This window comes from Python bivittatus, unplaced genomic scaffold, assembly GCF_059951505.1.
Source record: "Python bivittatus isolate LINGU-HERP-01145 unplaced genomic scaffold, Pbiv_v1 ctg000480_np1212, whole genome shotgun sequence".
Lineage (NCBI taxonomy): Eukaryota > Metazoa > Chordata > Lepidosauria > Squamata > Pythonidae > Python > Python bivittatus.
The window spans coordinates 47,289,686-47,433,864 of NW_028277075.1; the positions used below are offsets into that span (position 1 = coordinate 47,289,686).

The window sequence follows — 144,179 nt, forward strand, 5'->3', positions numbered from 1 at the left end:
GCGCCTGGCTGGGCTTCGACCACAGCATCCCTCTTTTCCGTCAGTGGCCACGCGGTGGAGCTCTGCTGGGCACCCTTCCCACGGACTAACTTTCCTCCACCAGATTCCGACCCTTGCCGTTCCAGTATACTTCAGGGCCATTCTTTGCAATTTTCATCATAGCGCCTTGAAGGAGCAAAGTAATGTGCCTACCTTGAGGTGGCGTGAGTCCACGAAGGACAGATCAGTGGACAGCAACTCGACAGTTAGTTGTTTTCCTCCTTTAAAAAAAGAAAAGAAAATTGAGGAGGGTGCTATTTCTGCTAAATACGAAAAAATCCAGCAGCGTGTCGTCCGCCTTTTTTTAAGTTCGGTTCTTATCTTTCTGGCAGGTGGAAATTCAAGTTATTGGGGCGGGGGGGGGCGGTCTATGTCAATAAAAACAGCGTTTGTTGGATTCCTCCTGATAAAACGTTAAAAACGCACACAGGCTTGCTTTATTGCATTCATCCTCACTTTTTAGCATAATGTGTGTGAAATGGGAAAAAAATAAAGTGACCTTAGACACAGTTTATGTACTTACCTTAGTAAATCATTGGGCTTACTCCATCACCTATGGTTAGGTTGCAAGTTTTTACTCAATTACAGTGGAAGTTAAGTTCTATTGAGTAAGAGGACTGAATCTGGAGTCAACATTTACTGTATAGGATTGAGTTGCTGTGATTAAAGGCTTTGAAGATAATTCCTTTTTATACCCACTTTTCAGTGAGTTCAAAGAGGTAATCAGTGGCATAGTCAAATGTATCCCAATTCCGGAGAATTGGCAGTATCTGCTATGTTGCAAGAGTTTTATAATCTTTATTGGTCACAATTCAGCAATGTTATGCACAGTTAAGCCTACTGATTTATCGTTTTGTGGAATGTGTTGTGTAATCCTGGGGGGAAAGTATTGTGAACAGAAGTTAGCTTACAGCTTTTGGACCTTGTCCTCCAGTTCTTTCAAATGGAATCTTTTGAACTTCCATGGTGATCCAATATATATATATATATATATATATATATATATATATATATATAAAAAAAAATTGGATCACCAATATTATATATATTTTAAAAAACCCAATAATTGATAGGATTCCTGATGCCAAGGTTGTCCATGGATTTTATTTTGCTTGCTTTCAAAATAAACCTGTAAGGTTGCCACTGTTTGCCTCATTCCACATTGGCAGTTGAGGAACTAAGCTAAAGTGATTTATTAGTCCTTTTACTGACTGCTGATAACTAACCTGGAAATTTGTGATGTTACCAATGATTTGGGGAAAATTATGGAATGTTATTTCATTTTAATTAATCAGGAGAAGAAAAAAGATAATGTTTTGTATTAGACTTGAAAGTAATTTTCCCCATCATTTCCATAAGCGTTTTGTGGAAATGGGAATTCAAATGCCCATCAGATATTCTTTGGAACAAGGATATGATAGCTATAAACATGCATCCCACACCAGATAACATACTTTTCTCTCTCAGTTTTATTTTAATTTGCCCTGAATCATGATCACCCAAAGGAACGTCTTTATCATTATTTAAAATGCATGCCATTCACAGAGTATAAAACATCTGCAGTAAAAGTTTTGTAACCATAACTGTATAACTGGTTGCTGCATTTCTAGATGTGTTGTTCCAAACTTTACAAAGAACAGGCATCAGAAGATAATATTCTGGAATCAGGAGATCGGTTGCCTCAACTATAGTGTGGTGTTATGCGTATTCTAAAATAAGCAAGCTTTTGAAGGGGAAGTAAACCCCTATGGCTTTCCAGGAAAGCTCTGCCAAATTGGAAGTAATAACTCACTGTGCCTCTCCCTGTTCTGCACAAATGGATTTAAATTCTTTAAAGATATTTTGCAGAGCTAAAGCTACTGTTGAATGTTGCTTGACTCCTACAATAAAAATTTCCTGCCCAAAGGGAAAGAATTCTGTTGGATTCCCAACAATTAGGCAGATACTGGAACAATTTACCAATCCAAGAATGCTTAATCTACATTGTAATGTTTCATAACTACAATGTCCACAGAGTTCTATAGAAATTATTATATTGATAATATAGCCATAGTCCTAGAAACAACAACAAAAAATATATATATTTTTTTTGCCATTGGCACTCCACTGTTGTGTGCTTCTGGAAGGCTGCAACACCCAAGTAACTTTCAAAAGAAATGAAATGATAGCAATCCAAGACAAGGTGATAAAAATGAATTTGTTTTTTTGTGTTGTTTTTGGTTTTTTTGTCTTCTTCCTTTGCGCAGAAAACTCATGCTTAAGTCACAGTGAGATTAAATTTGTCCCACTTTTCAGAAGAAAGTGGTTAGAGTTGTAGAGGCCTCTGAAATCATGAAAGGTGGAAGGGAACAGTAGGCAAAGGAAAAGCTCCAGACAAACTGAACAGCAGCTTTGCACTGTAACTTAGGACCAAATGGCAATAGCTGGTTTCCATTACTGTAAAATGCCCTTTCCTCTTCTGGCCTACATACATCATCACCATTACTAAACTGCTTCAACAGAGCACTAGCTCCACTGGTTGTGTTAGGGTGTTGCCACATACTAAAATAAATGATCCTCTGCAACTGCAAGGTATGTGACACATATCTTACTCATATGGGGTGTTTGGAAATAGATTCCAGAAGCAATACATATATGGCTGTGTACAGAAAATATTTGGCTAAACTAAAAATTATTAACTTTCCTTCCATTATCATCAAAGCATACTACAATTTATTTGCATGGTGCTGAATCCTATACTTCTGAATTTTTCATAATTATACTGTGATATTTAGCATAAGGCCACTAAGGGCCTGATTTTCCCTTTGGAGAAGTTGAGGACTATAGATGTGCCGTATCTGCAAGAGCAATATTTGCAGGAGCAACCAACAATAGGCTTCTACACCATGTTATTTCTTTAAACACCTTTAACAATATTGTCACTGCATCAACAAAAGCCTAATCACTTTTGCAAATCCATGAAATTGGGCACATCATCACTGAATATCCCAGCTATATTGCTGTATGTGAGAATGCTGTCATTTCTGAGACAGTTCATGTCCTCACTTTTCCTTGAAATGTATGTGTCGTTTTACAACAAAGCATAATCCACAATCAAAAAACAATTCTCCCATGGCAGTATCAGCTTCATTTCCATCAACTAACACAAGAGGACATTTTTAAGATATCACAATTCAACAAAAATTCAGCATCATGAAGCTCCATTGAACTTAAAATATGATCGTTGCTTGAATATCTCTGGCATTAGTGAGGCTTCAGTTTTGGTGGGATTAAGTTCAGAATTATTTACTTCACCTCTTTTCCCCCCTTTTTTAAATATCACAGCAACATCAAGCAGGATGTTTTCTTTACTATTAAAATAACTTACTAAAGTGAAAGATTGCCATCTAGCGCTTTAGAGAATCTGTGATATGCTTACCTTGGAAGAGTCTGCTTCTCAAAATGCTATTTATTAACTGTATGTTTGTTATGTTGTAACTTGTATACAAGAAATATGTATGAAGCTAAAAACTAAAGTAGTAAGTTCAGCATTCTAATTTTTAATAGCATTTTTATATTCTACTGTTTATCTCCAATGACAGATGATGTACACTTTCCTTTTTTTTTTACTTTCTCTAAAACAAACCCTTAAATATTAAGGATAAACCAAGAAATCTTGGATTCATATCTAGGGGTCTATGTATGTCTGTCTGTCTGTCTCTCCCACCGCCCCTTAGCTAAACTGTTTTCATCCTCATTTTCCTTCATTTGTTTGATCTTATCATTCTCTCACTTACAATCTTAGAACGGAATCAGAGCACCTGTTGCTTCAGCCAGTATGCTGAAAAGGGCATGGGCTGTAGTCTATACACCCAGTATAGCAGAATGTATATATAGTGATGAAAGTGTACTTATCAAATCCCATGCTTTGCAATTCATACCATTCTTTAGTTGAATTTAAGCAGCTTAACTTACTCTGAGAAGTTTTGTAATTTAATTTGGGAGAATGCCTAGACAGAATGCATTTTTCTTGAGATTATTTTAGAATAAGAAATATAGGGTTTGTAAGTATTCTGGGCTGCTCTGTCAAGTATTTAAAGCCATAATTTTTCTTTTTTTAAAAAAATAAAAATAGGAAATTGTACTTTAGTATCATGTTAAATCTTCATTTTTAGGGTTCTCAACAGGGCAAGACTCCTATACAGTTATTAATATAGATCACATGATGGCTTGCATGTTAGTTTGCTTGCCTATTTCCCTTCTGTATTAAAGGGAAATTATTCCTATCCATCATCATCATCATTGCATCATCATTCTCTGTCTTCTTTTGCATTATTATTTTTCTCTTTATTATTCACAGTATGAATCCACATTTATGAGAAGCAGCTGCTTTTTCCCCTCAAGATTCTAAACATACTATTTCTAAGCATATTTCCTTGAAAGACTAGTAGCTACCATGTAAGTATGTTTGGCTCCTAAAGCTAGTTGTAGTTCTTCTAACATAAGTCATCAATAATTTTGTCCTTTTCATACTTTTTGCTAGCTTCTGTGTCTTGAAATCATCTGTCTTGGACAATAGCAAAACTATGGAAGGATTTTTTAAAATATTGTTTGTATTGCAACTTATCCTGTTCTGAATTGAAGCTAATATTAACTTCAACATTGCAAAAAAGGAAATTTTGCATTTATATGGTTTTAATACATATTTAACAAATACTTAAAACATGCTTAAGTCCTACAATTGGGGGAGATGTTAATATTTATCACAGATTTCGGACAGATTTTTCTTTCGGAATGCCAAGGATTTTTTGTAGAATCCATTATGCAGTTCGTTAAAACTTGGTTTACTAGGTCCAGTTTACAGTGAACAAAGACAGAAGTGATACGAAAGAAATTAAGGCAGCTACAGATTTAACTGCTGTGCAAGAGAGGAACTTCCAGCTGAATTTCCTTTTCAACTTACTAAAGAAATAGGAACTCAGTGACTTTTTGCATGAGGATTCTAGAACTAAATGTGTCTCTGAATCCACTACAAGGACTCAAATCTTCCCTAAGTTCTTGTTCTCTTTGTTAGTTTTCCCAGTGAACATTGTGCCTAAGATTTGGACCATATGAGAAAGGTGCTCTTATATTGTATATAAATCCCTAATCCCCAGGAATACCAGAAAAGTAAGCATACTATATCTGGGCTGCAGGAATTCAGAGAACAATTAGATGTCAGTAAAGAGTTGGATTTTCTGTATCTTTGCTGCTATCTAGTGGTTGTCCAGATGTTTGCAGTCTAAATAAAGTGTGTAATTTAAGTGACCTACGACTCCATCTGCTTGGAAAAATCAAAGGCAATCAAAAAAGAGGTCAACAGAAGATATGGTGGGGCGATATTATCACCACTAACATAAACACAGCCCTACAGGAACTCAAAGATGAAAACAAGTCCCTCAGGCCATAAAGAGTTGGAAATTACTCAACAACAACCACCTCTCCACGTTTCATAGATATTGTTCAGTCTGGTTTGGCAATTCCTCCTGGCTTGGAATGGCAAAGGTAGAAAATGTTTGTGCGGCCACTTCACAGATGGAGCTCAGTCATGATTATACTGCTCTTAAATTATTCATTTCCATGGATTATATAAATGTCTGTACATTGACTGAATTCTTAATAAATATAGCCAAAGGACATGGATTTTGATTGGAACACCTAAATCTTGGAGGTTTCTATGGAAACATATTGTAATGACTTTGTTGATTAACTTGACTAAATTTATTGTTTGCACTTAAGTATGTATATGGAGAGGTTAAAAGAAAAAATCTAAATGTTTTCTAAAGGGGTGGAGCTCAATCAGAATTTAATGCAAAAAGAGACTGAACCCTGAACCCTGCCCAGATGTTGACCCAATGAATATACACGAAATTGAATGGAAAGCAAAACATTAATGTTATAATCATGCTAGTTTATTGGACATTATGATGTTATATTAAATAATGTTTCCTTACAAGTTTTAAATCTTTAAAAAGTCATCATTGTTTCTCTGCTCATTTAACATATAATTGGATATGATTATACACCTAATACTGATCTATGAGGATCAAAAAGCATCCCATTTTTTCTAGTTACACACTTTTAGATATTTGAGAAATCCTTAAAATATAAAAGAATGGTAATCTCTTCTAATTTGTTTCCATGATTGGCTCTGAATAATCGTGCTTATTGTAAGCGATCAGATGATAATATTCCTGTAACATTCTCTAAACAGGATGCTATGATTACGTATTCTTTACTGTTCTAAATCTTGTTATTAAGTCAATAAAGTATTTTTATTCTGGGTTTTCTGGGAATCTTTATTTTAAACACTCCATTAATAAATACTTAAAAAAAAAACTAGCCTTTTCAAGGATACCTAATTGTATGTATGTATGTATGTATGTATGTATGTATGTGTATGTATGTATATATGTATCTCTATATCTATCTCTATGTCTATAGATATATATATAATCCTCTCTCACCCCTATGGGTGGTATGTGTCTTCCTCAATCTGACGTCCTCTACCAGAGACCTGGAAGTTTGAGGGTTCTGCACCGTATCTTAATTGTTCCTAGCACTGCCCTCTTCTGGGCAGAGAGCTCTGATGTTGTTCCTGGGATCTCTTGGAGCTCCTCTCCAAGCTCAGGAGTCACAGCCCGAGTGCTCCTCCCACTACTGGGACCACTTTGGGCTTTACTTTCCACATCCTCTCTAGTTCCTCCTTCAGGCCCTGATATTTCTCCAGCTTCTCATACTCCTTCTTCCTGATTCTGCTGTCACTTGGCACCACTACATCTATCACCACTGCTGTCTTCTGGTCCTTATCTGCTTCCACAATGTCTGGTTGATTGGCCAGTACCTGCCTGTCCGTCTGGATCTGGAAGTTCCACAGGATCTTAGCCCTATTATTCTCCAGCACCTTCTGTGGAATCTCCCATCTGGACTTGGGAGGATCTAGCCCATACACAGTACAGATGTTCCTGTACACAATGCCAGCTACTTGGTTGTGCCATTTAGTGTATACTGTTCCTGCCTGCATCTTACACCCTGCCACTATGTGTTGAACTGTCTCTGAGGCCTCTCTGCACAGTCTGCACCTTGGTCTTGTCTAGTGTGGTAGACCCTTGCTTCTATAGATCTGGTGCTTAGTGCCTGTTCTTCTGCTGCTATGATCAGTGTCTCAATGCTGTCTTTTAGTCCAGCCTTTTCCAGCCACTGGTAGGATTTCCCAATGTCAGCCATCTCAGCTATCTGTCAGTGTTATATCCCACACAGGGTCTTGTCTTGCCATGGCACTTCCTCTGCTTGAACTTCCTCCCATGTCTGCTGCTGTCTCAGGCATTCTGTCAGCAGCTCATCTTTGGGTGCCATCTTACTGACGTACTCTTGGATACTTTGGGTTTCATCTAGGACACTGGCTTTAACTCTCACCAGACCCCGGCTCGTGTTCAGCCTCTGGGTGTTGGACTTGGGATGGAAACCTCCAAACATATACTGGCAGGGCATCTGATGACTGACAGGGCATACATGTTGATGGTGTGGATCTTGTTCTTCCCATTGAGCTGGCTCTTCAGGACCTGTCTTATCCTTTGGTGGTTCTTGGATGTTGCTGTCTTCCTTGCCTGGTTCCCATGTGACTGTGGGATACCAAGGTACTTGTAGCTGGTCTGTATGTCGGCTATGTGGCCCGCTGGTAGTTCCACCCCATCAGTTTTTACTCCCTTCCCTCTCTTTACTACTATCCGTCCATACTTCTCCAGTCTGAATGACATCCCAATGTCCTCAGTGTAGATCTGTGTCAGGTAGATCAGTGAGTTGATGTCTCATTCACTCTTAGCATACAGCTTGATGTCATCCACATAGAGGAGGTGGATGGTGGTAAGTTCCACTCTTGAACTTGTATCTGTATCTAGTCCTTGTGATTATCTGGCTGAGGGGGTTAAAGCCTATGCAGAACAGCAGTGGGGACAGTGCATCACCTTGGTATATGTCCCACTTGATGGCCACTTGTGCAAGCTGTCTTGTTGGCTTCCAGTGTTGTCTTCCACAGTCCCACTGAGTTCTTGACGAAGGTCCTTAGTGTCCTGTTGATTTTGTATAGAACCAGGCATTCACAGATCCATGTGTGTTGCATTGAGCCATAGGGTTTCCTGTAGTCAGTGCTCAGATTAGTCTGTCTAGATCTTAAGTCTTGGATGACTGCTCTGTCTATGAGCAACTGGTGTTTTGAACCTCTGGTGTTCCCAATGCCCTTCTGAGCTGTGCTCATGTACTGGCCCATAGGGTCCTATAGCTTGGCGGCTATGATGCCTGATAGGACTTTCCATGTTGTGGGGAGGCAGGTTATTGGCTGGGATTTGGACGGTGCTGTTCCCTTGTGGGGGTCTTTCATGATCAACACTGTCCTTCTTTGTGTTAGCCAGTCTGGGTGGGAGACTGCTGCTAGCAGCTAGTTCATCTGTGCTGCTAGGTGTTCATGCACTGCTCTTAGTTTCTTTAGCTGGTAGGTATGGATCATGTCCTGACCAAGTGCTGTCCAACTCCATGTTCTTGACCTGCTGTTGGATGTCTGCTACTGTGATGGTGACTGGTTCTGTTCTGGGACATTGCTGTGGTCTGCTTTCAGGTCCTACAGCCACTTTGCATGGGTGTTATGTGTCTTCTCTTTCTCCCATATGTTCTTCTAGTACTGTTCAGTTTCTGCTGTTGGTGGCTCTGCTGTTATTGTGTTGTTGTGCTGCAGTTGGGAGTACACTTTGGATGGTTTTTTTGGAGACTGGCATTTATCTTCTTGGCCTCTGCTTCTCTAGTGCATCTCCTTAGCCTGGTAGCCAGTGCTGTGAGCCTTTGTTTAGCAGTCTCTGGGGCTTCAGATGGAGTCAGATCCTTGCATTTTTTCAGTAGCCGAGTCTTATCCTTAATCTCCACATCTTTCTGTAGTTCCACCAGCTGACTAACTTCTCTCCGAGTTGCCTTGATCTTAGCCTCCAGTCTCATTTTCTGGGGGTGGGGGGGTTGTATGTATTGCTGTTCTTCTTGATCATATAGCCAAGCATCTCCATGATTACAGTGGCTATAGCATTTACCAGTTCACTGGTTTGAGTTATGGTGGTAGTAGGGATTGTTGTGAGGGCTCTATTGGCATCTTCTAGCATACTATCTGATGGTACCTCTCCACTGAGCCTTTGTAATCGGTCTTGAGGGTTGACTATAGCTACTTTATCCATGATCCTATGCCTCATATCAGCTGCTGTGTTCTGTGATGCAGAGGTGGCAGTGATGTTCCCTCTTCTGATGTTGTCTGCACATTCAGTTGTTCTTCCGTGCCTTCTTGCATCCAGGATATAATGTGTAGTTGGTCTATCTCAAGTTGTGAGATCAGCTTCCTCTTCACTATATGTGTTGGTAACTAGCTGTTTCTAAGTTAGGGTGGATGTAGGTCCTCTATCCATCCATAGTTCCCTCATATGTTTCATATATCCCTTCTCATTGGGTCTACTGTTGTAGTAGCATTCCATCAATTCCAGGTTCTCTTGTCTCATCCATGTATGGTTTCTTCTAGTAGTCCACTTATCGTTGGTTCCCCAACATCTGGCACGGACCTTGTTAATCCGGGCGACATTCAAGGTAGCATGAGTCTCTTAGATCATGTCACACTCATATCTGAGTAGGCAGGGTGAAGTTCAGGGATTCAAACCCCAGTCTCCCACATCAAAGGGTGGCACTCTAACCACTACGCTATGCAGCAGGTAGGTAGGTAGGTAGGTAGATAGATCAGCCAATATATACAGTTGCAAGAAAAAGTACGTGAACCTTTTGGAATTTCATGGTGTTCTGCATTAATTTGTCATAAAGTCACCCATTGGGGGAGATGGGCGGCATACAAATTTGAATAAATAAATAAATTAAATAAAATGTGATCTGACCGTCATCTAAATCAAGAGTATTGACAAATATAATGTGCCTAAAATAAGAACACAAAAACAATTCTGATCCTTCATGTCTTTATTGAACACACTCATTCAACATTCAAAATGCTAGTGGAAAAAGTAAGTGAACCCTTGGAATCAATAACTGGTTCACACACACACCCGCCCCCCGGCAGCAATAACCTCAACCAGATGCTTCCTGTAGCTGTGGATCAGACCTGCACATTGTTCAGGAGGGATTTTAGCCCATTCTTCCTGGCAGAACTGCTTTAGCTCTGTCATATTCTTTGGACGTCTCATGTGTATGGCTCTCTTCAAATCATTCCATAGCATTTTATTGGGTTGAGGTCTGGGCTCCGACTTGGCCACTCCAAAAGGCGGATTTTGTTTTTCTGAAGCCATTCTGTTGTGGACTTGCTCCAGTGTTTTGGGTCATTGTCCTGTTGCATCACTCAACTTCTATAGAGTTTCAGCTGATGTACAGACATTCTCACATTATCCTGAAGAATTTTTTGATACACTTGGGAATTCATCTTCCTCTCAATGACTGCAAGCTGGCCAGGCCCTGATGCAGCAAAGCAGGCCCAAATCATGATGTTCCCTCCACCATACTTTACAGTTGGGATGATGTTTTCATGATGATATGCAGTGTCCTTTTTATGCCAGATGTAGTGCTGCGTGTTCTTTCCAAATAGTTCAATCTTTGTTTCATCAGTCCACAAAACATTTTGCCAATACCGCTGTGGAGTGTCAATGTGCTCTTTCGCAAACTTCAGGTGTGCAGCAGTGTTCTTTGTAGTAAGCAGCGGCTTCCTTCATGGTGTCCTGCCATAGATACCCTGCTTGTTCAATGTTTTACGTACTGTAGACTCATGAACACAGATGTTAGCTAGTTCCAATGATGCCTTCAAATCTTTGGCTGTCACTCAGGGTTGTTTCTTTACCTCATTGATGAGTCTTCGTTGTGCTCTTGGGGTTATTTTGACCGGGCGCCCACTTCTTGGTAGAGTAGCCACAGTCCCAAAGTGTCTCCATTTGTGGATCGTTTGCCTAACTGTAGACTGGTGAATTTCTAAGGTCTTTGAAATCACTTTGTAACCCTTTCCAGCTTTATGTGAATCAACAATTCTTGATCGTAGATCTTCTGAAAGCTCTTTTTGGTGAGGCATGACTCACATAAGGGTATTCTTCTTGTGCGGAGCAAACTCAAAAAGTTTGAGTGGTTTTTATCAGTCAACGTAGCTCTAGTCCACACCTCCAAACTCATTTTCTTAACAAGATTCCAGGTATGCCCTGGTAAGACGGAGTGGCTGTGGGTTAATGGCTCCTCTGTATCTGGGACTTTGTCATCTTTGGTGCTCGATGGGGTGGCACTACCCCAGACAGACCCAGTGCGTAATCTGGGGGTCCTCCTAGACTCACGGCTCCTGCTTGAAGAGCAGCTGTGGCAGGGAGGGCCTTTGCACAGCTTCGGGTTGTGCATCAGTTATGCCCTTTCCTGGATCGGGATGCCCTTCGAACAGTCACTCATGCCCTTGTTATCTCCCAGATAGACTACTGCAATGCGCTCTACATGGGGCTACTCTTGAAGAATATCCGGAAGCTATAGCTGGTCCAGAATGCGGCTGCGCGGGCTATTTTTGGAGCCCCAAGAAGGGCCCATGTAACACCATTGCTCCGCAAGCTGCATTGGGTACCAGTTTGCTTCCGGGTCCAATTCAAGGTGTTGGTTATTACCTTTAAAGCCCTACATGGGATGGGGCCAGGTTACCTAAGGGACCGCCTCTCCCCTATGTCTTCAACCCATCCCACCCAATAGCACAGAGAAGGCATGCTTCGGACCCCCTCAGTAAAAGAACTCCATCTAGCGGGGTCCAGAAGGCGGGCCTTCTCTGCGGTAGCCCCCGCTCTTTGGAACATTCTGCCCCCGGAGGTACGATTGGCCCCCTCACTCCTGGCCTTCCGAAGGGCCTTGAAGACCTGGTTCTGCCACTTGGCCTGGGGCAGGGAGGGAGTACTTCAAGTAGGAGGATGGCTAGCCCCATAGTGTCCAGCTCTCTGCATTCCATCTTCTTGGATCTTCCTTTTTTTTAGTATTGTTTTAATTTTGGATGTATTATGCGTTTTAGAGATATTTATAGTTTTAATGTTTTCTGTAAGTCACCCAGAGTCCCCTATTGTGGGGGAGATGGGCAGGGGAGAAATCCAATAAAATAATAATAATAATAATAATAATAATAATAATAATAATAATAATAATATGCTAACACCTGACTCCAATTAGCTTTTTTGAGGTCAACTCAAGGGTTCACATACTTTTTCCACTAGCACTATGAGGTTTTTATGGCTGTTCTCAATAAAGACATGAAGGATCAGAATTGTTTTTGTGTTCTTATTTTAGGCACATTATATTTGTCAATACTCTTGACTTAGATGATGGTCAGATCACATTTTAAGGTTCACATACTTTTTCTTGCAACTGTAGTTTCAGCTGGGAAAATGTGAGCATCTTAGACCAAGCTAAATTCCAAAATGCTAGGGAATTCCTGGAAGCTTGGCATTCAGACAAATCAGCCATCAATAGACACACAGAGATAAATCACATTTACACACCATTCAAAAGAGATAATAAAAAAGCTAAGAAGAAAAAAAGGCCAGAACACATCCTCTCCTGCAACCAACACCCAGATAAGCAAAGATTAACACCAGACAAATAATCAAACATAAAACAATATCCTAACCAAGGAACTAATATAATAATTCATTGTGACTCTGGATACAGTTGCAGCTTCTAGATAGCACATTTTTAAAAATAATTATAATGTAAAAATATGTCACTGTGAGTGAAAACTACATGCTGGGAAGCAATTGTCATCCCTGTGGATGCCTTTTAAGAGCCATTAGTGTTAGAATATAAAGAGATATTCTAGCAGATAATCAGATAATTCAAAAACCTTGTTCAGTCTAACTAACCTCACAATTATGAAAATACAAAGGGATTGCAAGAAGGAACTATGTCATCTTAAGCTTCTTTAGGGAATGGCAGTATAAAAAACATAATAAATTACTGCAGGAATACACATGGCTGAAGATGTTTTGGATGACTGCCCAAAGTAAAATGCAGGATAAAATAATAGTAACTTGAAATACTTCTGTTAATTGGGTAGTAACGATGGTCAACCTGGGACTTGATGGAATCAGTAAATTAACTTAATATTAAATGTTTCAGTAAAATGATATTGTGACAGCAACAAAAATATGTAACACGCTGTAAAGGAAATGAGTTCCAGATTTGTATTACACATAACTCTAGATATTTCTATTTAAAATACCCATTTTATAAGTATTTTGAAAATAGAAGAGTAATCATACTGAGTCATACTGCTGCTGAACAATTATGTAATCTAAAAGGGAGTAGACTTTATTTCGGTTGGATAACATTCTTTTCCACTTGGATCTCATATAGTACCCTTTATACTTTTCATTGGACATAACATTCAAGCAAACACTTCAGACTATATTGCTTGCACAGCTTCTGTGCAAAAAGCTGCAAAAATATTTTTAACTCTCAGAATTCCATGCTCACATCAACTTTCATTTTATTGTATTTTGCAAAGTTAGCAGAAGTTTGCAAATTAGCAGAAAGGAGGAAAGAAACAGTAAGTAAAGCATGCAATAAGAAAAAGTAAATATACCTAAATCTAATTTACACCAACACCATTTGCTACATCTCTCCATACCTTTCTATTCTTGCAAACCAATCTTGCTTCTACAACATTCATACAATGATTCATACATTGCCTTTTGTTCTTTAAATTTCTTACTCCTGTCTGTTTATGGAGCTCATCAATTTCATCCAACCACAATTTTCTTAGTCTTCCCTTCTTTTTGAACCATACACTCTTCCTTTAAGTATTTGTTTTGTGACTTGATCCTTCTTCATTCTCTCTTTACATACAACCAGCCTCCACATTCCCCTTTTGTATTGGTCATTCACTTTCATAATCAATCAACATTCATTCAACACTCATTCATTCTTGAACACAATTCTTAAGTATCCCATTCCTACTGCTTTCGACTGTTTTTTATGTTTCTCCTGATATAACCAACTCTCATTCCAATATAGCAAGACTGGCAGAAGCTCAGCTCTTATATGCAGCCATTTTTGCTTCTTTTTACAAATGTATACTTCTTGAAACAGACCATGTTTTATTACTACCTTTCTACCTGCATTTGGACATCTTAAATTTTCTGCATCTTTAGGAATATTCTACCAAATACACACATTTATCTATTTGCTCTAATAGATGTCTATATATAATTTGCAACCATTCACACTATTCCCCCTGTCAAATATGATAACAGTGACCTTTGATATGTTAAGTTTCAGGTCTATACTCCTTATTACATCATACAAACTACCAAAAATTAACTGCAAATCATTCAGGTTCTCAGCCAACAATCCAGAATCAGCTACTCACAAAAGTACTTATACATCCACGTTCCCAACCAACATACTTCTAATGTCATTGCAAGCATTTTTACAAATTTATCCATAAGTATATTAAACAACCAAGGGGACATCTAACATCTGTCTTAATGCCTGCTCAGTGTTTCACCATTGTTAAGCATTCCATCTATTCTCATGCATATTTTGCTTCCATCATATATTATTACATTCTTATTACATTCTCTTATTACATTCAGCAGTTAGAACTACTCTTATTGCATACAATTCCATATTCACACAAAATATTCAATCATTCAAGCATACGATATCCATTTTATAATACACTTTCTCTAATTTAACAAACATGTAGTAAACTTCTTTTCTCACATTCAGTTTTTGATGTTATAAAATAATGGTTTTATAACCTTTTATAAATATAATTTTTTGTGTCCTTCACTAATTATCTCAATTTTTCACCATAAATTATCAAAACAATCCTGCTTTTAGAATTGTATTCATTCTGTTGTCTTGTATGCACAATAGGCTTATGCTTAAGCCACACATTTGAAACAAGTAGATCTTTTTCTAATAATATTTTTTATTAAAAGTTTAAAGTACAATAATAAAAGATAATGCAAACTAAAAAGAAAAAGAGAATAAAAAGTGCAAGAAAGCAAAAAAGAGAAAAGAGAAAGAGAAAAGAAAAAAACTAAGAGAGCAACTTCCCACCCTCATCATGACAGTTATAGAGTTTCACTACCTCTTCACCTCCCCTTAGTTAACAGATATAAAACTCTTCATCCCATAGCTCAACTCTTAACTATAGGCAAGTCCAATAAACAACATCTTTTCCAATCCAGGTGTCAGCAAAAAGTCCAAACAGAGCACTAAAATAATCACATTCATGAACAAATATAAAATCATCATTCCATATCTCAGCTCTTAACTGTAAGCAGATCCAATACACATCTTTTCCAGTCCAGATGTCAGTAAGTCCAGAAAGAACCTCCCAAAATAACAACATACCCATTTAACCCTGATCAATAAGAATATATATATCTTCCTTCCTTCCTTCCTTCCTTCCTTCCTTCCTTCCTTCCTTCCTTCCTTCCTTCCTTCCTTCCTTCCTTCCTTCCTTTTACATAAAACAATCTTGCTCTTTAATCCATTTGAATGATCTTTATTCCTTGTCTCGAATTTCTTCAAAACTTTAGCAAGCCTCTTTTGTAAGTCCAGCAGGAAGAAATTATTCCAATTTACTCTCTTAAATTGGCATTTTTATTTCTTTCTTAATTTTTTGAGCCTCATTCCCCCCCCCCTTTTTTATTTGGTATATCCAGTGATAGATTCTTGTTCACATTGTTCTCCATAATCATGTCACATAAGTTGTCTTCCAAATCTTTTTCTGTAACAGCATCTTCTGGTGTAACAGCTTCTTCTGGGAACAGGGTGTTCATAAAAACACACAACATAGCTGACGTTGTTGACTCAAAGTCCTGTTGCCATTCCTCAACAATATCTCTGAACACCATTATAAGTTGCTTATCTTGTTATGTCTCCAATACTGAAAATATTTTTCCTTTCCCATGAAAATGCATTTATTCTTTAAAATTAATTTCAAAGTCTTAGTATTCAAAATCAAATATTCCAATGTTTTCTGAGCCCTTAATCCATTTAAAACTTTCTATAGCCAAAACCTTGTCTTGCTTTTTTGCTGTTTAGTTTGAATTCTTAAAGCTTATATAGATAGTTTCATTTTTTTTATATTAAGGATTGAAAGCACTCACCCAGTGTTTCCAGCCTTGTCATTTTGAAGGTGTCTACCTTCTTTAAAGGAGTTAATAGGCAATTTTCGAAGGTGGTTAGCAAAGGAAATGCAAACAGTGTCCTTTGAAGGCTCTGACTGTGGCTGGAGCAAGAATGAAAATTCCCTCGTCTCCCGGTTCTCCCACCTTCCGGAGACCACTGCCTTGCAGTCTTCTCATGAGAAGCAACCATATGGAGCACAACGTGGACAATCTGGCATCCGCTCTTTCTCTAGAGAGGGTTAAAGAAGCTGATCTACTTGTCAGCTCTTTGTTCTTAGCAGCAATCATCAGCTCCACTTTTTGCAGAGCCATCTTCAGTTTGCTATTTCTTCCCAAGAAGTCAAAGCAAACAGATCTTTGTCTAATTAGATATTCACCAGTCACTGTTCTGATTAATGCTTGGGCTTCTAAAAGGCCCAATCACTTTTTGTTTATTCATCTCATGCCCACCCATCCATTCACGCCACTTGACAGCATAATTCTTCCCACCCACCCACCCCCATCACATTCCTTCAGAGTATTATACAATTCCTGCCAAAAATAATCTCTGGTTCTTCCATTTTTACTATTTGCTGGAGCAAAATATGCTACTATCATTAAATTATGGATTCCTATTTTCATATGTACCCACCACAAACTAGGTAACACAAATTCACATGTTTTCAACTGTGGAGCAATTGGCGCCAAAGGTTAAAGAAGGAAAAGGAACTCTGTTAATATTGCCTTTTTCTCTTTTCATTCACTTGGAAAAAAAATGGAGTCATGACATAAAATTTCTGAATCTGATCCCAAGATTCTGCCTACAGGTATCATTGCCCACTTAAATTGTGTCAAAGTAGAGTACAGTTTAAATATAGGGTTTAAAAACCCTTGAACATCTGAGTTTCAAAAATGAACCATCTGGACATTTGAATTAATGCTCAAACCACTCGAGGAAGCTAATATGGTTCATCAAGAATAGATTGTTAAAGTCATCAGCTATGGACTGATCAGAAACCCACAAGTGATTATTACAGTTCAGATCTTAATAAGAATGTATATCTATGCGGTCACTAAGAACTGACAGCAATTTGATGGCCCATAATCAATCATAATCAATACTTGGAAAGATTTGACAGTTTTGCTCAACTTGGGGCCTTCCTAATGAGTTGGACCACTCCTACAACCCTCACACTGCCTCTGTTACTAGCTAAGGATAATGGGAGTGACAGCTCAGTCCATCTTTCAAGACAACAGCCTGGGGAAGTCTGATTCAGAACTTAACCCCACCCGATGATAAATATATTAAGCACGTATTAAAAAGTTTTAACTATTTTTATTTTTAAATAAAAATCAGCCCATTGGAAATGACAGGTCTGTGACTGAGAAACAGCTGTTTCTCATCTTTTCTGCTGCCCCTTCAGGAAAGTGAAAGAGTGGAACCCCCTGACCAAAAGAGCAGTAAGTTACCCCCCACAAAGCACCATACACCTTTTGCTGCGGGCTCTGCCATTTCTATTTCTTAAAAAGCAAACAGGCAGGCCAGAGAAACAGCCCCTGTTCTTCATCACATCTCTTGCTCGCCCCCTCCCAATCCTACAGAGCAGAACTGGCTTCTAACGCTGCCCCGAGAGGCCGTGCAGCAGATCCAGCCTTCACGGGGAGATATAAGGGAGTGCGGGAGTGAGCCATCACTCCCCCTTCCCTTCATTCCTGCACCCATTTTCTCAAGCAAGCTGCAGCACCCGCTTGCCCTCGTGCCACCTGCCCTCCAAGGCGGGAGGCGGTGTTGCTCCTACTACAAGGCCTATTGCTGGCAGGCCCAGAAACAGCTCTCACTCGCTCCACTGGGTCGGAATTTCCTCCTTAGCAACCAACCGAACATCCCCGACTCGAGAGAGAGGCGCTGGGGGCCCGGATACGAGCCCTGGGGACGCAGCGTTCTGCCTCTCTTGTCACATTCGCTCCATTGACATTGATGGGAGGCCTTTCTGGCTCCGCTCCGCACCTCTAATTATAAATAACTGGTAAAGGTAGCGGTGCCAAAAGGCCGACAACCTTACTCCATCTCCCAGGGTGCAATGCGTGTGTAGGCTTACGCTGTCCCCCGGAGGCTGAGTTTGAGCGTGCGCGCTATTCCCTCTTCCTTTTAGCGCCCTTCAGACCGGCTACCGCTGTTTTACTGGCGGCCAAGCCTGAGCGTCGACCTTTATCCCTGCTGCCAGTCCTTGCTGGCTGCACCCGCTTGCCCAGTTTCCCTTTGCCCTGTCAAAGCAGGAGCTGGCCACGGCCCTTCACCGATTCTCCCGTTTCTAATGCCGCGCGTATAAGAAGCCGCGCGGCAGCTCCGCAGCCTGTAGAAACGTTTGTGGTCTTCCCACTTTGGCCAGTTAGGACCGAGAGTGACCTCCTTTTCGTCCTGGTTAGGAGCAGAAGCGGGTCCTTTGCCCACTGTATAAGGCTGGAAATAGATGGGCGTAAAGAACCCTGTGAGTCATCATCCCTTGTAAGGTAGGATTTCGTCTGCAATTTGGTGCTACTTGAAACCCTGGAACAGGGCACCGACCGTGTAAAGGTTGCTGAGAAAATAGGACGATTTTTGAAGAGGACCCCTGAAATGTGAGCCTGGGCTGGACAGACCTTATGCTTTTTGCTGTTGGTATGGCTAATCGCTTTTCCATATATAGACTATCTAACTATACTCTTAGAGGAATGAAATGTGAGAGAGCCAGTATTGAATGTCAGGTATCACTTTTTCTTGGGTAAACAGTTAATTAGAAAACATGTCTTTCCCTTTATTTTTGCTTTAGATGGGCAACTGCAGCTAATTCTTGGCTCCCTAGTTTATATTCCTGCACATCCAAGCACTTCTGAATCAATCTCCCTTCCTTCCTTCCTTCCTTCCTTCCTTCCTTCCTTCCTTCCTTCCTTCCTTCCTCCCTTCCTTCCCTCCTCCCTTCCCTTCCCTTCCCTTCCTTAGTACCTGTGTAGTTTATTCAATTAGTCTAAGTAAACATGTAAATATGTAAGACAAATCTAGGTATAGTTTGCAATCCTTACTAGGGTAAGGGTGGCGGGAGGGGGAGCAAAAGTTAGTAGAGAGGCTAACAGTAACTCTGCATCCAAAGCAAAAATTAATGTAAAACAGAAATTTATCTAACAGCTGTGTGAACGCAATTGATTTTATTTCAATCCATAAACATCCACATGGAAAAATGGTACAATCCCCCACATGAATATGCGGCCATGCAATGAGTATGGAGGATGCCTACTTGAAGACCCATCACAACAAGATCAGAAAGTGTAGTCTCCAACTAAGTTTGAACATTCAGTGCCCCTTCAAATTTTGCAGTTAAATTCAGGTTTCTGAAGTCACTCACTGGTGGCAGTTGATTAATTTCTGCTCCTGATGGCCTTCACAGTGATAGTGGGGGAAAAGCAGATGGCTGAAGGCCCACTGCTGTGCCAGAAACAAGCCACCACTTAAAACCAGTAGTAGTATATTTCAAAGAAATGATTTGGCACTGTACACTGAATGAAACTTTGGTATAATCAGACAGAATTAGAAACACATTTCCTATGACACAACATATATATATATATATATATATATATATATATATATACACACACACACACACACACACACACGCATACACAAACACACCACCAGAGTTATCTCCATTTTTGTAAATGTATGTATCTCAGAGTAACATTTATGGGATATGTAATATTTTAATATGAAGGGATTACAAACTTGGAGGATGAACTACAGTCTTTTTCCACCATGTGAGTTCTAATAAATTCACTTGGCCTGCTGCAGATGACTGAACCAGAAGTTTCATTTAACACTGCAAGAAATTAACTTGATATATTATTGAACACTGATCATTTAAACGAAATTATCAACCATAAATACTTGGAAATTGATAGCACAGATTTATGGATGGATGGAATCTATTGACATGACATAGGTGACATCTTGTGACCTGGGGGGGTTTTGAGCCTGTGAATCTCAAGAAAGTGGATAGAGTTCTCTGATTTCAGTTCTGCCACCTGTGAATTAGCCACCTGCCTCACTTGGCTTGTGAAACCTGCTAGGGAGAGGACTGGGAGCTGGATCCAGACTATAGTCAACACTTCTTTGGGAGAAAGTAAGGTCCCAGCAGCCCTGAAAAGCAGGCATGGCCGCTCATTCCTCAAAAGGCCAGGCTAGATCCAGGGGATATGAATAACTTACAGACTGTGTGATGTAGAAGTCTGTGAGCAAATGCTTTTATCAGTTTGTATTAAGGATCACTGCCTAGAAACCAGTAAAAACGTGGGCAGTTCAAATGGCTGAATAACTCAACTATTTTATTTTTGATTGCCATTAAACACTCAAACATATACATATTTTATGTCCAGTTGGTGGCACTAAACACTGTTAATTCCTTTTGAATAAGATATTTGGTCTATCATTAATCTTCCTCTAATAAGAAACCCAATTAATATTCAGTTTTATTCAGAGAACTCATAATGTACAAGACTAGTAACATAAAAATGTTTCATTATAAATAAAGTTTGTTAAACCAATCCCAGCAAGATTTCTTTAAGAAGCTGTCCAAAGCAAATTTTGCTATAGAAAAAGAAACTTTAAATTTGGCTTAATTTAGCCAGCAGAATTTTGAATATTGAATTCTGTGTTCAAGACCTGAATTTGCTTTGGGAGAAAGAATCCATATTTCAAGCTGACTTCCCTGCATCCTCAGCAGTGGTAGCTGGCATCTGTTGGTACTCGAAGGACAGATAGCACAGGATTAATGAAAGCTGGTGCCAAGGGGACCATTTTCCACCATTCAGTCATCCAGTTTTGTATCCTGCTTCTTTAAAGAGTTTGATCACCAAATTTCAAATCATAGCCCAGAACTTTGAAACTTCTACAGCTCTAAATAAAGATGCGGGGGGGGGGGAGCAGAGGAACCCGGTGTGTATGTGAAGAAGGAGGCTCAGAAAGAACAGCATCTTCCCCTCTTCAAATGGATGTTTCGATAGTGTATCATCAACACAACAATTAAGCATAATTTCTGTATTTCTCTTCTTCAGAGTAGGGAAACATTTAAAGGCATCCATGAACATCTTAACCTGAAATAAATACACAGAGAAGCCTAGAAAATAGTAGCAACAGGCCATTTGACTGAAAAGAAGTGGAGCATAGTAAGTAATTCTGTTGAATAGAGTAAGGGATTGGGTATCAAAAGCAATGTGATTTAGGGAGGGGGGCGAAAGCTGTATCTTGAGAAGTTCAAAACTAACATAATGGGTAACCAAAGTCTTGATGACAGAATTCAAAGTGTCTAAAAATTGAGCAGGATAAATAAAATTAAAGTGTGGGTTGGTGGGGAGAGAGAACTACATAGGCCATAAGCATGTGTAAGGCCATATGTTGTTGGTAAGAAGGTTGTTCAGGATTCAGACAGTGATCCTGATCTATGTTATGTACATCTTCTGCCTTGCGCACTTTTATCCAAACAGCAATTTCATTGCTGGGATTTGCAAGGTATTTTTTTTCAAAGCTATATACCCCTCTCCTACCCCTCCAAAACACCAACAGGCACCTACCAGACATAATTTAAAATACTTTATCAATTTCTTTAAGGTTGCCAAGAAAACTATGAAGTCATCAGGAGCTGAACTTAACTCAAAGTATGTTTTACCTTTACCTGATTCTTGAAATATAGCAAACTTTAAATACCAGTTACATATATGTAGCCAGTTATACCAGTTACAGTCAACAGATCTGATAGGCTATGTAATTATGAGGTGAATAGGAATTATATGTTTCTCTCATAATTCTTACTACCTTAAAAAAAGCTGCTGGATGATCCAGGGAACTGAAATAAATAGGAACTGTGAGCTTCTGTGACTTCTTTCCAAAGAAAATAGACTAGTATTGTAAATCTATGTTCTCCCTCTGTTAATAATTGAATAGGTAACAGCAGGACAGATTTGCAAGCCATCTAGAAAACTCTTGGCCTGACCATTTTTGAAGTTTGCACCATTGCCACTCAATTATCACAACAGTGGATGGGCAAGAGATGTGAAAGCAGCTTTTCCTGCCTCATTTTAATGCTACATTCATATATGCCCATACATGCACATGCCACATAAAATTTAATGTACTGTATTACTTTCATTGGGGGAGTCCCATAAGTGTACAACAGTGTATTTAGCTACAGTTAAACTTGTATTACCTGTTCCATGTGCTGCCTTGCTCTGGTTTCAGTTGGGTCTCTCCCTGTTGTAAATAGCACTGAAAAGAAGTGTAATTGCCCCCCTCCCCATGTTCTCTGACACCCAGCCATTAGCATCAGCAACAGTGAAAATATTCAATATGAGCAATAAGGAGATAACTTATGTAGTACAGATAATCCTCGACTTATGACCATTTGTTCAGTGACTGTTCAAAGTTATGATGGTGCCAAAAAAGGAGACTTATGACCAGTCCTTGAAGTTGTGGCTGTCCCAGCATTCCTACAGTCAAGTGATTGCGAACTGGGTGCTTGGCAACCCATTCACACTTATGACCAGTTGCCAAGTGCCCCGCAATCACGTGATCTCCATTTGCAACCTTCCCTGCCAGCTTCCAGAGAAAGTCAAAGGGGAAGCCAGCAGAGAAGATTGCAAGTCGCTGCGGTCATTTCCCCCACCCATGCACCCTCCCCCAGCCCCTCTGTACTCGTGCCACGCCAGCCACTCGCACAACCCCGTGCACCCTCCCCAACTTCTGGCGCACCCCTGTGCACCCTTCCCAACCCGCACTGTAGCCCCACACACCCTCTCCGACCTGCGCTGCACCTCTCGTGCACACCCACATACCCTCCCTGACTCATGCAGCACCTCTCATGCATTCTGCACACCCCCACACACCCTCCCCAACCCACACAGCACTTCTCACACACCCCCTCACACTCTCTCAGCCCCTCCCTGACCCTCCCCTGTGCACCCCCTCACTCCTTCCCCCCACCGAGCAGCAACCACTTACCTGCTGCCAGCGTGGGACCTACAGTTTCTTGCCGGCTTCACCACTGACTTTGGTTGTGGGAAGCCAGCAGAAAGTTGCCTCACCTAATGACCATGGGTTTTAGTTAACAATGGCAACTAGGACTGCCAGGATTGCTGTCACTAAGCAATGTGGTTGTGCTTTACGACCACATCACTTAACAATGGAAATTCTGTTCCCAATTGTCATCATAAGTTGAGAACTACCTGTAGATTATCAGGTTATTTCACTTAATTACACAATGCCATTTCCTTCAGCATCTTTTGAATGTCAGGCCATTGTGGAGGTGTGAGTCCAATTGTCTGCATGTTTTTACTTGCCTGTGTTTGGTAAGAAAGGGTGCATTTATAAGTGTAGAAAGATGTAAGAGTTGCCTTTTTGCATGCACGTACAGAAAATTGAGAGTGTAATGATTAAATATTTTCCAGTTGTATGATCTCTTGTCTGTAATATATGTTATTACAAAGAAACTATTTTGTGCTAGTCTTTCCACATATCTTCATTTTCTATCATAAATTCTGCCACAGTAATTTATTGAGTTTCCCCCACCATGAGTACATGGATAATTTGTCATAAATTAGTATTGCTTTTCTTCAAAATAGAACTCTTCTGTGTATAAATTCAGAGACTTTTGCTCAATTGTGGTTTTGTGGGGGAGGGAATGTAATTCCATCCAAAAAGTAGGGATTATGGAAATCATTCATATTTGGAGGAAATGAAGTTAAGGAAGCTATTCAGTGGTCTGTGGTGCCATTCATTTCAAATTCTCAGAAAAGCTTTGTTTACTAAGATGCCAATGCAGCTTTCACAGCTACATGAGAGTATGGATGGGGAAGAGAGAGAATTCAAGTTTACCAAGCAAAACAGTTTATGTAATGGTTAACCTATATAGGGAAGTGACAAGGAAAAGAATCAACAGCTTTACCAAATGTATTTAAAAGCACTTAATTTTGTTACAGCTGCTTGATGCCTTGCTTCCAAAACTGTGTTATTTTATTTATTTTTTTATCATTTGAATTTATATTCTGCTTTTCTATCCATCGGGCATTCAAGTCCTCTCTAAAATAAATATAAATTAATAAAAATACCTAAAAATTTATTTAGGGGCAAATACTTTTGTACTCAGTATTCAAAAAAATTCTTCCCTTTAACAGGACACAATTAACACTCAGAAATACAGACAGAAAGACTTTAGATGGGCATGTGGGTAGGGATTGACTGAAAGCAGAAAGAAACACTCCTTCAGGTAGAATATTTTTCCTTCTAACCATTCAAAAAAATTTTTTCCCTTACAGAACTGATGGAAGACAACTTTCATAAGGGCAAGGCATTGATGAAGGGAAGATCAAATAAGTGAAAGTAAAGATGTGGATGTTTATTGCTAGGAACTTGTTAAGAACAAAACTTTATGAAGACTGTTCTCGTTTTCTGCTGCAAACGCCAAAGGGCAAGCCTAGTTATCAAAAGTATTTCTCATTGAGCAGGAAGCCTTGGCTAGGTTCAGCTAGAGTAGCACAGGCAGTTCAGACCTTCAGTATCAGCACAGCTATCCAGAAAGTAGAAACTCTGGAGAAAAAACAGTATATTTGTGTTCATTGGGAAGATGGAAGTGAGAGCCTTTACCCTTCAGTGTGGCTACGGGACAATTGCCAGTGCCCAGACTGTTTCTTACACTCTGCTAAAGCACGCAAACTGCTTCTGGAAAATCTAGATATCAATATCAAGGTGAAGGATGTCACTTTGACAGAACAGAAAAAGGTAAAGAGTGTATGTGATTCTAATAAAACCATAGTTTTTATATCCAGCTTCTTCATTCTCTCTTCACCAGATTTAATTTCTAGTCTACTGATCATCCTCATTGCCTTAAAGGGTGGTACCCCGAACTGGACACATGACTCAAGGTGTTTTGGCCAAAGCAAAATAAAATTGAACACTTCCCATGATTTTGAATTTAGACTTCTGTTGATGTATCCTAAAATCTGCCTTTCTGCAACCACATCGTTCTACTGGCTTATATTTTCTGGAGTCTACTGCTATTCCAAGATTTTTTTTTAACAACTATTTTTTATCAAGCCAGTTATCTCTCATCCTGTAACTATATGCTTCATTTTTGTTTCCTAAGTGAAGAACTTTGCTGTTGTATCTGTTAAATTTCACTCTTTGCAAGGATACAAGAAGTTCACTTGCATGGAATTCACTTGGCCTTGCGTTGTTTGCAAGGCCAAGTGAACTCTATGAAACAATTTTGAATAAAGTGCATTCAAATTGTGCTACGTGCAATGCAAATGCATGTCTTTCAATGTTTGTTTCTATTTCATGGAAGAAGATAAATATTGTATGGCCAGATGACCACACCAGTGAATTTGAAGCTGAATGGTTGAAGAAAAGATGTTTTTCTGACCAAGCTAGAGCAAGAACACAAGAAGAATTATTTTTATCAGGTAAGAGTCCATGTCATTGTAGCGATCAATTATTAAGGCAAGAGTTTCCAATTCATGGCCTGTAAGCCACGTGCAGCTCTCCAAGTCATTTTCCATGACCTACAGCAATACTTTGTAGGCACTGGGGATCCTATCTAGGAAGGCCAGGATGCCAAACACTGCATAGATGCACAGTCTAGACCAGTGTTTCTCAGCCTTAGCAACTTCAAGATGTCAGGACTTCAACTCCCAGAATTCCCAGCCAGCATGCTGGGAGTTGAAGTCCAGACATCTTGAAGTTGCTAAGGCTGAGGAACACTAGTTTAGATCATGATGGGTGTTCCAGGGAAGGAGCAGCCATACGACTCTCCCAGGTTTAATTCAGCAGCTCTCTTGGTAACAGCAGGACCAGATCCACTGGGCCATGTAATTGGCACCTCAAAGCCTATCAGGCCAGGCGGTGCTGCCCTCTGAAAATCTCTTACCGAGGCAGGCACTGCTTCTGAGGCAGCTGTAAGAAGAGGCCATGATAAATGAGCTTGGCTGAGGAAGACAGGCCAGGAGGCTGGGAGGGAAGGAGCAGGCACCTGGGGAGGAGAATCTCACTGCCACACTGTAAGGGTCTCTCTGCCACATGAGGTTGGGAAAGGCAGCAGGTAAGCAAGATTTCCCTTTTAAGCAAAGGAAGGAAGGGTTCTGCTAGGTCAGAAAAGATTATAATTATAAGGAGAGAGAAGAGAATGAGAAGAAAGCCAAAAGAACAAAAAATCTTTCTGCTCAGCCAGGAAAGAGAAGAAGAAAAACAGTATTTTGGTACTTCTTAGTGGCATAGGATTCCTAGATTATATCATCCTAGATATCATCTTTATATATATATATCAACTGAGTTAATAAAACCAAATATTGATTTTTCTGGTAAGGAAAAGCATTGCTTAGCTAGGTGGTTAAAGTGCAATGGCTCTGTTTCTCAAATAGTTCTAATTTACCAGGTTTTTTTTATTTAATACATTTATGTTTAATAGCATACTGTGATACTGCTCCGTTTTCTTCATTTTTGACTCACTACAAATTTTTGCATCAGTATATGAAAAGGCTTTAGAGTTGCAGCCATTGGGCTAATGATGATAATGGCACTCATGATGATTTGAGTCTGAGACCTCTGTATTATTATAGTGCAGAACTATGGGTATAGCAATACACCATTATTATTTTTCTGTGCACATTTATATTGCTTTTCCTTAAAACTGGCACTAACACTTGCCTTTTAAGAAACAAGTGAATTTGTATACTGTACAAAGTAGCTTGAAGATATCAGGAAGAGGGAGGATCACTGACTGACTAAATATCAGAAGGAATCTGGCAGTACCTTTTCCGACTAATATTTAAATTAAAGTTAATTAAAATTTAATTAAAAGACATAAGCTTTCATGAGCTGCAGCTCACTTCATCAGATGCATAGAGTAGCTATACTGGTGTAGGATTTAAATTGAGGTGAGGTGGGGAGGGAAAGTAGGAGGGAGAAGGAGAGGAAGATGGGTTGGTTATCCAAATGTAGGTTACAGGTTACATGTGGGACAGATTACAAGTATCTTATCAAATATCATTGTAATGTGTTAAAAAGTTCATTGTGTTTATTGAGGCCTTTTGAGATTGTCTGAAATCTTTTGTTGTACAGTACATAAGTTCAGCAATTTCTTACTTGATGATGCTGTTACACTCCTGTTTTTCCAAAACAGTCACTATGAGATCTGCCATAGAGTGTCTTCCCAATCTATCTTCCCCTACTTTACCTTACTTATGACTTTTAATAAAATTTATTCATCAAAAGAATTGCTCTCATACTCCTGAGTTTTTGCCACCATGGACTAACATAGATCTTCTCCTGCAATGTTTGGCAGAGTGATTACAAGTAGTTCCCAGTTTAAGAATGAGTTCCATTCCCAGGGTTTGTCCTTAAGTCGAATCTGTACGTAAGCCAGAACAATATTATTGTATAATAGTGTATAAGTAGTATTGTGTAATTAACTCAAACCATTGTATATTTAACTCGAATCGTTGTGTATTTAACTTGAATTTTGCTACCATAGGCTCTGTTCTTAACTATGGGTCATCGGTAAACCTGGCATTCTTAATCCAGGGACTACCTGTGTTAATTGATTCATGTAGATGGTTATATTGTATCTTTCATGATAATCCAAATTTAAGGCAGTGTTTTCAATAAATTGTAGATTGCAGATAGAAAGACTATCCTGGCATGTTTCCTTGAGGGAGATAACTACCTAAAGTAAAGGCTATTAGAGAAAAATCTTACTTCACAGAAAGGAAAGAACATGAAATGGTGTACTTCTGGGAGAAACATTCATTGCAGTATTCTGTATTAAGGTTATATACAGCTGTAAAGATACCACTCTTTAAAAAGAGATATTATTTGAAAGGACATACCTCTAGATCAGGGGTCAGCAAACTTTTTCTGTAAAGGGGCAGATCCTGTCCCTCCTCCATCTCCATGGGCACAGTTGGCCCACAGCTGCAGGTCAAAGAGTACTGCAGCCATTGGATGGCACCAGCCTGCCAACAAGGAAGCCACTGATAGGCTGCTGCTACTGCCTAAAACACCCATCCCCAGCCCTCAGCCCTGCTCCTCAGCCTGGGAGCTCAGCTGAGACTCCGGCCTGGTGATCTGCCGTCCACCTGCCTGTCTATTCTTAGCTCATGGGCCATACAAAAACAGGCAGTGGGCCACATTTGACCCTTAGGCTGTAGTTTGCTGACCCCTCTTCTAAGTAGATGAGATTGCTGTAGACTTGGAGCAGGGCTTTCTATATAGCCATGCTTCAGTTGTGCAACTCCCTCTTTAGCAATGCTAGATTAATTCTCACATTATTGCCCTTCAAATGGCTGGCAAAACCACCACCGTCCAATAATACTTCTCCTTTTCCCCCCCCAGTTTTTATAACTATTCGGGTTGAAGTTTCCCCATTTTTATTCTAATATATTTCTGTCTGCCATGTTTTTAGCCATAAAAGTGCTATATTTTATGGTTTCGTTATAATGCACCTTAAACGCTACTGAGTGGAAGAGCCATAAATATATTCAGGGAGAAATCATTTAGTTCATTATGGTAATGATAATGGTGTCAAGCTTTTTCAAGAGTTGCTTCCTTGTTTTTTCTCAGCTTTATCTATCTATTATCTCAGCTTTAATATCATTTTTGTATTGAGTTTTATCATATTTGGCTGATGATGATGATGCAACCCCCCTCCCAAAAAAAACCAGGGGATGGAGATCTTAGTAATGGTCATTGGTGCAGGTAGGACCAGAGTTCAGGAATATGAATAGGAGGACCTTGGGCGGTTTAGGGCGGGCATTCAGGTGGTGACGGGCATGGGGCGGTATGGCGGGAGCCAGAGGGCAGGCCGTTTCAGGGGAAGACGCCCCTGATGCGTTATACCAGTGGCGTGTTCCGGCCCTTGGAGCTCAAGCCCAGACTCTGGTCAGCAGGCCTACAGAGGCCCAGGCTTTCGACTGTTGCTGCTGAATGCCAGGTCAGTCAATAATAAGGCCCCCCTTATTCACGATCTGATTGGGGAGGAGCAGGCTGACCTGGCGTGCATCACCGAGACCTGGCTGGCACCAGAGGGGGGAGTAGCCCTCTCGGAACTGTGTCCAGCCGGGTTTAGGGTGTGGCACCAGCCAAGACCCCAGGGCAGGGGAGGGGGAGTGGCAGTAGTCATCAAGGAATCCCTATTGGCCTTCAGGGGCCCTGCTCCACAAGTTGCTGGATGTGAGACCCTGTTCCTGAGGTTGGGCACACGGGATCAGTTGGGTGTGCTGCTAGTGTACCAGCCTCCCTGCTCCATAGCAGCCTCCCTGCCTGAGCTGCTGGAGGCCATCTCGGGGTTGGCAGTGGAGTTCCCCAGACTTATGGTCTTGGGGGACTTTAATCTGCCATCCCTGGGGTTGGCCTCGGAAGCGGCTCGGGAGTTCATGGCTACCATGGCAGCCATGGGCCTATCCCAGGTCATCGATGGCCCGACCTGGGACAGTGGTCACACCCCAGACATGGTTTTCTTGTTGGAGCAGTGGCAGTGTGATCTGGTGGGGGATTTTATATTATCCCCCCTGTCATGGTCAGATCGCTCCCTGGTGGCGGCAGGATTCTCCTATGCTGCCCCCCTCCGCAGGGAGGTGGGACCTATTCGAACAGTCCGCCCCCGGCGACTGATGGGCCCGCACGGGTTCCAAAGGGAGCTGGGGGCTGTTCCTGAGGCCTTGCTGCATGGCCCAGCGGAGGCTCTGGCCGCAGCCTGGAACGAGGTGGCTGGGGCCTTGGACAGGATCACGCCTGTGCGTCCTCCCTTGGCCCATCACCCCCGGCGCTCCCCGTGGTTCACGGAGGAGCTGAAAAGGGCTAAGAGACATCTAGAGCGCTGCTGGCGGAAAACTGGGGATGAATCAGACCGAACACGGGTTAGAGCTGCTATTATGGCCTACCTAGTGGCGGTAAGGGCAGCGAAACGTCAACATTTCTCCACTCTTATTGCATTCTCAGAGTGTCGTCCTGCAGCCCTGTTTAGGGTCACCCGGGCCCTCCTGGGAAAAGGGGGGCAGAGGACTACTTGCAGGGTCTGGCAGAGGAATTTGCTGGACACCTGATGGATAAAATTGCTCAGATCCATTCTCAGTTGGAAGCCAAGCGTGGAGTAGGTCCAGGGGAGTTGCCCAGGGAGCGTTCTTGCCCAGTTATCTGGGAACGGTTTGATCCTGTTGCCCCTGAGGAAGTGGACAGGGTCCTCGAGGCTGTCAGTGCGACTACCTGTGGTTTAGATCCTTGTCCCTCCTGGTTAGTTAAAGCTACCAAGGAGGTGACTTTAGGGTGGGTTCTGGTGGTGGTTAATTCATCCTTTCAAAGAGGCTTTGGTCTGCCCACTCCTTAAGAAACCGTTACTAGACCCCATCCTCCTGGACAATTTTCGTCCAATCTCCCACCTCCCCTTTTTAGGAAAGGTGGTAGAAAAGGTGGTTGCGCGGCAGCTTCAGAGGATCCTGGAAGAAACGGATTATCTGGACCCCTATCAGTCAGGATTCAGGCCCGGTTATGGGACAGAAACAGCACTGGTTGCACTTTTATATGATCTCTGGCGAGAGTGAGATGGGGGGAGTGCATCCATCCTTGCTCTTCTTGACCTCTCGGCGGCTTTTGATACTATCGACCCTGGTGTCCTTTTGGGTCGGCTGCAGGAGTTGGGGCTGGGTGGCACAATGTTGTGCTGGTTCAGCTCCTTTCTCCAAGGCCGAACCCAGTCGGTGTTGATAGGGAGAGGTCCAGCCCCCGGCCCCTACTTTGTGGGGTGCCACAGGGGTCAGTGCTTTCACCGCTCCTATTTAATATCTACATGAAACCGCTGGGTGAGATCATCCGGCACCATGGGATGAGGTATCATCAGTATGCTGATGATACCCAACTATACATCTCCATCCCAGGTGCCTTAAGTGACGCTGTGACCGCCCTCTCGCGGTGCCTGGAGGCTGTGGGGGCCTGGATGGGGAACAACAGGCTTCAGCTGAACCCTGGTAAGATGGAGTGGCTGTGGATATGGGGAGCCTCAAGATCTAGGAGCTTGTCATCTTTGGTTCTTGACGGGGTTGCACTACCCCAGACAGACCCGGTGCGTAATCTGGGGGTTCTCCTGGACTCATGACTCCTGCTTGAAGAGCAGGTGGCAGTCGTGGCTAGGAGGGCCTTTGCACGACTTCGTGTTGTGCGGCAGTTACGCCCCTTCCTGGATCAGGAGGGCCTCCACACGGTCACTCATGCCCTGGTCACCTCCAGGTTGGACTACTGTAATGCGCTCTACATGGGGCTACCCTTGAAGAGTATCCAGAAGCTACAGCTGGTACAGAATGCGGCGGCGCGGACAGTTCTTAATGCCCCTAGGAGGGCACGTATAACACTGCTGTTGCGTGAGCTGCATTGATTACCAGTTTGTTTCCGGGTCCAATTCAAGGTGTTGGTCATTACCTTTAAAGCCCTTCATGGCACGGGACCAGGTTATCTGAGGAACCGCCTCGCCCTGGTCATTTCAGCCCGCCCCACTCAGTCGAGCAGAAGGGGCAGGTTGCAGACCCCACCAGTCAAGGAATTTCGATTGGTGGGGTCTAGGCAGAGAGCCTTTTCTGCTGCAGCGCCCGCCCTATGGAACATCCTGCCTCCTGAGGTGCAGTGTGCCCCCTCCCTTCAGGAAAGGGATCAAATCCTGGCTCTGCCAGAAGGCCTGGGGGTCAGAGGGGGGCCCGCACCTGTGGAGATGGTGGGGTGATGGGTTGTCCCGTCCCCTCCCCCCAGCATCTTACAGGTTTTTTAGGGCTAAAATCATAGGAGGTTTTTAGGGCATTTTTAATATAAGTTTTTTAATTATTTATAGATTGTATCCATGTTTGGAGAGACCTGTGTTTTTTCTTTTTTATTATTCTGAGCCGCCCAGAGTCACCTGCTGGGGGAGATGGGCGGCATACAAGTCTGAAAATAAATTAAATAAATAAATAAATGATCCAGGTCTCCATTCCCTTGCTTATGGGGGAGACACAAACACATCTGATACATGTGCTCATGCCAGAGTTCACTAAGCCTAAGATTGCTCACCACAGCCGGGCTACAGATGTTTATTTCATTATTTTCATCCTACCTTTAATGATGTGCCTCTTCAGTATAGTTCTGCAAAGTAGTGGCTCACTTTTCAGTGTCAGAATGGCTGCTTCACTGGCTTTCAAGAGTCTTCTATGCAAGATATTTTCATCAAAAGGGAATGGTCCACCTTGACACCCTGGAGGATACAGAGCACCTCACTTTTCCATATTGCAGTGACACTTTGTTCTGGTTATTGAAGATGAGACCCCATTGGGTCATCATTTCAGAGATATTTCCTTACCTAAACAGAGAAACAGAATGACCAAAGGCAAAAAAGCAGTGAGAGTGACTTGCGACTTGCTGCCGGCTTCTCCATTGACTTTGCTTGTGGGAAGCTGGCACGGAACATCAGAAATTTTCCTTCCTTCCTTCCTTCCTTCCTTCCTTCCTTCCTTCCTTCCTTCCTTCCTTCCTTCCTTCCTTCCTTCCTTCCTTGCTCGCAGGGAATACAAGCTGGTACATTTGCTATCGAGCATATATGATATGACCAAAGTTTGGTAAGACCTCCCCTGTAAGATTATCTAACTATTGAGGCAGAAGCCCTGTCCTCTGTTACTGTGAACTGCTGCCTGGCCATTCTAGCAAGCACTTCCAGGGGGAGATTGTTGACACTGGGCCAATGGAATATTAAGAGCTACCAACACCAGGACTGATTTGGAAGCTATTGGCAACTCCTCTGTCAGCCAATTCTGCTGCAGAAAATCTTTGAACCCGTACACAGTTTTGCAAGCTGGAATAGGTAGACCCATCCTACCACTTGCTACTAGATTTTCTTGGAGACCATTTCTGACTGGTGTAGGGCATATTTTAGCAGGAGTGGAGTAAAATACACTGTTTGCAGCTAGCAGCTAACTATGTGGATTTGTAGCAAAGAACCGAACCTCAGTTTTCCATTTTCTCCTACACCATATCCCTTGGATAATGAGCAGGAAGCTAACAGTTTGAGGTATTTTCAATGGAATCAGCTATTCCCCAATAATACAGCCTACTAGTTTTCCTTTGTCTTCTTGATTGCCACAAAATCAAGAGAAGCACCCCATCATTGTCCTTTCTGAACAATTTCTTCTCAGATATAACTCAAATTGCAGGTAATAATTTTATACTACTTGGGTCCAAAGTACAGAAATGAAGCTTTCATCTATATGGCCTCTTTCTGCCCAGTAAGAAACTGTAGAGATTTGCCTGCATATATTGTGGGCTCACCTTTTTCTATACCTGGTCTTAATCTGTAAAATTTGCAACCTGTTGAATGGCAGAGCTGAGCCTTTTCAAGGTATTTTAAATTAAAAAGTGTTAAAATATATTTTTGAATAGACATTTAATTGTTGGTAACCTCAACTTTATATTAATTATAATGTTACAGGTTTTTTATTAATTCTGGTATTGCTCTGGTATTGTGCTTTTATTATAAATTCCTGCAAAATATTAGTTGTATACAAATTTACAAATAAAGAGATAAGAAAAAGCAAATAGATTCTCTCCTCCCCTCTACCAAACCCTCTTTGGTTATACTAAAATGTACAGTTTCAAACGCATTTGGTTGAAATATGACCAGTTATATATTCTGACTTATGAGTCTTAACTGGAGACTAATAAGGAGATTCAGTTGTGTGTGACAGAGACAAAAAAGAGAGGGTGTCTTTAGCACCTTAAACAAAACAGAATTATGTGTTTTCCCATTTGCTCAGTAAGGCTTAAAATAAGCAAATGTTTAGGAATGCTTGGGGATGGGTATTCACACACATATGTACATATATGCACACACATATATACATACACAGTTTATTCATGCACACACATGCATACATCTACATACATAGTTATAAAGCATTATCCTCCAGTTAATAAACAGGTATGTTGTTATTTAAGGATAGTTGTGCATTCTTATTTTGCTTAGCATGCAAAAGAAGAGAGGAGGGATGAAAGAGAACATTAAATACAGAAGCTATTTTGTTCCTTAGCTAGAGGTTTTCGCAGTTCAGAAACCCAGCTCTTCCCTTGAGAGCAGTTAAAAAAAAAAGGCATAAATGCCTTAATTGAATAATATAAACGGCCTCTGTTAACCTGTCCATTAACATAAAGTTGTTACACTGAATTCCAGGAAAGGAAATGGCTTCTTAAAGTGAACTGATTTATGGAATTTTCCTAAGATTTATTTTTTTTTTAATAGAGGCTTGAATTATTTAGTTCTAGACACATGATGGAGAGAGATACCCTCTGTTGGTCTCTAGGAGGCAATGGGGTTTTCCCTTCCATCCCACAGTGTTCATTTTTGCTGATTAACAGAAACATGAAAAGACCGCATATTTTCACTTGCTTTCAATATTTTTATATCATATGTTGCGAAATCAGGCAACTAAATGTTGTACACCAATTTAGGTAATATAGTTTATAATCTAATATACAAGCATTTCATAATATCTAATATTTAAAATAAGAGAACTTTCTAACTGTAACCAAGGATTTATCACGTAGACAAAATTAAGCATAAAGCAATAGCAGGAATTAAGGAAGCCATAACTCTATTAATGAAACATAATTAGACCACAGTTGATACTGAGATGCATATGGAGGGGCTAGTTGGAATGTCCAAGGAAGGTGCCATTGACAGTCATTCAAGATGTCATCCTGGCACAGGGTTAACCTAACCCTAACCAGCACCTGAAATATTACTGGTTCTGCTTCTGGGAATAAAAGATGTTCACCACTGTAACTACCTGCTTTTTTTCATACTTTCTTCTCTGTGCCCTGCGTCAGGTATCAGAATCATCAACAGCCGTATGTGGCTTTCTACCAGCAAATCCAGTAACCTCTCCTCTAGCTTCCTTGTGTTTGCATGCAAGATCTCAAGTATAAGCCACTCAGAGTCTTACTAGATAGGAGCTATGTATAAGCTCCAGTAATACAAATAAAATGCTGCTGACCACAAATTATTTGTCCCTTGATCCTTCTCATTCTCACATCAGTAGGCCAATGGCCGGGAGAGGATCTGGCCATAAGTAAGAGGGGAATAACTGCAATCTGCTTTCACCTACAAATGCATACCCTTTTTCTTTTCTTTTTTCTTAATGCAAACATACATAAACGTTCCTTATGCACATGGGCTAAATATTAATATTCATAGTAGTCTTGGGAATATTTCATGTTAAATATTGTTCTTTTTAATACTCCAACAGGTCTGGGAAGAAAAGGAAAAAGCAACTGTTTTAACTCTGTTCTTTTATGTGGATGCATTTCATATATGAAAGATGCATTTAATGTGCTGATATTTACATGGATAGTGGGATTTCTTCTTCCTTCCAGCCCCCCTCTCTACTAAAGCAAATTTGGGGTGGTACAGGATACTGTAAGTTGAGGGAGAATATTCTTAGGAAACTTTTTTTTTTAAGATTCAACTCTGTTTAACTGGTTGTATTTTTTTTTAAGTTGGGGGAAAAAAACTCCCTAGAATCAATTTTAAAGTATTTTAAAAACTGCTGTGAAGGGGGACAGATACTATCAGTTACCCTACTTGTGAAAAAGTCTGTATCAAGTCACCCAGCCTTTGTTGTCATTCCTTATACTCTTGGGCTAAAGGGGTAGAGCCAAAGAGGCAATTCTACAAAGTCAGGGAGACACAGCTCTTCTGTTTGCTTTGGAAGCAACAGTTGTGATCTTCTACACAAATCTGTCCTTTAAAAATCTAAGGTCTAACTGTGCCTCTGCAATCAAAAATGAGAAGTAGGAGGTACCCATACTTTCCATTGCACTTTACTACAAATCTATGTTGCTACTTTTAAATATCAATAGTTTTTTTCTAATTCTGAAGTACCCAAGAAGATTACATGCTTTGGGGAGGAACAGACATTCAGAGACGTAAGTACTCTTTTGCCTGCTTCTGCTTTACAGCTGAAATACACAGTGGAATAGGTCATCTGACTGAGCCATTTTGGGCTGATGGTTGAAGAATCTCATGTCTGATTTCAGTAAAAAAAAAAACCCTCACAATTGGTTAACAAAGGACTTTCTGTTTGATGCACTTCATGTAATCTTCAGCCAGTAGTAGGCAAATATTCTCCACAAGGGGAAAAACTTTGATAGAATTAGTTAATCTAATTAATGACACATTTTTGAGGAACATGAAAAGCGCTACAGCTTCTGATGAGTGCTCTAGAAAGTCCATTCCCCTTGTTTATAGATCTGTTTTTCATCAGTAACGACAACATTGGTTTTGAAACTCATGAATGAGTTTTATTGGACTTCCTTCTGAAATCTAAGCTGTTAAAGTTGCCTCCAAATTATTTGAAAGATAAACACATTTTTTAGTGCAAAGCTGCCTTGAAAGTAAGAAGTTATCCTGTCAGAACCTGTCTTTTTAGCATTTCTTAGTGATTACATTTTTAGTAACAAAGTGGAAATTATATTGAGTGTGGTTAAGGAGTGGAAGCAATGTGCATGCTGAAAGGAGGGTGTAGTGAACATGTGATTCCAACAAAAATGCCGTCAGTATGGGAGACAATAACAATTAGAATCACAGTAGTAAAACTTTAGCGATGTAAACGTTCAATATATCTTCCGTCTTCTAGATTCATCCTGATTTCAGGTTTATTGCTCAATGCTGATATCAAACCAATTCCACATGGTGGCTTTATTTATATCTCCCCACTGTTATGTGAGTGAGATTATCCCATTCTCAGAAATTCAGCCTGGGAGCTTCCCCACTATATATTTACCCATGACTTCTATGTTTTCTTTACTAACTTAAATGGACAATCTTTTCTGAAGATTGAAACACTTTTCTCTGTATATATACCTATCTATCAACAAACAAAATTAATATATAGAACCTTTTATGTACTATATGTTTGTCTTGATTTAGAGCTAATCAGACAATTTAATTCCTATCCAGTAATGTTAACAATTTTTAGATACAGGTAGACCTCACTTACTGGCTGCCTCATGCAGTGACCATTCAAAGTTATAACAGTGCTGAAAAAATAACCTTGCAATCAAGGCACACATTTATGACCTTCATAGTGTCTCACTCTCAGTCACATGTTTGCCATTACAGCCAGTTAGTACATGTCGTGTGCCTGACCCATTTTTTTTTTCTTTTTCCCCCCTCGCAGAGCAGAGAGATTGGAGAGGAAGGGATTATAAGAGAGTAAGCAGGCACACAATTGGGAATACACATCAAAAGGAATGTGCTAGCACCAACTGTTTGCTAGTATGATTCTCATTGTTACCATGATTGTTTTTCTGTGGTTAATTTTAGGTGTTAGTTGTTGAAATACAGGTCTTTCAAGGGAGATCCTACTCTCAAATGAACCCCATAGCATCTCCAGATAGAGCTGGGAAAACCTACTACCTAATATTCTTGAGATTTGCTGTTATTCAGTTGAAAAATACTGATTATATGGCCCAATGATCTAACTGCTGATTAGGTAGCTTTCTATGTTCCTATAAACATTTTAAGTCACAGTTGTGTGTTCCATATGCCAACTCTATTAAAGATCAAATGATCAGTAACAACTAACAGAAGTTCCAGCTTTGGGTCTGGATCTATGGAATTTATTAACAACTGAGATTTAGCAGTTGAGGAACTTGGCCCATTTAAATAGGCTGCTAAAATATTTTTATTTAGGGAAGTTTAATGGATGTTTATCTGAGCTATGTTTCAGGGGGTTCTTTTTCTCTGCTGTTGGAAAAGAGATGCTGTAGCAATTCTAATGATTTATTATTGAAGCTTTAAATCGTTTTTTTTTTCCTGTTCTCTGCTTTGAGAATTTTTGTAAACTGAAAAGTAAATTACCTATTTCCAGAAAATAATCTAATTGGACCTAATTTCCATTGGTACATTGCAGTATAATAAACACCACAATGGAGTGGCACAACAAACTCTTATCTCAGAAGTCCAACAGTTTTCACAATGAAAGTATAGTTTTTGTAAGTTATTTAATAGTTTTATATAGAGAATCATAGTCTGTAAACTGGGAAAGAGGCCAATATAATGTCCACTATACCATTAAGTTAAGCAACTCTGTAGAGGGTTAGGGAAGGGCTGAAGACCTACATCCCATACTGTATTCCTAGCAAGCCACTCAAAGTATGACATCATCACTATCTATTGGCACATCCACAGATTCACACATTGCTTCTAATTTGCAATCACGAGGGCCACAAAACACTCTGTTAGGTGTGGAGTGTGCCCAGAGACCACCAGTTTCTGACCCTTTTCTGTCCAAAACAGGATATTATCTACTTCACATGTAGAGATGATGCAGTTTAGGGCAATTGTTGTCACAGTCTTTACAGTTAAACCACTAAAGAGATCTAGACTGGAGAGGGGGATAAAGTACCTGAAAATTGAATTATAGTTGATGAGAAAGCTAACATTGTAGGCTAGGTTCATCAACTTTATGATCAGGATAATAATATGATTCTATTTTGTTGCATTCATACTTATTTGGTATATGAGATGGTGATCTATTTTAGATTCAGTTCAGGTGTCTTTCTCCTTCTATTACACAATGATAGCTCTGAACTATTGGGGTGGATATTACAATACTGGGATAAATTCCTAGTGGAGAATGGCCTTTTGTTTCAGCCCCTTCTACCTTTTATCAAATAGCTTACAGACTACTCTGAACTGCTCATTTTGAAGTTGCAAGCCACAGCTTTTGGATTCTATAATTCATTGAACATCTTTTCACTTTGTAACATTTCCAATTCCCACATCCTGCACAACTGTTTCTTTCCTATAAATATAGGTAGCCCTTGTTTAGTGACTGCCTTGTTTAGTGACCATTCACAGTTACAACGGTGATGAAGAAGTAATTTTGCAACCAGTCCTTGCATTTATAACCTTCACAGGTCTGTAAAGCAAGGAAAGCTGAAGTAAGATCATAAGCACAATTGTGGTATCACTTAGTGACTGCTTCACTTAATGACTGAGTTGCCAGTCCCAACTGTGGTCACTAAACAAGGACCACCTATACAGGAAGGCTATATAGATAAAGCAAACATAATTCGATAGAATAAAAAATGCTACTTTCTCATTTTCAAGATTAAAACAATAGTTTCCAACTTAGAAAGATTGACATTGATGCCAAAGTGACAATAATTGTCAAATATCTGTAATTTGCATACAACAAGAAAATTTAAACCAAGTATAGGAAATGGCAAAATAGATGTTTCATCTCTTTTTAATAACTGTGGCCAGCTGACTTCAGCTACTTAATCCTAAAAGATAGGATTGTATCTGGTATATTTATAAACAGCTTTCAGTCCATGTCAGTAAAGAACTATCCAATAAGGATTAAAACTTACTAAGATATTGAAAACATTTTTAGAAGCTGAAAGAGAAATAAAGGCACAGAAACCAGAAGGGCATCTGAAATGAGGGACAGATTCATGCTTTACTGTTCCTTTTCAGCAGTATTGCAATACTTGTAAACCTTTTGTTATAGGAAATGGAAATGTTTGATCCCAGTTTGCTGTGGCTGAGCCATAATTGCTGGAAATTCTTCCTTTTCCCCATAATAGCCAATTAATTGCTGTTAAAATTTCCATGCTGTTGGTTTTAAAGCTTATTTTGTTTGCATTTTTTAAAAAGTAACTTTCCTATACAAGTACCTTACCACAGTTCAAATAAGCTTTTGCACAGCCTAGAAGAGAGTGTGAAAGGTCTATCTTTTAATGGGGATGCCAGTGACTGAGCCCAGTATGACCTTTATGCAAAACACGTACAGTGCTATTGAACTGTAATCCCTCACAGAACAGAAGGGAGAAGATAGCTGGAACTTTGAATGTTACTTTAGGTACTTTCATTAAAAACTTCCACATTTTTCTTTGATTTATGAATTGGTGTACCTGGAGCAAAAGCATCACCTGTCAAGTGTTCAGCCTCTGTATTCCATCCTTCCGCCACCATGATTCCTCCAGATGTGCTACAATACAGCTCCAGAATTCTTAACCAGTATAAACAACTATCATGCTAGCTGTGAATTTTGGAAGTTATAGTCCAAGAGAGCATGAAGCTGGGGAAGATTGCTGTATTTCATAGCACCTCATAAATACTTCCTTTTCTACATCCTTTTTCAATGTTTGAGAGCACATTATATTCAAGTTTTTATTACTAATTTTAGTTGTGCTTCTTTTTCTTCATGTAAAACTTGAAATATTAGCACACGGTCTACTGTGGACAAACTAAACACATTGGTGATTGTTGTGCTAGTTTATTTATTTGCTTGTCCAATTCAATGGAGAAGGGAGTTTGCCATTCAAAGGAACTAAATCCTCCTATCATTTGAAGTTTCCCATTCCCCCCTCTCCCCTCCATTAGACTCAGACTGGAAGAGAGAGGTTGAAGAAGCAACAACAGGAAAGAGAGGGCAGGGCAAGCTACTGTATATAAACAGAGAGCAAACCCCACTCCATTCTAGCACTGAAGATGTTACCTAGCCAGGTAATGAAACGTTTGCAAGAAAACAACCAAGCTCAGAGAACCCCAAGGACTCCAGAGTTCATCTCCACTCACTGATTTATGGTCTTAACTGTAAAAATGAGCCCATCTATCTGACTCTGGATGTGAGCCAGGCAAACATGGGAACCACAGATATGCTTGCCTCCACCATGTCTATTTTGGCCTCAGTCTCCCCCAGAGGATCCCTGCAAGAGATGTTCTCTTGTCAAAGTCTAACTGACAGCTTAGCAATAAAAGTAACTGGCAAAGAATACTTAGCTAAATCCCTCGACTGTCTGTTATCATAGAGTGCTTTCTAAAATGGAAAAGAGAAAAATTCCAGGGAAATCACGTCATCTTTTTAAAGATCTGCATGTACACATACTGCACGAGCACACAGATGTAGCATATGTTTCTCCTGGCTCTGAATCTTGACATGTTTAATGCAACTGCTGTTTTATTATAGATAATGATCCAGCAGTAGTTACCTTTTCAATAGTAAAGTACCACCACAGCCATTGCTAAAAGTAAATCTTGGGTATTTTATTGTTCCTGGGAAAGCACCCAACCATCTAAAGAGCCCTGTTCCATCAGATAAATACTCTGTTTTATCCAACAGCCTGAGGAAATCACTAGTTGTGAAGACAGCGACACACACACAAACTTTTTAAACCCGCCCTGCCCCAAAGTGATATTTCAGGAAGACTCTTTCTAAGCCTAGAGGTTCCTGAAAGGGTACTTCTAAAGCTTCATGTCTGAACCAAGAAATATATGAGATGGGAATGATTTGGAATTCCCTGTGTAATGAAGAGCGAAACTTCAGCTGCAATAATTAGTTCAATTAGGCTATACTTTAGGTTGCTTGTAAAATGTAAAGAGCCTTTCAGGTTTTATTTAAAAGCTTGTAATTATTTACACTTTGCAACATTATATATTCAGTTTAATAGAGCAAACTGCCTTCCTGAGAAATTTCCCAAATGTTACTTTTGAAATTTAGCCCTTCTCTGTGTTTTAACAATGGGAAAAGCTTTTCCTTTTGGCAGATAGAATTCCTCCAGCTGTGCCGTTTCATGAGAGGTTGACAGAAGGCTACAACCACATTGTGAGAGGTCCTCTTTTAGAATTCAGTTCTTTATCCTTGTACATCTCGATGAGGAACTTTGCAACTTTTCTAGATAGTTGCATCTAGAACTCAAAGAATTTCAAAGAGTTATTTGTTTTTTAAAAATGATATGGCCACCCATCTTCCGCAATATAACCCCAGGTGGCTGCTAACAATCAAACCAATATGAATGCTGTATACTAAAAGATACAAATAGAAACCCCACAAATTAAAGACCATCACACTAACCAAGGTACCATAACAACCTCACACTAGTTGCATATGCTGGGTTCAGTTCACATCCTGGCTTAGTCCCTGGGGGAAGAATCAGGTCTTTGTGGCTTTCTGGAAGATCAAAAGGGTAGGGGGCCTCTGAATTTCAGTGGGGAGGCTGTTCCATAGGTTAGGCGCCACGTTATATAGGTCATATGGTACCTTTAGTGTGGAATGTATTATTTGCACATTAGGATACTTTATCACTGTTGAGGTGTTGCTCTTCTGAAGTCAGCTAGTTCCATATAACAGTTCATGTAGAGCTATTTTATTCAGTAGTGCCTGTCCTTGTTATATCTGCTCATCAGTAACATTCAGAATGGGTCTTTTTCCATGATAATCATGCAAAGTTACTAAAATGCTTTCTGCCTGCATTTGTTTCCTTTAATATTTCTAGTTGAATATTACTATAGAATTGCTATTTTTATTTTTATTTATTTTATTAAAGTTTCATTACATTTATAAAGCTGTCCAACTCTATAATGACTCTGGGCCGGGCACAGTAAAAACGCTAACAAAATACAGGTTAAATACAGCTAAAAACCAAATGCCTGCAAAAACAATCATTCTAAATAGAAAAATACACAGGACTTGCCAAACACTCTAACCCAAGGCCTGGGGGGAGCCCAAATTTTCAAAGCTCTTTTAAACACAGAGTGGAGGCCAGATAAATCCTGGGCAGGGGGGCTGCTGTGACAAAGAAGGTGCATTTCTTAGGTCCCATTAGATGGCACCGCTTCTTGGAGGAGACAGGAGCGTGCCTACTCTGATTATTGAGCAGAAACTACATAAAACAGCTAGCCGGGCCCTATGTTATGAAGCACCTGACAGGTAATAACCAGCACCTTGAATTGCACCCAGAATCTACTGGAAACCAGTGCAGCTTATGAAGCAAAGGTGTTACATGAGCATGACATGGCATGCCCATAATTGCCTATGCCACTGCATTCTGTACTAGTTGCAGCTTCCATGTGGTTTTCAAGAGCAGCCCCATGCAGAACACAGTGTCGTAATCCATACATGAGATGACCAAAGTGTGAGTGCTGGACTGAAGGGTCTCTCAGTCCATGTAGGAGCACAATTGGCACATAAGATGGACTTAAGTGAAGACCTTCATAGCCAAACTGAGCAGAAGCTGTAAGTCCAAGTAGACCCCCAAATTGTGCACCAATCCTAAAGGAGGCAGTGCAACCCTGTTCAGGATTAAAGATGAATAATTCCCACTTCTGTGGGGTCCAAAACCCAATTCTGCTAGGTTTTGTCAGGGATGTGCTTGAGCCTGTTCCAACATCTCCTGGATGGTCTGGAATCAAGATGTACAGTTGTATATCTTCCACATATTGATTATATATGACCACAAACCAAAGAATGACCTCACCCAATGGCCTCATGTATATGTTAAACAGAAGAGGGGAGAATTATTCCACACACTAGAGGCTTTGGATCTGATTTTTCCTTCCTGTCAACATCAACTGGATCCAACCTTTGGGGAAGGTAGGTGAGCCACTGCAGCACTGTGCCCCCATTCCTAATCCCTGTAGGCAGACTAGGAGGATACCATGGTCAATGGTATTGAAAGCAACAGAAAATTACAGTTGCACTACTGTTCTGGCTCCACCAAAGGTTGTTAACACGAGCAATCTGATCTTCTCAGTACTGTGTCCAAGCCTGAAATCTGACTGGAAAGGGTCCAGATAAATCCATTTCTACCAGGGCCCTCTTTAATCACAGCTCAATCACCTTCTCAACAACCTTCCCTAAAAAGGAAAGGTTGAAAATGGGATGAAACTTATCCAGTACAGTTGGGGCCTCTTGAACAGACTCACTACCCCCTCCCTCAGTATGGATCCAACTATGTCACCTTCTGGGCAGCCTTCAGCAACCAGGAGGGACATGGATGTGATAAACAGGTGGTCAGGTTAGCAGATCCAAGGATCCTGTTCACCTCCTCAGGAGTTACAGGTTCAAACTCATCTCAGCTACTCACATGAGACCTTGCTTCCATCACCCATTTGGACCTGCCCAGTCATAGTCCAACTTCAGCTGAATCCTAATGACTTTATTTGCTGCTATTCTTCACAGTGATTCCTCAAATGGTCCTGTAATTCATTCCTCCCCAGCAGGGTATGGATCACTTTAAAAAGGGGATCTGGAAGGCTATCTATGGACATGATAAGAGCAGAAAAAGAGTTTTGTAACTCTTATTGCCACAATGTAATTGCTAATATGGGATCTTACTTGTGGTCAGTCAGATTCGCTCTTCATCTTCCTCCAACAGGGCTCTAGACATCTCTTCTGGTGTTTCAGCTCCTAGAGTTCCTCAGAGAACCAAGGAGCACTCCAGGATCAGCAAACAATAAGAGGCTGCATAGTAGCAATCCAATCAAAGGACCCTGTTACATGTCTGTCCCAGGCAGCATTCAAAGCTTCAGCTAAGGTGCCCATCAAATACTCAGGAAAAACTTGAGGCTTCCTCTGGAAGCCAGCAGGGTTTATTAGTTGTCTATGATGGGTTAATCTGACAGGTCCAACTTCCCTGCTGGAGGAGGTAGCACCAGTAGGCCAAAAGCAATTAAAAGAGTTACCTGACCATGGCAATCATAACATCCTCAGCAGCCAAATCACATTGCAACTCCCCTGAAATAAAAACCAGATTTAGTCTGTGTCCTCTGGTACATGTTGGGCTCTCAATTACTTGGATGGGGTCCATGGTTATCAAGGTAGATGTGAACCCCTGAGTTGACCCAGCCTCAACCTCACCTAGGAGGAGACTTGAAGTGCCCAAGGACCACAAGCCTTGGGGGTTCCATACCAACCTGGGGATGGAGTCTAGCAGTTCAGGCATGGATGTCACTGCACAGCAGGGAGGCTAGTATAACAGCAACAAATCTAAGCATTCCCTACAGCCTAGCTTCAACCAGAGAATCTCATCCAGTTACCTGCAGAGCAGGGCCTCTAAAAGTCCATGAGACCTCCTCGATGACAACTGTCATTCCACCCTCTCCCTGGATTCACAGCTATTACTAGACTCGAAACCCAGATGGGTATAATTGCAAGCAGGGCAATCTCCCTCTAAGGTCACCCAAGTCTCGGTTATGCCCACCAGGTTGGTTACCTCATCTACAATGAAAGAGGAAGGTCTTATCACATACCAACCTGGCTCTCTGAATAATTGTTTCCACTATCAAATTATTCTTACTGCTAGATTTTTTTTTTTAACATTGATCTGGAATTTGCCTTCCTGTAACTGGAATCCATTATTTTTTGTCTTATACTCTGGACTGATGGAAAAGATGTTTTAATCTTTATAACAACATTTTAGGATTTAGAAGTCCTCCACTAACTCTACTCTGCTCAAAGTTACGTATTTCCAATTACTTCAGTCTCTCTTCACATGATTTAGTTTCTAGCTCACTGATTCTTCTTCACCTTCTTGGAACCAGTTTGTCTGAATTTAAGGTATGATTAAATTCATACTGAACACAAAGCCCAAAACTGAACACAAAGCCCAAGCTGGGGTCTGATCAACATAGAATAAAGTGAAATTCTTCATACTAAAGTAGTTCTTAATCACTGATTTATATGTTTCTTATACAGAACGTCAGTATTGGGGTTCTGATCTTGAACTCCCTACTATGGCCTTTGAAGAGGTGTTGCATAGTGATGAAAGTGCATACAAGTGGTTGGTTACCCTTAAAAAGGTGGGAATTGTGCTGCTAACAGGAGCTGCTGTTAAACAGGGAGAAATTCTGAAGCTTGGACAACGCATTGGATTCCTTCGCCTCACATTTTATGGGTAAGTTAGTATATTTTGATTTTTGAAAATGATGTGGCTTTGTCTGCCAGATCTTAGCATGTAACACCTTTTGGGGCAGGGGGAAGAATAAATGTATGTAAATATTATGTTACAATTTTCTTCACATTTCTGGTATTAATGCAACCAGATAAGATCCTAGTAGAATAAAGTCATTTCTGTCAGTCCAGAGATAGCTTCAAGTATGTTCAGTATTAAGGTATAATACAAATCATGGTTTAACCTTACAACAGCCAGACAGACAAGAATCATATATTGTTCTGCCTCTTCCAGGACAACTATAAGGAGGGATTTGGAAATTAATTTTAAAAATTCCAATTTTAATTAATGGCACCTTATCAGTTTTGAATGGGACTGGACTTGCTTCCAAAAACTAATTATAGTTTTTGGAAGCAAGGCAACTTCATATCATGATTTGGGAAGTTACCACTAGCAAAAGTTTGAGACATTTTTAATATCCTCATAGCCAACCCGGGAGAAAAGCAGAGAGCAGAGTTTCCTTATCTGAGATAGGATTAACATATCTAGGCTGCAGTAATCCAGATGGCCAATAGATGACAGCAAAAGGATATTTGTTTCCATTTGGTTTTTATCTGAATTTTGGTGTATTAAACCTACAAGTAGAATTACAGTGTGTTTCTATCTTGTTTTTCATGTGAAACAGCGGGAAATTGTGCCTCTGTTTCTTGGCACTTTGCCACTGAAATTTAGCAATATAATTTTGGGAGATCTAGGGGCCATACAAAGGGATTTGTCATTCTCATGATTTGCAGGCTGCTGCACATGATGTAAATCACGGGTTAACCTTTCAGGTGAACCAGTTTTTGGCATAGAATAAACATACATATATTTTTTAACCTGCAATGCTATAGTTAGCAATAGAAAGTTTTAGAATCAGCTTCCCTATAACTCCCAGAATCTCTGATCATTTGCCTTGCTGAATTGAGCGGATGAAAGTTATAACTGAAAGCATTTGGAGGTCCTCAAGTATCATAGCTTAGCAAACTAGCATTTTCGCTTTCCCATTTTGTAACCTGGGTATAATTAAAAAGGATGTACTGTAATTATGGTAAAGTCTGCTTTCTCCCAGTACATGCATATTGGCAGACTAGCCAGTGGTGATAAAAGACACTGTTCATTATTAATAAAATTTGTATCTTCGCTGAAAGCATCAAATCCATCATTCAACCCCTCTACTACCAATAATGGTATTACACTTCAGAAGCCTAACTTCACATAAAACAGATTGTACATCTCTGTTCAAGGCAACAGATTCTGCAACCATGGTGTCTTATCTCTACCTTGTCCATCCTATGTTTCACCTTATCGTTCTTGTTAGTCTTGAAACAGCCTTTAGACATCTGTTCAGAATTTGTGGCTATGGTCAATGTGGGTTACTGGAAGCTTCACTTTAAATGCTGATACTAACCTTCAGAAATGTGACTGTTTAATTCAAACACGCAATAGACACATACTTTCCGGTTTGTTGAAAAATAGGTTTATGCAGCAACACATTTATCATGGTCACAGTCACAAATATATTTAACTCTCTCAGCAGAAGGGCCGTCTGTTGGAGGAGCCAGAAACTGGGGTCTTGTGGAAATTTTGAGAAATTTTTGTGTGAATTTTATTGTCACTTAAAATATTTATACTTTTTCAGGTTCTGCAAGTGGGGAGCCATTTCAGTTAGACAAGCTTGAATTTTTGATGTCTGTAGTAGGACTATCATATCTGAGCTGCAGAAATCCAGATGATGATGATGATGATGATGATGATGATATTTTAATCCCACTTTTTTTCTATATAACTCAAGGGGGCGAAAGTACCTAATACTTCCTCCTCCAATTTTCCCCAGCAACAACCCTGTGACATGAGTTGGGCTGAGAGAGAGTGACTAGCCCAAAGTCACCCAGCTGGCTTTCATGCCTGAGGGAGACCTAGAACTCACAGTCTCCTGTTTTCTAAGCCAGCACCTTAGCCACTATTAGATTACTAGGAGATGGCAGCAAACAGAAAACTCTCTTTATTGACCCCTAGTGGTCATCTGGATTTCTGCCATCCAAATAATAGTAGCCTTTATCTGTGGATTAAACAGTATGCATTAGGTATGTCTGTTTGCCATTTTAGTAAAGTCTCTAAAATCTGCATCTCTAAAAAAGACTCTCACATTACAAGATGAAAATTATTTGGAGAATCCTTATGCAGACTAGCAGATCCCCAGTATTTTCAACTCCTCATTTAAGTACTACTCTCTGTAATAGTGACATTTCTCCAAGTTATGTATTTAATGATCGGCTGAAAAGCCACAAAACCCAGTATATTCAAAGCCTTCCAGCCAACAAAGACTGTTAATATTTTCCCATCTTTTGTTTTAGATAATATCAGTTATTCTTGTTGGAAACAACAACATTTCTTTCTCCTCTGTCTGAAACTCTTAAAAACAAACAGGAGAAAGTGATTACATATACACATTCCTAACCTTGGCTAGAAGATTTACATTCCTTCCAGATTAGAACACAGAAGCAACAATGACTCCCCCCTCCATGATTTTATACAAGGTGACATGGAAGCTCTATTTGGGTATGCAGCATTGATTTAGCCAATCTTACCCAAATTGGCACCCTGCACATGTGCTGTAGGAGACAAAATTCCTAGACAGTACAGGGGTTGAGAATGCAGGTTGGTTGTTTTCTTGCACATGTTTCATTATCCGACCAGGTAACTTCTTCAGTGCTAGAAGGGAGTGGGGTTTTCTCTCTGTTTATATGCAGTAGCTTGCCCTGTCAGTGTTGGAGGGGGTGTTGTTTATTTCTTGGTAGTTCCTAGATTAGGCTGTTGTTTACTGCTTGACTGTGTCTGAGTTGGTAGGGAAGAAGAAAACAACAACACGCGACCCTTCCTGGATATCCACATCAGCAGAGGAAATGAGGCAGATTAGAAACACAAATCTGATGAAAATCAACTTACTCTAACCAAGTGCTCCATTACCAAAGTAACAACCCAACCTCCCACAAGAGGAGCTGTGTAAGGACATTATTCAGACAAGTACAAACGCATTGCAGCAACCCAGAACAGCAGAAAAAGGAACCAGACCACCTATACAACGTCTTCCAACAAAATGGATACCCACGCAACTTTATCAAAAAGGGCCTGACCACTCAACCCACTACAGCACAACCAACACAAGCTATGAAAAGGATAACCCTGCCATACATCAGAAACATCTCAGAAACAACCAACAGACTATTACAACCACATGGCATCACTGTAGCACACAAACCAACTAAAGCCCTCCAAAAGTAAACCAAAAGACCAGTAGCTCAAGAAGGAAAAACAGGAGTCATCTACAGCATACAGTGTAAGGACTATAACAGCCATCATGTAGGACAGACAGGCAGGAGACCAGCAGAGCGCATCCATGAACACCAACCAGCAGTCAGAAGACACGATGAAAACTCCTTAATCTCACAACACATGGACGGACTCAACCATAGTTTCAACCAAGAAACTATCAGCATCTTAGACCAAGCTAAATCCAAAAATGTGAAGGAATTCCTGGAAATGTGGTATTCAGACAAGTCACCCATCAACAGGCACATAGAGACAAACAACATTTACACACCATTCAAAAGAGACAATAAAATGGAAACAAAAACACCAGAACACCTCCTCACCAGCAATCAACACCCAGATAAGCAGAGATTAACACCAGACAGGCAACCAAGCAGTAAACAACAGCCTAATCTAGGAACTACCAAGAAATAAACAATACCCCCTCTAACACTGACAGGGCAAGCTACTGTATATAAGCAGAGAGCAAACCCCACTTCCTTCTAGCACTGAAGATGTTTCTTAGTGGGGTAATGGAATGCCTGCAAGAAAACAACCAAGCACAGAGAACCCCAAGGACTCCACAGTTCAGCATTGAGCTACATATATTCTCTTCTATTGGTAATGTAGAATTTTCTGTCTCATTTGTCAGGTACTTGCTAATGGAGAGGGAAAGTAGTTGTGAATAATTGAAGGAAAATAGCTACAACTTCATCCCCCTAGGCTGAAATGGTTTGTTATAGACAATAAAAATTGTGGAGTTCTTGGTGGTCTCTGAGCACCAAGAACTCCACAGTTCAACCCTGAGCTACAGATATTCTCTTCTATTGGAACAATAAAGTTTGAAAGTCAGTGCCATTTCTGCGGTCTATGCGGAAAAAACTCTTAACGGTAGAAAATAAGTCATTATCTTCCAGTAGATGATCACTGGCACTGGATATGCCATCTCATATTGCATTTCCATGAAGTTACAGGCTACTTTGAAATACTCTTTTTTTTCTCAGTGGTTTCAGAGTAATCCCAAATCCACTAACTTAAAAAAAAAAAAAACATATTAAGCCAGACCAGTAAACCTAGCACAACAATTTTACTAAGAAAGGCACCCCTATAGTTCTTGCTGTATCCTCCTGTGATATATCACCATATTATTCCCTTGAGTTTAGAGAAAAATATACCATTTATTTTGTTGTTCTATTCTCTCTCTCTCTCTCTCATTCTCTCTCTCTCACACACACGCTTATATATAGAGAGAAAGAACAACTACAAAACAGTTTAACTACTTGGGGTTGAGTTAAGTGACTATGACCAACCAAGTTAAGCCTCACTGAAGTTCCCACAAGACAGTAAGTTAATATTTATTCAATAGAGGAGTTTGTTGGGAGTTAAAAATAGCAAAGCAGTGGTTTGGAAAAGTTATTTCTGCCAACTGACTGTAGTGGATAGTGAATATGTGATGAATTAAACAGGCACAGTTTGGAAGAGGATTAGCCAAGAGGGTGGGGAAGACAAGGGGAGCGAAATGTGCTGAATGAAGTCTGTGTGTGACAGCATAAAGTAAAATGATATGAAAGAGGCTTAAATTTAAAAGTTCCAGGAAGGCGGGGGGGGGTGAAGTCTATTTAAACACTCATAAAACTATATCATTCTGCATATCTCATCCTCAGGTAGAGTGAAAGTTTCAGTTGTATAGTGATTACACAAGTTCATTTCCTTTTGGAGGAAGAAGTTATTGAAAACATTTAGCGTTTCTGTACTGTAACAATGTCATGGGCTTCCAAGGGTTTGATAAACACCATGCCTGTGATTTAGTATCTCTCAAACTATCTTCAGTATGATGAGATTCAGTATTTGGCCCATGCATGACTTTTCTGGCCAAATCCTGTTCCCCTTTGAGTCATTCAGCTGCTATGGATATAAATTAGTTGAGGGTTGCATGCTTGCATAGTTTTTAAGTGTGGCATAGGAGGAAGGCTGACTGGAAGCTTTTTAGATCTGAAGGATGTTTCTCTGGTTTCTGTTATGCTACAGTACTTGACTACCTGCATAACTTAGATGTTTTGCCTGTCTGATGCCCAGTCCAAAAAGTTTTGTTTGCTCAGATTGAATGTCATCAAGGCCAGTAGCTTCACCAGATTTCATATCTTAATCGTGTTTTCTAACTGCATCATTGTAAAAACATCTTTAAAATGCTCACTCTCTTGATGTTCCTGCAGGTTCCTTTTTTCTCTCTCACTTTCTAAATTTGTTTGGAGGTTTGCCATTTAGGAGTAGTACTTGGTGTGCTACTTGATTGGCTGCGGCGTTGTGGTGCTCTTCCATCCTCCCTGGCTCATTGTTCGATTTTCTAATTGTGTTCCAAACTTCCCTGCTGTTGTGGCTCATATCTGTTCTCTCAGTCAGTTCCTGCTCTTTTCTTGTTCTTCAACCAGCACAGCTGCAAGCCTTCTCCAGCAAGTTCCCACAACTTGAAACTTAGCTCCGGTTTCTTGGCTTTTTTCTCTTTCCCTTGCTGTATGTGTCTCCGTTCTAGCAATTTTTGTTATTTTTTTACATTGGCACAAAAGGAAGCTATATAATTCTTAGTTGTGTGGGAACAAATATTTGACTCATTCAGAACATTTTCTGACCTTCCAGGTATTTCCTAGCTATTAGAAAGCACTGGGAGACCAATGATAGTCACATAGGGCTTTGAGTTTTTCAGTCCACACTGAGATATGGGTGATAATAAAGAACAAGCTGTTCTAGTTTCCCCCCACCCCCCTGTGCTGGAGCAAAGCAAAGCAGTCAGGTGAAAATGGAGTGGAAAGTGGAATATGGGCAGTTCTGATTCATATTAAACCAAGATGAGGCTTTATATGATTTTTCTGGCTTAAGGAAATTACAGCTTTCTTGCAATCTGAGAAAAGTGGGCGAATGAGGCGAAAGGAGTTCCCCTCATATTCTTTCTCATCTTTCCTCTTATTCAATTACTCAGAAATCAAAGGCATTTTTATACAATGGCTTTATTGTGCTGTTTCCACTCCCCAGTCCTTCACAGAATTTGGAGCTCACTCACACTGCCTTTAGTTATAGCTGTCTCAGATCACTGAGATTTGAGCCATCAGTGTTCCCTCCAACTGACCCATGGAGAATCCAAATAGTGCTAGTTCCCTACCACCAATTCTGGAGTAACATAAACCTCCTTCTGCAAAATGGCCAATGTCTCTTATTCATGATTTCTGTACATGTGTCTCTGTTGGTAGACAGACAGATGTTGCTATTGAGAAGAAGCTTCATGGCTGCAACGTGCAATTTTATTGCATTTAAAAGCATCTTGCAAGCAGTGAAGGTGAAATTGTAGCATTCTGCCTTTTCTGTGGATTTGTATCTGTGTGCATGACTCAAGATGCAGACAATCAAGTTCTCATTCTTTCACTTCGCTGAGCTTGCAGTCAAATCATTCCACAAAGGATGATTGTGGAAGGCACAGTGATATATTTGATTAATCCTCATTACATAACATTACTCTGAGGTTACAGCATTTGAAAGTTGAAGCATTTCATACTCCCTTTACCTGAAGTTTCAGAAATGCTTCTAAAGACGTAACAACAGACTGCTTTGTGATGAAGAAGATGGCTGGTTTTAAGGAAGAAAAGACACAAGTACTTATGAACATGTACAAACCCTTTCCTGTTTCTAATTAAGCACAATATTTTGTTGTGTTCAAAACTGATTTCTTCCATATGTGAAGATGTTTTCTAATAATCACACCAGAATCTCTTTTACATCTAAGCATTGATTACTAAGCCAGAAATATTTCTAACTGTTAATGTATTTCTCCCTCAAAAATGCAAGCCATTCTTATGGATCTTTTTTAAATGATCTTGTTCTTGAAAGGAATTGATTTATCTTTAAAAATGTTTTAAACAATTATACAATGTTTAGTGTACAGCTGTTATCTGTGTAGCATTCACATCTAAAAGAGAGGCAAATACTATAGAAACTCATAACATTCAAGGGAGCATTCAAATAAGACAAATGTAAAATCTCTTCAAATAATGCAATAATAATAGAAGACTCTATAAATGAAAGGGGCAAAAATGGGACACATAATTAAACCAAATTAATCAATACAAGCACTTTTGCATTATTACTATGAATGTCACTGATCATTGTAGCCTACTAAATCAAAATTCATACTTAATTTCTTAAATTTTGAACAATAAATTGTTTGGGTTTAACTTGTACAAACTGTGATTTATGGTTTAACATGGTGTGTAAAACTAGTGAATTGTGGCTAACTCAATAAATAATGGTTACACAGTTATGGCTTAGTATAAGGCGTGAACTTTATATGTGAGCCAGTTTGGTGTACCGGTTAAGGCATCAGGCTAAAAACTGGAAGTCTATGAGTTTTAGTCCTGCCTTAGGCATGAAGCCAGCTGGGTGACTTTGGGTCAGTCACTCTCTGTCAGCCCTAGGATGAAGTGAGCAAGGGCAAACCACTTCCGAAAATGTTGCCAAGAAAACTCTAATTCAAAGGCATAAATATCCATACATCAAATATGTACAGTACATCCCCTCCTCATTTAGTGTCCGCATTCCATTCCAACAACTTGACTGTTATTCCAAAAGGTCACTAAGCAAACACATGACTGATAGAGAGACATTGCAAAGATCACTGGTTGCTGCCATCTCATTCAGATAGTTCTCTCATACAGTGTCCTGTGCCTGATCTGGTTTTTTGTTTTTTGTTTTTTTGCCCCCTTGCAGGGCGGAGAGCTTGCTTAAACAAGCTACCTCTTCCTGAACTGTTTTACTGCACACCTAAAAAGTGCTAACTGCAAGTTAACAAGCTCAACTCTTAAATAGTTGATTAGAACTCTCCAGCTGTGCTGCTGCCTGAAACTGACCAGACCTTAATCAGTTTCACACTGAAGGCTTTTGTTGTCAGGTACAGGAAATTTGGTCATAAATTGCGAATTGGTTGGAAAATGCATTTTTTTATTACTGTCTATTGCCATCATATTTGCAAATGGTTGCTAACCGAGGTAGTTACTAAAGAAGGAGTGGCTGTATTTTAAATTCATATTGTCAGTCAGGAATTCAAGGCAGCACACAAGACTTCCTTCTTTTTAATTTTTTTTTAAATATAATTTTACTACAGTTTCAAGTACAAACATAAAAGACTAATACAAACTAAGGAAAATATAAAAATAAAAAAGAGAAGTGTAAAGATATAGAAAAAAGAAAGGAAAAAGGAAGATATATAAAATATGACTCCCCCCCCCAGACAAGTATAAACAATTTCAGTAGTTTTACACCTTCTCTAGTATTTCAATTTAAAAAAAAGATCTCTTCTTCCCATATCTCATCCCTTATCAATAATCAAATTGTAAAAACTCATCATTCAATCCTAATCAGCAAAAATCAACATATGTATTTTAACCTTAATCAAAATTATCCATTTTATAATCCAATTTATCACTTTCTCTAAGAAGTAAAGCAAAAGAAATCTCTCCCTTCTTATAACCAGATCTTTAAACCCTTGTCATTCAGTCCTGGTTAAAAAAAAATCCCACTAATAGCTAACAGAAACCACAACATATATTTTAATCCTGGTCAAATAAGTTTACTTTGTAAACCTTCTGTTTACTTTTAAAAAGCTTGATCTTTAATCCTGCCAAATAATGTCCCACAAGTTGATTTCTTATCTTTTTCTCTTTGTCTCCTTTCAGGAACAGCTTCAGTAGTTTCTCTTTGTCTCCTCTCAAAAACACCTTCATTGGTTTAACACATTCCTTTTATAAATCCAAGATAAGAAGGCTTTCCAAGTCACTCTTCTGATTTATTATTTGCATCTCTGCTTTAACTACTATGACATCGGCTGGTTTCATTTGTAGATCCATTTTGACATCTTTTTCGATATCACTCTTATACTCTAGCATTTTTAAATCCATTTTCAGATCCACAGCATCTTCTTCCCTATCACTTTTCTAATCCAGCATTTTTTAACTCCAAATCCACATTCAAATCAATCTCAGTCTCTATTTTATCGAGTAAAATCAGTTGTTCTTCTATATCCTCTGTCATAGTATCAGACAATCTTGTAAGTAATTTCTGACTACATTGTTCTCAAACAGCCTTAATTTCTTCTATAGTCAAATAGTATTGCTCCATTGTATTAATGGATCTCTTCTCCTTTAATTGTAATTGTTTGTTGTCTTTGGTTCCTTCAAGTCCCTTCTTATCATCTGTTTGTTTTCTAGTCAACAAAACTTTCCCACGGGAGGATTTCTTACAACTAATTTCAAAATGTTCATATATTCTTTTATAAATTTGAAAACATCCCACAGGAAGTATTCTTTCAAGTCCATCTAGCCCTTTAACTTTCCAAAATCCACATTCTAGCCTCCCTTTTGCTGTTTTCCAAAAAGTAAATCTTTTCTTTTTAATCCTTACACTTACATGGAGCTTCTTTCATCCAGGGTTGAAGGAGATTCTCCCGGCATAATAAAACTTGCCCTTTGGAAGGTTCTTAACTTCTAAGAAATCAGTAAAAGCAGCTTCCTAAAGTAATTAAGAGAGGAAGTAGGTGAACCCACCATCTTTTTGAAAGGCGCCGAACTATGGGTTAGGCAGAATGGTTTTCCCCTGGTTCCCAGAACTCTTAGACCCACTGGAGATCGCTAATTTATGTTCCCTTCGCAGGAACATAATCATGGCAATTATAGGTGTCTATTATTATAACATACAAAAATGCAGTGCTGAAACTGTTTACACCAAACTGGAGCTGTGTCAATAATTGCAACATATTACTGTATAGCATTGAGTCCAAAAGAGGTGTGTGTGTGTGTGTGTGTGTGTGTGTTTTAATTCTATTTCCTCAAAAGTTTTTTTTTTTTAATTTGCCACCTTCATATTTAATCTTTCCAGTGCACCAGAATGTTACATCAAGTGTTGTATGGACGTTCCCTAAAGTCATGCTTTGTCATGGCCCTGGATGTCATGTCCACATACAGTGTCTTGCAGGAACACTGTACAGATGGATAATTCATTTAGATAATTCATTTAGATGCGCAGGTTGAACATTTCCTTGAACTACATGTCCTATTATTACTAGAATTCAGAAAACTGTTATGTCAAAAGCAATTTTTACAAATGCTACATTTACCAGATGGTTATTGGCCTAGAATGTTTGAAACTTTATACCATCTCTACCTTGTTAAGCACCTTTACTTTAGAAATCTCTAATGTTGTTGCTATGTCTGTATGGAATTTGAAGTGTAATTTTACAACACAGTAGTAAATGCCAGCATTTAAAAATTGTTTCCACGTATGGCATGGCTATCAGAAATTAAAGGTATAATTAATCTCAGATTAGTGTTCACATTGTTTCTCTCCCTCTTGCATGTTAGGAAAACCAGTAAGAGCAGTTTGACAAGTGGTACAAACGACTAAGGGAGATGTGAGCATCCTTTTTCTTTTCAAGCCGAGGCTCGGCACCCTTATGTTGGAGATTCTTTAATTAGATTCTTGTCTGAACAGAAGATTAGACCTTAAAAACCCTAGTATCTTCTACTTCTATGATTCTTGTACATATTATCTGATTCACCTTGAAAAACACAAAAGGAAATGGAGGCAAACACAAACCCTGTAGCTAGTTCTTAATGAGAAATGGAAAGATGAAATGTGTTGGTTCCTGAGAGACAGTTTCCTAAAGAGGCCTTTTGATTAATAGCAAGGAAAGATTGATTGATTGAATGATTGATTGATTAAATGATTGATTGATTGATTGATTATGTGCCATGAGTATCAAGAGTCAGTATACATAGTTTTTCTCCATGACAGTCTGCCCCTAACCTGGTCCTTCAAGTCTTCCAATCACCACTGTAACTGAGTTCATCCACCTTGCTGAAGGTTGCATTTTGATTTTACCCCTTGACCCTATGGAGTAAACCAGACCTTAAATGGTTTTTAAAAAACTGTTACATGGAAGATTCGGATGGATCCTGAGATTTTTACTTTGGGTCAATTACTGGATGATAATGAGTCTTACGTTACATTGAAGGAAATGTATCATTGGCAATATTTACAACTACAATACTTGCTGACATCTTGATTTTGACCTGTGGTATTTTTAGCTTCAAAGACACTTTATTAGAAATATCATTAAATCTTGCAAGGCAAAAAGCCCACAATTAATGTTTATAAATACTTGCTATCAATAAATCAATATGATATGCAGATTTTAAAACAATGGGACAAGATTTGAGATCTGTATTTAGTCTAAGCAATGGGAAACTGTCTTAAGATCTATATCAAACAATTCAATAGATCTTAAACTACCACTTATTTAACAAAAGCTAATACTTTACGCTTCTTGGAACCAACTGCAGTTTGTATAGGAAAGAAATGAGTAACCATTTTTGTTGGAGATGCAGTGAGAATAATGCTTCTTTAAGACATGTTTTGTGCTGTCCTAAAGTTATATTCTGGAAGGAAGTAATTATATAACATTAATTTGACTTTGTGCAAGGGACTATTGTATTTTTGGATCTGTTACATGGACAGATTCTTTCTGCCCTTCTTATGGCTAAAAGATTATGCTTTCTATGACATACTCATGCAACATCAACAAAGAAAGTGCTTCTTTAGAAATATCTCTTTGTACTGTATACTTACTTTATTCATTAACACATACAGTTAACCAATTAAAATCTATTAAATGAATCACAGCCCTCATAATGAATTAGTACTCTGAAGTAAATGTTAAAACAGTGAGAAGTTTGATAATTTAATGTATTAATTTTATGATTATTCAGTTTTTGGAACTGTATATCTTGCATCCAGATTTTTACAGGGAGATTATTATAATTTTCTGTTTTTCATTTCTTGTTAATTATAAAGGCCTACTTGGCACGTGCAAGACAAAGTGGATGCCAACAACGTGGCGTACACAACTGAGAAGCTAAGTTTTCATACTGATTACCCTGTTCTGCAATTTCCACCAGGGGTAAGAGAAACATAAAAGGCAAGGAAGCAGTATAGTGGGTGTCCATAGAATAGTAATAGAAATGTTTTGATGATTTTAAGCCAAGTATTATGTTGTATGAGAACCAGTTTGGTATAATGGTTAAAGGCACCGGGCTAGAAACCAGGAGACTGTGAGCCAAGCTGGGTGACCTTTGCCAGTCACACTTTTTCAGCCCTAGGTAGAAGGCAGTGGCAAACCACTTCCAAAAATCTTGCCAAGAAAACTGCATGGATTTGTCCAGGCCAAAGGTGCATACACACACACACACACACACAAATGCAGTACACTTGGCCTAATGAGGCACAAAAGAGCCTAAATGATCAGTGGGTGACTGATTAAAGCATATCTTTTTATTTGTTCATTATTTATTCAAATGTCTAACTCAGGAGATTTTTACCTAGCGTATGATTTATCATGATCTTATTCTGTATGTTTTCATTTATATGTGATGAAGGGAGTTATTTAAACTGAAAGTAGACTTTTACATAGACATATGTATAAATACATTCAGTTAAGAAAACCATACAGTTGTATCTACTAATATTGTATGAGTATTTTATTTATATGTTTATTTATATGTGTATATATTGCTTTTATGGACATCATTTATAGACATCCCAAAGCAGTTTTCAATAGTATTGTATAAATGAATTCTATAAAGTAAAAATAATCTATTACTGATTATTTTTGTACTGATGGAAGTAACTATCCATGGAAACCAACGTAGAAAGTAGTGTTTTTAAAGAAAATTTAAAACATGCCAACATTGGCATCTGTGGCAGAACTTCCCAGAGGACCCAGACCCAATTTACAACTATGTCATGAACAGCAGAACCTCTCCTGAAGCTCATACGTGTTTGTATAAATAATGGTATGATTTGAGTTAATCTGATTCCAAATTGTTTAGCGCTTTATGAATTAATACAAACAACTTGGAGCTGGCTCAGTTGCACACTAGAACTCAAACATGATGAATAATCTTCCTAGTGTTTTCTGAATTAATTGCAGCTCTGAACTATTCCTAAGTTCATGGAGCACATCACAATAATCCAATTTTGAGACGACCAGTGCAGGAAGCATAATAGTCAAGCTCCCTAAGTCCAGAAACAGGCAACTGATTTATGAAAGGCAGATAGTAATAGGTAACTGTGCCTCTAGTGAAGAGGATAGAACCAGGAGCATACTGTTCTAAATGAAAAGTACAACCCAGTAGAGAACAAGCGGTTTTTGAACTTGGGAGCCAGTGGTTTACAGGATTCCACTACTGGATGAACTGGATGATTGGTCATCATCCAGTTCATTCCAGGGCTCAAATACTTCTCTAGATACTGGACAACCTCTTTTGATTCAAATGATATCTTGCTCCCAGTCCCCTAATCTCTATACCAACAGCTTCATATACATTTTAAATAGCGCTGGTGATACAATAATATTTAGTACCAGATCTTACTTCCAGATATCCCTCTACTTCTGCCAGTTCATAAAATGTATTATTTTGTTAGTCCTGAGATGGGCAACCTGGTGCTCATCCAGACATTTTACAATACAACAGCTGCAATATTTTGCAGTTCATCATAGTCACTGGGGCTGATGAGAGTTGAAGTCCAAAACATCTGGAGAGCACTAAATTGCTTTAGGTTAGTATTTCTCAATTCAGTTTTAATCAGCTTGTGTATATTCACAGATTCATACAGTTTGTCATATTATTGTTATTTTTTGTGTTACTTATGTCACATGTTTTGAATCGTTAGCTGACAAACTTGTGCACATGTTCATCAGGAGTGAAACAAGGTATTGCTCTGTGACATTGCACAGAGAAGATTCTAAAGTAATGCAAAGTTAATATCATTTAAGTCTCCTAATAGAAAACAGTGAGATCTCAGGACTGGTTCCACTACCACATGCAGCAGTCAGAGCCTAATTCAATATAATCATCCCATTTAAATTTATAAGAAGCTCCAAATGGTGCAAATTGGTCTTTGTGAATACCGATCCTGGTGAAGTTTATACCAATTCCAAGTTATCTTCCACATGATCATTTTAAATCAGCCATATACTCAATCATTTTTAGCTCAGGATGTATCAGTTGCTGTAATACATACACAGAGTATTGCAGAGAAATGCTTAGAAACTCTCAGATGGGTTCATGAGAGAAAACCCTTTTGTTGAGCGGTTTCAATGGAGAAAATGTATACATATTTCTGTTCAGTGTTTTAATAACCTACTGAACTTCTAATGCTGCCCATATTTCTGCCATTCTTGCTGTATTTGCAAAGATGGGAGAGATTAGTGTGATGTGTGTTATTGCTGTAGGAAACTTTTACTCAAGTTCTTCAGACAATCTGTAGTAATCATACTTTTAATGAATTAAGCAGACCAACATCATGTGCTACTAAATAGATGCCAGATTTTTCAGACTTAGCAGTTACCTGAAAATTCATTTAGAGGTTGTACAAGTGCATATGGTATGGGAATCAAAGGATATTTTTCAAGTCAGAAAGAAAAGAAAGTTCATATTCTGATTTATGCCAGGAATCACACTCTGCCTTGTAATATTACTTTTAAATGCTTGTAAGAATTTTTTAAAACATAGTTTAGTGAAAAGTTGTGCAAGCAATCTTCATAGTCACTGCATGTTTGTATTTATTTTTCTAGATTTGTGACTTTTAAAGGATCAAACCAAGTCATGTTATATAGTAATGAGATTCCTAAAGACATTGAAATAAAATATAAATGTAGAGCATAATGTTGAACTTATAATATAACCTGATATTAATTTGTTCCAGATTCAGTTACTGCATTGTATAAAACAAACTTCTACTGGAGGGCAGAGTGAAATTGTGGATGGATTTCATGTAGCCAATAAGTTTAAGGAGCAAAATCCTTATGCCTTCCAAATCTTGACCTCTACATTTGTGGATTTCACAGACATTGGAGTTGATTACTGTGATTTCGCTATGCAGTCCAAACAAAGAATTATAGAGTAGGTAACAATGAAAGATACGGTATCTCTTTCTCTGATGCTGGTTACAATGTCTAGAAGCTATTCCTGAATTGCAAGCAAAAGTATATTTTTGATTTATTTATTTGTTTATTAAACAAATTGATATGGCCATCCATCTCACTGGTGGAACTCTTGGCAGCAAGTTTTATTTAACAAAATGAAAAGTGTTAAGACTGTGCCTGCCACCTTGTGGACAAGAATACAAATCAGCTTTTTAAAAATGTATGTGCTGTTTGTGTTATCATATTGTTAGATAGATGGATGGATGGATAAATAGATATGGATATAGATATATGTTCTATTTTAAAGTTGAGATTTATCTGCATGTAATTTTGGATTTTTGTTAGTACAGCCCTCAGCAGAGCACTTTAAGATGACAAAATACAGCTGTATGGAGGGAGCTTTGTTCTACAATGGGCAAGTGGTTGGTTTTACTTTCTCTTCCATTCACTTTATAGAGTTTTTACAGCTGAGACACATTTCATTTTGAAAAAGGTGATAGCAATCCAATGCCACATTAAACACCTTCACCATAATGAAGCCTAGAAATTTAAAAGCAAAACACTTTAAGTCTCTGCCAGGATGAACCAAATCTGTCAAGTTTTGCTTGTTTTCATGTTTAACTTTTCCCTAGTCTCAAACACTCTCAGATTTATAAGGAATTTTGGGAGCTTTAAATGCTTTACTAAAATGAACCAGTCAGATTCTCAATTATTTATCATAAAGTAGTTAATTCATTATAAGTTTTATAGTTTATTCATTATAAGGTTTCCCATTTAAAAAAAAGTGAATGAGGACTGGTGTTACTGTAAAACTTTGAAAATTTGAGGATAACCTGTTTTGTTCTCTCATTTCTCAACAGTGTAGATGAAAAGGGCCAAGTGGTTCGTATCAATTTTAACAATGCAACCAGAGACACAATATTTGACATACCTGCTGAAAAAGTAAAGCCATTTTATGCTGCTCTCAAGGACTATGTTGATCTTCTAAATAGCGTGGATAATAAATATTCATACAAAATGAAGCCAGGTAGGCTTGGATAAAATGGTAATCAGTTTTTTTTTTCAACTAATATTAAGAGTCTCTTTCAGTAGAACTAGGAGGGAAATATTCAAAAACCTCTTTAGAAAATCCCCCAACTATTAAGGATAGATTTTTCAGGTACAAGGGGGACTCCAGGCAAAAGTGCAGTTCTGTTGTATAAATCTGTTACACCACACTGGATCCCATGACATCCTTCATTAATTAAAATATTTTCATTAGCAAGAATAATAAAATTCCTTATGTGCTTTGTTGCCAATCCTCCCCAGCTTTTGGGGGAGAGGGAGGGAGGGAAGGGGTGGCTGGAGGAGAGTAGTATGACATATAAACCTTTGCTTTTTGCCTTCCTATCATATGCAGTGCTTATTTTTCTTGAAATGTATACTGAAATAATGGAAACAGACAGAGAGATGGATCTGAAACAGATTTCTTCTAATATTTGCATATTAAGTGTATTTGGCAGCACCAAGCCTACCTTGGTTGGATCTGGTTAGTACTTTGATGGGAGGTCATCAGAGAAGCTGAATGCTGTAGGCTAGATGGGGAAGTCAGAAAAACATCCTAGAAGAAAGCAGTGACAAACTACTTTTATTTTTATTTTTTTAATTGCCAAGAAAACTACATGCCAATGCTATCATCAAGAGTTAAGCTGTATTCAAAGAATTACCGGCTTCAATAGTTCAAAATACTGTATCATTAAGCCTTCTTGCTCTGTCATATCTCTAATCAATATAGATGTATTTGTAGAGTCCTTGGGGTTCTCTGAGCTTGGTTCTTTTCTTGCAAATGTTTCATTGCGCAACTAGGTAACATCTTCAGTGTATTGAAGATGCACTGAAAATGTTATCTAGTCAGGTAATGAAACATCTGCAAGAAAAGAACCAAGCTCAGAGAACCTCAAGGACTCTACAGTTCAACCCCGAGCTGTATATATTCACTTCTATTGATAGATGCATTTGCCACAGATTTTGTTTTAAAATAATTCTTCACCTTCTTGCTAGGTGAAATAGTAGTATTTGATAATTGGCGTTTACTTCATGGTCGGCAGAGTTACCAAGCAGGAGCAGAAGTATCCCGTCACCTTGAAGGGGCCTACGCAGACTGGGATGTAGTAATGTCAAGACTCCGAATCTTACAAAAGAATGTCCTAAGGAGACAATGCCTTTGAAGGTTGGACTAATGAGAACCTTTGCTGGGATTGGATGGTTTTTCCATAAAGGCAAACGGACCTGATGTATTTCCAGTTAATTCAGGGCATTCCTAGATAAGCTAGATGTTATCTATCCTGTTAAATATGTAGATGATCTCTAAAACAAGGAATAACACGGGTTCGTACTGTGAGAGCACATAGTTTGCCCTTTCCTGCTGATTCGAATCTGGGCAACTCCCAAGTTTTCCAAAGAATTGTGAGGAATAGAGTAACAAGAACCAAGAACAGCATGGAAGTGTTGAAAATGTTTAGCAAGACCCTCTCTGTTTTGGAGGCCTACACATTATCATTGAGGGCAGCAAAGAAATCAAAGGTGGAATGGGAAGTTGTCTTTGTGAAGGCCCTCCACTGAGGAGAAGTCCATTGCTACTAGCCCTCTGGAAATTAGGTTATTTTCTTTCCACAGCCTTAAAAGTTAATGGTCTGTTTGATATTTTCTCCTGAGCATATTTTGTGATTTTTCACAAATGAGTATAAGCTGCCTCATAGGCACAAGACCAAGATAATAATGAACAAGAACTTCTGTTTCAGTTTTTTAAGTGGCAATATGTTGCTCTTTCCATTTGTGTGCCTTATATACACCCACATATTTTGTTTTATAAATGAGAAATAAAGGCTTGTGTGAAACAAGCAGAAAATACTTTTCTTTAAAAATAATGAAATCGTAGTAAATGAATATATTCATACATAAAATGCATATCATTGAAATTATAATGAGGCTAAATGTATGCCTTTCACACTTCCTGAAGTTTTATAACATAGAATGACAACAAATTCTTGCAAGAATCAAACCACCCTGCTCAACACTGAGTTTAGCACTATCTATGAATTCAACTATTCTCTTAATCCCAGTTCTTTCCAATGATGTCTCCCATATGTAATGTAATAGTTTTTCAAAGGTGACTTAAAAGAACTAAGATGAATTCCTTTTATGCAAGAGTAGATCTTAGATAATAGTACAGAATATCCAGTGGATACAATTGCTATTATTAATGTTCATGGTGATTTTTTTTCTCTGACTTGCAGCAGAATAACTTTTGGCAAGTGGATTGCCAGAGAACAGTCGATTCTCAAGTGGGAATGTCTAACTCCTTATTGGACTGCCATTTATTCCCACATTCACATCTGCAGTCATCTGCCTCCATCATAGTCAGCTGGAGGGTTTGCACATGTTTATACAGATTAACTGATCCACGCTGAGCTGGATAATTTGTCATTAGAAGCCTGCCTACCCCCTTCAGCGTCTGCCTTTGCATTTAGCTACATATAAAATCTATTACTTGCACGCTTTCTCTGCCTAGGGTTGAGTTTCATTGCCTGTATTTGCACTGTCTCTCTCAAGAAGACTGCCACCTTAAGCACTTTCCCCAAAGTAAGTTCCCTGGCATCACTTAGTACTTACTTCTGAATAATCATAAGAACCTGTTGTTTTGAATTATACAAATCTACTGATAATCCTTCATCTTGGAAAAGTCTACAATAATGCACACCATATCCAGATAATAAATCCTGAAATGATTTTGAAATGTTAAGGACTAAGACACGTATTAGCCATACAAAGGATCTTGGGCTTAATCCTTAACATTTCAAAAAGATTAGGTAGAAGTATGCTCCTATAAACATCTGTGCTAGCATCCTGAAATGCTATGGAATAGCATGTGGATGGCCATTTATACTGTTTCTGTTCTGCAGATATACATCTGGACATTCTGTGTGATTCAGATACGATTTCCAAAGCAGATTCCATCAACATTCTTCTTTGTAAACCTCTCTCTGTTATGTCACTGGTTTTAGCCTTTTATCAAAGCAGAACATACATGCAGAAAAATTAACATTGTGAAACCCATTTTTATCCTGAAAAATGTAAAATGTTTAAATCAAATCTGTTCAGCTTATGCTTGCACTGAAAACACGTATTGCAATATAAACCTATCAGCCAACAAAAAAAAGTAAGGCTGGATTGAAATGTTCAGGTTCATTTGAGAATGTAGACAATATTAAATAATTTCTTCTTATGTTGAACATTGGCATCATATTGAAGCTCGATATAATGCAACCAAAGCTATGTAACATATTACAAATATTGACTTCTAACTTATGCTTGATTTCCAAATATTTCTCTTTTTCCATATAGACAGTCTAATGTGTATGTATTAAAATAAAAACCCAACACTCTTATTCATGTAAATGCAGATTATACTGAGATAGTGTTTTCTGAAACTGAAACCAAAATCCTCAGATTCAGTTCATTCACTTAATTTTGGACATAATGTTTCACCTTTAACCTTCCCTCAGACTTTCTAAAAATCACTTTGTTTTATGTATTTATGCATCAATAAAATCTAGTTTGGGAATCAATTAACCCACTGGATTCTTGCCTAATTGCAAAACCCATTTCCTTTTAGAGCTATGTCATACACAGATGTTAGATTAAAGATAAGAGCAGAGAGAGCGAAAATTTAGGCAATAATTCAAAAGATTTCAGCTAAAAAAAGGCATGATTTAATAAATAAAAGCTCATTCATCTATTTGAAAGGAAATTCTTGTCCAATTAAAGCTATTGGTGGACTCCGTTCCCAATATAGCTTACATTAGAAGAATTCCCTCACCTAGTGGTATTAGAGTGGGTAAATTGGAAGGGACATCATAAGTCATTTGTTTAATGGTCTCCCTACTAGGTGAAAATTTTTGAATACCTGTTCTTGTCATATGCCTCCTTGATTATTACCTGGAGCCCTATTCTGAATGCTACCACTACACTTGCCTAGGGATCCTTTCTAGCAGTGATATGAGCCATGATCTAGGAATCCAAAACTTTTCTGAAAACACCATCTTCATAGCCAATTATTTATTTTCAGGATCCTGCTTTTCTTTCCATAAACAATAGTAGGGAGAATGGTTGAAACCGATGCGTGTACCCCCAGTTCCTTTATCTTTTTACCCTTGATACTCAAAAAAGCACTTTCAGAAATCCAGGACAAGTAGGCTGGTGGAAATGATCACATAAATACTGCAATGTTTAGGAACGGTTTACTCTGAAATTACCCCATTTACTTCAATACAAATAACTGACAATGGCATTCAGAAATATTTCTTGGCATAATTTATCCACCAGAGTCTTGCCAAATCAAATGAAAGTCTTGATTTATACTTCAAATAATTTGTCAGCAATGAAACCCAACTTTCATTGTTGCTGTTCTGGCTCTAAATGGCAAAGCAGTAAAGCAGGGTTTCCATCTAGTGGCTTGCTATGGAATTTATATATAGTCTACAAATGGACGTCTACCAACAGCAAACATTTGAACAATTTTTATTGGCTGAAATAATACTTCTGTAGCTACCAGATCTGGGCAGTAAATCTCTAATGTCATCAATGAGTGAGATTTTTTTTTCCTGCCCAAATATAGTAGCCCTAAATATTTCAGCTTAGATTTCAGCCTTATTGACACTTTTCATATGATAAAAAAGCAGATACCCAGGGCTAGAAAATAGATTTTAGGTAGAAGGAACCCTTTGTTTCTCTCCCTCCTTCCATCACCCATCCTTCTGGAAGAAACGGCAGAGAATTGCATTGGTTTATTCCAGTCTTCCCTAGCCTGGCCATCTCCCAGATGTATGAAAGTTACTGCTGAAAATTCTAGGAGTCAAAGTCTACACATTTAGAAGCACTCAGGTTGCAGATGGCTGGTTTATCTTTTCCCTATTACCGTTATTTCCATTCTTTTGTTCCTGCAGAAGACTTTGGTCCCTTGTTAGATCACAGTGATTTCACAGTACTGATCATTGGGTAATATGTCTAGAGATCACTTACAAACAAACAGCTGGGCTACACATAGCATCCATTTGTGAAAGAACCAGGACACTCCATTCTCTTTAGGTTCCATTCTGATATTTACAGTTGTAAAACTCAGTTCATAGGCTAAAGATTCCCATGAACTCCCCTCCCCTCCATCCATAGAATATCAGATGAAAGAATGAAGAACTGCAAACCCAGTCTCCCAGTTGAGCCTTACACAGAAGTTGTGTGTCACTGGCAACTTTTAGCTATTGTAAGTAACAGGGAGCTGATTCAAGCTAGAATCACAGGAGACAAATGATTTGAGCTGAAAATGAAAGTGGGTTGATGATTGGTCAGAACTACACAAGCAGGCCTTGTCTAGTTTAAATTATTCAGTGTGAGGTTTTGTATGTCTAGTTTAAATTATTCTGTGTGACAGGAGAAAAACAACAGGTAAAATGGGGTAGATATTGGAGGTATCAACTTTGAAAACAGAAGAAACTGACCGATGTACCACATAGAAGCCACCCACAGAACTGATGCTTAGAATTTTCCTTGTTTTATGGAAAGAAGCAATTACCACTAGAAAAGGAATGCTAATTTTCATATACTTATGAAATTGATATAATTATGAACATTAGAAACTGAGTGAAAATAATACAGAATTCATCAGGAGATCAAAGCAGGAGAAAGGAGTTTAACTGCATTTCAGGGAAGACTCTTCGCCTACAGAGGCACCACTCTATCAACAGTATTTTTAATGCAGTTCTCAGTGAACACATGACAATGGAGAATACGCATTAGTAATAGATACAAAGAATGCATGATGACTCCACCGGTTGCTGATCTCTTTTCCCTTATCTGTCATTTAAGTGCAGATCTCCAATTTTGTGCAGTAACCAAAGTGCCACTAGAAGCATGGCATGTTAGGCACTGCCTCAGCACAGCATAAAGTAATTGGGCTGTGCGGCATTTCAGTTCTGAAGGTAAAAAATGAACATGGGGTGTGGGGATGCAAATGTAGCACCTGTCTGCCATTTCTTAAACCAAAGGCTACCTGATCCCAAAAAAAGAAACAGATGCTCTAAGAATGGAACACAGGTAATATGTTTGTGCCCCCAACTGAAGCATCAGCTTCTCCTTTAAGTCCAAATCACTGCACTGCTTTCCAAAATAATAGAGTTCTGTTCTTTTTCTTTTCATTTTCACATATTAATGTCTGGTGGAGGTTGTACAAGAACCCCTTTTACTTCCAAAAACAATATCAAGGATTTGTAGGGAGTAGTCAGGTGCTTGTGACTATTCCCATCATGTCTGATAGCCATACTTGACAACCTTCACATATCTGACATGTCTGAGAAAAGCCCTATATGTGTACAGCAGTACTCCATCATGATTAGCCCAGGAACTCCCTTGTATAGAAAAACGTCAGGTATAGTGATGCCTAAAGGTTTGTGAACCCTTTTGATTTTCTATATTTCTGTATAAATATGACCTAAAATGGCATCTGTTATCCACACAAGTCCTAAAATTAGATAAAGAGAACTCAGTTAAATAAATGAGTCAAAAACATTATACTTGTTCATTTAGTTATTGAGGGAAATGATCCAAAACTATAAATTTGTGTGTGGCAAAAGTATGTGAACCTTTGCTTTCAGTAACTGGTGTGCCCTCCATGGGCAGCAATAACTACAACTAAATGTTTCTGATAACTTTTGATCAGTCCTGTATATCGGCCTGGAGGAATTTTAGCCCATTCCTCCTTACAGAACAGGTTCAATTCAGGGATGTTGGTAGGCTTCCTTGCATGAAAGTCCTTCCACAACATTTCTATAGGATTAAGGTCAGGACTTTGACTTGGCCATTTCAAAGCACTAACTTTCTTCTGTTTTAACCATTCTTTGGTCATACGACTGGTGTGTTTTGGGTTGTTGTCTTGCTGCATGACTCACTTTCTCTTGAGCTTCAGTTCACGGATAGATATCCTGACATTTTCCTGTAGAATTTGCTGGTATGATTCAGAATTCATAGTTCCATCAATGATGGCAAGCCATCCTGGTTCAGAGGCAGCAAAACAGGCCCAACTCATGATACTGCCACCACCATGTTTCACAGATGGGATATGGTTCTTGTGCTGCAATGCAGGGTTTGCCTTTTGCCAAATGTAACGCTTTTCATTCAAGCCCAAAAGTTCTATTTTGGTCTCATTGGTCCACAGAACATTCTTCCAATAGTCTTCTGGTTTATTCATGTGGTCATTGCAAACTGTAGACCAGCAGCAATCTTCTTTTGGGCTTTCTCCTTGCAACTCTGCCATGTTCACCATTGTTGTACAGTGTTCTCCTGATGGTGGTCTCATGAACACTGACATTCACCAATGCAAAAGAGGCCTTTCAGTTCCTTAGATGTTACCCTGGGGTTTTTTGAGACCTCCTGGAATATTACATTCCTTGCTCTTGGTGTGATCTTGGTTGATTGACCACTCCTGAGGAGGGTAACTATGTTGTTGAATTGCCTCCATTTGTACATGACTTCCTGACTGGTGGAGTCCTGTGGAATCAAAATGCAGGACACAAAGGCAAAATAATCAAGGCTTCACTGCAGTGTTTATTAGGCAGTAGGTACTGGAGGGGGACCCCACAAAAAGTTAGTGGGAGACACTCCCCCATAGGCAAAATGGATCCTCTGATATTTATACAGTTCTACAAGAAAGGGGAAGGGAAAAGAACACATACGTATACATATTCATATAATGATGCAGGCATACCTAAATGTGCAATACTTCTCAAGTTACTGTCTCTCCCTGTTCTTGTCTGCTATCTACAAGGACAGAACTGCTATCTATAAGGAAATCAGTAGTGTCAGAGAGGAAGAAACAAATTGGTTCAGGGTGCTAACTGCCAGGAAGAAAGTGTCCTCCCTTACATTGCTATGGGGATATTTGTGATAAGGGGGTTACAATCAGCCTAGTTCATACCAGCTTCAAGGGTGCTGCACATTCCTTTATGTTTCAGTTTTATTAAGGCAATCCCATTCATCTGAGGCCTCTAAAAACTTGCTTCTTTCACCCAAAGATATATTTTTCTCATAGTCCAAACTCTTTGGAAATGGTTTTTTAACTTTTTCAAGCCTGGTGAGCATCAACAACTGTTTTTTTGAGGTCCTCAGAAATCTCCTTTATTTGAGCTATGACACACTTCTACACACCTGTTTTGTGAAGATTAGATTTTGATAGAGAATACCCAGAATTCTGCTCTCCCACACTCGCACCTGATTGTCATCCCTTTGATTGAAACAAATGAATTGATAATCCTAGAGGTTCATTTACTTTTACCATACACAAATATGTAGCTTTGGATCATTTTCCTCAATACATAAATGAACAAGTATAATATTTTTGACTCATTTGTTTAATTGGGTTCTCTTTATCTAGTTTTAGGACTTCTGTGGAGAACAGATCATGTTTTAGGTCATATTTGTGCGGAAATATTGAAAATTCAAAAGGGTTCACAGACTGTTAAGCACCACTGTACTTGTTGGTACATAGGTAAGATCTCCTCTCATATGACCACTGGATTCAATTTCCCTTCTTTCAATCTATGAAGAATATTCTGCTAGGTTTTTAATGATGCCATACTTCGAATCTGCCTGTGTTCTACTATGAAGCGAAACTAATATAATTCTGTCTTTGTTGCTTCTATAAACAAAATCTAATGGCCTCCTGAACTCCCATTATTGGAAGGCTGATAACCTATCCATTTGACACAGATCAGCCACTATGCAAAACAAAACAAAAACAAAAAACGAGCTATTTCAATTTTTTAAAAAGTGGAGGGAGGGGAAATATGAACTGAGTACATGATTAATCCTATTTTTTGTTTCAGAAAAATAACATAAATATTGGGCTCCATCCCTCCTTCTGCTTTTGTACTCAGTCATTGTGCATGTAATTTGATGACATTCTTTTACAGGAAGTTATGGATTTTGACACATACACAGTTGTACAAAATAACCCTATTGTTGATGTCATTTTCTTGTGAAATGTTATCTGCAGGTTGGTGTTTTTCTTGTCAATGAAACTATGTCAATACTGGCCACCAGTCTCTCCTCTCATACTGATGCTAACATTGTGTCAACAAACAAAATTGTTTGCACACCCGAAGAAGTATTGACCATTGCTCTTTAAAAACATGGGTATTCAGCTAAAAGGTAAACAGAAATTACCCTTTTACCCTACCTAACAATATTTGAGCTTTGTGAGAAGAACAAGATGTTAAACTGAAGTCTGAAAAGTCAATATTTAACATTGCTGTAGCCTCCAAATGTGATATGCCAGAAAGGAGTCAAACTGATACCGTTTGCTGCCATTGCCAAGACAGCATTTTTCAATATGAATCAAAACAATTAGTCATTTTTATAAAATATTGGACTTCTGCATTTGTACAAGCCCTGGAGCCTAATATTTTTGACTCTGTGTTCTTTTAGAGCACTTGTTAACAATATTGAAATTGACAGATATTATCTCTTCTGCATTGTTCACTATGGGGTAGGGTTCCAGCTAAGCATCATATTAATTCAGAGGGAGGGAAATTGTGGCCCTCTAGATGTTATTGAACTATAACTGGAAACAGCCATCATTATTAGGTCAGCAACATCAGAAAGCCCAGTGGTTCCCCAGCTCTGCAATAATGGGTTAAGAGGAGTTTAAACTTTAGCACCAATACTATTACTGTTCCCATAAATGTTGAGGTAAATATATTATACCTCAACTTGCTTCTGTATCCTGAATGTGCTGTCATTTTGTGACTAGGAATCAGTAACTCAGTCTCTTAGGAATCTGAGGTTCAATTTCTATCAATGGATATGATGCAATCTAGCTGACAGAATGGGCTTGGAAAATTAACACCGTATCCAAATTAACAAGAGCTAACATTAGGAATTCAGGTGCTTTGCTTTATAAGATGGAATGTCACCGCCCCCTCCTGAAGATCAAGAGGTCTTTAGGGTGGGGGTTAATCTTCAAAGCCAATCATGTTGCCTTAAACTGTTAGCTTTGTCCAACACTTTGTCCATCTATAGACAGACCTGATGATATCATCTAAACAGAAGATGCTTTGACAGCCCTGTGGATGGGGAACTGAAGCCAGTTGGTTGGGATAAGACATTTTCTATCCTACCTTCATCCAATGTGAAAATATCCCCAGACATTTGTAGTATCTTTCAGCAATCAGAATGAGTCCTTACTATATTTTTCTTAAAACTGCAAATTATAGAAGCCACTGTGGTACACTGGAAGCTTCAACTTGTTTAGTAAATAGTTGGATGAGTCATTGTGTTACTATAGTTTGATAATTTAAAATTTAATCACATTGTAATCTGGTCATTTCTGGTACTCTTCCATATGAGAAGGGAAATGAAATGAAAAGTTTTATTACAGCCAAAAACCAATCAAGAGAAAGGGAATTTGATTATTTTTATAGATTTCTGAATGCAAAATTATGTTAATTATTTGGCAGAGTGTTGAAAATGACTAGTAATGCTCATTTGCTCATTATATTAGCAAGTTATTGCCTAATTAACTTGCTAATTAATTAAAACAATGAAGAATCTTGGGACATCTTTAAAGACTAATTTATTTCTACATTTTGTAGATTGGATATATCTTTTTAATGGAGATACATTCATTATGTCGTATTACATTTGATAGCCTTGACTGCTTTTTCTGCAATAGACTGATTTCCCCATGGTAATTGGATCTCTATGCCTCCAACTACTTCACAGGATATGGTCAAGTATGTTGCAGCTGAATACAAAGCAAGAACAAGAGAGGAAGAACAGAGGGGTCTTTAAAAAATCACAATAGTGGATGTTGCAGAGATATTAGGCTTATCCTCATGTCCTATTCACAGCAAAAAGATACCAGGTGAACAGTTCTTAACGGAGATGCCTGCGTGACATTGCCTTCATCTCCTCTGCAGTCCACCAGAGAAAGCTTAAATTTGTTTTTAGTTGATCCAGTTTTTAAGCAATGTTTTCCTCTTCTCCCAACACATCTTGCATTGGATGTGTTCTACAAGCCTTCATTGACAATATTGGTGATGATGCAGAAATATGGCCATGAGGAAGAGCCCAACATTCCATGATAAAAGAACTTTCTGAAGAATATGGAACAAAACAGATGGCAGAAGAGAAACTAAGTTGGAGTGGAGCAACCTGAAGTGTATGTAGAACATTTTGCTCAGGAGCCTCTCACTCTAGCAACTGTTGTTCATTAGCATTTCGCCAAAGAGTTTGCTGATGCCACATATGCGTTGCATAGATATAGAGATCATGCAGGTCTGATTATGCTGGTTGTTTCCCCTGTATCAACATTTACATCCATAGAACAGAATCAGATCCAGAAAGAGGATTTACGAACATAATATTTCCTTCCGCAGAAAGATTATAATTGCTTGCCTGAAGAAATGTATTTAATTTCAAAGTGTATATCAACTGGAAAAGCATGTTTATGTTTTCCAGCAGTCTTTGCCCTGCTATTGAGCTCAGCCATGACAAGATAGAGTAAATAAGCTATCATCTGAGTTAAAAATGAACTAGCAGGTATTGCCGGGAAAGTTCTACATCCAGAGGTCTTTTATATGAACTAATGGTCACACTCAGCTGACAAAAAACTTGCTACTATGAGGAGCATATTCCATAATAAAATCTGTCACAGGGCTTCCTGTGCAAAATGTGAATCTCAGATGCTTAGCTGAGGGCCTACCCTGGAATAAAAATGAACAGGGAAGGAGCCAACTCAGTGTTGCTTTCTACCAAGCCAGAGTATATTGATCTAGGCTCCCAGGTGATTTGCTGTTATGGCAAATCAAGGTAGCCTGAAAATGATTAGAGTAAGCCATTCATTTGTCTGCAAGTTTGTTTACTTGCTGATTGCAGGTGTAGTCAGAAAGGAGCAGCTTGTTTATACCCACAGAGTCCCCATTCTCAATTCTAATTAACTCAAGGCTGATTCATTATCTATTTAATGAGACAAGAACGAGCCTATGCCATTACAATGTTCCAGCTCAAAAGCACAACACTGCAGGGAACAAAGGGGCTATTTGCAACACAGTGGTATGACATTTGTCCCCACTTGAGTCATGAGGCCACAGGAGTAAGGGATCTATTTGAGTGGTCTATCCTTGGTGCCAAATGGACCTGGTGGAGTTCCAGAGGGAATATAGGGGATAGCTCGAGGCCTTCATCACTGCTCAGAATGAACAACTGAATTGGATCATGCCTGTGCAAACGCTCTACGCATGTGGATCCTGGAGAACTCTCTGGTTTTCAGAGGAACTCTGGGAGATGAAGTGACATAAGAGATCCCTAAAGTGCTGCTAGAGCAGGGGTCGGAAACCTTTTTGTCTGAGAGAGCCATGAACGCCACATATTTTAAAATGTAATTCTGTGAGAGCCATACAATATGTTTAAAACTAAATACAAGTAAATGTGTGCATTTTATGTAAGACCAACACTTTTAAAGTACAATAAGTCTCTGAATTCTTTTTAATAATGTTGTTATGCTGTTGCTAATCAATGATGAATAAAGTACTTCTTACCATTAATGTGACTTCTGGTGCTGCATGGTTTTGCTGATGGCTTTGTAGTCTGGTTGATACGTGGTGAGGTTAAGCTTCATGCAGGCGTTGAGACTTCTATCCGTAAACGTGATCGTATGTTGGTCTTAATGTTCTTTAGATGTGAGAAAGACTGCTCACATGCATACGTAGAGCCAAACATTTTCAGTACAGCAATAATCACACAATGCAGTGTGTGGTATGTGACAGGAAGCGCGTTCCAAGTTTTGACAATCAGCTGGTCCGCGGGTTGAAGTTTTTTCATTTCTCCCCACTTGTGTTTGCTCGCCAACCCTGCTTGCTGTCGTGCAAGTCTTTCCAAATCTTCATTCAGTGACTTGAACTTATTCACCCACATGTCTGAGGCCTTCAGGTCAGCAGCTTGTAGCTCAAAATCTCTGATGGAGACACCGGGGATGTAACTCAGGTCGGCGCTGTCCACTGCACACTCGTGTGGATGGGTGATGAACTTAAAAAGATGAGTGCGCTCACGAAATTCTCCAAAGCGTGCTTTGAATGACTGCAGGAGATTAGATGTGAAGCCCGCTAGCTACTGAGGATCAAGATGTTGAGCAGAGTCACTTGCTGTGCATGCATCTTTAAACTCTCCCAGTTTTTCAAAGTGTAGTAAACGACCTGTTTCAATGTCAGCGATGAAGACTTCTAGCTTGTTTTCAAATGCAAACACTGCTTGTTGAAGGGATAAGACTGTATTTCCAACACCTTGCATTTTCACATTGAGCTGGTTCAGATGTTCAGTCATGTCCACAAGATAGTAGAACTTCAGGAGCCACTCAGTGTTAGCTAACTCAGGATGCTCGACGTTTTTCATTTCAAGAAAAGTCCGGATTTCGCTCAGACAAGCCACGAAACGGCTGAGCACCTTCCCTCTTGACAACCAATGAACATTGCTGTGCAGAAGCAGACCAGGATAATTATTCCCAACTTCATCCAGCAGTGTTTTAAACTGGCGATCATTTAAAGCTCGGGCAACAATAAAGTTGACCACCTGAATGACCAGCGACATCACCTCACCAAGCTGCTCGCCACACATCTGAGCACAAAGCGCCTCCTGATGTAGGATGCAGTGAAAACTTAGGATGGGTCTCTTTTCATGTTCACGAAGAAGCGCTACGAATCCTCTGTTTTTCCCCACCATGCACAGAGCACTATCAGTACACACCGAAATAAGTTTATCCATCGATAGATTTTGTTCTTTAGCGAACTCAGTGAAAGACTTGAATAAATCCTCCCCTCTTGTTGTCCCTTTTATAGGGAAAACAGCAAGACTTTCCTCATGCAGTGTGTCACTGACAGCATTCCTTGCAATCACGCTGAACTGGGATAAATGGCTTACTGTACGTCTGTTGACTCGTCCAAAGCGAGAGAAAAGAATGGTGCTGCATTTATGTCCTTCACTTGTGTTGCCTCAATTTGATTTGCCATCATGATGGTACGATCGTGAACAGTTCTTGCCGACAGAGGCATGTCTTTTATTCGTTTGATTATCTTGTCTTTATCTGAAAAGTCGTCAAAAAGTTCATTGGCAACATCAAGCATGAATGTTTTAGCATACTCCCCATCTGTGAATGGCTTTCCGTTTCTCACAATTGCTAACGCTCCAGCAAAGCTAGCCAAATTCCAGTCACCTTGTTGGGTCCAAACACGGAGTTGCTGCTGACTAGCTTGCACTCTGCACAGTAGCTCTTGACATGCTTTCTTCCTGCTGTCCCCCGCAGGATATTTCGATGCAAATGTAGTATGGCGTGTGTCGAAGTGCCGCTTTATATTTGACCGTTTCATCGATGCAATTTTATCATTGCATATTAGACATACTGCAGAACCTGCTCTCTCCACAAAGGCGAATTCCTCTGTCCATTCCTGCTGAAAAGTACGATACTCCTCATCTTTTTTTCTTTTAGACATCTTCTTCAATAAAAGGGTTTCTGCAATTAGCTAGCTGACTGAGGTGAGGAGGATACCACCCCAGGTAGTGGTCCATGGGGCAGGGCAGAGGTAATGAAGGCAGGGTAGCCAATTGCGGGTGTAGCTGGTGGGATGGACCCTTACAGGCCGTCAAGGAGGTTAGGCCCAAGCCGGGGGCTCGATTTTCAGCCACTGGTGGAAAGTGGCACCGTGCCTGAAATATGTCTTGTACCTCGTTGGGGCCACAAACAGGGAGCCAGCCCAAGATGAGGACTCACCCAACAGAGCAGGGGCAGCAGAAGCAGGATGCAAAGCGGTGCACCCAGATCACATTCACGTGGGCTGCCGATGGGAGCTAGGCTGAAGCCAGGGCCTCAATTTGCAGCTGCCTGTGGAGGACGACGCAGCTCCAGGCCCGTTCGGCCGCGGATGCTGCGGGACAAGGTAGGGTGACTCCCAAGGATGCCGGATACGGATGCGATGCGGAGGAGGGCGTGGCCTGTGCTCGGCGGATGGAAGATGTGTTCTAAGCCTTACCCCGTTATTTTTTTTATTAAAGATTTGGCAGCGAGCCAGATGCAGCCATCAAAAGAGCCACATCTGGCTCGCGAGCCATAGGTTCCCGACCCCTGTGCTAGAGGAAGATGAAGAATATTGTGGCAATATAGGCAGTGAAAAGCACGCATTCTTACTGCATGCACAGATAGCTACTCAGTGACCTTATTTCAGGTGACTTGGTCCCTCCTAGGTAAGGAGGGCTGAAGGACTCCTGGCAGGGTCATTGTGAGGATTATTCTAAGCATATGTCACTTGGGTCCACTGGGAGTTGAGCTGTGCTGATCCCATGAAATTGACTGAGGCTCAGTTTTGTCTGTTTATCAGGCATGAGCTTGAACCTGTTAGTCCTGATAGGGTCCTTGAATGTTGAGTCTGTTTTAGGTATTATGTTTTATTCATGAAACATATACTGTATATTATTATGTATATGTATATACATACATACATATATACAATAGATGTAGAGAGATTTTTTTCTCCAACAATGCAGCCAAAATTTAAGGGGTAACAATATGTAGAATTCAACTTTATATAAGGGAAGAATGTACTGGCAATTTAATCTTTCTAGTAGTAATGCTGGTAAGATTCATAAATAGCTGGTTTATTATAGCAACTGCTGAAACTTCTAATATTCATCTTTATTATGAGCCAGACATTTTTGCTTTGAAACACTTATTACATTAGTAATGAAGAATGCCATGTGTTTGAAAAATCTGCCTGCAGATAAACATTTTTTTTTCCAGGTTTGGTGAATGCAATCAATGGCCACTAGTTATCCTAGGCTCAGTGACTTTAGTTCTGTACTTAGTGTTGATAAGAAACTGTCTTTGCTTCCTGAAAACAGTATTTTAAGTGAATTTTATGTCATTTCTACCCCCACATGCCACCCTTATATCAACAGTTAGGGCAAGCAATAGCTGATTAGAGAGGACTGGAGAAACATGATCTTTTCTCCCTCATTCTACCAGGGCCAGAGAAAAGAGGATTTTGCTTTGTTTTGTTATATTTTTACTAGTCCTACATAAATGCAATGAGGTAATGCCACTCTGCCTACTCTAGTGTAATTTTGTGCAGTCCATATTTCCAGTTGCTGCAGCGACTTGCTCCTGCCAGTTTTTGCAATAATTATGTATTTGGAGTTCTGCCAGTTTTCTCTTCTAACAGAAGTGATAAGAAAAATGGTAGACCTGTCAGCCAGTCTTCTATAGGATAGTAAGCCTCTGTCCAAATATAGACATATGTTGTGGTGGATTGCTGCAATGTGCAGCACAAGTTCCCTCTGGGTGGAATGGTGTACCATGCAATTCTTGATGAGGCTTTCCCTTTTTTCCATAATGGACAAGTGAAACACTCAATGTATGAGCAAACAAACTTTAGCAATACTGGGCAGGCTACTGAATGCACCAGACAGGATGGAGAAATCCAACCCTTTCAGGGGCTAGGGAAGTCAAAAGAGGTGAGCTCATGGAAAAAGTCTGCAAAAGGAAACCATATGTCCTCAAAGTTCTGCCCACAGAAAGGAATGTGATTGGTTCTTGCTTTCTCTGCATAAGTGGAGGAGAAAAGAAGCAGAGGAATCCAGCAATTGAGGCAAGTGGTAACTGTCATCTTGGCCAAACACCCAATTGGCATGGTTGCCAACACTCAAGAATAGTTCGAAATCTGGACAATTTGCAGCTCCCCCTCATAGAAGCCATACAGATTTTTTTGTTGTTGTTTTGTTTTACATGAGCAGATAAATACACACAATATCATTTAAGGGCGCAGATGTGAGGATAGATGATAGCTGAAAATACAAATGATCTGCAAGCCCTGGTAATGAAAATCAAGGAGCACAATGACAAAATGGGACTACAGTTAAAAAGAGCAAAATAATGACAACAGGCACATCAACCACCTTAGAACTGATCATGAAGTAATGGATAGCTTTTTAGGATCAACTATCAACAGTAAAGGAACCAGCAGAAGAAATGCACTTCAGACTAACACTTAGTAAGATGGTGATGGCCTTAGGAAAGCTATTTAGATGCCTTGCTGTGTCTATATCTACACAGATCAGAACCGTGCAGACAATGGTTTTCACCATGACAACCTATGAAAGTGAAAGTTGGGCTTTTAAGAAGCAGGATAGAAAGAGTATTGATCCTTTTGAATCTGGGTGTTGGAGAAGACTCCTGAGAATACCATGAACAGCCAAGAAAGCAAAAAGATCCACTGAACAACTCAATTGAGAATTGAGTACAAATGACCAGTCATATTTCAGAGACATTATACCAAGACTCAGCTCCCTTGAGAAGTCTATAATGCTGGGAAAAGTGCAAAGAAAGAGAAGAAGGGAACAACCAGCAGCAAGATGGACAGAACTCAATGAAGGCGGTGATGGGTGTATCACTGAGAGATCTGAAAGACCAGGTTGGGGACAGGTGATCCTGGAGAAGATCTATCAGTATGGTCACTAAGAGTTGATACTCACTTGATGGCACATAATCAGTTGATCAATGTGAAGATAGAAGTGGTTTATGTTAGGATTTGGGTTTTTGTTTTTTGGGGGGTTTTTTGCATGGAGTGGACTGAAGGAAATGTCTATTTCTCAATGTCTATGGCAGCTCTGGGCAAGGCAGTGATCTTTTATTCCTTGTTCTCAGCACTGCAGGGATCAGTAGAAGAAAACACCATTGTAAGCTGTCTTCAAATTGATTCGGAAGTAGAAAATGTAGCAGGCAGAAGTCCTCCAATAACAGTTACTGGGAATTACAAGTGTGAGGATGCTGTTTTATTAATTTCCTCCTTGTGGGCTTTCCATAGACATCTGGTTGGCCATTATGGGGATAAAGTATTAGACTAAATATAGGCCTTTGATCTGATCTGTTAAGGTTCTTGTTGTGTGCTTATGTGTTATGATTAAATCCTATAATCGTGTTACCTGATCTCTTAGTGGATAAATTTGGGTTTGTCACAAAGCCTAACCTGAGGATTTGGGGCATTCTTTGATGGCTCGTTAATGATAGTTATTTTTTTGGAATCTTGCTAAATGCCTTCATTATCACTTTTATATCCAGATGACAGAGGAGATGCAGATTTCTCATAAACGGCAAGTGTGGTGGAGTGGTTAAATTATTGATTTAACTACTACGGCTTTTTTCAAAATACAGTTTCTAGAGAAAGTTGATTCAGGAGGGGAGAGGAAATGGGATGATGAGATGCCCCCTTTCCATCAGTAACTCTCACAAACATTTGCTTGGAATCCTACATTGAGGAAAACAGGTGGGGAAGGAAAAATACTGTCTGCTTCTAATACCTTTCCACTCATATCATTGCCCATCACCACCAGACCATCTTTCTCTCTCTCTTTTTTGTTTTTAAATCAGATTTCATTTAACTGATTGGAAGCAACATTTAATTAGGTTCTTAGTTACTTTTTTCATGTCTTAGGGAAAGTCAGCTGGCAATACCATAGAAATACACACAGCCACTTCCCCAGTTTATTTTAACTGTATAATTCTTTTAAACATACTGATCTGCAGAGAAATAAATAAAAAATGAGTCCCAGCTGAAAGGCTACTGTACTCAGTTCAGCTACCAGGTAGCATTAGAATTATTTCCTAAAGGTCACACTTGAACGTTGGTGAAATTTACCATCCATTATTCTGAATCATGATGACTCCAGAGAACATGAAGTATGCCTTAACGCTCACCACAGGATTTAGCTTTTTGCCCCTTCTTTGGAATAGTCTACACGTCATGAATCTTCTTCATTTTTAATAGCAGTTTAATATTCAGCAAAGGGAATTCTGCCGCCAGAGAGTGTTTGTCCATTTTCTTCATCATGTTTGGAAGTAACTGTCTGAAATAAAATTTCCTCATGTACAAAGTTAAGCAGATCCATTCACCTTTCTGGTAGAAGTGTCATCCCTCTAAGGTCAGCAATCCACAGGCATCAGAATAAGCAATATGGAGAAAAAGAGATGATAAAAATAACATGTTATGGCTGATCCAGATTTTAGAACCACCATTTACAGAGAAATGTAGATTAAAAAATAATGTTTTACCCTATCCCAAGGAAGGCTTTCAAGGATAGCCTGTCTGGTACTGTCTCTATGTTCAACAGTTTTCAACATCCCTCACCATTTGCCATGTATTGATGGAACACATTTGTAGAAAGCCAGGTAGCCTGTTTTAAAATACCTAGACTATGCATATTTACGTTGGGGAAAGTCCTATTAGGTTAAGTGAAGAACCTCTTTTACAGAACCATTATATATTACACCAATGAACCCTCTTCAGCTAATCATCCTGGGTGATAACCTGCCAATAAAAGGTCATCCAAGAGCCACAACAAATACATACATAAATATTGAGACTGAAACATTCATGCTTCTTTGTTATTTCCAGATTAATTTGCCCTCAATTTTTTTAAAAAAATTCATCTTTCCTGACTTCTCATTAGCATTTCTTATGCTAAGCCAAACTGCCTTCAGTCCATGAACACTTCAAGTGTTCAAGTGAAAACCCTATAGTCAATGAGTGGGCAAAATTAGTCCTCTTTTAGCATCTACACCTCAGCAGCTGGCCTTGCCAGCCCTAGGCAAAATGAGAGGAATATTTTTCACCACAGGAGGGCATTCATGCACTTGCTTATGCACTGTGAAGCTGGCTGCTCATTATGAACAATATTATCCAACACAATACTGCAGGTTACATGCATACTCTTCATGCCTCAATTAAGCATAGTATCCTTTAAGAATAACATTAATGTTGTTCATATATAAACTGCAGAAGGAGAAGGAGAATTCTGCATTTTAAAATAGGAAGTAAAAATATCTTCCCCTTCCTCATTTCAGTCAAAAGATGTGTTAGCAAGCAAACTCTTGAAAGAAAAAGAGTATGTGTATATGGGAATGTAGATATGCATGTGTGATCTCATGTAAAAGGTAAGAGCTAAAGACAGTTCATATTGTTCTGTTACATGAAAAATTAACTTTAATTTTAATTGTAATATTTTAAAATCAGACAAACACTATCTGGGATTTTTTCCACTTTAATATAGCTAATAGCAATTCCTCAAATTGTTGAGATCTGAGTTGTGTAATAAAAGCCATGAGGAATAGCCAGAGCATAAATCTGGCCTTTTAAATTTTTACTTTTGGAACCTAAGTTTTTCTGTTAAAAATAAAGTGGACATAGATAGGAATGTTGAGGAATGTTACAATGCTGAGATTTTAAGAGACCATGGTTTCTGGAGCAGCCTGATCACCTGATCAGGATCAGAGGTATGGCAGAGAAGGAGAAGGAGAAGGAGAAGGAGAAGGAGAAGGAGAAGGAGAAGGAGAAGGAGAAGGAGAGGGGGAGGAGGGGGAGGGGAGAGGAGAGGAGAGGAGAGGAGAGGAGAGGAGAGGAGAGGAGAGGAGAGGAGAGGAGAGGAGAGGAGAGGAGAGGAGAGGAGAGGAAGCTTTACAACTAGGATCCATGAAGCATCCTGCCATTACTTTTAATAAATAAGCATACATTCCTGTCAGCTTAAAAAGGGAATTGTGGAAGGTTTGTTTTCAGATAGTAGACTGGAATCAGATACTGTATCTTCTGTTACTTTGTATATATACATGATTACTACTCCTATTACTACAAGTCTTTCCAGTAAACAACCTCTTAATGGCTTTTTCTTCAGGCAAGGTTTACCTAAACTCTGTCCCTGTCAAATGCCACACAACCAAGAGAGATGTGTTGAGTAGTCTTCCCCAGCTTTCACCCATTTCTGTTGCCTTCAGATTTCATCATGATTTAATGTCTGGGTTTCTTTTGATGCTGAGCACTGCTGCCTACTAGAGCACTGCTGCCTACTGGCTCCTCCCAGTGCAGCTTCAGGCCAATTTTAGTCTCCTAAGTCTTTTTCCCACAAGATTCCCTCAGAGTGGAAGTCTTAGTCTGAGGTCTCTTCATTGCAGCCATAAAACCAAGTCCTTAGCTATAATTTACTAAGTAGTCTGTGTGTTTTCACCTGAAACTCTCCATCAAACAGGTATTTTCCTTCAATGCTTTTTAAATCCTGACCACAGCATCTGACTAATCGGTATCTTTTAAGAAGCAATCCAACTGTGTTGACTCACTGCCAGTCGAAGGTGTACTTTACTATTTTAAGACATGTTGAAATTGATAATTCCCTTCTATATCTTGTCCAAGGTATCCAAGACACACGGGGTATACCCTGCACATGCAGATTTCAACACTCAGAATTCTCCAGGCAGTGTGGCCATTCTAAGAATTCTGGAGGTTGATTCTCAGGTTGGGAAAAGCAAAAATTACCCAAAGTAGGCCTCAACTACATTATAACTAGGGCTGTTTTGGAGTCATCATGAAAATTTCCTTTAGAGCACATGTGACTACAGCATCTCTTGATAACCTATTAAGGCAACCTTGTCAACTGCAGCATTGTACAGCCTAATTATAGCTTCACTTATTTCATTTTTAGAAAGTGGTTTAGTTTCAAAGCATGCAATACCAAAAGACAAATGAAAATGTATTTATTTTCTGTATCTCTCTGTGAGTGTCTCTCATTTTTCCACAGAAACATACTGATTCTATTGCTGTTATTATTATAAAAATAAAGTATACATAGATAGATATTAGCTCTAAAAACAAGTGTATAAAATGTTTCATTTGGCAGCAACAGGTAGAGTAAACTATGATCAAATAGGGCAACCCACCCTCTAAATCACCCACACAGAATGTTAAGGAAGAGTAAGATATATTTCAATGTGATATGCTTAGGATCAACACATTTATCTCTTTCATCTTTTTGAATGATAGCTGTATATTATTGTCATAATATTGTAAGATCTGATAGTTGTGCCAAATGATTCAGGAACATATTTAAGCATTCTTAAGCAGAAATAAGTTTTATGAAGTTGCATGGTTCTTTTTTCTGTGTACCAGTCTATGGCATTGCCATTATAATCTTTAAATTCTCAAGGCTATGTTTGAACTGTAAAGCCCATAAAATGATAAAATACATCTAAAAATTAATTAATCCTCTAATATAAGGCTGCCAGATTAAATATACAAATAGAACTTCTGCGCCCGCGATAGCTGAGAGAAATGGAGAATTGGCTTACAGAGCTGACCCTTCCTCACACCATTCCTTTCCCAAAATTCTCTCTTCTTGCACTGGGCAATCACATCCTGAGAGATGGGGAAACCTGGAAGACTTGTAAGAGCAATACTTCTCTTTGCACCAAAGAATAGCTATGGCTCAACTGCGATTCTACCAACCACGAACTGCCTTTTTTTACTACATATTTTTAGAAATAAAGTATTGATTTATTTAAAACATTTATATAGCTGTGCATCTTGAACCAATCTCTGGGTGTCTCACAACCCCAAAATAAAACAATATCTATCTACAGTGAAATAAAATTAAAACAAAGAAGACCTGACCCCACAGCTGAACTTTCCCATGCAGCCCACAAGAAGTTCATCCCACCAATCTCACCCTACCCCAGTGTTTGGAGGAAAAGCCAGGTCCTTTGAATGAGTGGGATGGGGGCCTGATGAACCTCAGGGAGTAGGGTGTTCCAGAAAGCAGAGGTTGCCACAGAAGAGGCATGCTTCCTAGGTCCTGTAAGATGGCAACAAAGATGGTAGCCCAAAGAATGATGAATTGGGTTATAAAAAGTGACAGTACACAACATAGAGACAGATGTAGATATCTTATGTGAAGGACCTTTCTCTACTGCTGAGCTGAAGTATTATCACTTATTCCTTACTGTCACTTTTTCTAGTTTCTATCCTACCTCTGCCACCTCCATTTCAAGTCACTGTAGTCACCTGACTTCTCTCCAAGGTAATGAGTGACTGAGTTGAATAGATTTTATATACTGTGAGGCTGCTGTAGATTGGGGGGAATATGTTAGCTGTTCAAGGTAGACTGAACTAGAAAACCAAAGTTTTGAAAGCTAACCCTACTTTTATTATAAGGTTACAGTAACAGAATCTTGAAAGTCTGAATGTACCCCCTCCCTCCCCAGGGAGAGAGAACCAGGGAGGGTCAAGCCTAAGATGCTTTCTCAAATTACATTTCTGCCTTGGACTCAAACTTCTTTTATCTGACCATCTTCTTGGTTGTGGTTCTTCCTCTCAAGGTTATTCCTATAGTCCATTACAGAATGCTACTTTATCACCAGTTGGGCTGACTTAAGCCTGTCTCACGCATGTGTTGGGGATAAGAAAGGCAACATCACAGGTATATAAAAGAAGCTGCCAAGGCATGTTTATGCCATGGTTTGGTGCAAATGGGGAAAGGCACAAAGTCAAATCATTAGTTTAGTACAATTAATTCAAATTGTACAATACCAGGATTTCCTCAGACAAGTTTATAAAGTGATGGAAAGTCTTAAACTGAAGTGTTAAAGAACATTGCCCAAAGGAAAAATTATCTCCAGGTAAAACCTACTATGAAATTTGAATCCCAGATACATACTGGGTAACAGTATCTGTAATCTGTGTTTGCAGACTCTTAACTATAGGCCTCCTGGATACAACATCTGACCTAATCTTTTTAAATGCTCTGATTCATCCCCTTCATGTCTCTTAATTACCACCTCACCTGATGAAGACTTCTACAGGACTCAAAAAGTTTGCAGCATTTGGGTTGGTTCTAATAAAGCTGATGGTTTGGGAGTCTTTATCTTTCCATTGACAAGTATGACTGTCTATTTTTAATAAGATTTTTTAAAAATAATAATAATAATAAGAAGAAGAAAAGAATTATGTGTAAAAGCAAGTGAATATTGCAAATATTGCAGGTTGATGTGATGTGAATTTTTGTTGTAACTTTGGGACCTCAATGGAAGGACCTTGCAGTTATCAAATAGCAGTGCATATTTCATGGAATATACAGTATCCTTTCATTTGTTCAGATGATAGGCAATGAAATATGAACTGGCTTAACAGGTCTTATGAAGTTATCCAAATTGAATCTTACAAGAAAGAAGACTAGCTAGATTCAAAGTACAGGTGGTTTCTCCCTTCCAGTGGAATATAACATAGATACAGTGTGACAATAGACAAGCAAATGTGGATATTTACTGTACCTTAAAGCTGACCTCCTGCTGGCTTTATCTTGAGTTAGAGAACTCACCAAGTAGAACACAATAGGGCTTTACTACCAATAGTGAATTGGCTTTGGTCTTTCAAGCATGTGTCTTTATTTGCCTCCCCCCCCACACACACACCCTTTTCTCCATTATCAGATTTCAGTAGGCTGATTTATGGTATTAAAATCCATAATAAATAGCTTGTAACAATAGGGGAAACTTCTTTATCTGTTATCATCTGGCTTTAATCTTTCAGGCGTTGCTCCATTGTCCAGGGAGGAAAAAAATATTATTAAGGCTGTGCAGGTAAACAGAAATTGTTGAAAGTGCTGTCCTATATTAACAATGTGGAGCTTACAGTAAAAGAATGTGAAGTGTCTATATTAGAGATACTTAGGATATTATAAAAGATATTATTAGAATACACAAAACTGTCAAACAAAGCAAATGTTGTAAATCAGAATGTAAAGGTATAGCTATAATGAAGAGAATTAAAGATAGAAAAGGAAAAAAATCCATAGGAAATATATGAAATATCTGGGTATTTGGATAAAGAATATAGGATTTTTATTTTCCTTTTAGAGGGCATGGCAAAATTTAACATGGATGGGATTAGATTTAAATAAATATCCTTTCAAAGGTTCATTCATATTTATTCATTCATGTTAATTTTCTTATACACAGATGGAAAGGTCTATGTGTGTGCTCAAACTCAGGGTTTTCAAATCCCTGGAAGAAAAAAGAGTAGTTATGCCAATTTTTTATCCAAACATTATTATATACACTGAACTACAAATCAGTCAGATTGTTTCATTTTGAAAGTATAGACGTATTTATAATTTGGTCCTGTTTAATAGAAATGGACTAATAATATGCCAAAATGAAAATATGGATATGTTGTAGATACTATACTCGTACATTTGTGTGAATAATATTTGCAATATGGGAAAATGCAGAGTAAAAGCTCTTCCATGGCTTTCTTCATTTCTACTTAGTCTATGAGTCTCCTCTGCCACTTGCCACAAGCCTTTTCTGATGTCAAGGATCCCCAGCGTTAGAAAGGACCAGCAAAAGGGCTTGGCAGCAAACTGCAAGGGAGAATCCAGTCCCAGATTTCCTTCTCTTAAGAGTCCTCTTACCCAACCTCTCCAAGGTTGTTTTGCAGATTTTATTGTAATGGTCATAGCTATGTATTCCAACAGGGATGGGCAATCAAATGGTCTATGACAATGTTTCTCAGCCTTGGCAACTTTAAGACATGTGGACTGGGGAACTCTGGGAGTTGAACTCCACATGTCTTAAAGTTGCCAAGGCTGAGAAAAACTGGTCTATGGGCTTCATCCAGCCCCACAAAGGCTTTAGTGCTGTCTCAGGTCTCCCTACTCATTTGCAGCACCACTGTATTTCTACATCTGTCACCTGCTCAGAGACTTATGTTGAACAGAATCTGGCATATGGAACAGCATCCAGCAATGTTGTGAAATCAAAAGAACAAAACCAAAAACACATCCAAAGAAAGTGTTCTATTTTTTTTTTTTTAAAGGCACAGGAACTAAATGCATGGGGCAGTCTGTGCTGCAGAAAGATCCTGAAGACTGTAATATTCCAGGATACTTAACATCACAAGGTGGTTCTTAAAATGTGTATCTCCTCCAGAGAATGGACATACTTAGATGTACATTGTTATCCATAATAAGAGGTTCAGGATGAGAGTGTCCCTAAGGATTACTTCTTGTTATGGAAAGATGGTAATCCAATAGTGGAAAAGGGATGACTTCTACCAATTCAATTGTTCCCATGTACTCTTGTCTCACTATCATTTGTAAAGATTGTCCTATTGGATTAACAGGAACAATTAACAACAACCAATCCAACTAAAGACTGGATTAACAGGAACACTAGATCCAAGCCAGAGTTGTCATGAAATACAAAAAATGATGAGTTCTCTAAGCAAAACTGATTCAAGGCATCTTCAATACTTATAGTACATCTGAATTTATCTTTGGTTTTTATTTTAATATGTTTCCTCCCATGATTTACCACCTTATACAAATAAATACTGTACACTGTGGGTATAAGAGCAAAAGACATTGGTATAACATTAAGAAAACTGTAATTATGAAACTTACTGACTTTATTACAGAAGTAGCCATTAATTATGTTACTAGTTTAGGTTTGGAAACAGGGAGTTTTTCACCCAATACTTTGGTAGTAGAATTTTTCAGTTGCATCTAACTTAGTACAGATAAACCGAAGAACAGAATTCTGATTAATTTCATTGTTTCAGGCAAACACTAACAGCCTTTTGATTATTGGTTTTAATAATAATGATGATTAACATGTTTTCCTAAGTATAGAATAATTATGTGTTTTATACATTTTCCCTGATGACTGCACTGAAATGCACTTGATGCTAATTAAGTTAATTATACAAGACTGAAACATGCTGAAAAGCTTCAATACTGGTTAGTTGAGTATCATGTCAAATAAATGAACAGGAGGAAGAGTAATGTTTCATTAAAATTTCCTTTTTAATATTTCCCTCTTTCCACAGCCTAGTCAGTACAAATAAGAACAGTCTACAAACTGTTCAATGTCACCCAGCAAGATTATAACATTCTGGATATATCCCTCAAATTTTCCAGTTTCTCAGAAATAGTTTGTACATTTTGTAACAGTATATGTTCCAGAGGTGAATGTGACCATGAACTTTGTTCCCATTCATTAATTTGAAATAACTGTTATAACATGGCAGGGATTTTGCTGTTGTTTAAATTTTCAGTTTGTAATTTGAATTTCACTAGAATTTGTTTGGATTATATCAGGGTGCCTGCAGGAAGAGGGGAAAAATTAAAGATGGCAGCCATAACCATGTGATCAAAGCCCCTTCTTTACAGGTGTCATGATTCTTCTGCCCACTTTTGTTTTGACTCCCCTAGATTAAATTTTGCCATGTAAATTGGCAGTTCCCAACCTTTTCTTTTAAGCAAAGACATTGCCAGTGAGACCTTTTGAGGGGCAAAATTCAGGGCTGCAGTGCCTGTGAGCACCATAGCAGCAGCACCTCGTACAGGATGGTAACTATGGGACTCCAAAATTAAATTTAAAAAGATAAAATCAATTCCTTTTTAAAAAATAAATGGCCCAAATTTTGTGAGATCACTAAATCTCATAATAGCTTAGTGTTGGGCAAGAGCACTAAAATGTCACAAGATTTCAAGTGAGAATATGAACATCTCATTATATTTGATGACCCTGCCAGATTCTGAGTCCTGAAAAATTACAAGTTTTTATTTGTATTTTTACTTTGGTACCTGCACCTACATTAATTGAAATATCCTGGGAAATCACCTGATTGGGAAACATTGCTATAAATTTGGTCCTATAGACTATATTTCTTTGAAATACCTTCCTGTTTATGATACTCTTTTCTTTGGTATACTTTAAAATGTTGCAGCCTGAACCAATCCCTTGGGAAAGTAAGAAAACGTGGTTGGGCTGTGCACTGCACACAGCCTGTCAGTCAACCCAGAGTGATGTTATCATGAACCACAAATGAATACCAGGGAGCCTACATTTTACCAACTGGCTTAAAACAGGCAGGGCATAAAAAGAATTTCAGAGAAGATCCTGGCTGATAACACTGTGCAGCTCCCAAGGAGAAGATACAGAGGCAGGGTGGAGATTCTTGCAAATAAGAACCATGGCTGATTACAAGCTGAATACAAGTCAGCACTGCAATCTGACTAAAAACGCAAATGCAATTTTAGGGTGCGTAAGTAGTAGTATAGTTTCCAAATCAGGGGAAATTCCACTATATTCTACATTCCTCAGGCTACATCTTGAATGTCCTACCTGGTTTGGACATCAAAAGCAAAAATTTTTAGAGAGTTTCAGATAAACTGGAATGGATTCAGGGTATGGTCAAAACAGTAAAGATGGTGGCCGTGGTGGTGCTACTGAACCTGTGCCTATTTATTGAGGGACTCAAAACTAAGTTTTATAAGGAGAAATTTAGAGAACTGGATATATTTAGCCTATAGAAAAATAAAATGAAATATGAGAGCACTTGTTAAGTGCCTGAAGGGATGTCACTTAACTATCACTTTGGGGCAAGGGAAACTTCCAGTGTGGCAACATTAAACATATTTGGTACTACTGAATGAGGTCATGCAGAGCTATTTTGACTGCAGCCACTATCTTCTGCAATGACCCAGTTCCATCCTAAATCTATAAATATAATGACATAATGCAGAAGGTTTTTTTCAGTTTAATAAATGTGTAGTGAAAATTTAGCTTTTACTATGTGTGTTAACCACAGAATTAACTATAAACATTAGATCAGTTTTCTCTATAGTCCTAAAGAATAACATTTATTTATCTGCTTACTCAAATAGGATATAATCTTGAATTAATTTTACATAATTAAAAGTAAATGAATCCAAAGTTGCATGTGATTTTTTTCTCCTTCAGTTTAGGAGTAGCAGTTAGGACTTCTAAAAACAAAAGCTAAACCAATCACACTGAAAATATGTATGAAGAAAGATTTTGTTCCCCCTTCTGTATTACCATCTCTTTACCAAAAAAGTTATTCATGAGCCAGACTGAAGGAAAGGTGTCAGTTGACATAATAAATGTATGGTGGAGGGCGAAGATAAACAAGCAAGTTTGACAGTGACTTTTTGTACAGGGGCTGAATGAATGGCTTGCAAAAGGTGGCATATTCAAGTATTTCATAGGGACAGGCAAAAGTGAAGTCTTCTCCAAAAGCCCAAGTAATAAATTTAGCACAACCATCTCATTCAGCCACTGCTCTTCCTATTATGGCCTCCTCTTTTGGTCAGTGCATTAAATCAAGAACCTAACTTTTCCAACCACCAAGGAAATCTGTGCACTTCGTTCTTTTCCACTAGTGAACTTGCAAGAAATATGTAAGTTTTTGCTTCTGTTTGGATAAAACTGCGCTTCATGATAAATCGAAGCCTGACAACCAGTGGTTGATCTTAACTATGATTTGGCCACAAGCATCTGTTTCATATCCAGTAGAAAGCAAGAGCTAAACTGACTTTTCCACTAATATATACACTTGGTGCAAGATAATATCTGTGATGTTCATTTCTATTAAAAGACATCAGCACAGTCAGTGAAAGAAAGACTGTGTCCCAGTTTGCAAATGTAGTGTGTTACTTTTCCAGTTAAAATCATAACCCTCTTTGCACTCAAAATGTTTGACTTGATCAATAAAAAATTGGTAGGTTGGTGGTCTGTCAAGTCAAGATAAAAAGGAACACAGGTGGACCATTTGTCCCTTCCGTCTCAGCTAATGATTCTATGATCTGACCAACTGTTGTAGTAAGGCAGTCTATACCAAGTAAGTACCACTGTTTCTTCTCTTACAATATTTAGTACAATGAAATTTGGGGGAGAAATGGATATACTAATCATGGAACCATTATAAAGAAAGCATAGGATTGAATGATAAAGTTGCAAAACTGCTTAATCTATGATTATTAATCCCCTTGACATTTCTATTCCACCATTCTATTTAAAATATGATTCCCTGAGAACTGGAGGCATCATTTACAAACGTCTATTTTTTCAAATCTAAATCAGAAGCTATATTTTGAGAAGAAATTTGGGGAAAAGAAAGTTGATCTGTCTGAATGCTAAGTAAAACTAGCAGAAAAGTACTTACCATTTTCTGTTCTGCCCTGTGGTATTGCCCTGAAGATTGATTAAATAAATAAATAAAGGTTTTACAGGTCTAAAAAACTAGCTACGTCCTGAATCAATTAATCTGAACAAATATTATGCATGAATTCATTCATTTAAAAAATATTTAAAAGCTTTAAATGACAATGGCACAATAATAGGCTAAATAGATGGATTATGGCTCAAAACCTAGGTGTGATGACACAGCATAACCCTGGGATAAGAACATTGATCCATGTACAGATTTTAGAAATCCACACCCTAAGAACAGGAGGTGAAAACCAACAAGGTGAAAACTCTCAAGCCAAGCTTCACTCTTGGTGACTGCATGGATATGTCCAGATAGTTTTCTTGGCAGGAACAAGTCAGTGGTTTGTCTGTGCCCCCCCCAGCCCCCCCCCCCAACTTCCCCATCTATTTACAGGCTTGCAGCTTCCTAGTGATGAGACAGTCAAGTACTAACAGATCCAACCTTGTTTAGTCTTCTTCAGGATCAGCTAAGTTCCCCTAGGAGGTGCTATGTGCTGTGGCCAAACACTGAATATACCAGGTAAGTCCATTTTGAAACATTAGGCATATGGCATGGAAGTATTCTGCAAAGAGTTTTCTTCTCTCTCTCATTCTCTCTCTCTCTCTCTCTCTCTCTCTCTCTCTCTCTCTCTCTCTCTCTCTCCAACACACACACACACACACACACACACACACTTTTTAATGAAATGTGTTACAGAATTTCGTGTTACTTTCCTCATTATTTGCTTTTCTAAGTTTTTATGGATGGTGGTGATGGTTACTGAGAAAATATGTTAATACACCTCAAAATTCTGTCTTTGTTTTAAAGTGAACATTTAGAAGTAATGGCTCTGATTCTGAACACAAGCAGGAATCAGTGAAGGGCAGAGGGCTGAGATGCAAAGAAACATATCCTTCCAAAGAGATTCACCCATCCCCTCCCTAAAAGGTCATCAAAATGAAAAGGCACAAAGAAGTGAAGGAATGACTCTGAACAAGAGGGTTTCTACTTAATGGCACTATCTCAAACACCATTATTTAATTGAAACTGGTATCAATTTATATAGCATGCCATGGTATCTTGTGTTATTGTCCCGTGTATGATTTTAAAATCCTCCATTGTATAAAACTAATTCTGGCAACTGGGGACAAAAAAAAAAAATCCTGTTAGCCTTTCTTGTCAACACATGATCCTTGATCAGTAAAGTTCACCTGAGGCATTTGAAGTGATGACAAGCCAGGTTATGGCATTAAAATTCCTCATGCCTTCTTTTGTTATCAACAGTATAATTATGTCTCAACAAGAGGATTTAAACCAAGGCCATGCAGAGTCAGAGAGTTAATTATTTTAAACAAGAATCAGGTTAGTGTACTGTCAGAGTATAATGCTCCAGGCTGCCATAAAGGCATGAGTTTGAAACATGGCGGAGATGTATCACCCCAGTCAGACCAAGCCTGTTCCAGAGGTAAAACTCCTTTGGGTGATGATGGGCCTTCTAAAACAGCCTTCTCCAACTAGGTAACCATCACTCCCAGCCAGCATGGAAACTGGCTTTTTAATACACATCTGCTGTTTCCAAAGGTCAATGTTTTCCAGTCAAAGAATATGTGTACAAACTCCACTAGCATACCTTGCATTCATACTTTGCATGAATGGCTGCCTTTATCATCAAATACATCCCCATCTATGGCTGTTCTTTCTCCTTTTCTTTCCCTGTGTATTCGAAAATTAATGGGGAAGACCGTCTGTTCCCTAGCCCTCCATCTTCTATCCACTTATCACTCCTATTACAGATCAATGGTAATTTCAGACTAAGAGGCTGAAAAAGTCAGGGAGCTTTAAGAAATAGCAAAGAGAAGCTAGGCTTGTGCAAAATCTGAAGCACTCTTGACTCATTTTTAAAGCATGTATGTTCCTAACAGTCACTCTTTGGTTATTCTTAGTCATTCCTCATCCTTTCAGTAACAATACTTTTGCTGAGCAAGGACTGTAAGAATGTTAATCTTAAAAGCAAACAAAGCTCCATTTGTGGTTGGTAAAGTGATTCTCCATGCAATGTTTGCATCTGAATAAAATAGAATAATGCTACATATGAAATAAGCCACCTAGGAACCCCAAGATGGGCACTCAAGTTTAGCCTTCAAAATACCACCTCATCTAGGGTTACCAGACATCCGGCCAAAGGAGGACAAGTCCTCCTTTTTGTCCTCCTCTCCTTTCTCTGGCAGGCATAGTCTTAAAATCAAATATTGTCCGTTTTTTTGAGTTTCTAGATTATTTTATTTTGTTTTATGTTGGACTGTTTTCACAACAGCAGCCACTCAAACTTTTGTGTACTATGACCTTGCAAATTGTCTGCTTCTTTCTTTCCCTCATCCATTGACAGTTTGACAGCCTAGATTTATGTTAATTAATTTATTTCCTGATTCCAGCAATCGGCTTCAATCCAACCCCTTCAAATATATGATCACTGTAGTGTGTACAGTGTCTATATCACATGACTCATCACACATTTCTATGATGAAATTTGGAAAGCATGTTGTCGTCAATTCTATATTATTACTAGTATATGTGAAATAAAGATTTGTTGGAAAAATATTGCAATTGAAAAACCAGTCTTTCTGATGCTGGAAAATGTAATTTAATATACATGTAGGCCTAAGTACATTTTTTGCAATTTTTCATTGTAATATTTGTTGCAGATGCCCAGAAAGTTGAAACAGTGAGTGTGTCCTCCTTTGCCTGTTCAGATACCTGGTAACCCTAACCTCATTGTACATTTAGCACGTGCTCATCCTGAAAGCCTTTGTGGTGGGAGAAAACAGAACTCACAGAATATAATAAAGCGTAATAAAGTGAACATGTGGCCGCAGGGTTCCAAGTTGATTTGATATCTGCTCTCCAGTTACATTACTAAAAAAAAACAAAAAAGGTTGGTTAATAAGGTTCAAGGTTTCACTGTGAAAGCTGCACTGCACACAGGTCTGTAAATTCAGCACTGGTATTCTAAAACCAAGTAAACTGCATGCTAATCTTATATCATCACTGTATATATTTCGATACATATCTTCAATTAATATTGATGAATCACCTGCATAATAATCTTGTCATCCCCACTTACAACAAGGCCAAGGATAATTTACTGAATTAATGAAACCTATATGTGCTAATGCTCAGTTGCAATCAAACACAAGCTCTCTAGTTCAGGATTACTTGTGCTCTTTTTGCATTTCAACTGCAGTAAGTCCATTCCCATCTTAGCCACCTTGTATACACATATATTTGCTCAGGTGGCTTGTAGACCATGCAGTAAAGCCACAAAGCTCTAAAACAGAACTGAGCTCAGCTAAAAGCAACAGGAATACAGTAGGATTCTGGTATCAATATTTCCATCCAAACCACTTATGGCAGTTGCCCACATTTTTCACCTCTCCATCAGAAGTTTTAACCACCCAGGAGCAAGTCCAGTCTAATACTCAGAAAGACAATAGTAATATTCACCTCCCCTAAAGTTCTGAAAAACAGCCAGTTTGGTATAGTGGTTAAGGCACCAGTCTAGAAAGCAGGAGCTGGTGAATTCTAGTCCTGCCTTAGGCATAAAACCAGCTGGGTGACCTTGGGCCAGTCACTCTCTCTCAGCCCTAGGAAGAAGCAGGCAATGGCAAACCACTTCCAAAAAAGTTGCCAAAAAAACTGCAGAGACTTGTCCAGGCAGTTGCCAAGAGTCAACACAGGCTCAAAGGCACAAAATAAAATTCTGAGATATGTTGACTGAAATCTGGGTTACATCTAAAGATAGACAGTTGCAAAGCTGAGCATTTTATGTGCACTGATATGTACTACTAAAACTCCTCCTGAATTTAAAATTTCTAATTGCTTGAACTGGAACACAGCTAGATAAAACAGGGGCCTTCTTTAATTAAAGTTGCTTTATGAGTGCGTCCTCTCCTTAACCAAATACTTTCTACAAGTAAGAAATGTATTTTATTTTGTGCAAAACACAAGCACCAACAAGCAAGGATTATTTGAAATAGCCCTTATCAAAACTATCACTATTGTTTGGAAACCAGGTATATCAGCCTGGTTCAGTTTGACCTGTTTCTGTGGAATCCCAAAGATAATTGAGTGAGATTTGGGGGAGATTAAAAACAGACAGTCTGCATGTTGGAACTAGCTTTTCATTTCTGAGCATTGTGATGACAGATGTCAAAATTAATTTCTCCACATTTTTCTGAACTAGGGAAGGGAATATTTTATTGGCTAACAGGACCCAGTTAACAGTTCCACACATGGATTTCCTTTTGGGAGTGGGCCTGATCTATTCAAAACATGCTACAATGTGCTAAGGCAGTCCTGCCAAAGTGAGCAAACTTTTTTGCCTTTCTAATCTAATTTTATCTACCCAGAACTGGCAGGAGCTACCCAAGAGGGTCAAAATGTATCTTGGCCCTGCAAGAGTAAATACTTTCTATGGCAGGTGTCGGGGAATGAATGTGGGATTTTCTGCATGTAAAGTTTGTACTCTGCCACTGATACAAAACCATCCCCTCTCACAACAGTGTCTTCAATACGATTCCATTCCTATCATCCTTGCTCATGGCAGAGCATGGATCTATAGCCTCATTTAACCACTGCTTCGGTTACATTTTCCCTCTTTTCAAGTTTTAGGGCTTTTCCGTGCTGCTTTTCCAACTATCAATCCATTCTTGAGCTGACTGAAAACTATATTGACATGATGTTTGCTGTCTCCACTGACAACCTCTCTCCTGCTCCTACTGCCTCTCTTTCAAGTCACTCAAGTTTCATTATTTTCTTGAAATGTTATGGGGGATACTCCTGGGTTGGGTAAAAGATAGAGGCAATGGCATAGGAGTATTGTAGAAAAGGATCTTGCTAGAGCAGGGGCATCCATGGGGGGTTGTCAACAAAGTCAAGATGGCAGTTGTAACTGCACAATTGAAGCCCCACCCCTTTTTTTGTGTGCCACACACATGTAACACATAGAAAAGGGCTGAGGCTTTAATTGCACGGTGGCAGCCACCAGCTTGACATATCTGACACTCCTTTTGAAGGTTATGTTTGTGACGTAGTTAAACTTAAGTGGGGAAGATCCTTAGATGCACATAATGAAATAATCCTGCTACTGTTGCATTTTTGGAAGATACAGTAAACAGGAGGAAGTAATTATATACATCTAGATCTTTGATTTGAAAAATCTAAGTGTGTGTTTAAAAGAGGGAGGCCACAAGAAAGCAAGACTATTCTCAGTTTGTGTCTAAAATGGTTAAATGAAACAATCTAAAACCACTGTTCCTGTTGTGAAATTTATGTGAGACCTATAATGCTTCAATATTTTTTTAATTAGAAGGCATCCAGAACATCTAACAACAATAATGATAACAGAATGTAAAAAAATTATCAGAATAACTGGTCCCAGAAGCTCAAAAATGTTAGATACATTCAGAATTAAAAATAGAGATGCAGATATGTACTAAATGTGCATTAAGAGCAGTTGGCATATATTTTGTTTTATATGCAAGGTAAATTGCTGTAAAGCAAATAGATATATGCTTTTGGCTTGTCTACTAAGTGCACAAGCCCACAACATTGCTTGCAATAACATTCTATGTGCTGTAGCACCAGCAGGTTGGCCTGTGCAAAAGAAAAAAAATTAATAGTAAGAGGTAAGCATTAATTTGTCTTAAATTCTGTAGTCCTGGGTTGGGTGACTTCTGTGTTGTCTAAATTAGTATGCCTGGATGATGATGCCACCTGGACATGTCTTTCATTGAGACAGAAAGTGAGGCAAGTGTAACCAACCAATAAGACACTTAGATATTTCCAGCATTATTACGCACAAGCATTTATATGCTCAAAACTGAACATAGTATGAACATAATGGATAAAGATTTACCTTGGATGCCTCCGTTAGCCTTTGTATCACATCTAATTAGTTCATACATAGGAGGGATGGATCATTTCTAAATGTTAACAAAGAACCATTAGGGATGAGGTGAGAACTCAAATTGGGATTTTTTAGGTCAACGTTTCTTCTTTGACATAGTGACTCTCTGGCCATTACAGGCATGTTTGTTCATTCAACTTCAGAGGGTTGAATGCCTTTTGATGTAATTGAATCTTGCCAATTTATATCGAGTCTGCCTCCTTTGATGGAAAGGTTAACAACTATGACACCACATCGAAGCACTGTCTGATCCCACTGATAATTAACTCACATAAAAATCAAGGTGTAGTTAACGTAGAATATAGCAGGGGAGAGAGACATTAAGAACAAAGCAGCAGTGAAAAGTAAAATGCAACTAAGCTGGCAGCCCTGCGTACGTGCATGGTCATATCAGATCTTTTCCTTTTCTTTACTAGCAGCAAATCTTTACTAGCTGCTCTGTTTTGGAAATAGACCAATCAATTCTATTATTTAAAGCTAGAAAAGAAAAATAAAGAAAAGACAAGATAGAAATCTCATTGGATAACCTGACAGGTTGTCTTTAGATTAAGTTTACATAGTACTTGGGGTTTTCTTCTTTTTTTAAAAGAAACAAACACATTTTCTGCAAGGGATTATTAGTATAGATCCCTGGCATCTCCCTCGGCATCCCACTAGGTGGAGAGGAAGAGGGGGAGAAAAAGAGCTGCGTAGCAAGAAAGAGATTTTCCTCTTAAGGGAGACTTAAAGCATCTTTGCAGTATCACCCAAATTGTTGTTAAATCTGCACAACTGTTTTAGATGGTGCAAGAAGGCAATATAACTCACTAGTCAGGACATGACCAGAGAAAGAAACAGGATGGTCAGAAGGAGTAGCTTTATCCACTTTTAGTTTTGACCCCCCACCCCCACTGTATCAACAAATTGTCCCCAAGGATTGCAGCCCTTGAAAATAGAACTTCCCTTGAGCTAATATTTAATATATTGTTCTTGCATTTGAAAACAACATTCAAGAAAAAAAAAATGTAACACTGGAAGGTAGACTAGCACTACATTCGATGGAGGAGTATCCAACAAAAATATGAGTCTGATTTGCCATATTATTCTTTGACCAAACAGAAAATATGCAGTGTAAGACACTTGATCTATTAAACATATACCTATTCTCAAAAGATGAGCAGTGCTGAGAACGCTGATTGTTTCCTGGGGGGAGGGGGGGGATAAATATTTCAGATATTTTTCATCTATTTTCACTTGCACAATTAGTAAGTGAAAATGAACAGGAGCATCATTTAAGCCCCCATTCAGGCATTATATAAATTGGCCCCCAGTGATGTAGAAATACACTGCACTGGTTTGTACAAAGACATTCATGGTCTTGTCCAAATTCCCAAGATTGTAAGGAGAAGCGACAACAGCTAAAGGAATATATAAACATAAACAACCAATATACTGTATGTTGAGAACAGCTCTTTGTAATTCCTTCCTTTCTCTGAATTATTGAAGGAAAGAGACTGATTTTATTTGATCATTAATATTATACATATACTTCATCATACTTAATAGGACCTAGAACAAATGAAATGCTATCTTTGGAACAGGAAAAGTGACTCATGAAGACCTGCTGACTCATGCTGATTAAAGCTGATTAAAGTTTTACAGTTTTGCTGAGTAGGCTTTTTGCTGGTAACATGTAGTTAATATAAACAATCCCACATGTGATATCACATAAATGTGCAACCAGTTTAAATACCTTGCATATGAAAATGTGTCTGTTGAGCCATGTTAATGAGAAATTTCAAAAGAAGCAGCATGAACAAGAATGATAACAAAGAAAATAAGATTATTAAGTAAAGTGAAGCAATTCCAAAGCAGACTTTCTGTAAAGCAAAATCTCAGGTAGATACAATACCTGAAAGCTGGGATTATTCAAAACGGAAGCCCGTGCCCTAGGGTTAGGGATAGCTGATTGAGGAATGGCCACAGCTCATTAGGCTGTGGCACATTTTATATATACAGTACATGAGACCTCAAAGTCAAGCTCTGGCATTTACAAGCAAAGGAATTTTGGATGGCTGAGCTGGGAAAATCTATACCAACATCTTTGAAGAACTGTTGCAAGTGAGATGAAACAATGATTTGACACAGGACCAAATTAAGTGAGTTGAAAATGAAGCAACTAGCCATTGCATGACTGATTGCTTATTTGCATTTTAATTGTAAAATAAGAGAGTGGATGCCTAAATTAATACTACAGCAAAATGAGAGGAGATTTCATTTATTATCCCCCAATGCAGTCCTAAGCTTTATTAGGCATCACAACAGCTACATTTTTACCAGATCTATATTCCGAGATGGAATGACCCACTGCAACTTTAATTGTCTTGAGTATAAAAAGCATGTTGTCTTTCCCAAGTCACTTTAATTGCTTTTTATTTAAGATAGAGGTACCATATCTGGACGGTAAAGTTCCAGATGACCACTAGAGAGTAGCATAGTTTTTCTGTCTCTCTTTGTTGCCATCCAGCAATTATCCTGATTTTTGCATCCTAGGTACTGTATGGTAGCCCTACTTATTCCTACCTGTCAGTCAGTGAAAAATTTAAATTCTAGAGGAGAAACAAAAAAACACCTGCAATGGAAAGAGGTTGAAACTTCACAAATAGTTGGCTCTTTGCAGGAAAACAAAACATTGCCATATAAATAAGCACACAAAACAATTACATGTATACTGGATTGCATCAAGAAACAAAAAAGATAATGAAATAATGTATTGCAATAATTTTTAAAAAGTACCAAAATATGTTCCACACAGGGATGATTATAAACAGTGATTTATTCTGGTTCATGTCAACAGTACAGTAAATTCTTTTTTAACATTCTACAAAGTGTCCAATAAACATGAAAAAATATTTGATTGAATTAATCTCATTTTAAAATCACAAGAAACACTTAACGTTCTTCAAGATCTTTAAGTATTTAATTTGCTAGCATGGAGTACTGTAACTCTTTATTCCAAAATTCTCACTATTAACCAGTATCTACCTTAACAATACCCTTTGATTGATGATAGTATCTCATAATCTGAATATAAGGCAACTTGTGGATTTGGAATCTTCTAGAACATATTTAATTGACGATAGTACCTCATGATCTGAGTATAAGGCAGCTTGCTATGTTCCTATTATTCTGTATTATGAAACAGTACGCAGTGAAATGTTAATGTACACCCTCATGTAAGTAATATTTATCATTTTCCCCACAGCTTAAGAAAAAGAGAGATTGCATCATGGTGCTAGAGGGTTGATCTAGATCAGAGGAGCTGCAAATCTAAATCCTCATTCAGCCATGGAAATATTTACTAGGTGATCTTTGGCTGGCCACTGGTTTGAATGGTTATTGCGAGAATAATGGAGTGTATGGAGTGCTGGACACATTTCCACCAGCTTCTTTCTACCAGATCCAGTAGGATAGATATTCTATACATGAAAAACAGACAAGCATCACCCCTTCCATCTAATGACTCTTTAGGCATTTTTATAATATCATATTAAAAAGGAGTGTGCGGCATTATTTCGACTGGAGAGACAACGTATGATCAGAATATGGAGATGGCCACAGAACATAGGCCGAGTCACTGCTCTGGTTATTCGTGGAAACACCAATGAAATGTCATATGTGCTTCATAGAAGGGTGTTGTAAAAATTCCTGCCACGCCTTTAGTCGTGAATATTGTGCTTGTTTCCAAGCTTACATGTTTAAGGTTTTAGCTGCCCTTTATTTCAAACAGAACTTCTCAAGGAGCCTGGCTTTGGTTTTGTTTTTACTGAAAACAAGATAGTCTGCTTGCAGCTGCTTGCTTATTCAAGGACAAACATTTCATTAACTGAAAAGTAAAGCATAAGAGTTTTCTCTTCAAATACCCCCAGAGAAACAAATGTTCCTAGCGGCCAACATGCTAGCCTAGACTGCTTCTCTTACTGAACAAAATGAGTGTGGCATTTCTATTTTTGTTTAAAGCAACAGAGGACAACCTATGACCCTCCCAGTGCCCCATTTGTAGCCAACAATACCTGACCCGTGATACTGACCAGAAGTTAACAGAGTGGATGACCTATTTCCATGACAAAATAGCCTGATTTCAGGCCCTTTCAAGCTGGGGGAACAGGCTTAAAATCAGAATAGTAACAATTTGTTTCTGAGGGGATTTCCACTCTCATCCTCTTCTTTATGTAAAGCCTCTCTTAAGCTGAGCTTGACTGTTGTTGTCATGGACATCTCCCTGTAATTTTCATTGTGTGTGTGTGTGTGTGTGTGTGTGCGCGTGCGCCTGCCTCTGAGTCAGTGTTGACTCCTGGTGACTGCTTGGACAAGTTCCTCCAGTTTTCTTAGCAGAAGTAGTTTGCCATTGCCTCCTTCCCTGGGCTGAGAGAGAGAGTGACTGGCCCAAGGTCATCCAGCTGGCTTTATGCCTACAGTGGGACTAGAACTCATGGTTTCCTGGTTTCTAGCCTGGTGCCTTAACCACTACACCAAACCAGCTCTCTAATTTTCTTAGTAGACATCCTCAAAATGGCTGTGTACTCTGTCAAGGCTTTGAACTAGGTGTGGTGACTAGGTTCTTCTCCTACTCCACATTCCTAAGCAGATTCAGGAAGGGAAAATAAATGAATTGTGGCAAATCAGGAAGCCACCTGTCCCTTGTCTATAAAATGGTTTTCCCTGATATCAGAATTGGAGATGTCCACCTCACCAGCTTCAATTTTTACACTTTTGGTGAAGTAATTCTATTATTGGATAGACTTCTGAGGACCTCCAGAAGATCAGGACCTGAGTTGTATCCCCCATAAAAATCCACCCACCTGCTCTTAAGATAATACTGGACTTTGTTGTATAGCCAGAAGAAACACTTAGCCAAAGGTGTAACTGCAGCTGAAATACAGGATTTTGTAGATCAGGAGTCCCCAGATGCCTATCCAGAGAGAACTCCCTGATGAAACAGCAATTAACAGCACTGCCATCAGTATCTAGACCAGCCATGCTTGTATAGTTTTGAAGCTATTGCTATTAAAAAATAAAAATAAAAGAAGGTCAGAGGCAGCTTTCCAAAATCTGGCTGCTAAACTTTATCCAATTTACCTAAACTTTATCCAATTTACCTTTATGGATGGACAGTTCATGGACTGCTAACAATTAATCATATGATAGACCACACAGAAAGCATGAAGTCAGAAGCAGAAATAAATGGATCCAGAATATTAGGAAGAAGATGGTTCAAATTCACATGAAACTGAGCAAGTTGAAGAGGCACTGTTAGATAATGTATAAGCAAGCCTTTGTAGGGTGTAGACTACCCTTAGCAACATTTTCTCTTTCTGTTTCCTTTTTAAACAGTGTTAAGGATATTTGGAAGGTTGCACTACAATGTCCAGAATGAGAACAGACTGAATGATTGATTTTTGGACACCTCTACTTTTGAGATATGTGATAAAACAGACTATTTTAGGAAATGATCAGTAATGCCAATCCCAAATTAACACATTTTAAAAAAATTTGCTTACTTTCTCCTTTTCTACATCTTCCAAATGTGAAAAAAAAAAGAACTACCTACAGGGCCTCATTGCAAGCTAATCCTGATTTAGTCTGCTCAGTTAAGAACCTTAAATTGCATTATCAAGAAACTCTAGTCCTCCATCTCAGCTTTTGGAAAAAAAATAAAAAGAAAGATGGTTTGGACTGGCTTATTCAAGAACTTGTCAAAACTTTGTGAAGTATATCCTTGGAAAACAACAAGAAGCTTTGTGATGGTTCAATCTTGCATGTGTTAAAAATGTTAGTGGTAATTTAAAAAGATACAGTAAAACAGACAGATATATATAGGAGTTTATTAGGAAGAAGACAAAACAATCACAAAAGACATACACAGTTCCAGATAATCAATATTTTCAATTTTATTTATTTAAAATTGTACAGCACCTCTTATTTTAAAAAAATTCAAAGTGGTTATAATAAAATTCAAAACATAAATTATAGTAGATTAAAACAATTGACAAAAACATTAAAAGCATAACATAAATGAAATAAGCCATGAAATAATAACATAACTATTTAAAGCAGCAGTTAAGAAACTAAAACTATAATCGTTTCCCTTGCTTCATTAGCTTCTTGGGTTTCAAAGTATACGAATTCATTGCAGAGAACATAGCATGTAAAGATCACCTTGGTCTTCTGATTAGATGTTACTGGAAGGCAGTGCTAGGCTGGCTCAGTCGAGCAGTAGGCTACCAAGTGTAATGTACAGTAGTTCTTAACCAAAGATCTCATATAGCTCTGCTTCTAGGGGTAAAAGACATACATGTAAGGTTCTCTCTACAAACAGAGGGGTTTTCTACCAGCCTGAGCAGCTTTTGTTGAGGAAAGAACTACTCCAATCCTTGTCAAGGGAGGAGCATGTGTCTGGAATCTAATCCCATAGATTTCGGTCCTCTGCAGAAGGGGCAGAGGTTCACAGAATCAGTAAGAAAACTGATCCCAGGAATCTTTGGGGAGAGCAGAGGATGGCAATACAAATGTGTAACATGGACCATTTCCCTTATACATATCACAGCCCAATCCCAGGCATATTATCCTCAGGATTTGTGAAAAAATGTTTCTACTTTAAATCTTTACTTCTGTACATTTTTAAAAGTATACTTTAGCTGACAAAGTGACTTTTCTACCACACTCTCAAGCATTCCTATATCCTATTTTCCTTTTCCTTTTGTTGGTTGGTCGGAGAACCAGTTTGAAGAATTTTACAGTGTTTCTTGACTGTTACACAACTTTTTAGTTGTTTCTAATACAATCATGGAACCATCAATGCTTTGATTTATTTTTTATTCTACTAATGAACCAATGAAGTTACAAATATTTTATAAAGTGAGCCAGTGTGTTATTTCTGTGTCCTTCTAATTGCATCAGAATACATTAAGATAAATGAAAAAAACAGAGGCTTATTCTTTTCTGGGAGTCAGGGGGAAAAAATTAAATATCACATATAGTATATTTGTCTCCTCCTAAGGCACCTCCTGTCCTGGGTTCAATGTCCCTGATTATTATGGGATTTGCTTTCTCTCCCACCAGTTACAAAGAACTCTGAGATGGACAGGTTTGGGGAGACCATATTACATATGGAAGCAATTCTTGTATCTTAAACAGCTAGTTTAACTGCATAATCTCCCTTCCTTTGTTCCCGAAAGGGGTTTGTGCTAAAAATGTACTGTTAGGCTTTTGGTCTGCTCTAATTTTTGCTCTAACTTCTTCTATTGGTTCAAAGAAATCTAACGGGTTCTGTTCAAAGGCTACCTAAATACTGGGAAATAAGTTTCCAAGTATTCTGAAACACGATCTAACAATACAACCTTATTTTCCCCCTTATGGTAATGGAATTGCAGCTTTGACTGGAGCCTTCTAAGTCTCCAGCATCTGATACCCTGCAACCCAGGGAGCAAAAAGTCTCCTTGTGAAATGACTGCCTAAGAAATCAAACTATGCTTCTTCTGGCCTCTCCTTTATCAGCAGCCACTGTTTTGAGAACTAATCATCAATTTGGTGATGTTTGCATACAGAACCATAAGCAAAGCCCAAGTAGTAGATGTGCATTTTTATTTTCCATGTGTTTGATGGATAACTATAGGAAACTGTTCCTGCCCCTGCTGGCTCAAAATGATCATATCTAGGACAAATCAAAGGCCCCATTTAGCGTAAGTTCCTTTTAAAGCCAGAACAGAAACAGAAAAAGTTCCATGCAATCTCAACACAAGCATGAAGTTTGTGTGTTTTTGTGCCTTGGCACTGGCTGAAGTCATGCTGGCTCCTTCTCTATTTTCTCCTTTCCTAACAACCTGACATTCTCCCTTCCACTTTTCAGAGTTTAGTCATCAAGGCCTATTCTCCCTTCTGAACCTCCCCAGACTGACTGGCTCCTCATTGTATAAAAACATTCTTTCTCCATCAGGTAGTTTGCAAGGAGTACTATGTCATGATTTGGGATAAGTCACTTTGTGTCTCAGATAGTGCCAGAGAGCACTGAAGGGAGGAAATATCAGTTAAATACAAATTTGGAACTAAAATTGCCAACTTACAACTAGTAAGTACAACTACAACCTTTCAGAAACAGGTTTCTTATGATGCTATGCATCACCTTACAGTTCCAGAAGGGATTATGGGAAGAATTCAAAACCTCCAGTGGATCTCTTGGGATCATTCTACAGCTTTGATGTCAATCCCCATGGAGTTGTCTTCTGCGCATGCACACAAATGTTCAGAAGATGGAGAAAGGATTTCAAGGGGCAACTTGGAGTCTTCAAGAGTTGCAGTTGCATCAGTGGTCTGGAGGGGAACTAGTGCCACTTTATGCAACATCCTTTGAAATGCATTTCAGAGCCCTAATAACCATTCACTATTGCTTATTCTGAAGAGCTGAAAAAATTCTCTTTTGGGATATGTTAGCATGGGCTTTTAGATATTCTAAGTAAGCTCTACTTGTGGTCCTGCTGATCAGCAACAGCACAAGGACAGGTACCTGAGCCAGATCCTTCCTTGTTGTTGTGCTCTTGATATGAAATTCCCTGCCTTTTAAGCTATATCTGAGATCTTTAGCTTTACAATTTTGCCAATTGCTGAAGATAGTCCTCTTTACCCATGCCTTTGGTTTATGCTCATCGTATTTTCTGCTGGTTGCTTTTACTCTTTTATAGTATTAGTTTTAATTATTGTAAATGCTTATTTTTATTGTAAACAATGGGTCCATATGCATTGCAGTGTATACATTCAGTAATAGTAATAATAATAGCACAGAAAAACATGAATATTATCATGATATTATACAGATCTATAATGTATGGAATCTTATGAATAGCTATGGTCACAACACCTGAAAAAATATGCTGAAGAAGTATAAAAGGGAAAAGGGAAAAAAAGGCAACCAAAGAAACAAAAGCAAATCTTCTTTGAGGAAAGATTACAATTTTCAGTGTTTCCCTAATGCAAGCTGCTTCCAGACGGGTGGATCTCTTCAGACAGCAAGACCATTGCTGAGAATTCTGGAAGTTGAAGAGCACACATCTGGAAGTTGCCCTGGGTTGTGAAATACTGGCTTAGAGAAAGATGTGTATGGAATTATGGACAATAGAAAAGCTGGATAAACTTTTCTGTGCCATTTTTACAACTCTCAAACACTGGTCCACCAATGAACTAGAAGTACCTTTTTGCACAATACATATTTAAGTATTGGAATTCAATACCTGAACATATAGAGTCAAACCTGAACAGCTGTAAGAGAAGATGAGAAAAATTGATGGAAGGTAAATTTACCAATATCTATTGCTCTATTGATAATCATTGCTACATTATCCCTACTATCAAAACTGCCATCTCTCTCTTTAACTACCATTTGATGGGAAATATGACAGGAGAGGAATTTTGCTTCTTTATTCTGATTGTGTGCATACTTGACCATTGAGGGAACCAAATACTGAACTATATAGATCCTTTGATATGATCTAGCTGGGCTATTCTCACAGAATCAGTCATCTTGCCAGCAGTGATCTCCTGAGTATTTCATTATACTGTTCTCTCCAACCTATCATCTTGACAGCTATTAATCTCCTATCATCTAAGGAATGGTCTCTAAGGAGGATACAAATATATTAAAGAAAGTAGATTCCCATGTTCTGCTTATGCATAGCTGAGCTTCCAACCTTCCACATTTCCCTTGATCTTGCAGCAACAGCCATTGTTCTTCCATGCCATGGGAGCAACACTGAGGCCAATAGCATGCCAGCCTCTTAATCAGCTGTATGTTTTTAAAATGGAAAACTTTTAAAATAGTTTAAAATTGTAGCATATTTTTCTGTATGTGGAGCCAGAATGCCTAGAACAGGTAAAATCTCTCCGTGGGGTACTGTACTCATATATCCTTCAGAGTAAACATAATACAATTGGTTCTTACCAAAGAAATATGCTGACATAGTTCCTCCCATGCTGTTTGATTTATTAGGGGACTGAGAAGACCCTATGATGAAGATGGGTTTCCTAATGTATTTTTTGTTTGTTTGTTTAAAGCCAATGAAAAGTAGGGGATAATGTTGATGAAAGCTGAGGTGCCAAAAGGATGCATTTCCTCCCTGAGGCTTCTTTTAGGTTGAACTTGCTGGAGGGCTAGTTTCTTCCTCAATAGCTAACAGCAGAATGAATTACTCAGGGATGCATATTTAAAACAGGGAAATTTCATGCATAGATTGGAGTAATCCTAGATGCTTTGACTGAAGCTGCCTGTCTTCTCTGCAGTCATGCTTCAGGGAGAACCAGATACTGTTGCTTTTAATTATATTCTACAGTTTTGAGTGTTGTTCTCTTGTTGTTATCAGTTCTGACTTATCATTTAAAATATCATTTCAATTCCAATCTGTCCACTTTGGACTGATAAAGTAGTACTGACAAAAGCTTAAATGAAGACTGAAGTCCAGACTTTCTCCTCTGCCTGTTTCCGGTTGTATGTGGTCCAGCTTTGCTGATGACTGACCTGTAATTACTTAGTGGCAGCTATTTCTCACAAAGGAGATGCTTAATACTGTTTTCCCTCTGTAAGGCTTTTCTCCTATTGAACATGAAAGGAATATTTAAGACAGCTCCTTGATCAGAAAAGCCAAAGAAGAAACTGAGCCTTGCCCAGGTAGGATAAACTAAACATGACTGTTTCTCCTGAAGGCATGACAGCAAGATGGGGTTCCCTGATAAAAGAACAAATGGAGAGACAATTCCATGTGTTTTTAACTAAAGCTGTTAAGTCAATCTTCACATCCCTCATTGAAGTCATCAATCACAAGGTAAGCAAAATAGAGCTGAGCGCACAGCTGCTAGCATGCCACTGTAAATGAACTTTCTGCCAATGGAGCTCTGCCCCGCCAAGTTGGCGTCACAGGAGGGAAAAATCCTCAGCTGGAAAAATAAACTAATCAGGTATCACAAACCCTTTTCTTAAAGACTAATTTTTAACTCTTTGCTAGCTCATTTATAAGTAAGGGTTGGGCCAGAAGGTGATCTGTATGGGAAAATAGCATTCTGGAGTCTTAATAGCTACGTTCAGTTGAAGTGGACTTGGCCTCACACCCACAGTATCATTCTCCATCAACTGTGTGGATATAGCCAAAAGTTGTAGAGGGAAGACATCCAGTTTGTGAATTTCTTAGGGTGTGAATCCACTCTAACTGGGTTTTTTTTAAGCATGGTTTGTTGTCAAAGCAGAGTGACCCGAATTAAGTTAAATTGTAATGGATGGATTGGGATATCATGCAAAGCCAAAAATAAATGAGGTGTTATGTGCTGATCGGTCCAGTATGTATTTGTTTAATTATTCTCAGTTTTGTCATATGAATTAGTTCTTGGATCAGTTTGTACTCGGCTGGATTTTTTCAATTTAAGCCAATGGAAAAATATTAGTGGTGTTTTGTAATAATTTTACCATTATATAATTGTTTCCCCTAACAAAGATCTGATCAAGATGTGTTGGGTGGGCTAGATTTAAAATGTCTTCCGCAGAATGCTTTCTGCATACTGTTTAAACGCCAAATGGCCACCAGAGTAGATCCCTTTAACTCAAATGCTTTTCTTATTACACACTCCAAGCATTAGCATACAGCATGATAATCCACAGTTAGGGTTTATGGAATGAGCCCAGTTGCCCAGGTTTGCATAATCCCTTGAACCCTACACCAGCCAACCACTTTTGATCCAAGTCCGTTGTCCTAGCCCAGCTAAGGTGTAGTGTGGGTTTGAGTCCTCAGATTTGCCATTTGAGTCCTCACAAAAGGGTATACGAAGGCTACACGTGTTCTGTTTTTAGCTCCTTTACTTCAACATCAGTTGGCTCAAAGATTTATACACCTTGAAGTATATTCTGATGATTTGTTTCCGCAGAGATAAGAATTTCAGATCTTGATTTAAGCCTTCATTAAGTGATTTTGGGCCCATTGGTACCTCTTTCTGTAATTTACTTTGCAGAGAGGAAAATGGAGTAGAGAAAACAAAATGCACAGATCTCCGTACCTATGAGAAAAATGTGGGGATACCAATGTGTTGAATAAAGAGAATGCTCTGTGAGGAAGGAGGAAAATAACATGGTGCTTTTAACACATTTTGCCCGAAGGAAAGAAAAATCACACATTTGTTTCAGCTAATTGTACATGTAGTTACTCTGGGAATCAGTAAAACATGTCCCACTACTTGTTCAGGCTCTTTTTCTGATGAGGCTGACCTTATGAATGGGACTGTAATTGGATTTATTTTGTTCTGAAGTACATGGCATCCAGTGAGTGCAGAAATGCTGCATGTAATAACAAAAATCAGACTCAATCAATCCTGTCATGCAAACTCAATTTTTTTTTTAAAGTTTGTTTTCAACCCAAAGGGCAGTTTCCAAAAGATCATTAAGAAACTTTCACTGGGAACAAATTTTTTACTAGGTTGGGTTCACCCCCTTTTCCCCCCACACAGTGGATTCCAACATTTGTAATTGCTTACAGTGATGTTTAAATTTATCCAAGGGTGGGCTGTAGTGAAGAAATAACATTGGGTCTAATTATGTTTATTTTCCATAGAACTTACACCGTGCCATCAAGTATTACATAAAATTAAATCCCTAAACTTTGCAAAAACAATGAAAATGTGGAGGCATAAACTCAGGCAAAGAAATTCTCCACCCAAGGATCATATTACTGATTGCTTTGAGGCCACCAAAGAAGAATGGTCATGGTGTCGATTAGTTATAGTTCATCAACCAAGAATGGAGCAGTACAGGCAGATGCCAGCTCTCTCCAGACATAGTGCAAGCACTCTTATGTCAAACATCAGCACCAACATATACTTTATTGATGTACATCAGTTTAGACCATACCCTGTGTGCAGCCTTGATATATATTTGGCACAAGATAGACACAGTCTGAATTTAAGCTTGGTCTTCAAAACCAGCTTGTATCTTAGTTCTAAACAAATTTACTTGTGCATATATTCTCCTCCACAGAAGAAATAATGCTGTGTAACTTGCTGTGATCATTTTGCCAAATGCCAGTTCAGTGGTCCATTTCGAATGAATGAATTTTTTTGTCACCGAGCCCACCGTGGTGCTGGGAATGGAGTCTGTGAATGTGGCTGCTGAGTAGCAAATGTTGCCTACTTTTTCTATAGGCTTGCTCTGTACTGAGGAGTTCAGAATATCTGAACTGGCACTGCCTTAAGCTCTGTTTTAAATAAGACATTTCTAAATTAAAATTACACTTTTACTTTGAATTAGCACAATTCAATGTTTACTTAACATTTTGGTCACAGGACATTTTGTTTGTGCAATTGAATGTGGACACATAGGCTTGTAAAATATATATTTGGGGATCAATCCTTGGAAATGTAAAGGCTTTAGAAAGAAGTCCTATAAATGACTGAGGTTGTTTAATGACTACCTGTTAAAACATGCTGCAGAGTTCCCAGCAAGGACTGCCAGTTAATATCTGGAATCTTGATTGCAATCTGATTTACAGAATACTTTCAGTACTTCCTGAGGCCTGACTTCTCCCAGGTCCAGAAATGAAACAGGGTGAAAACCAAATTTAAAATACATGATTTCCACACTTGGCTGAGCATAAATTAAACTGACTTATCTTTCTATCCCTGCTTCAGAAACCCAGAGGCTTTCCATGTTTTTTTCCTGACTGCCTTTGGCCTAATTCATAAGCCATTCTAGGGCTTCCAAGATCTAAATGCTACTTTTAACTCTGAAAATCATGTTTACACTGAGCATATAACATCTCATATTCTGCATGTTATCCTGTATACACTGGGGAGAAAATACAACTTTCTGAAGGCTTACCTGTTCCATGTTTTAGTTCTGATTCTCAATAGCATAAATGCGACCAGAATAAATGTGTTGTTCTGAGTAACACATCAGTGCCCACCCAGAATCACTTCCTCATGAGATGGGCAGTGTTCAAATTTGAAATATAAATAAATAAAATAATGTCATCTCATAGTTCTAAGTCATTTCTGAAAGCATTATGCTTTCTTTGTGAATCATTGCTGTGAGTTGTAATCCTTTCTTAGGCATAAAGCAAGTTGAGTGACTTTGGGCCAGTTGCTCTCTCTTAGTCCTAGGAAGAAGGCAGCAATGGCAAACCATTTCCAAAAATGTGGCCAAGAAAACTGCAGGGACTTGCTAGGAATCACAACCAATGCAGAGGGAGAGGGAGAGGGAGAGGGAGGGAGGGAACCAAAACATAAGTCTATGAAAGACCCAGTGAGAAAATCTCCATTTGAGCCTCTTCAAAGGACATCTGATGTCCATGTAATGTTTTACTTTTTGTTCATGGAAGTTAATTGCTCAATAAATTAAAAGGAAAATGTTGGGATATCCAAAACATTAGGGAACTATATCCCAACACTCTTGTGCCACTTTAAAGGCTATTTACCAGTCTCTTATTTTATTTTTGTTTTACTACAGCCAAATGGTAGCCCCATTCTCTGAAAACCTAATATTGAAATAATTATTGGAATTCTATTTAATCAATTAATTTGTACTGCCTTGAAGGAAAAACATTGGTCTAACTGATCTGTCAAATTCATATGACATTTCTTCACCATCAGTGTTTCCATTTCCCGGTTCCTTAAAAACAGTCTGAAACTAATGTATAATCATTTTCACTTCTGCAGACATGGAAATAGTAGGAACAACACTGTGGCAGCTGGATTTGTGCAGGAGAAGGAGATCTGGGAGAGGACAAGAATTCCAGCCAATGGGAAAAAGAATAATCTCTTCTGTAATTTCAGGCCATTACCCCATTACTAGAGGCTAAAAGCATCTTCTAGCATCACCAGTGCCTTGCTGAGGTTATATAAAAGCTGTTCTCATCACTGTTTCATTAACATAATGATGGCTGAATGATTCTAGAAGACATTATAAATCATTAAGGGGAATCCTGCTTTTGATACACCACAGCTGAGCCAGCAATTAATTGTTCCCAGATACAGATGTAGAGCTGATTCTGAACTGATGCAAAAATCCTAAGTGGAAAGTGACATATTTTAGACAGGATCATTTTATGTGTGCAGTTCAAAGTGATTTTTCAACCACTTAAGAATCAACCCTTTATTAAAATTATTGCTTTCACCATCCCGCTTGACGAGGCTTTCTTTATTTGTATCTAATTACAATATTAATATGACCCAACAAGCTCTTCTTTCTGTTTTGTCCTTGTGATTTTACCTTCATCTCATCCCCACACCATATATGAGGCAGCCTTGAGTCACCCTTAACTGTTGAATGTTAGGATACTAACAGGTGGGACCAGCAATGAATTACAGTAGTGTTTTCCCATCCCAACACATTTTTGCTGTAGATACAATCTGACATGCTTTATCTAACATTCTGTCAGTGGTACAGTCAAATGACTCCTAGAAGATGGGGTCCTGAGTGGGTGCAGGGACCCGTTCTTGGTTTTATTAGTGATTTGAGTTTGATGTTTCTTGGCTGCTTTGTATTTTAATTTTTGTAATGTTTGTAACTGTTTTTATTTTAATTCTGTTTGCCACCCAGAGTCATTTGTTGAGATAGGCAGCCATGTAAATTGAACAAACAAATAAATAAAATGTCCCATCTCTTCTAGCATTCTGGTTTAGGCAGTAGGGTGGTCCAGATCTTTCAGATCAGCTTCTCTCCGTGTACCCTTTGTCTCCAAGCTGATCCTGAGCTCAGACCCCTTGTTTTGAAGGTGTAATCAGCCCAACAACTAGGGGGAGGGGGGATGCAACCAAACATTGGGAAAACTGGCAGAAAGAGAAAGAAAGAATACGTTATTGTTATTTTAATTAAATATAGCTATATATTGCCTTGGGGATATACTTCTCACAAGGAGGCCTACAATAACCTAGAAATACTAATATGTGCATACTTCCAGCTTCTAGACACTGTCAGGAAACTAGACACTGATGTAGTATTTCTATATTGTAATTTAAATAATAACAGCAGCATCAATAGAGTCACTGCTGTGAGATGGGTGGACATATAAATTGTTTAAAAAAATGTTGACCCTTACATATACAAGCTGATGAGGCATCCATATGATTAACACTCCAAATATATTCTACATCAGTTGTTTTTCTCCTGACACAGATTTTCCTACAGAAAATGAAGTCATATCACTGTTTTCTTTTTCAGTTCCTATCTACCCCCTAATTTTTGCTACCCCAACACACTTCATCGCCATCATTAGCAGACATTCCAGCTCCTATTGCAACCTGTGGCCATAGTAATTATGGCTATCAACCACCTCCATGGGCCACCATCACTGCTCCCCATTGCTGACTTGTCAGATCTTAAAACTAGTAAACTTAGGTGTCTGCTTATCTCTTCAGATTTATAGATTTGAAAGGAAGTAAAGGTATTTCAGACTCTTCCCCAAATCTCACTACAAGTAAAATAACAAGCCTTTTTTTAGAAAAAAAGAAGGAAGGAAGGAAGGAAGGAAGGAAGGAAGGAAGGAAGGAAGGAAGGAAGGAAGGAAGGAAGGAAGGAGAAGGAGAAGGAGAAGGAGAAGGAGAAGGAGAAGGAGAAGGAGAAGGAGAAGGAGAAGGAGAAGGAGAAGGAGAAGAAGGAGAAGGAGAAGGAGAAGGAGAAGGAGAAGGAGAAGGAGAAGGAGAAGATAAGAAATCTTGGTGCAGTCCCCACAAGTTGCCAGCACTTGCTACTAAATTGCATTTTTAACATGAGTGGATTTTTAATTTTTTTTTGCATATTTGCATCCTAATATATTCAAAACTATGGATTGTGTTGACACTTGTTTCACATTGTGTAGTTAACAGCTGGAATGGAAGAAGTAAAACAGCATAGATCAAAGAAAGTATTAGATACATACACATTCTCACACACTCCCAAATTTTTGAAGTTCCTCACAGTTCTGCTATTTTTTCTGACTGCTGTCTAAACCAGAATGAATTAAAATTTTCCATACTTCTTATGACTGGTTTGGGCCTGATCTCAGTACTTCACATTCATTTTTTACACATATATCAATTTGGTTAAACAAAGATGACATCACATTCTAAGAGACTGGCTTGCAAGCTATTAAAAACTCATTTATCATTCCAGTGCTTTTTGTTTTTTTAAAAAAATCTGTAGATAAACAGTAATCCAGCCGATTGAATTAGCAGGGATAGACAGATGGACAGAGATAGACAATTAATTAAGAACTGAAAAATAATGAGTGGCAGGTTGGACGTTTGTAAGAAAAGGGCATTCCAATACAGTTTTCTTAATGAACCTTTTGATACATGTTGTGATGCTATGCATTATGTTCAGCCATTTTTGCTATTGGTGGATTTTATCCAGATCAGTTTATTTGCACAAATAGATATCTGAGATCATAAGAGAGAAATCAATGCAGCTTTGCCTAGATACACTGAGCCAAAGGAAAGTGAAACAGTCATCATACCAATCAAAGACAATTATGAAATGTTAAACTGCTTGTTGAAACCCATAAGTACCAAAAAAGAATGAAATATAAGTAGCCAATGCCAGGATTCATTTTCTATTCTTCAGTTAAGTTACTGACTTGGAAGTGAATATTACAATCAATTATAGTAAACGAGCCTATTTGCCAGCTATATACACTACAGATACAAATCCCCTTTTCTGTTATAAAAATGGATGACGGCTTCTTCTACGTTGATTAAATCATTAGGGTGTTAAGAATTTTAAATGGTTCTAAGTTGTTATGTTCAACGTTCAGTATAACTGAGGAGAGGTCTTTAAACTAGACAAGTTCACCAAAATACTTGGTGAAACTAGGCTACTTAAGAAAGATTTTGTGCCTCTCTGAGCTGGCATGGAGTTTCCTCTGAAATGATTAGAAATTAATTCCAATAGTCTGAGAGTCAATGGGTTTTTGGCAAGCAGGAGAAAGGCAAAGAATCTTTCTGGGAGGAAGCAGCATCCACAGGGTTGGGGGAGTCAGACTGACAAAGTGCACGTCCTGCTCCTTTTCTATATGAGTTGTACCATCATAGGCCACCCCAGGGAGCTGTAGCTTGCACTGTGGTGCTGCTTCCATCAGAACGATGAAAACCGCAAGTTCCAGGGAATCCCACTGCTGGGGGAGAAACAAGTTAGGAAAAGCATGCAAAGAATGGCTTCTGGAAGTTTTTCCAACCCCTCAAAAGCAGCTCCATCCTGGATCTCATGACCTAAGAGCGAAGGGACACAAGATCTGGCACCATTCTGAGCCACTGATCAATTGCCTTTGCCATAGGAATACAGTAGGATTTTTTAAAATTTCGTTCTCTGAATCCCCTAGCCTGATCCCATTCATTTTTAACTCAATATTTATCTTCACACCAAATGTGTTACCATTTTGCTCTGTTTTCCGAGAGTTATCCTGCTGATCAGTGGAGATTCACACCCCTTTGCACAATTTCTTTGTAACATTCCATTGGTTTGGAAAGAATAATAACCCTGTTATTTTGTTTTTGCTACCAAGAAGGAGTAGAAATGGGATGGACAGATCTTGTTTTAAAACATAGGGGACAATTTATCCAAGGCTCTCCATTCATAGGGTTCTGCTGAAGAAATGTTGCATCTTTGAATCAAACTCAGTATTTAAAGGAATATTTTTCTGTATGAGCCCAGGATCTTGACCTGGAAGAGAGCCACTGGATGTGGGTAGATGAGATTTAAACCTTCTTTCTCTCGCCCTTTCAAGCCATAAGAAAGGAAAACCTTCCACTGATGTCAGTGCGCGTGGAGAAAAATTGCAAAATGAAGCAGAGGGGAGTAGTGCCATGGAAGGAAGGGAGGAAGGAAGGACGGAACTATAACTCTTAGCTGCTCGGTAAGCGTAGCAGCTCAGCCCTGACCCCTGAGATGTTCTTTGTGCACAACACACAGTATCCCTATGCTAAAACATGGGTGTCAGTAAAAACGTTTCTTAATTTACTGAGCTGCTTATCTGAGGATGAAGTAGCAGATTTTGGCGGGGCCCAGGCTGAAGGCAGCCCTCCTATGGGCCCAAGGCATGGTTGTCTCTGGCGCTGCCTCTTCACCTGGCTTCCTCCATTGCTATCCCCTCTTGCTTACTCCCCATTCTGCTGTACTCCCTATGTAACCTTTGATATTCTAGCATAGTTCTTTCATATTCTGGAGTTATGCCTGGCTGACAAGACTATCCTGCTTCTTACTCAGGTGAATCTTTCTCTTCCTGCCTAATGCCAGGTTATGCGTTGATTGAGGCAGGTCTAATGCATATTTGCAGCTGGCACCCACTGCTGCCTCCTTACACAGCCTTCTAGTGCAGCGGCTGCCCCCACATCTTCCCTGGACTAGAAGGCTGCATCTGTTTTTTGTTTGAAGTCATTATAATAAGTGTTTGGCACTGACATTGTATTTGAGAAGTGAACTAGCTCCAGTAATGCATTTCAGATGGAGGCCTTTCAGTTCTTTGCCTGAAATAAAAATTAAGGTTGTAGTGGAGAAGAAAGCCAAAGAAGGCCTCTGTGTCCTAAAATGAGAACCACTATGCAAACATGCTCAAGGTTGTCATCCTAAAACACACCCTAATATGCAAAATGAAGATTACTGGAAAAGAATAAAATCCAAGATCCCAAAAGAGTGACAAGTACAGTAATACCTCGGTTCACGAACGCTTCTGTTCACGAACAATTCGGTTTGCAAACAGCAGCGTTCGCAAAAGTTTGCTTCCATTCGCGAACTCCGCATCAGGTGACAAACACGACCCGCGGCCATCTTTCCTGCTCTGACACGTGGTCGTGGCTTCCTCTAGGTGAGATCGCCTGTACTTTGTTTCATATTTTTGTGGTTAAAAAAAATAAATACATATGGTTCAGAACGGATTAACCTTATTTACACTGAACCTTATGGGAAAATTTGATTTGGTTGGCGACCAATTTGGTTCACGATCACGTTCGTAGGGGTCAGAATGGATTAACCTTATTTACAATGAACCTTATGGGGAAATTTGATTCGGTTTGCGACCAATTCGGTTCACAACCAGAATCGTGGAACGAATTAAGTTCGTGAACCGAGGTACCACTGTATTTCTGATGCATTCTGCCTCTGTCATGACTTATACGCTTTTCCTCTTTCCATCATTTGCCATAAACAGCATATGAATATAAGCAGTGCCTTGCTGGATCAGACCCCTGGCTCACCTAGTCCAGCAGTCTGTTCTCACAGTAGCCAAGCCACTGCACAAGGAAGCCCACTAGTCTCCCAGCAGATGGCCTTCAGAGGGAGACACAGTGCCATCAAACTAATGACCATTGATCTCCATGACTTCCATGAATTGGTCCAACCATTTTCTGAAGCCAGCCAAGCTGGTAGCCAGTGCCACATCTCATGGTAGTGAATTCCAAAGTTCAGTTACACATTGTGTAAAAAAAATATTTATTTTTGTCTGGTCTTGAATCTGAAGATTCAATTTCAGTGGGTGACTTCGGGTTCCACTATTTTGGGAACAGGAAAATAGCTTCTCCTTATCCACTTTATCCATACCATGCATAATTTTCTACATTTCAATCACGTCCCCTCTCATTTGCCTTCTTTCTAGACTAAAAGCCACAAAATATTGCAACCTTTCCTCATAGGGAAGCTGCTCCAACCCTTGATCATATTAGTTGCTCTCCTCAGAACCTTCTGTGGTTCCACTATATCCTTTGTGAGGTGCAGTGACCAGAACTGTACACAATATTCCAGATGTGGTTGCACCACTGATTCAAAAGCATTATGATATTGGCATCTCTATGTTCAGTACCATTTCTTATTATCCCTAACATGCAGTGGGCCTTTTTTGCAGCAGATGCACACTGTGTTGACACCTTTCTTGAGCTGTTTATCGTGAGTGCAAGATCTCTTTCTGTATTAGGCACTGCTAGCTCTGATCCCATTAGTTTGTATGAGTAGTTAAGATTTTTGGCACCAACCTCCATCACTTTACACTTGCTCACATTGAACGACATCTGCCATTTTGATGCCCACTCCCCTATTTATTTATTTATTTATTTTTCTGCTTTTTGGTTTTGTAAACCACCCAGAGTCTGTTGGAGTTGGATGGCTATAATAAATTTGAAATAATAGTAATAACAATAACAATAATAAATCCCTTTGGAGCTCTTTGCAGTCCCTTATTGTTATTACCACTCTGAAAATTTAGTGTCATGGAATCTGGCTATTCCTTTAGTCATACCCAATTCCAGATAATTTTTAAATATGTTAAAAAGCACTGGTCCTAGGACAGAACCCTGGGGGAATCTACTAGTTGAGTTTCCTTTTCACCAGCCTTCTTGGTTTTGAGAAGTTCCATTTTCTGAAATCAAATATGACTGTGTGGGACTTGCTATGTAGATTATCATTCCTTTGAATGTTGAATTTTATTGCATTAAGGTCACTATTCCCAGTTGATTTGATTGCACATATTTAATAAATAAATAAAGTTCTCTCACCAAGTCCTGAGCACTACTTAAGAGTAGGTTTAGTCTTGCCCCCCCCCCGGGTCAGTTCCACAACCAACTGCTCCAGCGACAGTCATTTGTAGTATCTAAGAATTTTACCTATCATAATTTGAACCTACTTTCACCCATAATCATCTCCCATAATTACCAGTTTTCCTTTTTGGGATGCGTCTCTGATTTCCTGCTCCACTTCCAGATCTCTTTGAGCATCTTGCTTATGGGGACAATAGTACCCCCCCAGTGATAACCTACTTTTATGGCCTGACATTTCCATCCAGAGTGATACCATTGAATGATCTGCCCTTTTGGGGATGTCAAGATAATTTGATTCAATGGTCTCTTTTACATACAAAGCAACATCTCCTCTACTATATCCATCTCTGCCTTTCCTATAGAGTTGTAACCAGGAATAACCATGTCCCACTGATTTTCTCTAGTCTATCAGGCTTCAGTTACACCCACTATATCTATATTCTCTTCTAAAACCAGGCATTCCAATTCACCCATTTTGGCCTGCAGGCTTGTATCATTCATATACAGTACAAACACTGGTACACAACATCTTTCACTGGATTCTTTTGATTCTGTTGGTTTGTGTCATATTTCTTTGTTTCATTTGGCCTTGTTAAATAGTCACCACATCTGACTTCATTATCTTCTCCTATTTCTATCACTTCTCTTTTAGAACAGTCATCATTCTTTTCAAATCCATCCCTCCACAATTATTGTTTCTGAACTGGATGCTCCTCAGCTCCTGTTGGTTTTCCCATCACCCTCAGTTTAACAGCTGATCTGCCATCTTTTTAATTTTAAGCGTCAGCAGTTTGGTCCCATTTTGATACAAGTAGAGCCTGTCTATCCTGTAAAAACTGACATTCTTATTCCAAGCCATGCTTGAGATCTTCTTTCCCCTTCTTCATTGCTCAGCCCAGCAGTGAAACCTTATCCATAGTCCAGATAAGGATGGGCAAGGATGGCAACCTGTAGCCCCTGAACTGCATATGGCCCCCCTTAAGCACTCTATGCAGCTGAACAACAGGCTGCCTAGAAAATTCTTCCAGCACAGAAGTGTCCTTTGCACAGCTAATGAGTGCCCTCTGGGAACTTAGGAAGAAGACTGCTGCCTTTTTACAATCTGAAGCAGGTTAATAAGAACATAGATTTTCTCCTTTTTTCCAATGAGCCTGCTCAGAACACTTGGAGCTGGCCTATATGTTTCTTTTCTAAGTGAGTAGGAGAAAGGGAGGTATGAGCAGACGTGTGCCTTGACCACCTTTGGTCCATAAATATTACCCAGCTTGGCCTAGTTTTCATTTTTGCAAACATCTAGGCTCAAGCATATTTGGAATGCTCTCCTATTTTTAGTGCCTGCTCCATAACACTAAACAATGTGTTGAGGTTGGAAAGTTACTTTTGACTTATAGGAACTACCTCATATTGTCTATAGATGGATTTCCCTCATGTTTATATGGCAGACTCAGAAAATACCCCTGAAGGTTGAGAGGACAAATATGTTCTAATGAATAGTGATACCTTATAACAATATTTAAATTGATTGTCCTTATTCTCTCTCTCTCTCTCTCTCTCTCTCTCCCCTCTTTCACAGTTCTATGGCATAATTTTTCACATGTGTTGACAACTGCAATCCCACTATATAATCTTCCTGTAGTTTATATAAAAACATTGAAATATTGGCTGTTTTTCAGTACTCTTCCTAATGATTCCAAACACATAGGATTTGTTCTTTTTTTAAATAGCAGCCACACATTGTGTTGCTGATATTTCTTTGAATTATTCACCATGACTCCAAGATCTCTTTCCAGGTCAGTCCCTACTTGCTTGGAAGGTTGGATTTTTAAATACATCACTTTGCATTTACTTGTATTGAACTAACCTTGCCATGATGAGGAAGCAGCCCATTCACCCAGCCTGGGGAGATCCTTTTGATGCTCATTACAATCCCCTTTTTATTTGACTCTTTAGTATCACTAACAAGTTGAGCCACCTCATTCTAATTCCAGATGATTTATAACAAATTTAAAAAGACCAGTTCAACTCTCCTATTTATAAGTTATCCTCTTATTCCTACTCCCTCTTTCCTGATCATTAACTACTTATCAGTCAAAAAGAATATCTGTCCCCTTTTTTCCATGTTTGCTGAATTTCATTAAGAACATTTAAAGAGGTTCAAAGATGACAGAGACAGAAATAACTTGTTCAAAAGCTTTTTTGAAAGGCCAAGTACAGTGGAACCTCGGTTTACGAACTTAATTCGTTCCATGACTCTGGTCGCACCCCGAATTGGTCGCAACCCGAAGCAAATTTCCCCATAAGGTTCAATGTAATTACCGTTAATCCATTCTGGCGTGGAGGACAGGGAGGCGGCTATTGCTTGGAGGGAGAATCCCCCTCCCTACGACCACGTGTCAGGGGCGGAAAATGGCTGTGGACCACGTGTCAGGGGCAGAAAAATGGCCGCGGACCACTTGTCAGGGGCGGAAAAATGGCCGCGGACCACATGTCAGGGGCGGAAAAATGGCCGCGGACCACGTGTCAGGGGCGGAAAATGGCCGCGGACCATGTGTCGGGTGGAAAATGGCCGCAGACCACGTGTCAGGGGTGGAAAAATGGCCGCAGACCACGTGTCAGGGGCGGAAAAATGGCCGCGGACCATGTGTCAGGGGCAGGAAAATGGCTGCGTATTACCTGTTCGTACCCCGAGGCGGAGTTCGCAAACCGAGATAAATTTTTGTGGCCGGAGCTGGTTGTAACCCGAAAAGTTTGTTAACAGAGGCATTCGTAACCCGAGGTACCACTGTATACAAATTCTATTGTGTCTATTTTCTTACTTCATAAAAACCCTAAGAATTTTTACCAAGGTAAAAAATGGTTTGATAATCCCTGTTTATACTTTCCTTTATACTTTCATTCCTGTTTATACTTTCTTTTTCCTCTTCTCATTGTTCACCAAAAATATTTTAAAAATGCAATAACATGACAATCTGCCTGCCTTCTTTGTGCATGAATATCTTTGAGATTGACCCTCTGTCTTTATCATTCCCTCCAAATGGGAAAAAAAAATCTCAGAACCTTAATCAATAGTCTTAAAATTGCCTAATCTTTTGCCCAGACTGAAACAGATTTGTGATTCTTTCATATTCATTGTAACAAACTGGAGTCTCCCACAGCCCCAATTCTATCAGTACTAGACACTAAAAGTTATTAAACAGGATTATTTACATAAGGCATTGAAATAATTGTTTAATCTTCCATTACTCCAATCACAGTCTGCAACCTACAACAGGAAGTTAACTCAGGAAGTTAACAGTCAACATGTGTTAATAACACTAAGCAAAGAGCATACAGCCTAATACAGCAGCCAGTGTGTTGATCTGATTGCACTTAGAGTTGAAAAGACAAATGTATAGAAATATTGGGGAAAAAAGGGGGTTAGTGGGCAATTGAGGGGCCTGTACAGACCATGTGAGATTATGGAACAGGCTTGCCCTATCTATTACTATATGCCAAAACTTTAGTAAAGACAGAGCTCTTCTGAGAGCATTACGTAATTTTGAAACATTGGTTATCATTCATTACGATTGCATTATTATTATTATTATTGGTTTATGTTATTAATTTGTCTATTACCATATGTGTACTGTGAATGTTTTAGTTGTTTAATGGTTAATTACCTTGCATCAATGTTCTGAATGTTGAATTATGATTATAAATCAGCAGGAGCCCCTGGGAGATTGAATGGTATAAACAAAGACAATTGCTGAAGAGTTTGAGAACTAAAGTCCACAGCTCTGGACAATTGCCTGGTTAGGGAAAATCTCCATATTCAGTGTTCAGAGCCCATGAACGTACAGGGCTCTGTGTAGGCATTTAATGAGTGGGATAAGGGAGGACTGGACTCTGATGCTACAGTGCATCACTGAACATACTCCACTGAATGTTCATTGAATATGGAAATGCCTGAACAAGGCTGGCAATTTAACCAAATGACATTGATGTTTTTGGAAGAATCAATCTCACACTACTCCCATTATTCATTCAAAAACATTAAAACAACTGGAAGTGGTTATTGAATAACTGAATTATGCACTCTGAGAAATGACTCTGAAAGGTTAATTATGGATCCAGCATGTACAAGCTAATGAAAATAAAACAGAAGCATGTGGAAGGCATCAAGTTTACAATTTTTAACATGAGCAGCACTAATAGACCTTTTCTATTGCCAGGCACAACCCTTGTAATTCTACAAATTAGGCCAAGCCCATGGGAACGGTGTGCCTGCAGCTGTTGAGCAGATGTGGGAATGAAAAACGAGGCAGATTCATCCAAATAAAATCGGATGGTTTTGCAGTTAATCAAATTACTACTAATCTGGTGCTAACTGACTATAGTCCCATCTAAAAGGCCAGGCATTTCATCTTATAGGAAAAATACTGTACATCCAGGGGATGAAAGGTAAAATAGCTGCACATGGAAAACTCATTCCCAATTTAGGCCTCATGCTGAATTTTCCTTGACAGAGAAAAGACAGGAAGTCTATGACAGCAGCTTAAGAGGTGGATGGAGGAACAAACATTACTAAATATTTGCAATCAATTATTCACAAACAACCCAAAGCAAATATATGAGGTCTGTGTTATTAGGAAAACACAATGTTGAATCTGCACAATTATTTGGTTTTGGCAGATTGCTAGAGGGTCTACTCATGTAAAATGGGAATTACATTGCATGTAATCATCCTTGACAGATACATTACTTAGAAATGCACAGAGACAGTTTCTTACTACAGGTTCCTGTGGTTGGACTGGGGTGCCCACTTTGGGATGAGGAGTAGGGGGTCAGAAAAGATAGCAGCTGTTTGAAGCCTGCCCTTTTGTGATAATATAATAAAAGGGACAGTACTTGGTTTGCACAGTCATGGTCACCGTCACCATCTTGAGTTTTTTGACTTCCTGCAGGCACCACAGGATCCAGCCTCTCTTATTCTCACCAGGAATAACTGTTATCTCAGATACTTGTATTTTTGTAACTGGTTACATATCTCAATGCCAATGCAATTTTCTCCCAATTCTGGGAAAAAATAGATGTTATTAATGGAATAGAGGTATTGCAAGAATATCTTTAGAGATGGAACAGTGCAGAAGCCCACCTCAGGACCAAGTGAGATTATGAGTAGTCCTATTCAATTTGAGAGCTGGAAAAGAGAGCTGGAAAACCAGTGGGCCTTATAAAGCCTACTTGTTTACCCAGAGGTTTATGTTTAATCGGCTTGCCTAAGGTGGCTTGAATTGACCTTTACCATGGGTTTCATGTGACAGTGGTGATGCAGCTCTCTTTGTCAAGGCAAAGGGATTTGCACCAGCAAGACATTTTGGGTTGCCCTGCATCCTGGATCAGCACTCATGATAGCAGGCAGAGATTTTCAGTGCACACATTATACAGCTGCAGAAACTTCTACTGGCTGTTCATTCTGGTTGGAGGAACTTCACTTTACTCTTAAAAATGAAGGAGCCATACTGCTCCATAACACAGTTTCAAGCGAGTGAGTCATTTCAGCTTTCATCAAAGCAAGACACATTACAAAGATCTGCATTTCTACTGCATTTCCATTGTATGATGAACACCAACCAATGGTAATCCAGTAAGGTGTTTATGGAACCTGTCTGAACAGTTACCCTGCTTTTGAACAAATAAAATGCTTCTGCAGATAAAAGTTTGAAAAATATCATTGACAGAAGATTCAGGACAGAATGGAATTCCAACTGTCTTACTTTAGGTAATTTTTCCCTTGAGAAAGACTGTGTTCCACACTCCTAGGGGATTACAGATACTCTTTTGGTCTATACAGCTGGTGCCAGGCCTCTTTTCTCCTTTCCCACAGCTGTTGGATTCCCTCTGTGCTTTCTATCCAAAAAGGCAGACTGCAAAAAGTGCAGAAAGTAGAGTACAAAAAGCAGAGGGTGCCATGCTAATCAATAGTAAGGTGGGGGGGGGGGTTCCACATTAGTTGTTTTGTGAGAGATTGTTTTCCTTCACTGGTGGTGATATCCACTTTCATCCCAGTGTTACCTGAGTAATCCCTCTGTACAACTTCAAGCTATGCCAGTAAAAAAGAACTTAAAACAGAATCACAGCCTTTCCAGTGTGGGCAGACAAAATCCAATTGCAATATATCAGATTACTGTCCTTATGAGTGGTTGCTGCTTTCCTCCCAAGCCTTGGCATAGTTGTTACTGTATTTAGAATTTAGCTTTTGTTTAACAACTGTCTCGCCTCACTTCCCACAGTAATGCCCAAGGATCATCTCTCTTACTTGCATCCTACGGAATGCCCCTCAGTCCCCCCCCCCCCAAAAAAAACAAAACAGAATACCTGATCTCAGCCTTTTCCAACCTGGTTGTCTTCTAGATCAGTGGTTCTCAACCTTGGCAACTTCAAGATGTATGGACTTCAACTCCCAGAATTCTCCAGGCAGCATGTCAGCACAAAGCATGTCATTTCAGGCCACCTTCCTGATGCATATCAAGGTACCTCTCATTGGCTGCACATAGCATCAGGAGGCAGGATAAGAGGGAAAACACCATTTCCACAGTGTAGCATCTTCAGCTGTGCTTAGGCTATCTCAGCTGTGATAATGATAAAGGAACAACTAGAAAAGACACATGAAACTATCAACAACATCTTCAGAGGAATAAAATTCATAAGGGAAGAAAAAAACAACACACTACCCTTCCTGGAAATCCCCATCAGCAGAGGAAATGATGACAAATTAGAAATGCAAGTCTATCAAAAAACAATCCACACTAACCAAGTGCTCCATTGCCAAAGTAACAACCTGACCTCCCACAAGAGGAGCTGTGTAAGAACATTATTCAGATGAGCACAAATGCACTGCAGCAACCCAGAACAGCAGAAAAAGGAAACAGACCACCTATACAACATCTTCCAACAAAATGGATACCCACGCAATTTTATCAAAAAGTGCCTGACCACTCAACCCACTATAACACAACTAACAAAAGCTATGAAAAGGATAACCCTGCCATACATCAGAAACATCTCAGAAAAACCAACAGACTATTACAACCACATGGCATCACCATAGCACACAAGCCAACTAAAGCCCTCCAAAGCATCCTAAGTAAATCAAAAGACCCAGTAACCCGAGAAGAAAAAACAGGAGTCATCTACAATATACAGTATAAGGATCATAACAGCCACTATATAGGACTGACAGGCAAAAGGCTAGCAGAGCGCATCCATGAACACCAACTAGAAGTCAGAAGACCCAATGAAAACTCCTTAATCTCACAACACATGGGCAGACTCAACCATAGTTTCATCTGGGAAACTATCAGCATCCTAGTCCAAGCCAAATCCAAAAATGCTAGGGAATTCCTAGAAGTTTAGCATTGAGACAAATCAGCCATCAATAGACACATAGAATGAAGCCATATTTACATACCATTCAAAAGAAACAATAAAAAAGCTAAGAAGGAAACAAAAAGACCAGAACATATTCTCTCCAGCAGCCAACACTCAGATAAGCAGGGATTAACACCAGACAAACAATCAAGCAGAAATACTTGATTTCTAATCAATACTCTAATCAAGGAACTACCAAGGAGAAAACCACACCCCCATCAACACTGGCAGGGGAAGCTACTATATATAAACAGGCAGCAAACTCCACACTCAGTTGCACTGAAGATGTTACCTAGCTGGGTAATTAAACATCTGTAAGCAAACAACCAAGCTCAGAGAGCATCAAGAACTCCACAGTTCAGTCTTGAGCTACATATATTCTCTTCCACTGAAATGGAAGAATACTGAGAGGCAAGTGAACGTGTGCTCAGCAAATGATCAGGGGGTCACCTGCTTACTCAGTAGAGAAAGCTGTGTGAATTTGCCATGAATCACTGATTCTGGATTAATTCTAGCTTCATAGGCTTGGCATTTTAAAATTGAAATGAACTTTCTGTCTCTAAAATGTTACAGGTAAAAGAAAACAGTTTTCTGAAAAGGAGAATAGTAAAGCAAATACAGGTCACACAAATGCAAAGAAATGACTTGAGAAAGCTTGTGTGCACATTAATGTGAGGATAAAAGAGCAGGAAAGTTTCTGAGGCGGTGAGTAAAAAGTAGAAAACAGTTACTCTGTGAAGGAATCAAGGAGTACATTTGGTCTGCCTTGCCTGAAAAAGTAATGTATACAATTGAAGAATATATGGATGTTTCCCCCAATAGTTCAACAACTTATCAAAATCCACAGAGGGATTTCAGTGCTGAGTTTGGGCACTAGAATAGACTTTGTTGGGAATTAGTATCCAGTGAACACTTTGAGCTGCATGTTGCCTCATTATCATCTTACACTGAAGAAAATGCAGTGTTTCCCAACCTTGGCAACTTTGAAATGTCTGGACTTCAACTTCCAGAATTCCCCAGCCAGCAGGCTGGGGAATTCTGTAAGTTGAAGTCCAGACATCTTAAAGTTGCCAAGGTTGAGAGCCACTGAGATAATGGATATACAAGCAATTAATAACCTCCACAACAGTAAATGACCTGGCCAAATTTTGGAGAATTGCAGCAGTGGGAATGAACATTCACCCTTCCTTTTGGATTGCCACATCCCAGCAGCATTTCCAACATATGCATGAGCAAGCCTGTGTTCCCCTGGGCTGGAGTTAAGGGATAAGCAGCTGCCTGGTTCACTATCAGGCAATTTTTGGAAGGTAGACAAACTAATTAGGCAAGGCAACTAAAATCCAGAAAGGCCCCAAGAGAGGATTTAATCCATTCCAAATAGATGTAAAATCATTCTTACAGGTGGGCACCAAACTTGGCCTCACTGTTTACTTATACTGATAAATCAGCTTCTTTCTCTAAAGAGTGAGACTTGGCCATAATTATCCCCATTTTCAAGAAGGACAGGAAAGATGAGTTAGTTAACTATTGCTCTATCAGCCTACTAAATATTATTTGCAAGCTTTGTGCCAAGCATTTGTACTGAAAGCTGCTAGGTTGCCTGGAGGGGGAGAATTTCTTGGCACACAAGCAGGGAGGTAGGCTTTAGATCAGGTGGATCCAGTCTGGGCCAGAGCTTAGCACTTTACCATCTGATTGAAAAATAACACTCAGTTACCTAAAGCAGCTTTGCATACTACCTTTGTTGACTTTAAATAGGTTTTTGATTCAACATCTATGGAAATCCTTTGGAGACTCAATGTCTCCTCAATAGATTGTCACCTCCTTGCCCAATAACATGTTACCCCAGCACCCAAAGAAATGTATTGGTTCGCATTTCTTCTTCTCCACTAAAGGTTTAGAATATCTTTCAGCAGCTCTAAAATTATTTGAGGCCAAAGTGCTTGCTTAACTCCTTTAAGGGGCAGTTAAGTCCATGTGTTGATCCTGCTAATTCAAACCAAAATGCTCAAGATGCTGTACAAGTTACTTGGTGGCTACCATTGTGACTTTTTTATCCTTCCCCCCTCTTCCTGGAAAACTCCTGCTATAGTTAATAAGATTGGCCATTCTGGCACTGTTGCAACTTGTATTTCAAAACCAACTAAAATATTATAGGTGCTGTCTCACGGTCATAATTTTTTTTTCAGGGGAAGCCAAGATATAAGTGCAGGTAGTCCTCAGGTTACACCTACTCATTCAGCGACCATTCAAAATTACGATGGTGCTGAATGAGGGGGACTGCAAAATTGCAGCTGTTACAGTGTCCCTGCAGTCATGTGATTGCAATCCAGCCGCTTAGGTGCCCAGCTCACAATTACAATATTGCAACGAGTCATAGTCACGTGATCAAGCAAAGTCAATGGGGAAGCCAGCACAGAAGGTTGCAAACTGCTCCAGTAAGTTGCTCCCACCCCTTTTCCTCCCAAGGAGCCCCATTGTGGAGTATGAAATCCCTGGGATCTTGTACTCCATAGCACCCCCTCTGCCTGTCCGCACTCTGTAGCAGCCCCCCAGCCTGTCCGTGGACCCCTCTGGCCCACCTGCACTCAAAAGCACCCATCTGTGGCCCCCGCCAGCTGGTCTTTGCTCTATAGTGCCCACAGATCTCGCTGGCCCACCTGTGACCCCACCAACCTACATGCAACCTCCACCGGCCTGCCCAACTGAGTAGCGCCTACCTGCACGCTTCTTACCTGGGACTCCTTCCACTTCCCACTTAATGACCCATGTGGTCCCATCACTAAGCAATGCAGTCACATGATGTCACATTTTACTACCACATTGCTTTGCGATGGAAATTCTGGTCCCAGTTGCCATCATAACCCAAAGACTACTTGTAATGTTATTTTCAATTGAGGAATTTCACTATTACAATATGTGTAATTATTCTTGTAGAAGGGCCAAACTAGAGGTACATCCACACTGCCACCATGTTTGCCCCTTGATTTGTCAAAATTAGTTGTGGACCCCTTATTTTTGCTGAGTCATATGTTGAGAAGAAGCAAAATTCACTTCTTTACCCCAAGTTGCTCCAGGCCTGTAAAGAATACAACAAAACTCTCAATCTCCCTCCATGCTAAAAGGCATAATATAAACTGCTTGCATGCACCCCCTTCCCCCCCCACTTTCTTGCTATAAATTTATTTGTCTGGACATGTGCAAAAAAAGGAAAAAAGGAAATCCAACGGTTCTTATGAGTAGAAAGCTGAAAGTCACCTTTCTCCTTAAAAGATCTGTAGCAGAGCTGCAGTCCAGGAGCCAGGTCAAGGCCACGGGTTCCACAAAGTGCCACAAAACCACTGTGTCCCAAAAAACCCAAACAGAAAGAAACAAACCCAAATTTCACCATAATTTCAAAGACACTGTAGCAGTAAATCGGCCCAGCTGTGGAACTGAGAAGAAGGAAGCTTCTTAATAGTTTTCAGTATACCTTTCTTTAACAGAGGCATTTCTTTCAGCTGTTGAACTAGTTTCCAGCTAAATATAATGAGAACTTATCTGCCCCCTCCCTTCCTCATTGTGGAAGTGATGCATATTTCCACTTCCTCTTGGAAGCAGGGGTTCTGCAGTGCTAAAACAGCTGTTGTCCCTTTATGGGGGTTTGCATTCCACTAATGGCTGAACAGAGGCATTTTATAATGTTCTGCTTGAAAATCTTGAATCAAAGTCAGATAGTTTCATTGGTTATTAGCTTACAAATGGATCAGACTGCTCATGAGAAATGCATGCACGGTTTGACCCTGTGGTGCAGTTCAGGATTACATTACAAGACATGATCTGGTGGTTAACTCAGACCTTGGAGACCACCCAAGACACCGTATTCAGCTCCTGCTATATGCAGAAAGAGTACACATCTGACATCTGTAGCATATATTTTAGGGGACAGAAAATGTTCCTTAGCTTAAACGTGGTCTCCACACCCCATTTCCGTTTCCTCCCACAGGAACCACAATAGCTAGGGTGGTTCAGACCTGGTTAAAGCTCCATCAGATACAGCACAGCTGTTTCAGCCATTTCAGGGTTGACCACAGCTTGAATGAAACATATTGATATCCATCTGATTATTTCCCATATTAAACTACATTCTGAATGGTACTCTCTCCAATTCTCCCCCCCCCCCAAAAAAAGCCCTGTGAGGTCCAGAGGGTTGGCTTCCCTTTCCACAGACCCATTCCTCCTCCAAGTTCCTCATCCCTGAACAAAATAATCAAAACTCAATGCTGTCCAACGATTATGGGACCTGAAGTCCAACACATTTATAGGGCAGCAGCTTGAGGAAGATTGATATAGAATATTACACACTTATAAATGTCTATGGTAACTTAGTGCAAGAACTACCACTGTTGCTAATGCTGCTGTTTGTTTTTCTTTCCTCTTAATTCCAAAATATTTCCTGCTTTTCCAGTGACCACAGCGGAAAAGAAATTGCAAAATAATTATGTCCTATAAATGCCAATGAGGTGGTGTACCCATTGCCTGGCTATACTAAAAAAGTACCAGATGTTTGCCTAGCAATTTTGTACCTTGCCTATATTTATCTCAGACAGTAAATTAGGTAAGGCTTATCCTGATGGGACAAGATGGTGGAAGGGATATTGTTGCAGATGATCTGTAGGTTAAGAAAAAGGCCACCAAAAAAGGAAGAAAATCTGTGAATTCTCTCTTGGTTCTGTGATGACAGATCTTCTGTTCCTAAGGGTTTGAAGAACAGACAGGGAAGGTAGGATGTAAATCTAATAAATAATAACAAAAATTTCTAAGATCTTATTGACAGGTCATGCTAACTTAGAGGTGATTGACTTGGAACACCTGTTACCAGGCTCAAGGTTCAGTTCTCACGTAATTGTGAAGTCTGAGCCAGCACTACCACCTGAATGGATAATAAAATCTATGTTATAATTTGCACATGATAGCATCTTAAGGGCCATTCTGCCCTGCTTTCCTCAGAGCTACGTGTGAACTACACATTGGCCTGCTAAAAGGCTTTCTGGTTGGCTTAAAAATCAGGATCAAAGGAACCAGGTCTAAAAAATCAATAAAGCTGTCAAGCACAACTCAGGTCAAGAGTCAAGGACCAATTACAGTAAAAGATAAGTATGATCTTGGAAGCCAAGTATGGTAAAACAAAACCAAAAAAAAAGTCAATATGACAGTTGTGATAGAACAATCAAGCCTTTGCCTGTTTTTTATCTCTGGCAAGTGTACAAGAGTGTTGACCGCACCATCATGGCCACCATCTTGACTTTTTTTTTACCTTATCCTGTGCACACCCCTGTGGGAAGCAAAGTTCAAGAGAGGCCCAGAATAAGGCCAAGAGACCAGGTTTTGCAGAGAATGGATTCAGGCATTGCTATGTGCTAGAGAATTTCTAGAGCTTGAAGCTTCCAGAATCTCTTTTGGAAATGATCCCCAATTTTCTAGAAAGTCCTGCATATAGGAACATCTTTTACCTTTAAGTAGATTTCTATTTCTGAGGAAAAGTCCCTCTGCATCTAGGTTCTTAAGTAGAGATGCAGTACTGGGTCACTCCCTGGACTTTTAACCTTTGCTAGGGACAACCACAGGGAAGTCAAAAAAGTAAAGATGGCAGACCTAACCGCATGACTGAAATCACTATCTGGACTTTTTTGATCCATAGCCTGCAGACAGTCTACAGACAGCTTGCCCTCTGATGCTGACACTGCCTAAATACAGAGATTGTCCAGAATCCCCTTCAGCATCAGATAAGGCAGCAACAGGTGACTCAGAAGCTGCAAGCACCTTTTTGTTTGCACCTCCCAGATCACACCACCAAAGATAAGGTGCAAAATAATATAACTCCCTCTAATTCTCACTCAGGCACACCCCCCCCCCTAAAAGTTGAGCCTTGTCCCTACCTCATTTCATCATCATGTCTATCACACTCTGCCTGCAGCCCTCAGATCCTAAGGGAGGGGAAATAAAATGGAAGTGCAGCTCGAAGCCATAAAACAATTGCTAGTCCTTGAGATCAGGAATAGCTACTCCCTTCCTGGAGCATCTTCTGAAGATCAATCCAGTAGAAGGACTGTAGCCTTTTTGGTCAGACTAGGGGCTCATGCACATCACTCCAAGGAGAGGAGGAAGGTAGATGATGAGACAAGTTTGAAAATCAAAGTGGAGGAGGTGGTTTACTACCTCCCTACTCCAGGGTGTTGGATTCAGTGGTCTAAATGGCCCTTTTCAAATCTATGAGTCTATGATTCATACACACACACACACACTCACACACTAGGTTTCTATGCTTTCATCAAAACAGTGAGCCATTAACAAGGGTAGTTCTAGCTATTCTTTTGCCCTAAATAAAACAAAAAAATATGAGTGGGTGGTGGCAGTTATGACTGCTTTTTGAGGTGTTCCCCCCTTGCAGATCGTTTTTCCTGTTTGGATATTGGATTCCAAATCCATGTAATAGCAAGGAATGTGGGGCAAGGGTGGGGGGATGCGGAGACTATAACTGAGAAGGTGAACACGCAAACATCGACCCTGCGGAGAATGCATGTTATATGTGTTATACACTTAGTACACTTTCCTGGTCACTCTGGGAATACTGATAGCCCAGATGATCATTTGTACATTTTTTTAAAAAAAAGTCTGGATAGCCAGGTATGCATATGCTTTTCAGGTCTCTAATCAGAAAATCTTACTGTCTTGGTTAAGGCTGCTGTATGTGGGCTGCAAAACTCTGAACAGCCAGTAGATGGAAGCAAAAATATACAAAAAAGGTTATCTCATTCCTGCCATCTAGCGATCATGTAAGTTCTTACAGCCCAGGTACAGGAGTTTTAGGGTTGGTATAGGCTTAACAACAAGGGATACATGCTCCATTGGAAATTACAGTACTTGGATAAACAAAATATGGCTACTGTCCCTATTTTCCCAATCACAAATCCTCACACACCAACAAGTAGTCAGAGAAAAGATACGCTGCTGAAAATTGCTCACAAACAGTTGTAGATAATTTTTTTAAAAAGAGCCTGCTTGAGGGGAATTGTATTAAAGTGGTTTTCAGGAAATCTGCATAACAAATGCAGAGTATTTTGCATTTTACATGTGACATAATTTAGATTAATATATGTTCAAAACCTCCCTATATTGGAAATGTAAGTAGGTGTAAAATTTAATATATTTTTTTCACTTTATAGGAAAATCCATCAGACACTTGTCCTATCAGTGCAGACAGTATTCTTACTGATTTGCACATATTTACAGACAAATATATATTCATGATTCCAACTACCTTATGAAAAGATAAATATGGTAGGAAATTTGGACAGTATTTGTTTGTTTGTTTGCTAACCTGCACAATAGAAAATGAAATAGTTCATTGGTGCAAGGAGAAATGTTTCCAAGTTTCCACTCCTGGTATGATCCAACATACATAACCAAAAATTGTATGAAATTATTATCTAGTTATGAAACTAGATTTGGAAGAGAAGAAGAGGAGGAAGGTAAGAAGAAGACATAAGACTTTGTCTGCTTATATGTTTTATAAAACATCACAAAATCTCTATACATTACACTAAAGAGAAAAATGGAAAAAAGAAAAGAACAAAATAATGGACACACCGTTAAGAAGAAAAAAAAGAAACAAGAATACATGTTACATATTGAGAAAATCTTTCAATCCCATTTTTAAATACATAATTAAACCTTGACCAAACAAAATAATATTTATCAGTCTTTCCATTACATCAATAAAGCCAAAGTAAGCAAACACATACCATTGATCCAAGGTTGTAAATCTGATATCACACTGTCTTTTCAGCATTGAAAAGTAATCTTTTTTGCTGTAGCCCATGTTTGATATGATTCTTCACATAATGAAACATTCAACATGTTGAATACATAATAGTATAACTTTCTGATTGTGGCCATAGGGGTTTCTGGACTGGAATGCTTGCATTCCATGGAGGAACTGAAGTCAAAATATGTTTAATGATTCAACTGAAACTCAGGAAAATTTAAAACTCCTATCATCATACAATAGGCAAAAATTCTAGGGCTTATCCTTCCATATAAAAATATACTAACATCTTGTCAATATGCTTAAAGGAATGACCATAGCAATACATCCACGCAAATGTATTAATCTTTTATAAGATTTATCTTCCTTCATAAACTCAATAAAAATTTTAAATATCCATATAAGTTTATTTTTTATATGAAATAAGATAGTTGGGATATTTACAGCCACAAATGAAAGCAGTTTCCTTGGAATAAGTGTTCCCTGATATTTAGAAGTATTCAAGCAGAAAGTAAAATATTTCCTTAAAAACATTGGAGCCTACAGGAAGTATATGAGACTATTTCAAACTGTTGCATAATATCAATAATTTTTGGTACAGAAAATACTTAATTCTCCATAAGGCATCATATCATTGGCATATAATAATAGTTTGCATTCAACTCCAGCCACATTCTACCCAAAGTGTCTCTTATTTGTCTGATATAGCGGACCAATAGTTCTAATACAGTGGTACCTCGGGATACGAACGCCTCTACTAATGAACTTTTTGGGTTACGACCAGCTCCAGCCACAAAAATTTACCTCGATGTGGGAACTCCGCCTCGGGGTACGGTCATTTTTCCGCCCTGACACGTGGTCTGTGGCTGTTTTCCCACCGCGCCGCACGGCGCCCGGGTGTTCTCCCGCCGCGCCCGGCCATTCTCCCGCCCCGCCGCACCACGCCCGGCCGTTCTCCTGCCCCTGACACGTGGTCTGCAGACGCCAGAATGGATTAACGGTAATTACATTGAACCTTATGGGAAAATTTGCTTCGGGTTGCGATCAAATTCGGAGGGCGGAACGGATTAACTGGATTTACATTGAACCCTATGGGGAAATTTGCCTCGGGTTACGACCAACTCGGGATACGCCCAGAGTCACGGAACACATTAAGTTCATATCCCGAGGTACCATTGTATTAAATTAAAAAATAAGAAGAGATAAAGGAGATCTTTGACAATTTCTATGACATTTGATAGATGAAGGTTTAATTCCTTTTATAATAACTCTACCGTAATTGAATACCACATATTGATCCAATTAATAAAAAAGGAGGAAATCCATAGTCAGACAAATGTTTCAAGTGTTTCTACTTCACTGTATCAAAGGTCTTTTTTACACCCAATGCAGCCAGTGGTGCTGATTTTTCTGAATGTATATCCGGAATATCAATTAGTTATCGAATATCAGATGCTTTTATAAAACCAGATTTTGCAGAAGGTAATATTGTTTCTAGCCACTATCAATATTTTTGTAACAATATTTAATAACCAAATCAGGCATTAGCTTGCACAGTCTGTAGGATCTTTACTAGCCTTCATAATCCCAGTTATATGTGTCGTACAGAAGGAGGCTGGAAAAACTGTGTATACTGTAAAATGGCATAATAATAGTCTTTCAATAATATTGGGGAAAAGAACTCAATATATTGTTCAGATTTTCCTGTTTTCATAGGTTGTATGTCATTTATTATTTCTTTAAAATGTAGCTAAGTAAGTAGTTTGGGCATGCATAATCTTAATGTCTTCCTTGATTGCCTCTGAAATTGAGAGCAAAAAAATTAAAAATTGTTGATTTATTGAGTCAGAATCTTGATCTACTTTGTCTTGGACAGCTTTAAGAGCAGAGATAGTATTATATTGTTGCAACTGTTTCACCCAAGAAGCTTTCACCTTGCTCCAGAACAATAGCTGGGCTTTGTGTGATTCGTTAAATATTCTGTTTCAAATGAATACTGTAGAAGGGATTAAATTCCTGTTTAGCACTCATAAAAGCTTTATATAATTCTGGTGTAAGTCATCTTGTATGTGTTCTTGCAAGTTTCTTTACTTTTTTCCATTTTTTTTTACTTTGTTTTGCTTTTTCATTGTTTTCCCATTAAGTGTTAGCAATTATACAACTCCATATAAGACAGCTAAATTCATTTTCTCATATGTTTCCAGTCCTGATTCTCAGAGATAGGAAGTCATTTAGATCAAGAGTCTTCTTCGGGAGTAAGAACACCTACTTCTACTACTACTATTTACTATTATTACAGTACATAAAAACAGGGGGAAATACAAGTGGCTGGACCAGGAAGGCTTGAGTCAGATACAAAAGTTGTGCTGATTACCATTACATAGTCTAACCATCTCACTGAATTATTCTGGAATTAATGCAGGTACAAATTTATTGAACTTATTTGAAGAAAGATGGGATATTGGAACTGGGAAAGGGGGAGTTAAACTGTTAAAGTTAAGTTGCTCAAATTCTGATATAAAATGAGCCAAAAAAAAAAAAATGCTCCTTCTGAATCCCCCATTTCCCAGGAGCTTTGCACATGATTTGCTGATTTGTCTGAGACAATAAAGAACAGATTCCCCCCGCCAAAAAAAAAACAATTCTCCCCATATCTATGATTTTATCCAGGAAGTCCAGCCCTTTGTGTAAAATAGTTCATGTACTCCTAAGCCCCTGTAGAGATCTGCTAGAAGCGCATAACAAAATATTTCCTCTGCACTCTTCCTGGACTTTTTAAACTCCAGGTGACCCAGAGTGAAATCTGTTTTAATGGGGCCTCAGTTAAAAAAGTCATCTGAGTTTTTGTTTAGCTGGGCAGCAGAATGCTGCAGATATATATAAATATACATACACACACACACACACACACACACACACACACACACACACACATATATATATATATATATATTTTAAGCACATATTTATATTTTTCTTTCGAGCTTGGAGTCACATGGCAATCCATGGGCTGTTGAAAAGAGGAAACTATTCTTTTATCCCCACCGACTTAAGATGGGATCTTTCCAAATGTTACTCTGCCAGAATAGCCACCGTTCAATCAACAAAGCAGTTGGGAACCCTGGTTGCAAGAGGCACTAGGTGGCCAAAGTTAAGGCAGGCAGGACTGGGCATCTTCCTTTACATCTGAGCCTCTCTATAGAACTAAGCTTATGGGAAGAGATGCAGCAGAATATGGGAGAGGCAGAAGAGACACCACTCAGTTTCTGCTAAATCAAGAAAGTGGCATCCTCTCAACTGAATTCTTTCATATTTCAGAGTTATTTGGTTACCCATGGATCATGAAAAAGATTGCATGCCCAAAGGGGGTAAGCATGAGACAGAACTAACAGAGCTGTTTAAGTCCTCCATTAATTAGGGGCTACAGTGAAACAAGAGTCTAAATCAAAAATTCATATTGATTCCTCAAGCACTGTGTGTCTGTTCACTTGTTCAGAGACAAGAACTGGTTTAGTGATAAAAACATTTGAAATGGGAAACTCTGAACATGTGCAGAACGTCTTTACAAATGAAAAGAAAGGATCAGCTGAGCTTAAATTCAAAAAAGTCTGATCTTTTATACAGCAATGCAATGTGACAGTGCCACAGAGGAACTTTATTAGAAAAAGCACTTTGAACATGCTCAGGTTTTCTTACTTGACATAACTGATTATTTCTATTCCTGAACTCCATCTTGGTCCTGGACAAGTACATTATATATCTATACCTAAATAAACATTCTTTTCCACCCGGCTGTAAATGGCAAACCTTGGGCTGTAACAGGAAGTAAGTTGGATCCTGGAATTTGCCACCTTCTGCCATTCATGCTTCTTTCTTCATCCCCTTGTCTTTGCCTTCCAAGACAAGTAAGTTTAAAAAAAAATCATTTGGCTCAAGGCAACAGATTGAGATTTATGTGTGGATCCAGCATTGGAGTCATTCCATTTGCTATCCTGGGCAGGCTCTCCAACCACATCAGGAAACCCAAAGATTAGAAAATGGACTTTTCTCTTGGTGCTGGAATGACTCATAAAAGTTCTCATGAACCAGGTGCACCCCCAATGGTTAGGTTACAAATTCTGTCACCCAGAGTCAGTTCTTATAGCACAAATATTCTGAAGATCACTACCTGGTTGTGGAAGGCTGGTGTGATTTTAAATAAGACTAATAAACATGTTGTTGCTGTTCTTTGTAAAACAGCAGCATTAATTCTATCCCCACAATGTTTAATGGTTTGGAGTGTCAGCCAGAGTAACCAGAAGGTTTTCAGATTATATGCTGAGGAACAAAAGGGCATTTTTAATCCAGATAGCCCCCCTTGTTCCAAACTAGCATGCCTTTCTTTGTAACCAATGATCTTTTCAATTCATGTCAAGAAAGTGGTACTGTGCTCTGTTGAGTGATGAATCCACTTCACACACACACACACACACACACACACACGGGGAGGGGGTGTTTTAAGGTCCATTGCACTTACAAAAATACAACATCTCTATAATATGAAAACAGTTGTGGCATTTTGTTTCCTTTTATTTAAATTTATTAATAATTGGCAATACAATAGAATATACACAGAAGCAAATTCATAATATTTTATTTAATTATTCTAGCTAATTAAATATTATTAATTGGATTAACCTTTCAGACTGAATTCTTAATTTAAAAAGTATAAATAATAGCTCAGATTACAGCATATTAGATCCTAAATTGGCCTCACTAAGTGTTTTTGGTTAGTTGGTTGGTTTTTCTTTTTCTTTTTTCCTTTTGATAATCCAAACAACAACTAAAAACTACAAATAGTTGATAGTTGTCTTACTGGTTCCAGCCAGACAGCTAGTGAGATAGGTAGTAAGATCCTGGTAAACAGGAAAGGTTTTGTGTATTTCCATATGGTGACCAATATGCTGGAAAATCACTGTAATGGAAAAAATAACCCCAAAAAGACAGCAATATCACAATAACTCAGAAGATGATTTTTTATTTCACTGGGTTTAAACTTATTAATTATGCACAAGAAAGGCATAATGATTATCTGCTAAGGATTATGATGTTGATGCTCATATTCTCTTTTCTCCCCCACCCTACTTCTATGCAATAATTTAGAATCAGTGTTTTAAGGATCAGCCGCTAAACATCTTTTAAAACCAGAGGAGAAAAGTCTGTTTCCAGCTTGAAACCAACCTTGGTCCTAAATTGCTGTGAATGTTACATTTTGTTGGATTTTGCTTGAAATATGTTCATCTATTCTTAAAAAGCCAAACCCAAGAGGGGGGAAAAAAAAACCTGAAACCAAATGCCACTGTATTGGGTCCAACCATAGCATATGGAAGTCCTAAAATAACAGCAGAGATATTGTGGTAATGCTTGACCTTCTCAACCACACACTGCCTGCATCACTGGTCGCACAAGTGACTCCCAAAGCCTGTTTATTAGAGATGCAGAAATATTATAGGATAAAGCTTTTCTGGGATCATACCTTTTGGGAGTGAAAGCAAAGGATCATACTTTTGAATGTTTGCAAGTGAAAAAAGAAGGAGGAGAAATAGCAGCTCCCTCCAACTGTGTAGGATAACAATACTGCTGCTATTTTCAATGTGCAGGGAAGGTTATTGTATGTGAGAAGCATTATTCAACAATGTGTAACTCTTACCTGAAGGCTAAAGTAGTGCAGCCCACATAGTAAGTGCAATCACTTGATTTTACTGAGCATATCAACAATGGAGCAAATCTGGATAAGTAGGGAAGAGTCCTTGTTCAATCAAATGCCATCTTGTAGGCTTGACATTCAAGCCAAAGTCATGGAAAATTCCCAATCAAGCACACAAATCAAATCAAGTAAATAAACAGGCATGTTGATTCACATCTGAAAACATCTTAAAAGTTGGTTTGGAATGTACCAGACCCATTTTTATAAAGCCATGCCTTGAAAATTTCAGGGAGTTGCTTTCAGATGCCAGAAGTGACATCATTCTTTAAAATGAGTTGAATTGTTGAATGTTGTTTATGTATATGAAATAAATGTGGACCTTTTCAGAATTCATACAGGCGATTGTTTCCTTTTCAAACACTCCTGATTATTTCTTTTTGTATTGTTTCTCCTCTGTAACCTTAAAGACTGGATAATTTTTTACAAAAATATATGCATTATTTGTGGAACATATGAATGTGTGTAGAGAGAAAGAGAAAGACAGAGAGTGAAACATCAGCTGAGATCCTCTTTTCCTTGCTAAAAATATTTTTACTAGGTTTCTAAAGGGTTAGCTAAACCTCAGCATTTCTAAAGCTATCATTTAAAACCGCAAGGCTAACCCAGGTCTAGAAAGTTCTTTTTCCAGAAACTATGTCATTATGTACAATGGCGTCAATAGCAGAGACCAAAGCCTGCAATTCTTAACTCTTAGCTTAGGCATACTTCCATGGAAATACTTTTCACTGAACACAATGGAAGGTGTCCTAAGTATTTAAGATAAAAATGTGGGGCTGCATTTATACTTGTTGACATTGACATCTTGTCCCAGAATTCAGTTCCTAATAGTGGCCAATAGTTTGTTGCTCCTGGGTTTTGTTTCTCCAATTTATCCCATGTAGTTTGTTATTTATGTAATAAGTAAGTATGTAATGTAATTAGTTTTAATTTAATAATTACATTACTTAAATTTAATTACATAATGTAGTTTTGTAATTGGGCAACGTGACAAATTATTTTATTCTCCTATGATTTTGGGATACCCAATCATGTCTGTCACATGTGAAGCGTATCCTCAATATCTCCTGAACCAAAGAATTTGAATCTGGATTTCTCATATGCCAGTAATTTTTCTCCCTCCATCACAAAACTCAGGTGAGTATATTCTAATTTTTTTAATATACTAAAGCAACTTTTTCTTTAAAACTTGATTATCCCAAATTATTTCATATTTTTCATATGACACTTCAACAGATTCATTATCATTCAAAAAGACAAACATAATTTGAAATACCAAAAAGAGAAAAGATCTGCTTTGCATTTAAAAATTAGTATTAATTTTCATCCAGTGTGCAGGAAGGTTTACGTCATTTTAAGTGTACCATTTAAGCAAGGAGAAGAAACAGAATGAAGAGCTTACAGCACATAGTAATTCTAATCAACGGTTACAGTCTGAACAACAGCCTCTAATTTTCTGCAAAAATATCAGTAACTGTATCTTGAAATATTTCATATGATTGGAAGAACTTGCGATTAGAAATTGTGATAACTACAATAACACATATAGACAATAGGTCATAATTTATGTACATGTAAGTCCATTTAGTTTGAATAGTACTTCAGTTCCAGATAAGGATTAAGGGTAACATCAGTACAGTATTATGGGAGAATATGCCCACAGAGTATCTCTGGAAATGTTATTAGCAAATGTTATTTGGTTTTGAAAAATAACACACTAACAGATTCAAAGGAAAATCAGTTTTAATCAAAATCCCTTAGAAATCCACAAATCTCAAGATCAGAGTTTGATAGCATCATAAAAGCAGAACAATATACTAAGGAGACTCCCATGTCATAAAACAAACATACTTGGCTCCATTTGGTCACTAAGCAAATATATACAGAGTAGTTAATGACATCTGTAACCCTTATATCATATTTTAAGGCACAACAAAGAAATTAACCTTTACTGTGATCCCCTCTCATGATTATTGCAACACAATGGAGATGGAGATGAAAGCATAGGCATCCAGATGAAGCATGATGACACTACACGCCAATGATGTGAATTACATAACTATGTAATTATGACGTATGTTACATAATTCATGTCATTTGGATAGTGATATCATAATGGGCATGACATCATTTGCACTCCTTATCTTCCCCAGTGGAAGCCCATGGGTGTAATAAAGCCAGTAGATACAATTCAGCCCACAACAATGAGTGGATATATTTCAGTAGGATTAAGAATAGCAAGTGTATGTGAAAATGTGGCCCTTGAACCTCCCAATCTTAACATGTTGTTGCTCCTGTGGGCAGTTCTGCAGAAAACAGACTGCTACAGGGTAAGGGTTAAATCTTTATTTTAGGCCATTTGCTTTCCTATCAATAGTGATATTGATACTTCAGAAATATGCCAATAAATATAAATAAGAAACACCATGTTTGACAATATAGTTAGCATTCTTTTCAGAACCAAACTAAATACATTGCTAAATATGTCCTCAAATTGCAACAAACATCTTCAAACATTTAACAAACAACAAACATCCATAAAGAATTGGAACCATAAACAAGGGTTGATAATAGAGTTTATCTCATTCTTTCCATTGCACACCTGATAATTTTGCCCGTGAAGCTGTTCACATAAAAAGGATGTGAGGGTTGCTGCAGGAAATAAGCAAGTGGGTGAAATATAACAATACTTGTAGAGGCAAAGAAAATGATAAATTCTATTCAAGCCCAAACAGAATCAAACCTTATTATTTATTCCATCTCAGCTATTTCCCTTTGAATGTGCAGTAAGTGCAAGTGTGCATTAACCATTTAATAATGTTGGTTAGTTTGATGGTTGTCCACTGAATGGACAAATGTACTTTAGTGAGCAATTGAGGACTAGTGTGGCCTATTACTGGCTCACAGGGGGTTCGTACAGTTTGGATGTGCTCTGGACACGTGCTTCCAATCGACTGAGGATATCCTCTTGAAATGTAACTCCCTCAACATTGCTTTGTCCAATTCATCTCAAAACACAAGTGGTGTGAAGGAAAGTCATCTCGGACTTTTACTGCAGAGAAAAAGCTATCTCCTACTTACCCCATGAAATAACCACACTAAGATCCAAATTTCTACGTACTCATATTTCTTTTTCCTAGTATCTCCTTTACCAGTGTGTGTTGAAGTCTGAGCTGAAAATGTACATTAGAAGGACAATTTGAGAACATTTTTGCACATGAAAAATGTTAGAATTAAAAAAAAAAAAAAACACCTTCTAGGGTCAATGGTCATAACCCATGCATTAAGGCCTGAAATACATTTTCCTCAGAGAAAAAAAGTATCTTCCTAGATGGAACTGAAAGAAAGCTATATGGCAATACCCCCACATACCACTCTCAAAGTTGTACAGTGAAAAGAAAATCTGGAAAGGAGAGAGA

At 38.9% G+C, this 144,179-nt stretch overlaps 2 protein-coding genes across 12 annotated transcripts in view; both read left to right on the plus strand.

The window, feature by feature from the left end:
- The window catches only part of FIBIN (fin bud initiation factor homolog), a 7,123-nt gene extending 742 nt beyond the window's left edge, over window positions 1–6,381 (plus strand). The window contains exon 1 of the mRNA XM_088145841.1: window positions 1–6,381. This exon is cut by the window's left edge and continues 742 nt beyond it. The gene's annotated coding sequence lies outside the window, so the exon portion shown is untranslated.
- Window positions 6,382–18,326: 11,945 nt separating this feature from the next.
- BBOX1 (gamma-butyrobetaine hydroxylase 1) lies at window positions 18,327–74,964 on the plus strand. Of its 11 annotated transcripts, none has more exons than XR_015797051.1 (12): window positions 18,327–18,867; window positions 21,294–21,404; window positions 21,847–21,893; window positions 24,546–25,008; window positions 25,574–25,691; window positions 45,774–45,972; window positions 58,210–58,315; window positions 61,123–61,319; window positions 62,203–62,369; window positions 63,430–63,551; window positions 71,424–71,578; window positions 73,151–74,964. XR_015797051.1 is itself a non-coding variant. In XM_088145842.1 (10 exons), exons 4-10 carry the CDS (start codon window positions 24,616–24,618, stop codon window positions 63,465–63,467), a joined length of 1,218 nt encoding a protein of 405 aa, XP_088001968.1. In that variant the 5' UTR covers window positions 18,327–18,867; window positions 21,294–21,404; window positions 21,847–21,893; window positions 24,546–24,615; the 3' UTR covers window positions 63,468–68,878. The 11 variants fall into 11 exon arrangements, 8 of the variants coding, with proteins under 8 accessions (XP_088001968.1, XP_025030981.1, XP_007441580.1 ...); XR_003086176.2 differs by having other exon boundaries at window positions 18,328–18,867; window positions 63,383–63,551; XR_015797052.1 differs by lacking the exon at window positions 63,430–63,551.
- The last annotated feature ends 69,215 nt before the right edge of the window (window positions 74,965–144,179 follow it).

Bases quoted from the DNA above. Each gene is read 5' to 3' on its own strand.
- BBOX1 (XM_007441518.4), top strand. From the start codon at position 24,616: ATGTGGATGTTTATTGCTAGGAACTTGTTAAGAACAAAACTTTATGAA. The intron at 25,692-45,773 runs GTAAGAGTCCAT...TTTCTTATACAG, and splicing joins AGAAGAATTATTTTTATCAG to AACGTCAGTATTGGGGTTCT. The intron at 45,973-58,209 runs GTAAGTTAGTAT...TTAATTATAAAG, and splicing joins CTTCGCCTCACATTTTATGG to GCCTACTTGGCACGTGCAAG.